This window comes from Scyliorhinus canicula, chromosome 11 (assembly GCF_902713615.1).
Source record: "Scyliorhinus canicula chromosome 11, sScyCan1.1, whole genome shotgun sequence".
Classification (NCBI taxonomy): domain Eukaryota; kingdom Metazoa; phylum Chordata; class Chondrichthyes; order Carcharhiniformes; family Scyliorhinidae; genus Scyliorhinus; species Scyliorhinus canicula.
Window position 1 is genome coordinate 4,884,280 of NC_052156.1, and position 144,179 is coordinate 5,028,458.

At 48.2% G+C, this 144,179-nt stretch overlaps 3 protein-coding genes across 6 annotated transcripts; 1 reads left to right on the plus strand and 2 right to left on the minus strand.

Moving 5' to 3' along the window:
• Nucleotides 1-28,489: 28,489 nt before the first annotated feature.
• LOC119973727 (histone H2A) lies at nucleotides 28,490-29,589 on the plus strand. Its single transcript, XM_038812134.1, has one exon. It carries the CDS (start codon nucleotides 28,582-28,584, stop codon nucleotides 28,960-28,962), a length of 381 nt encoding a protein of 126 aa, XP_038668062.1. The 5' UTR covers nucleotides 28,490-28,581; the 3' UTR covers nucleotides 28,963-29,589.
• A 21,406-nt stretch (nucleotides 29,590-50,995) lies between these two features.
• On the minus strand, nucleotides 50,996-51,795 carry LOC119973728 (histone H1.10). The gene has a single exon (XM_038812135.1). The coding sequence runs from the start codon at nucleotides 51,616-51,618 to the stop codon at nucleotides 51,085-51,087; it is 534 nt and encodes a 177-aa protein (XP_038668063.1). The 5' UTR covers nucleotides 51,619-51,795; the 3' UTR covers nucleotides 50,996-51,084.
• Nucleotides 51,796-74,467: 22,672 nt separating this feature from the next.
• rab7a (RAB7a, member RAS oncogene family) lies at nucleotides 74,468-117,799 on the minus strand. 4 transcript variants are annotated; one of them, XM_038812137.1, is made up of 6 exons: nucleotides 117,683-117,799; nucleotides 92,068-92,129; nucleotides 81,318-81,444; nucleotides 77,779-77,997; nucleotides 77,528-77,656; nucleotides 74,468-75,477 (listed from the first exon to the last, which is right to left on the minus strand). In XM_038812137.1, exons 2-6 carry the CDS (start codon nucleotides 92,118-92,120, stop codon nucleotides 75,382-75,384), a joined length of 624 nt encoding a protein of 207 aa, XP_038668065.1. In that variant the 5' UTR covers nucleotides 92,121-92,129; nucleotides 117,683-117,799; the 3' UTR covers nucleotides 74,468-75,381. The 4 variants fall into 4 exon arrangements, with proteins under 4 accessions (XP_038668065.1, XP_038668064.1, XP_038668066.1 ...); XM_038812136.1 differs by having other exon boundaries at nucleotides 117,632-117,790; XM_038812138.1 differs by having other exon boundaries at nucleotides 117,687-117,755.
• Nucleotides 117,800-144,179: the final 26,380 nt, after the last annotated feature.

Below are 144,179 nucleotides of genomic sequence, written 5' to 3' on the forward strand. Positions count from 1 at the left end.
CCACCTCACTATCAAAAGGGTTCTCTCACAACGAGATTGCTAACTAAACCTTTCTCATCGCACAAAACCCAGTCCAGGATAGCCTGTTCCCTTGTTGATTTCTCAACGTATTGGTCCAGAAAACCATCCCGTGCACACTCCAGAAATTCCTCCTCTATTGTACTGTGACTAATTTGAGTCACCCAATCTATATGCAGATTAAAGTCACCCATAATCACAGGTGTTCCTTTATCACATATATCTCTGATTTCCTGTCTAATTTATTCCCAACATGACCACTGCAGTTTGGTGGTTTGTTTACCACCCCTGCAAATGTTTTTTTGCCCTCTGATGTTTCTTAACTCGACCCATACAGATTCCACATCATCTGTACTAATATCTTTCCTCAATGTTGTATTGTAGAAGTGGTTGATTGATTGATTTATTATCTCATGTACCGAAGTACAGTGAAAAGTATTTTTCTGCGGCCAAGGGAACGTACACAGTACCTACATAGTAAACAAAAAGAATAATCGACAGAGTACATTGACAAATAGTATATCCACGAACAGTGATTGGTTACAGTGCAGAACAAGGGCCAAACAAAGACAATACATGAGCAAGAGCAGCATAGGGCATCGTGAATAGTGTTCTTACAGGGAACAGATCAGTCCGAGGGAGAGTCGTTGAGGAGTTTAGTAGCTGTGGGGAAGAAGCTGTTCCTATGTCTGGATGTGCGAGTCTTTGGACTTCTGTATCTTCTGCCTGATGGAAGGGTCTGGAAGAGAGCAAAGCCTGGGTGTGAGGAGTCTCTGACAATGCTGTCTGCCTTCCTGAGGCAGCGGGAGGTGTATACAGAATCAATGTGAGGGCGGTTAGCTTGTGTGATGCGTTGGGCTGAGTTCACCGCATTCTGCAGTTTCTTGCGATCTTGGACCGAGCAGCTGCCATACCACGCTGTGATGCAGCCGGATAGGATGCTCTCTATGGCACATCTGTAGAAGTTTGTGAAAGTTGATGCAGACATGCCAAATTTCTTTAGCTTCTGTAGGAAGTAGAGACATTGTTGGGCTTTCTTGACTGTTGCATCAACGTGAGTGGACCGGAACAGACTGTTGGTGATGGTGACCCCCAGGAACTTAAAGCTATCGACCATCTCCACTTTGGAGCCATTGATGCAGACGGGAGAGTGTGTCATGCTGCACTTCCTGAAGTCGATGATCAGTTCCTTAGTCTATCCAGCATTTAGAGAGAGGTTGTTTTCGGTAAACCATGCAACCAAGTGATCTATCTCCCTTCTGCAGTCTGATTCATCGTTGTTTGAGATATGACCCACCACAGTCGTAACATCCGCAAACTTATAGATTGAATTGGAGTTGAATCTCACCACACAGCCGTGTGTGTACAGGGAGTACAGTAAATGACTGAGCACACACCCTTGCGGGGCCCCGGTGTTGAGGACGATTGTGGAGGAGGTGCTGTTACCTAGATTTGTTAGAGTTTATTAGGGCAGAGGTATCTGCAATAAATATTATATCATTCACATGTATTCTGATACAATATATATATGTATTCGTAACAGTTCGTAAGGCATCAGGAAACACGGGAATTAGTTAACCGGCTTGACAACATTCCTTATATAGGCCAACTCACACAGATACCCACAAAGGCACACTCGGCAGAATGTTTTCCTTTGGGCCGATGTTCTTGTTGAATGTTGACGATGATGACACGAGCCTGTACAACGCCAAGATAACAGTGCTGCGTGTGCCTCAGACTCAAGGATAATGGATAAGAGGGTCTAGAACAGGGGTGGGCAAACTTTTCCGTGCAAGGGCCACATTCAGAAATTCACAATTTTAAAGGGCCGCATAGTATATTAAGTAAAACAGTTAATATTTTAAATAGCCAAAATAAAAGGTCTTTAAAGAAAAAAAAGCACATTTATTTGAAAAACAAAGTAACTCAGTAAGTAACAGAACAATGTCAATGAGAATGATGCATCTGACTGCAGTCATTTACCAGTTTGTTGAAATCAGGTGTCAAGTTGCTTGTGCTGATCCTTAACACTGACAGAAGCACAGCCTGGCCGAGTCAACGATAAAAACGCGCGTAGTGGGGTGGATGAGTGGGGCTGCCTTATTGGTCGGTTTAGTTGGGTGTGCGACCAATAGGAGTCCAGGTTACAAACAATAATAAGGCTTACTGTTTGTAACCTGGACTCCTATTGGTCGCACACCCAACTAAACCGACCAATGAGACAGCCCCACTCATCCACCCCATTACGCGTGTTTTTATGCGGCCCGCCAATGAGGTGCCCGGAATCATTTTTTTTTTTAATATTTTTTTTATAAATTTAGAATACCCAATTCATTTTTCCAATTAAGGGGCAATTTAGTGCGGCCAATCCACCTACTCTGCACATCTTTGGGTTGTGGGGGCGAAACCCACGCAAACACGGGGAGAATGTGCAAACTCCACACAGACAGTGACCCAGAGCCGGGATTCGAACCTGGGACCTCGGCGCCATGAGGCAACAGGGCTAACCCACTGCGCCACCGTGCTGCCTAGGTGCCCGGAATCATAACCGGAATTTTTGAAAAGCCGCCGGGGAATAGCCGCTGAAGTAAATGCGCTTATAAGTAAAATATTTTAAAACTGTTTATTTACAACAAGGAAAAAGATGAGCATATAATGGTAAGAATGGAACGATGGTCTGCTAATCTACAAATCCCCCAAACCCTGTCCCACCCTTCACCGGGACACACACAAGACAGACACAGGATGGCGGGAGTAGGAAAGATTTGAAAATAACCAGGATTAAGAGGTCTGTGAGATTTGAGGATCTTTGCTGCTGAGGTTGAGGTCTTTGTAGACAGAGATCCCTTCAGAAAGTGAGGTGTTGAACCGTCGGTTGGCTTGGATTTTCAAGCTGGGCCACTCAGGCCGGATTCTCAGGTTGTGACACTTTAGGGACACTCTTCAACTTGTGTTGAGCTGAGCCTTACCCTCGGAAGATGCACTTCAGGGGTCTGCTCAGTTTCTGATATGTGGTCAGCTTCAGCAGACTCGCTAACAGCTTGTCTCAGTTAAACAGAATCTTAGAGCAGCAGTTTTCGCGAGACCCTTGAGTGGTCTGATATCTTTACTGGGAGAGGAATTTGGTAAGTTCCTCTTCCCAGCTCAGGCTTTGACTGCTTACTAACTGCTCTGTTTATCTGACGGGATTCCCAGCTAAGATTTCAAATAGAATTTCACCTCTTCTGGGAGAGAGATTCAGAAGGATTCCGCTCAGCTCTACAGCTCCAAACAAGACCCCGATTTGGAGAAACAGTCTCAGAGAGAATGCTACAGCCCAGCTGAGGAGAAATCAGAGTCTCCCAACTGGGGATTTCCAACGAGATCCACTGCCTTCAGGGAGAGAGAACGTAAAGCCTTCTTCACCTCTGTCCCGAAATGAAACAAGCCAGTCTGCTTGTCTAGACGCTTCTCAAAGGTTCCACCAATCACAATCGACAGTAGAGTTTGACCCAGAATTTCAGATGCACTGATTGGTTGCTTGCCAAGTCCATCAAGATGGCATCACGGGCACCATAGAGCAACAAGGAGTAACCCGGGCCAGTACTTTAAACCAGGGGTGTGTTCAATTTGACCAAATTGACCAAAATCTGCAATTTAAAATGAAAACTGCAATGTTGCTGGGACAGGGATTAAAAAGAGAAACACGCAACAGACAAGTATTTAACAAGCTGCTTACTTCGTGCTCACCAGATTGTGCCCCAGATGCCTGCCCACTAATGTCGCCCACTGATCTGTGCTGGTCGAAGGTGGGAGTGATAGCTCTGATGCCTCAGTGGTGAGGTGTTCGCTTGGGTGGCAGGGGTGGGGATGACTGTCGATGGCCCACCCCCATCAGATGGAGATCCTACAGGAGAATGGACATGTGTTCAGTGGGAAGGAAGGATCATTTTGTCTGACATGAACAACTCACTTGAGACAGGTCATCTGGGAGAAGGGGCAGTGGCTCCCCACCTCTGTGGCACAAGGCAACCTCGGTGTCGATGACTGCTCTCTCCCTGGTCAACCCCACGATTTCCATGGTCCATTCCTCATAGGGGATGAGGATTCTGATCTCAGATACTCTGCCATGTCTTGGCCCTCACACCTATTATAGTCCAACGTATCCTGTGGGGACAAAGATAGGGCCTATGAGCCTCTGCTTACGGATCCATGGGGATCTATAGCAGGTGGCATGTGTGGGCACTGCATCTGAACATGAAGGGTTTGTGCTCATCATCCCCTCATTCACCCAGCAGCTGCCCCAAACACTCAGACTCACATCTAACAATTAGGCCTCACAGACCATCTTCATTTACCTCCCACTGTCTCCACTCCAACTACAGTCATATCACTCAGGCACAGAGCAACACAACCACTGACATTGACTCAAACACAGAGCTACACAATCACTGACATTCGCTCAAACACAGAGCTACACAATCACTGACATTCGCTCAAACACAGAGCTACACAATCACTGACATTCGCTCAAACACAGAGCTACACAATCACTGACATTCGCTCAAACACAGAGCTACACAATCACTGACATTGACTCAAACACAGAGCTACACAATCACTGACATTCGCTCAAACACAGAGCTACACAATCACTGACATTGACTCAAACACAGAGCTACACAATCACTGGCATTGACTCAAACACAGAGCTACACAATCACTGGCATTGACTCAAACACAGAGCTACACAATCACTGACATTGACTCAAACACAGAGCTACACAATCACTGACATTCGCTCAAACACAGAGCTACACAATCACTGGCATTGACTCAAACACAGAGCTACACAATCACTGGCATTGACTCAAACACAGAGCTACACAATCACTGGCGTTCGCTCAAACACAGAGCTACACAATCACTGACATTGACTCAAACACAGAGCTACACAATCACTGACATTCGCTCAAACACAGAGCTACACAATCACTGACATTGACTCAAACACAGAGCGACACAATCACTGACATTGACTCAAACACAGAGCTACACAATCACTGCCACTCGCTCAAACACAGAGCTACACAATCACTGGCACTCGCTCAAACACAGAGCTGCACAATCACGGCCACTCGCTCAAACACAGAGCGACACAATCACTGACATTCACTCAAACACAGAGCTACACAATCACTGCCACTCGCTCAAACACAGAGCTACACAATCACTGCCACTCGCTCAAACACAGAGCTACACAATCACTGGCATTCGCTCAAACACAGAGCTACACAATCACTGCCACTCGCTCAAACACAGAGCTGCACAATCTGATGTGACCATCAATTCACTCGAGACAAGAGTAAAGGCAACTGATCCAATACTGAGAACCTCCTACAGGTTGACTGTAGGGAGGAGCCATGGGCGGAGCCCATACATGCCCCAACATGTTCCCCTATGGATATGGCTCCTGAAGTGCTTTCTGAGTAGGACTGGCCCTGGTATCTTCAGCCAAGACGGAAGCGAGGCCCCTGAGGTGGATCTTTTAGGGAAAACAAATAGGCGGTCATGTGGGTCTCGTTTCTGGCTGTGCAAAGTTGGGACCTAATAGAGTGGAGCGCATTGGGGAGGACCTCCTGCCAGTGGGAAACTGGGAGATTTCTCGACTGCAGGGTCAGTAGGACGGTCTTCCAGACCGTTGCATTCTCCCTTTCCACCTGCCCGTTTCCCCTGGGGTTATAGCTGGTAGTCCTGCTCGAGGTGATGCCCTTACTGAGCAGGTACTGACGCAGTTTGTCGCTCATGAACGATGAGCCCCGGTCACTGTGGACATAATTGGGGAAACCAAACAGGGTGAAGACACATTGTAGGGCTTTAATGACGGTGGATGTGGTCATGTCAGGGCAAGGGATTGCAAAGGGGAAGCGGGGGAACTCATCAATAATATTGAGGAAATATGTATTGCGGTTATTGGAGGGGAGGGGCCCTTTGAAATCGATACTGAGGCGCTCAAAGGGCCGGGATGCCTTTACGAGGTGGGCCTTATCTGGTCGATAGAAGTGCAGTTTACACTCCGCACAGATCTGGCAGACCCTGGTCAGGAGTAGGGCAGGTTTCGGGCCTTGATATAGTGGATAAGCCGGGTGACCTCCGGGTGGCAGAGGTCATCGTGGATAGCCCGTAGTCGGTCATCTTGCACGCTGGCGCATGTGCCGTGGGACAGGGCATCTAGGGGCTCATTGAGCTTTCCAGGACGATATACTATATCGTAATTATAGGTGGAGAGTTCGATCCTCCACCTCAAGATCTTATCGTTCTTGATTTTGCCCCACTGCGTATTGTCGAACATGAAGGCGACCGATCGTTGGTCGGTGACGAGGGTAAACCTCCTACCAGCGAGGTAGTGCCTCCAGTGCCGTACGGCTTCCACGATGGCTTGGGCCTCCTTCTCGACTGAGGAGTGCCGAATTTCGGAGGTGGTGAGGGGGCGCGAACAAAATGCTAGCGGTCTGCCTGCTTGATTGAGGGTAACGGCGAGAGCGACCTCTGATGCGTCGCTCTCCACCTGGAAAGGGACAGACTCGTCCACCGCACACATCGCGGCTTTGGCGATGTCCGCCTTGATGCAGCTGAAGGCCTGGCGGGTCTCAGTTGTCAGTGGGAAGATGGTGGCCTTGATTAGTGGGCGGGCTTTGTCCGCATAGTTGGGGACCCACTGGGCATAATAGGAAAAGAACCCGAGGCACCTCTTCAGGGCCTTGGGGAAGTGGGGAAGGGGGAGTTGCAGGAGGGGGCGCATACGGTCAGGGTTGGGTCCTAGAACCCCGTTTTCCACGACGTAGCCGAGGATGGCTAGTCTGGTTGTGCGGAAAACACATTTCTCCTTGTTATACGTGAGGTTTAGGGTTTGGGCGGTTTGGAGAAATCTGTGGAGGTTGGCATCGTGGTCCTGCTGATCATGGCCGCAGATGGTGACGTTGTCCAAGTACGGAAACGTGGCCCGCAGCCCGTACTGGTCCACCATTCGGTCCATTGCTCGTTGGAACACCGAAACCCCGTTGGTGACGCCAAAGGGGACCCGGAGGAAGTGGAAAAGGCGGCCGTCTGCCTCAAAAGCCGTGTAGTGGCGGTCCTCCAGGCTGATTGGAAGCTGGTGGTATGCAGACTTCAGATCCACTGTGGAGAACATCTGGTAGTGTGCGATCTGGTTTACCATGTCTGCAATCCGGGGAAGGGGGTACGCATCGAGGTGCGTGTACCGGTTTGTGGTTTGGCTGTAATCTACAACCATCCAGTTCTTTTCCCCGGTCTTGACAACCACCACCTGGACTTTCCAGGGGCTATTGCTGGCCTCGATGATTCCCTCCCTCAAGAGTCGCTGGACCTTGGACCTGACAAAGGTCCTGTCCTGTATGCTAGACCGCCTGCTTCTGGTGGCGACTGGTTTGCAGTCAGCGGTGAGGTTTGCGAAGAGTGGGGGAGGGTTGACTTTTAGGGTCACGAGGCTGCATACGGTGAGTGGGGTTAGGCTCCTGAGGTTACATTGGAAATCTAGTCCCAATAGGAGAGGAGCGCAGAGGTCTGGGGGCACATATAATTTTAAATTGGCGTAGTCGGCGCCCTATATTGCTAGGGTTGCGGTAGTGCAGCCTCAGATTTGCACCGAGTGCGACCCAGAGGCGAGGAAGATGGTTTGGTGCGCTGGGAAAATTGTGAGCGAGCAGCGTCTTACCATGTCCGGGTGAATTAAGCTATCTGTGCTCCCGGAGTCGAAAAGGCAAGGCGCTTCGTGCCCGTTTACCCGGACGGTCATCATAGAGCTCCGGAGGTACTTGGGTCGTGACTGGTCCAGGGTGACCACGCTGAGTTACGGGTAGCCGGCGTGGTCGGAGGTGCTGGGGCAGCTCCGTGATGGCTGCCCTTGTTGATCGTACGCGTCGAGCGGCGTAGCAGATGGCAGCCAAGATGGCGGCTCCCGTGAGTCGCACGTGCTGTGAGGGCTGAAAGATAGCTGCCCCCACGGATAGCACGAGGCTGATTACGCGTCTGCAGGGGGCGGAGTCGGCAGACAGGCTGCCACACTGCGGGGTCTGCGGGCCTGTGAGTCTGAGGATCGGGCCTGTGAGTCTGAGGATCGGGCCAGTGAGTCTGAGGATCGGGCCTGTGAGTCTGAGGATTGGGCCTGTGAGTTAGAGTTCTTGGGCCTGGCCAGGCAAACTTTGGCGAAATGTCCTTTTCTCCCGCAGCTGCTGCAGTTCGCATTGTGGGCCGGGCAGTGCTGCCGGGGGTGTTGGGACTGGCCGCAGAAATAGCAGGGTAGCCCCCCATGATGGGTGGGCGGCCGTGCTGCACTGGGGTATCTTTGGTCGGGGGTCCACGAGGGGGTCGCGTGGTCAGCCGGGAACACGTTAAGGCTCTGGAATGCTACTTCCAGAGCGGAGGCTAACTTTACCGTCTGATCCAGGTCCAGGGTCCCCTTTTCGAGCAGGCGCTGTGTCACGTAGTTGGATCGGACTCCCGCCACGCAGACGTCTCAGACGGCGAGTTCCATATGTTGAGTGGCCGTAATGGCCTGGTAGTTGCAGCTGCGTGCGAGGACTTTGAAGTCGTGTAGGTAGCCTTCTAGCGATTCCCGGGGACGCTGGCAGCGAGTGGTGAGGATGTGTCACGCGTAGACCTCGTTCACGGGCCGTACATAGAGGCGTTCGAGCATCGCGAGGGCGTCTGGGTAGGAGGAGGCCTCGTCGAGTTGAACAGAGATTCGATGGCTCACCCGTGCGTGGAGGAGGCTCAGCTTCTGTTCGTCGGTGACGGAAGGCGTGGAGAAGGCTGCGAGATCGGCCTTGAAGCAACGGAGCCAGTGCGAAAAAATTTATTTCGCCTCCGCGGCCTGCGGATCGAGTTCAAGTCGGTCAGGTTTGAGGGCCGATTCCATAGTTGCGTTTCAGTTGATTAAATTGATGCGACCATCAATTCACTCGAGACAAGAGCACTTAGAACAGTGCCTGCCTGCGACTGATCCAATACTGAGAACCGCCTACAGGTTGACTGTTCTTTATACCTCCCTTCAAGGGGAGGAGCCATGGGCAGAGCCCATACATGCCCCAACATGTTCCCCAAGGATAATGCAATACAATGGCCCATAGGAGAAGCCCACAAGGGCAACAGCACAGCACAGATACAAATACAATGGTGGATTATTGGCATAATACACTCACCACACACACAACACACTGACACACACACCCTGGTACAGAAACACTGACACACACACACACACTGACATCCACACACACTGGCAGTCGCTCAAACACAGAGCTACACAATCACTGACATTCACTCAAACACAGAACTACACAATCACTGATATTGACTCAAACACAGAGCTACACGATCACTGGCATGACTCAAACACAGAGCTACACAATCACTGGCATTCGCTCAAACACAGAGCTACACAATCACTGACATTCGCTCAAACACAGAGCTACACAATCACTGACATTCACTCAAACACAGAGCTACACAATCACTGACATTCGCTCAAACACAGAGCTACACAATCACTGACATTCACTCAAACACAGAGCTACACAATCACTGACATTCGCTCAAACACAGAGCGACATAATCACTGACATTCGCTCAAACACAGAGCGACATAATCACTGACATTCGCTCAAACACAGAGCTACACAATCACTGACATTCACTCAAACACAGAGCGACACTATCACTGACATTCGCTCAAAGACAGAGCTACACAATCACTGATATTGACTCAAACACAGAGCTACACAATCACTGACATTCGCTCAAACACAGAGCTACACAATCACTGACATTCGCTCAAACACAGCTACACAATCACTGACATTCGCTCAAACACAGAGCTACACAATCACTGACATTCGTTCAAACACAGAGCTACACAATCACTGGCATTGACTCAAACACAGAGCTACACAATCACTGACATTTGCTCAAACACAGAGCGACATAATCACTGACATTCGCTCAAACACAGAGCGACATAATCACTGACATTCGCTCAAACACAGAGCTACACAATCACTGACATTCACTCAAACACAGAGCGACACTATCACTGACATTCGCTCAAAGACAGAGCTACACAATCACTGATATTGACTCAAACACAGAGCTACACAATCACTGACATTCGCTCAAACACAGAGCTACACAATCACTGACATTCGCTCAAACACAGCTACACAATCACTAACATTCGCTCAAACACAGAGCTACACAATCACTGACATTCGTTCAAACACAGAGCTACACAATCACTGGCATTGACTCAAACACAGAGCTACACAATCACTGACATTCACTCAAACACAGAACTACACAATCACTGACATTCACTCAAACACAGAGCTACACAATCACTGACATTCGCTCAAACACAGAGCTACACAATCACTGATATTGACTCAAACACAGAGCTACACAATCACTGACATTCGCTCAAACACAGAGCTACACAATCACTGATATTGACTCAAACACAGAGCTACACAATCACTGACATTCGCTCAAACACAGAGCTACACAATCACTGACATTCGCTCAAACACAGAGCTACACAATCACTGACATTCGCTCAAACACGGAGCTACACAATCAGTGGCATTCGCTCAAACACAGAGCTACACAATCACTGACATTCACTCAAACACAGAGCTACACAATCACTGACATTCGCTCAAACACAGAGCTACACAATCACTGACATTCGCTCAAACACAGAGCTACACAATCACTGACATTGACTCAAACACAGAGCTACACAGTCACTGACATTCGCTCAAACACAGAGCTACACAATCACTGACATTGACTCAAACACAGAGCTACACAATCACTGACATTCGTTCAAACACAGAGCTACACAATCACTGACATTCGCTCAAACACAGAGCTACACAATCACTGACATTGACTCAAACACAGAGCTACACAATCACTGACATTCGTTCAAACACAGAGCTACACAATCACTGGCATTCGCTCAAACACAGAACTACACAATCACTGACATTCGCTCAAACACAGAGCTACACAATCACTGACATTGACTCAAACACAGAGCTACACAATCACTGGCACTCGCTCAAACACAGAGCTACACAATCACTGACATTGACTCAAACACAGAGCTACACAATCACTGACATTCGCTCAAACACAGAACTACACAATCACTGACATTGACTCAAACACAGAGCTACACAATCACTGACATTCGCTCAAACACAGAACTACACAATCACTGACATTGACTCAAACACAGAGCTACACAATCACTGACATTGACTCAAACACAGAGCTACACAATCACTGGCATTGACTCAAACACAGAGCTACACAATCACTGACATTCGCTCAAACACAGAGCTACACAATCACTGACATTCGCTCAAACACAGAGCTACACAATCACTGACATTCGCTCAAACACAGAGCTACACAATCAGTGGCATTCGCTCAAACACAGAGCTACACAGTCACTGACATTCGCTCAAACACAGAGCTACACAATCACTGACATTCGCTCAAACACAGAGCTACACAATCACTGACATTCACTCAAACACAGAGCTACACAATCACTGACATTCGCTCAAACACAGAGCTACACAATCACTGGCATTGACTGAAACACAGAGCTACACAATCACTGACATTCGCTCAAACACAGAGCGACATAATCACTGACATTCGCTCAAACACAGAGCGACATAATCACTGACATTCGCTCAAACACAGAGCTACACAATCACTGACATTCACTCAAACACAGAGCGACACTATCACTGACATTCGCTCAAAGACAGAGCTACACAATCACTGATATTGACTCAAACACAGAGCTACACAATCACTGACATTCGCTCAAACACAGAGCTACACAATCACTGACATTCGCTCAAACACAGCTACACAATCACTGACATTCGCTCAAACACAGAGCTACACAATCACTGACATTCGTTCAAACACAGAGCTACACAATCACTGGCATTGACTCAAACACAGAGCTACACAATCACTGACATTCACTCAAACACAGAACTACACAATCACTGACATTCACTCAAACACAGAGCTACACAATCACTGACATTCGCTCAAACACAGAGCTACACAATCACTGATATTGACTCAAACACAGAGCTACACAATCACTGACATTCGCTCAAACACAGAGCTACACAATCACTGATATTGACTCAAACACAGAGCTACACAATCACTGACATTCGCTCAAACACAGAGCTACACAATCACTGACATTCGCTCAAACACAGAGCTACACAATCACTGCCACTCGCTCAAACACAGAGCTACACAATCACTGGCATTCGCTCAAACACAGAGCTACACAATCACTGCCACTCGCTCAAACACAGAGCTGCACAATCTGATGTGACCATCAATTCACTCGAGACAAGAGTAAAGGCAACTGATCCAATACTGAGAACCTCCTACAGGTTGACTGTAGGGAGGAGCCATGGGCGGAGCCCATACATGCCCCAACATGTTCCCCTATGGATATGGCTCCTGAAGTGCTTTCTGAGTAGGACTGGCCCTGGTATCTTCAGCCAAGACGGAAGCGAGGCCCCTGAGGTGGATCTTTTAGGGAAAACAAATAGGCGGTCATGTGGGTCTCGTTTCTGGCTGTGCAAAGTTGGGACCTAATAGAGTGGAGCGCATTGGGGAGGACCTCCTGCCAGTGGGAAACTGGGAGATTTCTCGACTGCAGGGTCAGTAGGACGGTCTTCCAGACCGTTGCATTCTCCCTTTCCACCTGCCCGTTTCCCCTGGGGTTATAGCTGGTAGTCCTGCTCGAGGTGATGCCCTTACTGAGCAGGTACTGACGCAGTTTGTCGCTCATGAACGATGAGCCCGGTCACTGTGGACATAATTGGGGAAACCAAACAGGGTGAAGACACATTGTAGGGCTTTAATGACGGTGGATGTGGTCATGTCAGGGCAAGGGATTGCAAAGGGGAAGCGGGGGAACTCATCAATAATATTGAGGAAATATGTATTGCGGTTATTGGAGGGGAGGGGCCCTTTGAAATCGATACTGAGGCGCTCAAAGGGCCGGGATGCCTTTACGAGGTGGGCCTTATCTGGTCGATAGAAGTGCAGTTTACACTCCGCACAGATCTGGCAGACCCTGGTCAGGAGTAGGGCAGGTTTCGGGCCTTGATATAGTGAATAAGCCGGGTGACCTCCGGGTGGCAGAGGTCATCGTGGATAGCCCGTAGTCGGTCATCTTGCACGCTGGCGCATGTGCCGTGGGACAGGGCATCTAGGGGCTCATTGAGCTTTCCAGGACGATATACTATATCGTAATTATAGGTGGAGAGTTCGATCCTCCACCTCAAGATCTTATCGTTCTTGATTTTGCCCCGCTGCGTATTGTCGAACATGAAGGCGACCGATCGTTGGTCGGTGACGAGGGTAAACCTCCTACCAGCGAGGTAGTGCCTCCAGTGCCGTACGGCTTCCACGATGGCTTGGGCCTCCTTCTCGACTGAGGAGTGCCGAATTTCGGAGGTGGTGAGGGGGCGCGAACAAAATGCTAGCGGTCTGCCTGCTTGATTGAGGGTAACGGCGAGAGCGACCTCTGATGCGTCGCTCTCCACCTGGAAAGGGACAGACTCGTCCACCGCACACATCGCGGCTTTGGCGATGTCCGCCTTGATGCAGCTGAAGGCCTGGCGGGTCTCAGTTGTCAGTGGGAAGATGGTGGCCTTGATTAGTGGGCGGGCTTTGTCCGCATAGTTGGGGACCCACTGGGCATAATAGGAAAAGAACCCGAGGCACCTCTTCAGGGCCTTGGGGAAGTGGGGAAGGGGGAGTTGCAGGAGGGGGCGCATACGGTCAGGGTTGGGTCCTAGAACCCCGTTTTCCACGACGTAGCCGAGGATGGCTAGTCTGGTTGTGCGGAAAACACATTTCTCCTTGTTATACGTGAGGTTTAGGGTTTGGGCGGTTTGGAGAAATCTGTGGAGGTTGGCATCGTGGTCCTGCTGATCATGGCCGCAGATGGTGACGTTGTCCAAGTACGGAAACGTGGCCCGCAGCCCGTACTGGTCCACCATTCGGTCCATTGCTCGTTGGAACACCGAAACCCCGTTGGTGACGCCAAAGGGGACCCGGAGGAAGTGGAAAAGGCGGCCGTCTGCCTCAAAAGCCGTGTAGTGGCGGTCCTCCAGGCTGATTGGAAGCTGGTGGTATGCAGACTTCAGATCCACTGTGGAGAACATCTGGTAGTGTGCGATCTGGTTTACCATGTCTGCAATCCGGGGAAGGGGGTACGCATCGAGGTGCGTGTACCGGTTTGTGGTTTGGCTGTAATCTACAACCATCCAGTTCTTTTCCCCGGTCTTGACAACCACCACCTGGACTTTCCAGGGGCTATTGCTGGCCTCGATGATTCCCTCCCTCAAGAGTCGCTGGACCTTGGACCTGACAAAGGTCCTGTCCTGTATGCTAGACCGCCTGCTTCTGGTGGCGACTGGTTTGCAGTCAGCGGTGAGGTTTGCGAAGAGTGGGGGAGGGTTGACTTTTAGGGTCACGAGGCTGCATACGGTGAGTGGGGTTAGGCTCCTGAGGTTACATTGGAAATCTAGTCCCAATAGGAGAGGAGCGCAGAGGTCTGGGGGCACATATAATTTTAAATTGGCGTAGTCGGCGCCCTATATTGCTAGGGTTGCGGTAGTGCAGCCTCAGATTTGCACCGAGTGCGACCCAGAGGCGAGGAAGATGGTTTGGTGCGCTGGGAAAATTGTGAGCGAGCAGCGTCTTACCATGTCCGGGTGAATGAAGCTATCTGTGCTCCCGGAGTCGAAAAGGCAAGGCGCTTCGTGCCCGTTTACCCGGACGGTCATCATAGAGCTCCGGAGGTACTTGGGTCGTGACTGGTCCAGGGTGACCACGCTGAGTTACGGGTAGCCGGCGTGGTCGGAGGTGCTGGGGCGGCTCCGTGATGGCTGCCCTTGTTGATCGTACGCGTCGAGCGGCGTAGCAGATGGCAGCCAAGATGGCGGCTCCCGTGAGTCGCACGTGCTGTGAGGGCTGAAAGATAGCTGCCCCCACGGATAGCACGAGGCTGATTACGCGTCTGCAGGGGGCGGAGTCGGCAGACAGGCTGCCACACTGCGGGGTCTGCGGGCCTGTGAGTCTGAGGATCGGGCCTGTGAGTCTGAGGATCGGGCCAGTGAGTCTGAGGATCGGGCCTGTGAGTCTGAGGATTGGGCCTGTGAGTTAGAGTTCTTGGGCCTGGCCAGGCAAACTTTGGCGAAATGTCCTTTTCTCCCGCAGCTGCTGCAGTTCGCATTGTGGGCCGGGCAGTGCTGCCGGGGGTGTTGGGACTGGCCGCAGAAATAGCAGGGTAGCCCCCCATGATGGGTGGGCGGCCGTGCTGCACTGGGGTATCTTTGGTCGGGGGTCGCGTGGTCAGCCGGGAACACGTTAAGGCTCTGGAATGCTACTTCCAGAGCGGAGGCTAACTTTACCGTCTGATCCAGGTCCAGGGTCCCCTTTTCGAGCAGGCGCTGTGTCACGTAGTTGGATCGGACTCCCGCCACGCAGACGTCTCAGACGGCGAGTTCCATATGTTGAGTGGCCGTAATGGCCTGGTAGTTGCAGCTGCGTGCGAGGACTTTGAAGTCGTGTAGGTAGCCTTCTAGCGATTCCCGGGGACGCTGGCAGCGAGTGGTGAGGATGTGTCACGCGTAGACCTCGTTCACGGGCCGTACATAGAGGCGTTCGAGCATCGCGAGGGCGTCTGGGTAGGAGGAGGCCTCGTCGAGTTGAACAGAGATTCGATGGCTCACCCGTGCGTGGAGGAGGCTCAGCTTCTGTTCGTCGGTGACGGAAGGCGTGGAGAAGGCTGCGAGATCGGCCTTGAAGCAACGGAGCCAGTGCGAAAAAATTTATTTCGCCTCCGCGGCCTGCGGATCGAGTTCAAGTCGGTCAGGTTTGAGGGCCGATTCCATAGTTGCGTTTCAGTTGATTAAATTGATGCGACCATCAATTCACTCGAGACAAGAGCACTTAGAACAGTGCCTGCCTGCGACTGATCCAATACTGAGAACCGCCTACAGGTTGACTGTTCTTTATACCTCCCTTCAAGGGGAGGAGCCATGGGCAGAGCCCATACATGCCCCAACATGTTCCCCAAGGATAATGCAATACAATGGCCCATAGGAGAAGCCCACAAGGGCAACAGCACAGCACAGATACAAATACAATGGTGGATTATTGGCATAATACACTCACCACACACACAACACACTGACACACACACCCTGATACAGAAACACTGACACACACACACACACTGACATCCACACACACTGGCAGTCGCTCAAACACAGAGCTACACAATCACTGACATTCACTCAAACACAGAACTACACAATCACTGATATTGACTCAAACACAGAGCTACACGATCACTGGCATGACTCAAACACAGAGCTACACAATCACTGGCATTCGCTCAAACACAGAGCTACACAATCACTGACATTCGCTCAAACACAGAGCTACACGATCACTGACATTCACTCAAACACAGAGCTACACAATCACTGACATTCGCTCAAACACAGAGCTACACAATCACTGACATTCACTCAAACACAGAGCTACACAATCACTGACATTCGCTCAAACACAGAGCGACATAATCACTGACATTCGCTCAAACACAGAGCGACATAATCACTGACATTCGCTCAAACACAGAGCTACACAATCACTGACATTCACTCAAACACAGAGCGACACTATCACTGACATTCGCTCAAAGACAGAGCTACACAATCACTGATATTGACTCAAACACAGAGCTACACAATCACTGACATTCGCTCAAACACAGAGCTACACAATCACTGACATTCGCTCAAACACAGCTACACAATCACTGACATTCGCTCAAACACAGAGCTACGCAATCACTGACATTTGTTCAAACACAGAGCTACACAATCACTGGCATTGACTCAAACACAGAGCTACACAATCACTGACATTTGCTCAAACACAGAGCGACATAATCACTGACATTCGCTCAAACACAGAGCGACATAATCACTGACATTCGCTCAAACACAGAGCTACACAATCACTGACATTCACTCAAACACAGAGCGACACTATCACTGACATTCGCTCAAAGACAGAGCTACACAATCACTGATATTGACTCAAACACAGAGCTACACAATCACTGACATTCGCTCAAACACAGAGCTACACAATCACTGACATTCGCTCAAACACAGCTACACAATCACTGACATTCGCTCAAACACAGAGCTACACAATCACTGACATTCGTTCAAACACAGAGCTACACAATCACTGGCATTGACTCAAACACAGAGCTACACAATCACTGACATTCACTCAAACACAGAACTACACAATCACTGACATTCACTCAAACACAGAGCTACACAATCACTGACATTCGCTCAAACACAGAGCTACACAATCACTGATATTGACTCAAACACAGAGCTACACAATCACTGACATTCGCTCAAACACAGAGCTACACAATCACTGATATTGACTCAAACACAGAGCTACACAATCACTGACATTCACTCAAACACAGAACTACACAATCACTGATATTGACTCAAACACAGAGCTACACGATCACTGGCATGACTCAAACACAGAGCTACACAATCACTGGCATTCGCTCAAACACAGAGCTACACAATCACTGACATTCACTCAAACACAGAGCTACACGATCACTGACATTCACTCAAACACAGAGCTACACAATCACTGACATTCGCTCAAACACAGAGCTACACAATCACTGACATTCACTCAAACACAGAGCTACACAATCACTGACATTCGCTCAAACACAGAGCGACATAATCACTGACATTCGCTCAAACACAGAGCGACATAATCACTGACATTCGCTCAAACACAGAGCTACACAATCACTGACATTCACTCAAACACAGAGCGACACTATCACTGACATTCGCTCAAAGACAGAGCTACACAATCACTGATATTGACTCAAACACAGAGCTACACAATCACTGACATTCGCTCAAACACAGAGCTACACAATCACTGACATTCGCTCAAACACAGCTACACAATCACTGACATTCGCTCAAACACAGAGCTACGCAATCACTGACATTTGTTCAAACACAGAGCTACACAATCACTGGCATTGACTCAAACACAGAGCTACACAATCACTGACATTTGCTCAAACACAGAGCGACATAATCACTGACATTCGCTCAAACACAGAGCGACATAATCACTGACATTCGCTCAAACACAGAGCTACACAATCACTGACATTCACTCAAACACAGAGCGACACTATCACTGACATTCGCTCAAAGACAGAGCTACACAATCACTGATATTGACTCAAACACAGAGCTACACAATCACTGACATTCGCTCAAACACAGAGCTACACAATCACTGACATTCGCTCAAACACAGCTACACAATCACTGACATTCGCTCAAACACAGAGCTACACAATCACTGACATTCGTTCAAACACAGAGCTACACAATCACTGGCATTGACTCAAACACAGAGCTACACAATCACTGACATTCACTCAAACACAGAACTACACAATCACTGACATTCACTCAAACACAGAGCTACACAATCACTGACATTCGCTCAAACACAGAGCTACACAATCACTGATATTGACTCAAACACAGAGCTACACAATCACTGACATTCGCTCAAACACAGAGCTACACAATCACTGATATTGACTCAAACACAGAGCTACACAATCACTGACATTCGCTCAAACACAGAGCTACACAATCACTGACATTCGCTCAAACACAGAGCTACACAATCACTGACATTCGCTCAAACACGGAGCTACACAATCAGTGGCATTCGCTCAAACACAGAGCTACACAATCACTGACATTGACTCAAACACAGAGCTACACAATCACTGACATTCGCTCAAACACAGAGCTACACAATCACTGACATTCGCTCAAACACAGAGCTACACAATCACTGACATTGACTCAAACACAGAGCTACACAGTCACTGACATTCGCTCAAACACAGAGCTACACAATCACTGACATTGACTCAAACACAGAGCTACACAATCACTGACATTCGTTCAAACACAGAGCTACACAATCACTGACATTCGCTCAAACACAGAGCTACACAATCACTGACATTGACTCAAACACAGAGCTACACAATCACTGACATTCGTTCAAACACAGAGCTACACAATCACTGGCATTCGCTCAAACACAGAACTACACAATCACTGACATTCGCTCAAACACAGAGCTACACAATCACTGACATTGACTCAAACACAGAGCTACACAATCACTGGCACTCGCTCAAACACAGAGCTACACAATCACTGACATTGACTCAAACACAGAGCTACACAATCACTGACATTCGCTCAAACACAGAACTACACAATCACTGACATTGACTCAAACACAGAGCTACACAATCACTGACATTCGCTCAAACACAGAACTACACAATCACTGACATTGACTCAAACACAGAGCTACACAATCACTGGCATTGACTCAAACACAGAGCTACACAATCACTGGCATTGACTCAAACACAGAGCTACACAATCACTGACATTCGCTCAAACACAGAGCTACACAATCACTGACATTCGCTCAAACACAGAGCTACACAATCACTGACATTCACTCAAACACAGAGCTACACAATCAGTGGCATTCGCTCAAACACAGAGCTACACAGTCACTGACATTCGCTCAAACACAGAGCTACACAATCACTGACATTCGCTCAAACACAGAGCTACACAATCACTGACATTCACTCAAACACAGAGCTACACAATCACTGACATTCGCTCAAACACAGAGCTACACAATCACTGGCATTGACTGAAACACAGAGCTACACAATCACTGACATTCGCTCAAACACAGAGCGACATAATCACTGACATTCGCTCAAACACAGAGCGACATAATCACTGACATTCGCTCAAACACAGAGCTACACAATCACTGACATTCACTCAAACACAGAGCGACACTATCACTGACATTCGCTCAAAGACAGAGCTACACAATCACTGATATTGACTCAAACACAGAGCTACACAATCACTGACATTCGCTCAAACACAGAGCTACACAATCACTGACATTCGCTCAAACACAGCTACACAATCACTGACATTCGCTCAAACACAGAGCTACACAATCACTGACATTCGTTCAAACACAGAGCTACACAATCACTGGCATTGACTCAAACACAGAGCTACACAATCACTGACATTCACTCAAACACAGAACTACACAATCACTGACATTCACTCAAACACAGAGCTACACAATCACTGACATTCGCTCAAACACAGAGCTACACAATCACTGATATTGACTCAAACACAGAGCTACACAATCACTGACATTCGCTCAAACACAGAGCTACACAATCACTGATATTGACTCAAACACAGAGCTACACAATCACTGACATTCGCTCAAACACAGAGCTACACAATCACTGACATTCGCTCAAACACAGAGCTACACAATCACTGACATTCGCTCAAACACAGAGCTACACAATCAGTGGCATTCGCTCAAACACAGAGCTACACAATCACTGACATTCACTCAAACACAGAGCTACACAATCACTGACATTCGCTCAAACACAGAGCTACACAATCACTGACATTCGCTCTAACACAGAGCTACACAATCACTGACATTGACTCAAACACAGAGCTACACAGTCACTGACATTCGCTCAAACACAGAGCTACACAATCACTGACATTGACTCAAACACAGAGCTACACAATCACTGACATTCGTTCAAACACAGAGCTACACAATCACTGACATTCGCTCAAACACAGAGCTACACAATCACTGACATTGACTCAAACACAGAGCTACACAATCACTGACATTCGTTCAAACACAGAGCTACACAATCACTGGCATTCGCTCAAACACAGAACTACACAATCACTGACATTCGCTCAAACACAGAGCTACACAATCACTGACATTGACTCAAACACAGAGCTACACAATCACTGGCACTCGCTCAAACACAGAGCTACACAATCACTGACATTGACTCAAACACAGAGCTACACAATCACTGACATTCGCTCAAACACAGAACTACACAATCACTGACATTGACTCAAACACAGAGCTACACAATCACTGACATTCGCTCAAACACAGAACTACACAATCACTGACATTGACTCAAACACAGAGCTACACAATCACTGGCATTGACTCAAACACAGAGCTACACAATCACTGGCATTGACTCAAACACAGAGCTACACAATCACTGACATTCGCTCAAACACAGAGCTACACAATCACTGACATTCGCTCAAACACAGAACTACACAATCACTGACATTGACTCAAACACAGAGCTACACAATCACTGGCATTGACTCAAACACAGAGCTACACAATCACTGGCATTGACTCAAACACAGAGCTACACAATCACTGACATTCGCTCAAACACAGAGCTACACAATCACTGACATTCGCTCAAACACAGAGCTACACAATCACTGACATTCACTCAAACACAGAGCTACACAATCAGTGGCATTCGCTCAAACACAGAGCTACACAGTCACTGACATTCGCTCAAACACAGAGCTACACAATCACTGACATTCGCTCAAACACAGAGCTACACAATCACTGACATTCACTCAAACACAGAGCTACACAATCACTGACATTCGCTCAAACACAGAGCTACACAATCACTGACATTCGCTCAAACACAGAGCTACATAATCACTGACATTCGCTCAAACACAGAGCTACACAATTACTGACATTCGCTCAAACACAGAGCTACACAATTACTGACATTCGCTCAAACACAGAGCTACACAATCACTGGCATTGACTCAAACACAGAGCTACACAATCACTGACATTCGCTCAAACACAGAACTACACAATCACTGACATTCGCTCAAACACAGAGCTACACAATCACTGACATTCGCTCAAACACAGAACTACACAATCACTGACATTGACTCAAACACAGAGCTACACGATCACTGGCATTGACTCAAACACAGAGCTACACAATTACTGACATTCGCTCAAACACAGAGCTACACAATCACTGACATTCGCTCAAACACAGAGCTACACAATCACTGACATTGACTCAAACACAGAGCTACACGGGCGGCACGGTGGCACAGTGGTTAGCATTGCTGCCTACAGCGCTGAGGACCCGGGTTCGAATCCCGGCCCTGGGTCACTGTCCGTGTGGAGTTTGCACATTCTCCCCGTGTCTGCGTGGGTTTCACCCCCATAACCCAAAGATGTGCAGGGTAGGTGGATTGGCCACATTAAATTGCCCCTTAATTGGAAAAAATGAATTGGATATTCTAAATTTAAAAAAAAACACAGAGCTACACAATCACTGACATTCGCTCAAACACAGAGCTACACAATCACTGGCATTGACTCAAACACAGAGCTACACAATCACTGACATTCGCTCAAACACAGAGCTACACAATCACTGACATTCGCTCAAACACAGAGCTACATAATCACTGACATTCGCTCAAACACAGAGCTACACAATCACTGACATTCGCTCAAACACAGAGCTACACAATCACTGACATTCGCTCAAACACAGAGCTACACAATCACTGACATTCGCTCAAACACAGAGCTACACAATCAGTGGCATTCGCTCAAACACAGAGCTACACAATCACTGACATTCACTCAAACACAGAGCTACACAATCACTGACATTCGCTCAAACACAGAGCTACACAATCACTGACATTCGCTCTAACACAGAGCTACACAATCACTGACATTGACTCAAACACAGAGCTACACAGTCACTGACATTCGCTCAAACACAGAGCTACACAATCACTGACATTGACTCAAACACAGAGCTACACAATCACTGACATTCGTTCAAACACAGAGCTACACAATCACTGACATTCGCTCAAACACAGAGCTACACAATCACTGACATTGACTCAAACACAGAGCTACACAATCACTGACATTCGTTCAAACACAGAGCTACACAATCACTGGCATTCGCTCAAACACAGAACTACACAATCACTGACATTCGCTCAAACACAGAGCTACACAATCACTGACATTGACTCAAACACAGAGCTACACAATCACTGGCACTCGCTCAAACACAGAGCTACACAATCACTGACATTGACTCAAACACAGAGCTACACAATCACTGACATTCGCTCAAACACAGAACTACACAATCACTGACATTGACTCAAACACAGAGCTACACAATCACTGACATTCGCTCAAACACAGAACTACACAATCACTGACATTGACTCAAACACAGAGCTACACAATCACTGGCATTGACTCAAACACAGAGCTACACAATCACTGGCATTGACTCAAACACAGAGCTACACAATCACTGACATTCGCTCAAACACAGAGCTACACAATCACTGACATTCGCTCAAACACAGAGCTACACAATCACTGACATTCACTCAAACACAGAGCTACACAATCAGTGGCATTCGCTCAAACACAGAGCTACACAGTCACTGACATTCGCTCAAACACAGAGCTACACAATCACTGACATTCGCTCAAACACAGAGCTACACAATCACTGACATTCACTCAAACACAGAGCTACACAATCACTGACATTCGCTCAAACACAGAGCTACACAATCACTGGCACTCGCTCAAACACAGAGCTACACAATCACTGACATTGACTCAAACACAGAGCTACACAATCACTGACATTCGCTCAAACACAGAACTACACAATCACTGACATTGACTCAAACACAGAGCTACACAATCACTGACATTCGCTCAAACACAGAACTACACAATCACTGACATTGACTCAAACACAGAGCTACACAATCACTGGCATTGACTCAAACACAGAGCTACACAATCACTGGCATTGACTCAAACACAGAGCTACACAATCACTGACATTCGCTCAAACACAGAGCTACACAATCACTGACATTCGCTCAAACACAGAGCTACACAATCACTGACATTCACTCAAACACAGAGCTACACAATCAGTGGCATTCGCTCAAACACAGAGCTACACAGTCACTGACATTCGCTCAAACACAGAGCTACACAATCACTGACATTCGCTCAAACACAGAGCTACACAATCACTGACATTCACTCAAACACAGAGCTACACAATCACTGACATTCGCTCAAACACAGAGCTACACAATCACTGACATTCGCTCAAACACAGAGCTACACAATCACTGACATTCGCTCAAACACAGAGCTACACAATTACTGACATTCGCTCAAACACAGAGCTACACAATTACTGACATTCGCTCAAACACAGAGCTACACAATCACTGGCATTGACTCAAACACAGAGCTACACAATCACTGACATTCGCTCAAACACAGAACTACACAATCACTGACATTCGCTCAAACACAGAGCTACACAATCACTGACATTCGCTCAAACACAGAACTACACAATCACTGACATTGACTCAAACACAGAGCTACACGATCACTGGCATTGACTCAAACACAGAGCTACACAATTACTGACATTCGCTCAAACACAGAGCTACACAATCACTGACATTCGCTCAAACACAGAGCTACACAATCACTGACATTGACTCAAACACAGAGCTACACGGGCGGCACGGTGGCACAGTGGTTAGCATTGCTGCCTACAGCGCTGAGGACCCGGGTTCGAATCCCGGCCCTGGGTCACTGTCCGTGTGGAGTTTGCACATTCTCCCCGTGTCTGCGTGGGTTTCACCCCCATAACCCAAAGATGTGCAGGGTAGGTGGATTGGCCACATTAAATTGCCCCTTAATTGGAAAAAATGAATTGGATATTCTAAATTTAAAAAAAAACACAGAGCTACACAATCACTGACATTCGCTCAAACACAGAGCTACACAATCACTGGCATTGACTCAAACACAGAGCTACACAATCACTGACATTCGCTCAAACACAGAGCTACACAATCACTGACATTCACTCAAACACAGAGCTACACAATCACTGACATTGACTCAAACACAGAACTACACAATCACTGACATTCGCTCAAACACAGAGCGACATAATCACTGACATTCGCTCAAACACAGAGCTACACAATCACTGGCATTGACTCAAACACAGAGCTACACAATCACTGACATTCGCTCAAACACAGAGCTACACAATCACTGACATTCGCTCAAACACAGAGCTACACAATCACTGACATTGACTTAAACACAGAGCTACACAATCACTGACATTCGTTCAAACACAGAGCTACACAATCACTGACATTGACTCAAACACAGAGCTACACGATCACTGGCATTGACTCAAACACAGAGCTACACAATCACGGACATTCGCTCAAACACAGAACTACACAATCACTGACATTCACTCAAACACAGAGCTACACAATCACGGACATTGACTCAAACACAGAGCTACACAATCACTGGCATTGACTGAAAACAGAGCTACACAATCAGGGACATTCGCTCAAACACAGAACTACACAATCTCTGATATTCGCTCAAACACAGAGCTACACAATTACTGACATTCGCTCAAACACAGAGCTACACAATTACTGACATTCGCTCAAACACAGAACTACACAATCACTGACATTCGCTCAAACACTGAACTACACAATCACTGGCATTCGCTCAAACACAGAGCTACACAATCACTGACATTCACTCAAACACAGAGCTACACAATCACTGACATTCGCTCAAACACAGAGCTACACAATCACTGACATTCGTTCAAACACAGAGCTACACAATCACTGACATTCGCTCAAACACAGAGCTACACAATCACTGACATTGACTCAAACACAGAGCTACACAATCACTGGCATTCGCTCAAACACAGAGTGACACAATCAGTGACATTCACTGAGACACAGAGCTACAGGGCAGCACGGTGGTGCAGTGACTAGCACTGCTGCCTCACGGTGTTGAGGTCCCAGGTTCCATCCCAGCTCTGGGTCACTGTCCATGCGGAGTTTGCACATTCTCCCCGTGTTTGCGTGGATTTTGTCCCCACAACCCAAAGATGTGCAGGGTAGGTGGATTGACCACACTAAATTAACCCTTAATTGGAAAAAATGAATTGGGTACTCTAAATTTTTTTTAAAACACAGAGCTATACAATCACTGACATTCACTGAGACACAGAGCTACATACATGCCTCCATCGGCCGCGACATTGAGTATAAAAATTGGCAAGTTATGCTGCAGCTGTATAGAACTTTAGTTCGGCCACACTTGGAGTATAGTGTTCAATTCTGGTGGGCACACTACCAGAAGGGTGTGAAGGTTTTGGAGAGAGTGCAGAGGAGGTTTACCAGGATGGTCCCTGGTATGGAGAGCATTTGTTACGAGGAGAGGTTGGATAAACTCGGTTTGTTCTCACTGGGATGACAGAGGTTGAGGGACGACCAGATAGAAGTGTGCGAGGTTATGAGGGGCATAGACAGAGTGGATAGTCAGAGGCTTTTCCCAGGGTGGAAGAATCAATTACTAGGGGACGTAGATGCAAGGGGCAAGGTTTAGAGGAGATGTGCGAGGGAAGTTTTTTTTACACAGAGGGTAGTGGGTGCCTGCAACCCGCTACCGGAAAAGGTAGTGGAAGCTGGTTCGATAGTGATGTTTAAAGGGCGTCTTTACAAATGCATCAATAGGATGGGAATAGTGGGATGCGGACCAAGAGGGTTTTCGGTTAGGCGGGCAGCATGGTTGGCGCAGGCTTGGAGGGCCAAAGGGCCTGTTCCTGTGCTTTTAATTTTCTTTGTTCTTTTGTTATCAAATACATTTTTTAAAGCAGTGACGTCCTTGGCTCCAGGGAGGCAACACACCAATCTGGATTCACGTCTGCACCACAGCAAAACCTAACTACTCATCTCTCAAATACCCTGGGGCGCGATTCTCCCAAACAGGGAGAAATCGTAAGGCTGGCGTCAAAAACGGGCGGGTTTGACGCCAGCCTCCCCCCCCGACCGGGAACCGATTCTGGTCCCCGGTCGGGGCTAGAATGCCGCGGCCGTGAACTCCGGCATCGCGGGCTTAACGAATTTCGTTAAGCCCGCTTGCCAGAGTTTGTGACGGCTGACGCGTCACATGATGTCAGCCGCGCATGCGCGGATTGGAAGACTCCAACCCGCGCATGCGCGGATGACGTCATCGCGCAATTGCGCGAAACCCGCGCATGCGCGGGCCGGGATGCCCCTCAGCCGCCCCGCGAATTGATACAGCGGGGCGGCGGAAGGACAAAGAGTGCACGGGAATCGGACCCGCTGCCCGCGATCGGTGCCCACCGATCGCGGGCCCATGGCACCCTTGGCACGGCCATGGTACTGCCGTGCCAATCGGTGCCATGGTTGCCAAGATCCGAACTTTACGGCCGTTTTTACGAACGGCCAGACCAGGTGTGTTTGTCGTTCGTAAAAACGGCCGTAAAGGGCTTGGACTTCGGCCCATCGGCCAGCTGAGAATCGCTGCTCGCCGTAAAAAAGCGGCAGCAGCGATTCGTGTCGGGAGTCGGGCGTGGGGGGGGGGGGGAGAATAGCGGGAGGGCGTCAGACTAGCGTGGCCGTAAAAATTTACGACCCCCGCTATTCTCCGCACCGTCGTGAGTGCGGAGAATTGCGCCCAGGGCCTGTCACTATTCGTCCTGCAGTTTACTGTGTCCACCTCTTGCAGAGTACCACTGAACATTGTGCTCTCACTTAATCACTTAATCACACTAAATAAATTGTCAACATTTCAGCTTCCCAGAACAAAAAATATAAAATACTGGGCAACCTCAAGTCTGACAGCATCTGTGGAGAGAGAGAGGAGGGGGAGGGGGGAGGGAGCTACCGTTAGAGTCTGAATGACTCTTTGTCAAAGCTTTTCAGGCTAGGAAAGCAGGACTGTACAAGAGAGGAAAGAGAGGCGGAGTGTGAGAATACAACATGGAGAGCAAGCAGAAGGGAAGAGAGTGTAATGTCTGGGGAGGTGGTCCACAAATACACCATGAACAGATGGTTTGGATGGAATAAGCCCCACCCCGAAACTGCAACCAAAGGACAGCCAGGCTCCCAATCCAATGAGGCGATGGCAAATGCGGCACTATGCAAATGAAGGATCCAAATGACCGCCAATGGGAGAGTGAGCTGGCCTGCACCTGACCAATGGCTGTGGTGCTAGTGGGTTATTAATAGGCGGTGACGTATTAGTGGGCGGGATTAATGCGGCTTCTAGAAGCGAAGCAGCTTGTTTGTTACATTGTAGCAGAAATTGACAGGCGGTTACATTGTGTCACATTGTATCCAGGCGGCTGTGCTATTGTATCTCCGGGAGCAGCGATTGAAGATGTCTGGACGGGGTAAGACCGGCGGCAAAGCCCGGGCTAAGGCCAAGTCCCGCTCTTCCCGGGCCGGTCTGCAGTTCCCCGTCGGCCGCGTCCACCGTTTGCTGCGGAAAGGCAATTACGCCGAGCGAGTGGGAGCCGGGGCACCCGTCTACCTGGCCGCCGTGCTGGAGTACCTGTCCGCCGAGATCCTCGAGCTGGCCGGCAACGCGGCCCGGGACAACAAGAAGACCAGGATCATCCCCCGCCACCTCCAGCTCGCCATCAGAAACGACGAGGAGCTCAACAAGCTGCTGGGAGGAGTGACCATCGCCCAGGGAGGCGTCCTGCCCAATATCCAGGCCGTACTCCTACCCAAGAAAACCCAGACCTCGAAAAAATGAGGATCAAGTTCGCTTTGTGAATGATTTGGAGCAATTTCCCACTTTGATTTAGCCGGGGACGGGGGGGAGGGAGGAGGGGGGCGATATCTGAATGCAGCCAATGGAGCCAGTCTTTGGTGTCCTTTTATTTCATTGTAACATTGATGTAACCGATCAGAGTTTGAAAGATCGATGAAGTGTCCGACTGGGAACCGGAAAATCTCTGCTTTGTGGATTCTGCCCGCCGGATAGACCATCGCGTTTTGTATTCCATTTCTGTTTGTAATTTTCCGGGTCCGCAGGAAATGGTTTCGGGCTCTTATTTAAATTGAATGAGGTTCTGGTGAAATCTTTAATTCACATTCCGAGTTGTAGCTGTGTTTTTGTTTTCAGTGAAGAAATGGAGTGTGTCCCCCCCTGAGACTGAGCTGCCCAGTCCTCACCCCCTCTCCCCTCTCTCTCTCTGTTTCTATTTGGTTTCCGGAGAAGGAAATGACTTTTTGCTGTTGAATGGATTTTTTTTTGTTTTGACCATGGAAATCTTCGCTGTTTAATGTATTTGTAGTTTTAGCACTTTAATCGCTGTTTTGGAACTCTGATTTGTTTTTGGGGGGGGGGGACTGATTGAAATAAAATTATGAAATGCGATGTTCGGATGTATTTCTTTTCCAATGGGAGCGAAGGCGGATTGTTCTGTTAAACCAATGAGTTATGCAGACATTTGCAAATTCCAAAGCCAACCAAGGAGTTGGTAAATTGTAGGAAATGTGAGCCACTTTTTGACCATAATCCCACAGACAATGAGATCGGACGGCAGATGTATTTTCGCCGAGACGCCTGTGGGAGTTCCCATTCCTAAGAGTCTCTGAATCCCTTGTGCTTACCTGAGAAGGTAAATGTTATGGAACCTACCTCGGTACAGCCCCCTTCCCATCCCAGTGCAGCGTTTGATTTGGGATGAGAGTAAGCTTGCTTCTCCAGTTGTACAAATAGTGAGTTCTATTTTTGTTTAAGAGGGGAGTGGACTAAAATGCAGATGTCGCTATATTAGAGGAGGGGAAATAACAAGATATTTTTCCCCTGAAATTGACAGCTCTGCAATGTCAGAAACCTGTAACAGTTTGAAATTGTTCCCTTTTGGGTATATTTTACCTGTTTCAAGTTCTCATTTCAAATGTTTAAATGGTGTAACAATCCCATTTGTAATAAATGCATTTGTCACTCCCTTTGCTTGCCTCAATAGTCCATACCAATGTGTTATGCCCCCCCCCCCCCCCCCCCCCAAGTTGTACAACAGGGAACACTCAATGCTGTGGCAATCCAAAGGATTGGATAAATCCAGCCATGTTGCCTCAGTTCAATTGCTGGGTGGACTGAAAGAACAGAAATACATATTGGGTTAAGAACTACTAGGGAACATTGCACAGTGGAAATGTCACTGGCCTACTTACTGATTGAAGGGCTCTGGGAGTGCCAATTCCATCCCCACCAACTAGTGGAATTTTTTTTAAAAATCAAATAGCTTCCAGTTTTTGAAAATTGATGATCATGGCAACTATCATTTGTTGTAAAAACCCATCTGGTTCACTAATGTCCTTTTTTTTAGGGAAAGAATCTGCCATCCTTTCCCAGTCTGTCCTACACGTGACTCCAGCCCCACAGCAATGTGGTTGACTCAACTGAACTAGCAGAGTAAACCAACTGGTGATTGGGAGTAGAGAATAACACACTCATCCTGTCTGCCTCTCTCTCTTCAAATCAGGGCTTTGCAAAGATTGGGAAATAACTGGGCTGAGATTGAGCCTGAAATAGGAGAGGTGGCGGTGTAGTGGTATTGTCACCAGGCTAGAAATTCAGAGACCCAGGATAATGCTCTGGGAGACCTAGTTCAAATCCCACCAGGTCAGATGGTGAAATTTGAGCTCCATAAAAATCTGAGATTAAAAGTCTAACGATGACTATGAAACTTGTTGATTATTGTAGAAATCCATATGGTTCAGTAACGTCCCTTGGGGAAGGAGTCACTATTACCCTCTGGCCTACATGTGACTCAAGATCCGCAACAATGTGAATGATTTTTTAAAAAGCCCTCTGAAATGGCCCAGTAAGCCCCTCAGTTCCAGGACAATTAGGGATGGGCAATAACTGCCAGCACTGTCATTGACACCCACATCCCAGAATAAAATTCGAAAATATAACCGTTCCTAGCCGGTCAGCTGACTGTCAAAACGATCAATAGGTTTGCTCCTGCCCTAGTCAGTAATAATAATCTTTATTGTCACAAGTAGGCTGACATTAACACTGCAATGAAGTTACTGTGAAAATCCCCTAGATGCCACATTCCGGCACCTGTTCGGGTACACAGAGGGAGAATTCACAATGTCCAAGTCACCCAACAGCGCGTCTTTCGGGACTTGTGGGAGGAAACCGGAGCACCCGGAGGAAACTCGCGCAGACACGGGGAGAACGTGCAGACTCCGCACAGACAGTGACCCAAGCCGGGAATTGGACCTGGGTCCCTGGCACTGTGAAGCCACAGTGGTAACCACTGTGGTATAAGATTGTGAGCTGGTGTAAGGGACTGGCAATGCTAGTGGACTTCATCAGGGGTCACTATTTGACCCACTGTGTTTCTTCCATCGTTATCACCTGACTTGGATGTAAGCGACACAATAGTTGAAAGTCTTGTGAGGAAGGTAGTGACAAGACCCCAAGATTATGTGGACTGGTGGAAATGAGGCAGCTGGAACATAATGCAGAGAGGTGTAAAATGACACATTGAGCAGACATAATGTAAAATAAAGGACGCTGTACTAAAGGGGGTGTGGGGACAGAGGGTCCACGGTGTGTGTGCGCACAAATCATTGAAGGTGACAGGACAGGTTGCAAAAGTGATTAATAAAGCCTGTGGCATCCTGGGCTTTATCAAAAGGGGTACAGAGTACACAATACAAGATGATTATGATCCGTACAAAACACAGGTTCAGCCTCAATGTGGGTATTGTGCCCAATTCTAAATGCCACACCCCAGGAAGGACATGAAGGCATTGGAGCAGAAAACAGTCACAGGAATAGCCCAATTGGTGAAGCTGAGATTGTTCTTTGCAGTGAGAAGAAGCCGACATTAGGTTTGCTCGGGGTATTCAAAATGATGACAGCCTAGAGTATGTCGATACGGAGAAACTGTTCCCTGGGTAGAAGCATTGCGTATTAGCCAGCACAGAGTTACCGCAAGTGAAAAATTAACCAGACAAGGAAAATCTTTTTCACACAGCGAGTGGTTAGGATCTGGAATGTACTGTCTGTGAGTGTGGTGGAGACAGATTCACACAGCGAATGGTTAGGATCTGGAATGTACTGTCTGTGAGTGTGGTGGAGGCAGATTCACACAGCGAGTGGTTAGGATCTGGAATGTACTGTCTGTGAGTGTGGTGGAGACAGATTCTCACAGCGAATGGTTAGGATCTGGAATGTACTGTCTGTGAGTGTGGTGGAGACAGATTCACACAGCGAGTGGTTAGGATCTGGAATGTACTGTCTGTGAGTGTGGTGGAGGCAGATTCACATAGCGAGTGGTTAGGATCTGGAATGTACTGTCCGAGTGTGGTGGAGGCAGATTCACACAGCGAGTGGTTAGGATCTGGAATGTACTGCTGTGAGTGTGGTGGAGGCAGATTCACACAGCGAGCGGTTAGGATCTGGAATGTACTATGTGAGTGTGGTGGAGACAGATTCACACAGCGAGTGGTTAGGATCTGGAATGTTCTGTCTGAGAGTGTGGTGGAGGCAGATTCACACAGCGAGTGGTTAGGATCGGGAACATCCTTCCTGCATCTACCCTGGTCTCTTTTGGGCAGCACGGTAGCATGGTGGTTAGCATAAATGCTTCACAGCTCCAGGGTCCCAGGTTCGGTTCCCGGCTGGGTCACTGTCTGTGTGGAGTCTGCACGTCCTCCCCGTGTGTGCGTGGGTTTCCTCCGGGTGCTCCGGTTTCCTCCTACAGTCCAAAGATGTGCGGGTTAGGTGGATTGGCCATGCTAAATTGCCCGTAATGTCCTAAAAAGTGAGGTTGGGCGTTGGGGGATTACGGGTATAGGGTGGATACGTGGGTTTGAGTAGGGTGATCATTGCTCGGCACAACATCGAGGGCCGAAGGGCCTGTTCTGTGCTGTACTGTTCTATGTTCTATGTCTCACCCTGTTAGAATTTTCTTGGTTTCTATGGGATCCCCCCTCATTCTTCTGAACTCCAGTGATCTAACTCTAACTAACTCAATCTCTCCTCGTATGTCATTCCCACAATCCCAGGAATCAGTCTGGTAAATGTTCCCTGCACTTCCTCTATAGCAAGAACATCTTTCCTCAGAGAAGGAGACCAAAACTGCGCACAAGTGTGGCCTCACCAAGGCCCTGTGTAATTGTAGTAAAATATCCCTATTCCTGTCCTCAAATCCTCTTGCTATGAAGGCCAACATACCATTTGCCTTCTTTAGCGCCTGCTGCACCTACATGCGTACTTTGTGACTGGTGTACAAGGACACCTAAATCTTGTTGCACATTCCCCTCTCTCAATTTATAAGCATTCAGATAATAATCTGCCTTCCCATTTTTGCTACCAAAGTGGATAACCTCACATTTATCCACATTATACTGCATCTGCCATGCATGTGCCCACTCACTCAGCCTGTCCAAATCCCACTGAAGCATCTCTGCATCCTCCTCACAGCTCACCCTCCCACCCAACTTTGTGTCATCTGCAAATTTGGAGATATTACATTTAGTTCCCTCATTATTATACATTGTGAATATCTGGGATTCGGCCCCGATTCCTGCAGTACCCCACTAGTCACTGCTTGTCATTTTGAAAAAGACCCATTCATCCCTATTGTTGGATGTGGTCGAAAGCCATCTGCATGTCCAAATAAACCACATCCACTGGTTCCCCCTCGTTAACCCTACTGGTTACATCTTCACAGAATTTCAGTCGATCCATGCTAACTCAGTCCGATCCTGCCACTGTTTTCCAAGTGCTCAGCTATAAAATCTTTTAAAATGGACTTTTGCATTTTCCCCACTACCAACGTCCGGTTGACTGGTCTATGATTCCCTGTTTTCTCTCTACCTCCCTTTTTAAATAGTTGGGTTACATTAGCCACCCTACCAACCCAAAGATGTGCAGGTTAGGTGGATTGGCTGCGCTAAATTGCCCCTCAATTGGGAAAAAAAACATTGGGTACTCTAAATCAACCATATTGCTCTGGGTCTGGAGCCAAACGTAGGCCAGACCAGGTAAGGACGGCAGATTTCCCTCCCTAAAGGACGTTAGTGACCCAGGTGGGTTTTTATGACAATCGACAATGGTTTCATGGTCATCATTAGACTTTTCATTCCAGATTGTTATTGAATTCAAATTTTACCATGTTCAGTGGCGGGATTTGAACCTGGGTCCCCAGAGCAGTACTCTGGGTCTCTGGATTACTAGTCCAGTGACAATATCACTACACCACTGCCTCCCCCTTAATAATCAAATTGCATCTGTAGTTTTTTCCTGCTTGCGAGTAACTCCGGGGTAGGGGCAAGCGAGGACTGTTGGTCCAGTTCCAGGATCGAGTCCACCTCTCTCTGCCACTCCAGCCTGCCTGTCCTTTCCACATGTGCCTCGTACAAAATTGTTCTCCCTAATGACCACATTAAGGACTTCCCACAGTGTAGAAAGTGAGAAAAGACTCACTTTTATTGAATTTGATATACTCCCCAATAGCGGAGATCAGACCATTGCACAAACCTTTGTCTGCCAGCAGTGCCAGAACCAACCTCCAGGGCGGGTGTAGGGAGGGACCTGACCCAAGGGTCAAATCCACAAAATGTGTAGCATGGTCTGAAATTAAAAATCACCAAATATCCCACCTCCTTTCCCCCAGGAAAGGAGAGACCTCACCATCAAAAACGGTCAATCCGTGAATAAACCTGGTGGACATAGGAAAAAATTAAAATCTTTATCGCCGAATATATAAAAGATTCGCCCCCATCATCTGTTCCATAAAAGCCAACAATGTCTCTGCCATCCCAGAAGGAGCCAGCAATCTGGGCCTGGATCCATCCATTCTCGGTGCAAGAACACAGTTTATGTCCCCCCCCCCCCCCCCCCCCCCGGATTAGTTTTTACAAAAAAATGTAGAGTGCCCAATTCATTTTTTTTCCAATTAAGGAGCAATTTAGCGTGGCCAATCCACCTAGCCTGCACATCTTTGCATTGTGGGGTGAAACCCACGCAAACACGGGGGGAATGTGCAAACTCCACACGGATAGTGACCCAGGACCTAGTGATACCAGGATGTTGCCTGGTATGGAGGGTGCTCGCTATGAAGAAAGGTTGAGTAGATTAGGATTGTTTTCATTGGAAAGACGGAGGTTGAGGGGAGACCTGATTGAGGTCCACAAAATTATGAGAGGTATGGACAGGGTGGATAGCAACAAGCTTTTTCCAAGAGTGGGGGTGTCAATTACAAGGGGTCACGATTTCAAGGTGAGAGGGGGAAAGTTTAAGGGAGATGTGCGTGGAAAGTTTTTTACGCAGAGGGTGATGGGTGCCTGGAATGCTTTGCCAGTGGAGGTGGTAGAGGCGGGTACGATAGCATCATTTAAGATGCATCTGGACAGATGTGTGAACGGGTGGGGAACAGAGAGAAGTAGATCCTTGGAAAATAGGCGACAGGTTTAGATAAAGGATCTGGATCGGCGCAGGCTGGGAGGGCCGAAGGGCCTGTTCCTGTGCTGTAATTTTCTTTGTTCTTTATTCAGAGTCGGGATTGAACCTGGGACCTCGGCGCCGTGAGGCAGCAGTGCTAACCATTGCTCCACCGTGCTGCCCAACCCCCAGATTAGTTGATGAGAGTTCAATTCAGGAATGGAGCCCACAATGTATTGACATAATCCGTAGCATCCCAATTTGGCGCACACAACTCAAAGATGTGCAGCGGAGGTGGATTGGCCACGCTAAATTGCCCCTTAATCGGAATTTTAAAAAAATATATAATAAAAGTTAACCAGGACCACAGGGTACCTGTCTAGGACCCACTAACAATCACACATCCACCATTCGGATCTGACACAGCCGAAAATGGGACCCTTTTATTGATCAAACCTTCCACCCCACAGCCCAACTATCGAAACCCGAGTGAAATACTTTCCACCCACCCTTACGCACCTTGTCTGGTCCCTCACTGCAAATGGGTCTCTGCAGCAACACTCACACTTTTCAGGTGCGCAGATACACTCGAGTTTTTCACTGGGCCAATCAACCCCCTTATGTTCCAGGTGATCAACCAAATTGGGAGCTTCCCACCCCACTGTAACAGGATGGTGAAAATGAAATGAAATGAAAATCGCTTATTGTCACGAGTAGGCTTCAGTGAAGTTACTGTGAAAAGGATGTTGGAGAATAGAATTATAGATGGTTACGCCACATTGAAAAATAATGGGAACGGGACAAGGAATGTTAATAAGGCTTTGTGCCTTAACACGCGGAGCATATTTTAAAGAATAAATTTACTGCTTAACCCCCGGGCAGGGCAGCCTATCTGGGAATGTCGCCTTTTTTCCCTGCCGGATCAAGCTTTCGTTATCTGAGAATCCGAGTGGCCCACGATTGGGCCTTGCTTCAGAATTTAAATTCTGCTGTCTGGTGAATGGGGTCAAGTCAGACTTGCAGAGGTGGGATAATCTCCCTCTGCCCTTGGCGGACACGGTCCCGACTATTCAAATGAAGGTCCTCCCGAGGTTTTATTTCTTTTTCAGTCTCCTCCACTTTTCTCCCTAGATCCTTTTTTGCTGGTTAACGAAGTTAGTCATGAAATGAAATGAAAAATAAAATGATGTGGAGATGCCGGCGTTGGACAGGGGTGAGCACAGTAAGAGGTCTTACAACACCAGGTTAAAGTCCAACAGGTTTGTTTCAAACACGAACTTTCGGAATAAGTTAGTGTCTTCCTTTATTTGGGTCGTCAAGAACCCAAGAATCGGTGGGGTGTTTCTCCAGAGGGATAGACAGGTGCTTTAGCTTTACCCAATGTGTTATTTAATGACTGGGCTGCCAATATTGAGAGGGTGCTGGAGTGGCTCAGTGATTCGAGCTCCATTTGGGGGGAAATGGAGGTGAGTTCTTGTCGGGTCTCTAGTTTGGGTGCTTGGTGACTGCCTCACTTCCTTTCTCACCTGCGAGATTTTCTCTGACTCCGCCATCCACCCTGAGAATCTGGAAGCAGTTCAGGCAGCATTTTTAATTTAGCTCCAGGTCGTTGTCGACCTCGGTCTGTAGCAATCATCTTATTGTGCCGGCGAGCGTGGACCCGACATTTCAGACCTGGGAGGGGAAGGATCTGGAAAGGTTTGGGCCGACTTTGTGGAGGGAAGATTTTCCAGTTTTGAGGAAATATTCCAACTCCCTGCGACCAGTTTGTTCCGATTGTTTGAGATCCGTGAATTTTTACGGGAGGCTATTCCACCCTCATTTCCCTCCAGCATTACCGTCCTCCCTGCTGAAGAGGATTTTACCCTTGGCCAGATCTGGTGGGGAGAGTAGATGTGGAGCTCGAGACCCTGTTGGATGCAGTGGAGGAGAGGCAGGGTAACCAGTTCCCCGGGGTGGGAGGGAGGTTGCCACCCACCATCGTACTCCAGGCCTGGGCACTGGTGTCAGAGCCGTGAGCGCCATGGGCCCCACCGCCAGGACCAACCAGCAGTGCCGTAAAAAGCTGCACAACCTCCTCACGACATTCAGGGTGAGTAATCAGCACGGTGCCCCTGGCACACTCAGGCCACTAGCTGCCCACCCCCTGTGCTGCCCGCGTCCGACTGCCTCACACTGCAGTTTCTGTTCCCCCCAGGAGGAGGCGGCGGATAATCGCCGGGAGAGAGAGCAGACTGGAGGGGGCCCGCTGGACCTGCGGCTCCTCACCCCACGGAGCGACGGGCATTGGACCTTGTCGGTGGGCAGTCGCCAAGGCGGGGATTGGCATCGGAGAACCAAGTGATCTGTTGCTGAGTTCCAGTGCCCCTACGGCATGCGTGGCACCATTGCACCACCCATCACCCCCCCTCCTCGGCACCCACCACCTTCACACCACCCCTCCCCCACTCCAGCACCTACACACACCCCCGAGCACCTCATCAACTCCCCATCGCCTCTCCACCACCCCCACCCCAGCACCTACACACACCCCCGAGCACCCCAGCAACTCCTCATCGCCCCTCCACTACCCCCACCCCAGCACCTGCACACCCCCCCCCCAGCAACTCCCCATCGCCCCTCCACCACCCCCACCCCAGCACCTACACACCCCCCCAGAACCCCATCAACTCCCCATCGCCCCTCCACCACCCCACCCCAGAACCTACACACCCCCGAGCACCCCCTCTACCACCCCCCACCCCAGCACCTACACACACCCCCGAGCACCCCATCAACTCCCCGTCGCCCCTCCACCACCCCCACCCCAGAACCTACATACCCCCCCCCAGCACCCCATCACCTCCCCATCGCCCCTCCACCAACCCCACCCCAGCACCTACACACCCCCCCAGCACCCCATCAACTCCCCATTGCCCCTCAACCACCCCATCCCCAGCACCTACACACCCCCCCAGCACCCCATCAACTCCCCATCGCCCCTCCACCACCCCCACCCCAGAACCTACACCCCCCCCAGCACCCCATCAACTCCCCATCGCCCCTCCACCACCCCCAACCCAGCACCTACACACCCCCCCCCCAGCACCCCATCAACTCCCCATCGCCCCTCCACCACCCCCACCCCAGCACCTACACACCTCCCCAGCACCCTCAACCCTCCAGCATCCCACCACCTCCACACTGCCCGTCCACCATTCCCAGCCGCGATCCAACCATGCATCAAGTCACACAGAATTCGCTGCCTCTATCAGCCCCACCAGAAACAAGAGAGAAACAGAGGGAAACCAGGAAACATAGAACATACAGTGCAGAAGGAGGCCATTCGGCCCATCGACACTGCACCGACAAATGTGACATGGTCACATGGTGCACACCGTTCCGCCACATCGCGTCTGCTCACAATTACCACGAGAGTTCAGGATAACATTTCCGTGCCATGTTCGGGGGGCACCCATAAACACCTCCCCCCCCCCCCCCCCCCAACTCTACAGCAGCCACAGCCTCCTCTCCTCGGAGACTAAACCCTTCTGAACCCATGCAGGAACCAATCACAGATTCTTTATTCCCACATGTCATACCTCCAAAGGAAACTGTCATCAACGTAACTGGATTTATTGACATTTATACAAGTTATTCCTGTTCCTGACTCCCAGTGTAGACCCGACTGGGAGGATGGACCTGACCAGGCCTGACTCGGGCCTGCTTTGGTCTTCCAGCCTGACGAGCCCTAGGTGCTGGATCCCTGTCCCCGAGCTGGGGAGCTGGTATTCCATAATCCCCATTGGGAGATCAGTAATTAGTGTCTCATGATCCTCCTGGGGTTATAATACCGCCCTTAAAAAACGGAAACAAAGAAAATACACAAAAATCCCAGTTCTAAAGGGGAGTTACATATATACCAGTCAGCACAACTGAGTCCCTTATTAATCAAGATGTCCGCTGAATAATCAAGAACACCAGATTTGTGTTTGAGGTGCTGTTACCTACAGGGCTACAGAGCAAGAGCTGGAAGGAGGAATTAGACAGAATAGTTCTTTCTTAGAACGTCAGAACTAGGAGGAGGAGTCGGCAATTCAGCCTCTCAAACCTGCTCCACCATTCAATATGATTATGGCGGATCTCATCCTGGCCTTAACCCCACCGTCCTGCCCATTCTCCATAACCCTTCAACCCATTGCTAATTAAAATCTGTCTAACTCCTCCTTAAATTTACTGACTGTCCCAGCATCCACCGCACTCTGGGGTAGCGAATTCCACTGATTCACGGCCCTTTGGGAGAAGATTTTCCTCATTTCTGTTTTAAATTGGCTACCCCTTATCCCGAGACCATGACCTCTCATTCGAGAATGTCCCACAAGAGGAAGCTCCACGTCTACTTTATATTCTTCTTTTCGCTGTAAATGCCAACATTCCATTTGCTTTCTTTATTACCTGCTGTACCTGCTCGTTTTCTGTGACTCATGCACGAGGACACCCATTTCCCTCTGCATTCGGAGCTCCCCAAAGCCTCTCCCCATTTAGATAATAAGTTGCCTTTCCATTTTTCCCACTTCGTACTTATCCACGTTAAACGCCATCTGCCGCATTTTGGCCCACTCTCCTAACCTACTTATATCCATTTGTAAGATTCTTATTTCCTCATTGTAACTTACTGTTCCACCTATTTTTGTGTTATCTGTGAATTTGGCTATAGAACCTTCTATCCCTGTGTCCAAGTTGTTAATATAAATTGTAGATAGTTGGGGTCCAAGGACCAAACCCTGTGCACCCCACTCGTTCATCGCGCCACCCGGAGAAAGACCCATTTATCAATGACTCTCTATCTTATGTCCGTCAGCCAGTCTTCTATCCAAATTAGTAAATGACCCCTAATTCCATGTGACCTAACTTTGTGTATTAACCTTCTATGTGGCATCTTGTCAAACGCCTTCCAGCATCACAATGACACAGTGGTTAGCACTGCTGCCTCACAATGCTGAGGTCCCAGGTTTGATCCTGGCTCTGGGTCACTGTCTGTGTGGAGTTTGCACATTCTCCCCGTGTCTGCGTGGGTCTCACCCCCACAACCCAAAGATGTGCAGGGTCGGTGGATTGGCCAATTGTCATAAAAATTCATCAGGTTCACTAATGTCTTTCAGGGAAGGAAATCTGCTGTCCTTACCCAGTCTGGCCTACATGTGACTCCAGACCCACAGAGCGTAATGGTTGACTCTTAATTGCCCCCCTCTGAAATTGCCAAGCAAGCCACTCAGTTCAAGGGCAATTAGGGATGGATAACAAATGCTGCCCATACATTTTTTAAAGACAGGCAAGCAGCCTGTCTGATCCGCACCCCAACCACAAATATTCACTCCCTCCATCACTGACGCACAGTGACAGCCGTGTGTACCATCTACAAGATGCACTGCAGGAACTCACCAAGGTTCCTTCGACAGCACCTTCCAAACCCACGACCACTACCACCTTGAAGGATAAGGGCAGCAGATACCTGGGAACCCCACCACCTGGAAGTTCCCCTCCCAGTCACTCACCACCCCGACTGGGAAATATATCGGCCGTTCCTTCACTGTCGCTGGGGCAACAGCCTGGAACTCCCTCCCTAACAGCACAGTGGGTGTACTTACACCACATGGACTGCAGCGGTTCAAGAAGGCAGCTCACCACCACCTTCGCAAAGGCAACTAGAGGTGGATAATAAATGCTGGCCCAGCCAACGACGCACACAACCCATGAATTAATTTTTTAAAAACTCAATGTGTTTGTCACCTCCTGCATTGTATTCTGTAAACTTGACGTCATTCAAAATTCTATTGCCTGTGTCCAAACTCGCAACAAGTGTCATTCCTGTTCACTGACCAAATCTCAGGTAATGTTTCGATTTTATATTCTCAGTGTTATTTTAAAACCCTTCCGTGACCTCACTTCTCCCTATCTCTGTAATATTCTCTGACCCCACGACCCCTGAGATAAGACCGTAAGGCAGAAGTAGGCCATTCAGCCCGTCGGGTCTGCTCCGCCATTCAATGAAATCCCGGCAATCTGAAATGATAATCCTCAACTCCACTTTCCCACCTTATCCTCATTATCCTCGACTCCTTTACTGATTAAAAATCTCTGCACTCCTCAAATTCTGATTTATTCCGTATCCTCCGATTTAAAAAAAAATAAATTTAGAGTACTCAATTCATTTTTTCCAATTAAGGGGCAATTTAGCGTGACCAATCCACCTACCCTGCACATCTTTGGGTTGTGGGGGTGAAACCCACGCAGACACGGGGAGAACGTGCAAACTCCACACGGACAGTGACCCAGAGCCGGGATCGAACCTGGGACCTCGGCGTCACCTTGATCAAGTGAATGGTGACCTCCTCCAATTTCTTCTATGGCTCAGTGTTGTTTATAATGTTCTTGTGAAATACTTTGGGATCTTTCATTCTATTAAAGGCACATGTCAGTTGCTGCTGGTTCTCACATTTGCTGTGTTTATAATTGCAGTTTTATTTTAAAAGAGCGACTCCTGGACAATGCTGGGGCTGAGCCCATTTTAACTGCTGCTGATTGAGGGAACATAAACCCAGGATCCATTTGGTAATGCTGCACTACCTGCGGACCTGCAGCAGATGGCAGAGCTGAGCAGCACTCAGGCCCAATGAGGATTCTCAGATTGTGGAATACCCCCCCTGCCAGTGTCAACAGTGAAGGGAACCAACAGCTTACGTGCAAACGTTAAAACAACTTGTATTTAATTAACACCTTTACACCAATAAAACATACCAAGGAGCGCTAGAAAGTAAAATTTGACACCAAGCCACATACGGTTATAATAGGCCAAATTACCAAAAAGCATCATAAATGCATTTAGATAGCACCTTCATTTCCTCGGGACACTCACTCTTTGCAGACAATGACATACTTTTCATGGTTTGTTATTTACAGCACAGAAGGAGGCCATTCGGCTCATCGTGTCTGCACTGGCTCCCAAAGGAGCAACCCAGCTAGTCCCATTCTCCAGCCCGATCTCCGTAGCCCTCTAAATTAATCACTTTCAAATATATACCCAGCTCCCTTTTGAAACCTCCTATTGGAATCCACCTCCACCACTCCCCCAGGCAGCGCATTCCAAACCCCAACAACTCCCCCAGGCAGCGCATTCCAAACCCCAACAACTCCCCCAGGCAGCACATTCCAAACCCCAACAACTCCCCCAGGCAGCACATTCCAAACCCCAACAACTCTCCCAAGCAGCGCATTCCATCTCTAACAACTCTCCCAAGCAGCGCATTCCAAACCCTAACAACTCTCCCAGGCAGCACATTCCAAACCCCAACAACTCTCCCAGGCAGCGCATTCCAAACCCCAACAACTCCCCCAGGCAGCACATTCCAAACCCCAACAACTCTCCCAGGCAGCGCATTCCATCCCCAACAACTCTCCCAGGCAGCACATTCCAAACCCCAACAACTCTCCCAGACAGCGCATTCCAAACCCCAACAACTCTCCCAGACAGCACATTCCAAACCCCAACAACTCTCCTAGGCAGCACATTCCAAACCCCAACAACTCTCCCAGGCAGCACATTCCAAACCCCAACAACTCTCCCAGGCAGCACATTCTATCCCTAACAACTCTCCCAGGCAGCACATTCCATCCCCAACAACTCTCCCAGGCAGCACATTCCATCCCCAACAACTCTCCCAGGCAGCACATTCCAAACCCCAACAACTCTCCCAGGCAGCGCATTCCATCCCCAACAACTCTCCCAGGCAGCACATTCCAAACCCCAACAACTCTCCCAGACAGCGCATTCCAAACCCCAACAACTCCCAGGCAGCGCATTCCAAACCCCAACAACTCTCCCAGGCAGCACATTCCAAACCCCAACAACTCCCCCAGGCAGCGCATTCCAAACCCCAACAACTCTCCCGGACAGCACATTCCAAACCCCAACAACTCTCCCAGGCAGCGCATTCCATCCCCAACAACTCTCTGAATGAAGAAGTTTCTCCTCATCTCACTCCGAGCTCTCTTGCTGACCATCTGGAAATTGTGACCCCTCCTAGTCACTGACTTACTAGCCAGTGGAAACAGAATATCCTTCTTTACCCTGTCAAAATTGTTCAGAATTGTTAACACCTCAATAAGGTTGCCGCTTAACCTTCTCTGCTCCAAGGAGAACAAGCCCAATTTCTCCAATCTTTCCTTGTATCTAAAATTCCTCATTGCTGGTATCATTCCAGTAAATCTCCTCTGCACTCTCTCCAGGGCTTTAACATCCTTCCTTAAATAAGGTGCCCAGAACGGAACACAATACTCCAAATGTGGTCTGACCAATGATTTGTAGAGGTGCAGAATCGCTTCCTTGCTTTTATACTCTATGCCTCTGTTTATAAACCCCAAGATGCTATCAGCCTTCTTAACAACTGGTTCAACTTGCCTGGCAACCTTCAGAGAATGATGCACTTGAACCCTGAGGTCCCTCCGCTCCTGGATTCCCCTCAAAGCTGTACCGTTGAGCCAATATTATCTCCCCATGTTTCTTCTACCAAAGTGCATTACCTCACATTCCGTTGCGTTGCCATATGTGAATCCCGCCCCCGCCGTCTCCCGAAGTCTCCGGCAGCAGAGATTCGGCGGGGGCGGGAATCGCGCCGCGCCTGTCGGTGGGCCACCCCCGGCGATTCTCCGGCCCGCGATGGGTCGAAGTCCCGGCGCTGTCATGCCGATCCCGCCGGCGGGAATCAAACCACCTCCTTTACCGGTGGGACAAGGCGGCGCGAGCGGGCTCCGGGGTCCTGGGGGGGGCGCGAGGCGATCTGACCCAGGGGGGTGCCCCCACGGTGGCATGGCCCACGATCGGGGCCCACCGCGTTCTTTTCCTTCCGCGTTCGCCATAGCCTTCACGATGGCAGACGCGGAAGTGACCGCCACCCCTGCGTGGGGATGATGTCAGCAGTCACTGACGCTCCGGCGCATGCGCGGACTTCTGCCAGCCGGCGAAGTCCCTTCGGCCTCGGCTGACGTGGCGCCAAAGGCCTTTCACGCCGGCCGGCGGGGCACCAAGCACTCCGGTGCGGGCCTAGCCCCTCAAGGTTAGGGGTTGGCCCCTAAAGGTGCGGAGAAATCTGCACCTTTGGGGCGGCCCGACGCCGGAGTGGTTCACGCCACTCCATCCTGCCGGGACCCCCTGCCTCGCTGGGTAGGGGAGAATCCCGGCCACTCTTCCTGATTTCTAGTGCTATTTGTATTCCGGCATATGCCCTCATTTTTCTTCCCTATTTTCTCCTCAATAACCTTAGTTATCCAGGATACTTTAGTTTAGGATAACCTGTATTTCTCATGGGTACGTACCTAGCTTGCACTCTGTTCATCTCTCCTTTGAAAGGCTCTCATTTTTCATCCACTGTTTTATCCACCAAAACGTGTTTCCAGTCCACCTGCTCCAACTTTTAGGCCCTAAAGTTTGCCCTTTTCCAGTCTGGGATCTTAATCCATGACTGATTTTTATCCTTTTCCAACTTAACCTCAAAGTGTATTATATTGTGATCGCTACTTCCCAACTGCTCCCACTCTGTTCTTCTCCACCGGACCTGCCTCATTTCCTGGGACCAGATCCAGCACTGCTTACTCTCTGGTAGGACTGGAAAATACTCCTGCTCACACTGCAGGAATCTCTCCCCTTCAGTGCCCCACACTGTACTCTTTTCCCAGTCTACCTTAGGGTAATGAAATCCCCAACTATCACAACCCTACTTGCCCTGCAGATTTCCATAATCTGCCGACAAATGCTCTTTTCCACTTCCTCCCCACTATTTGGATGTCTATAATAATTTAAAAAACAAGGTCTCCCCTCCCTTCCTGTTTCTCACTCCAACCATATAGATTCTAATTCAGGAGCTGCATCTCGTTCAAGAGCTCTGACACTATCTTTGACCAAGACTGCTCCACCTTCTCCCTTTTTACCCACCCTGTTTCTAGTAAAAAACCTTCTAACTCGGGATGTTAAGTATCCAGTCTTGTTCTGCCGTGAGCCATATTTCTGTCAATGTGACTATGTCATATGCCCGAGAGCAATTTTTGTTTCCAGTTCCCGAATTCTGGTCACTATACTCCGTGTATTTACATACGTACAATTCAACCCTGCCCTTAGCTCTGTCATGAACTTTGGGAGGTGACTATTTATTTTCCCTGTTCCCCATCTTCTCTCTTTTGCCCTCACTGGCACTTCTATAACTAGGTCCATTAGTCAATCTACCCCCACTACACTATTTACTCTCTCAGCCAGGGGTAGTGTTTGTAGTAAATGCAGAGCACAATCCCAAAAGCAGCAATGAGGTGATAAGTGAGGGCAGCACGGTGGCCTAGTGGTTAGCACAACCGCCTCACGGCGCTGAGGTCCCAGGTTTGATCTGGGTCACTGTCCGTGTGGAGTTTGCACATTCTCCCCGTGTCTGCGTGGGTTTCGCCCCCACAACCCAAAAATGTGCAGAGTAGGTGTATCGGCCACGCTAAATTGCCCCTTAATTGGAAAAAATAATTGGGTAATCTAAATTTATTTAAAAAAGTGATAAGTGGCCAATGTTTTTGTGATGTTGCTGGAAGTATGGGAGAGGTGGTTTTGTTCGAGAAACGTAGAAAATAGGAGCTGGAGGAGGCCTTTCGGCCCTGCGAGCCTACTCCGCCATTCAACATGATCAAGGCTGATCATCCAACTCAGTAACCGATTCCTGCCTTCCTCCCATATCCTTTGATCCCATTATTCCCAAGAGGTCTATCCAACTCCTTCTTGAAAACATACAGGGTGGAATTCTCCTTCCCCGGGATGCCCCGAATGCATTCCCAGGTGGGACGGAGAATCAGGGGTCGGGACAATATCGGGATCTGTTTGTAAACATTGACCACATCAAAGAGATGTCAGTTTCATTAAGTGCATTCCAATCACTCAAGCGTGTGATTTCACTGAACTCACACCTCTTTGACGTAGCCAATGTTTACAAACATCGGGATTTCACCACATAGGCCACTGAAACTGAAGGGATATCATAGAATTTACAATGCAGGAGGCCATTCAGCCCATGGAGTCTGCACCGGCCCTTGAAAAGAGCACCCGACTTAAGCCCACACTCCACCCGATCCCTGTAACCCTACCTAACCTGTGGACACTAAGGGGCAATTTATCACGGCCAATCCACCTAACCTGCACACCGTTGGACTGTGGGAGTAAACGGGAGCACCTGGAGGAACCCACGCAGACACGGGGAGAACGTACAAGCAGTCACCCGAGGCCGTAATTGAACCCGGATCCCTGGAGCCGAGGCTGCAGTGCTAACCACTGTGCCACCGTGCTGCCCCACAAAAGTGGATCAAAGCTTCAGATGGTTTTTACAATCTGTCAATCACAGACCACTACTCGAAAGCTATGAATGGTCTGCAGATAGTGAATCTGTGGGAATCAGACACACAGGCACAACTGATCCTTCGAGGAATGGGCACGGCAAGTATTACAGCTATAATGCTCCTGTCTGAACTGCTCTCTAGCTTCCAGATAACGGGCCATTTTCTGTGGGGGGGGGGTCTGCGTGTGGGTCTCCCTACCGCAGGAGTCTGTAGGGGGTGTGGGGTGGGTCACCTACCCCATACCTGGGGGTGGGTGCACCCAGGCAATCCGGGTCTTGGGGGCTGCCCGTGCAATTTTGGGGGGGGGGGGGGGTCCTTCTCAAGATGGCGGCCCGATATCAGGATTCCCCGAGAATTCCCTCGCATTCCACACCATGCATAATTTTGTATGGCACGGAATACGGGATTGCATCCCGCTTTACGACCACAAGGGGATCGTAGAACTAGTGCAATTAATTCAGCTCCAGCGGGGGAACGTAGTCTCCCAAACGGTGAATACTGGCAAATTCTAATCTCATCACTCTCTGGGTGAAGAAATTTCTCATTTCAGTTCTAAGTGCTCTACCCTGTCAGTCTCCTGTGTCCCCTGGTTTTGGACACCCCACCATCGGGAACACCGTTCCTGCCTGGACCCTATCTAGTCCGGTTATAATTTTATAGGTTTCTATATTATCCCTACCCCTCATTCTTCGGAGCTCCAGCAAATATAATCCCAACCGACTCAGTTTCTCCTCAAATGTCAGTCCCACCATCCCTGGAATCAGTCTGGTAAACCTTCATTGGGCTCCCTCTAGAGCAAGAACATCCTTCCTCAAGATAAGGAGACAACAACTGCACAACATCCAGGTGTGGCCTCACCAAGGCCCTGTATAACTGCAGCAACACATCCCTGCTCCTGTACTTTTCATAGATTTCATAGAATTTACAGTTCAGGAGGCCATTCGGCCCATCGAGTCTGCACCGACTCTTGGAAAGAGTACCCTACCCAAGGTCAACAACTCCACCCTATCCCCATAACCCAGTAACCCCACCCAACACCAAGGGCAATTTTGGACACTAAGGGCAATTTTGGACACTAAGGGCAATTTATCATGGCCAATCCACCTAACCTGCACATCTTTGGACTGTGGGAGGAAACCGACGCACACACAGGGAGGATGTGCAGACTCCGCACAGACAGTGACCCAAGCCGGGAATCGAACATGGGACCCTGTGCTATGAAGGCCAACATACCATTTGCCTTCTTTACCCCTGCTGCACCTGCATGTTTACCTTCAGGCGACTGGTGTACGACACCCAGGTCTCGTTGCACATTCCCCTCTTAATCTATAGCCATAGTGAGTATATAATCACATTTCTATTATTTCTGTTTTGTAGAAGTCATCCAGACTCCAGTGTGGTCTACTTCTGCTATTATGTCAAACTGCATTAACTTTGTGCCTATCTGCATGGTGATACAGTTCAGTGAAGATATGGAATCAGTTGAAGCATTTTAGGGTGGAAGGGATGTCGGTGCAAATGCCGCTGTGCGAGAATCGTGGGTTTGAGCCGGGGGGGGATGGATAGTGTATACAGGAGGTGGAGGGAAGTGGGACTGGTCAAGGTGAGGGATCTGTATTTGGAGGAAGGGTTCGCCAGTCTGGAGGAGCTAAGGGAGAGGGTAGAGCTGCCGAGGGGTAGGGAGTTCAGGTATCTAAAGGTCTGGAGGAGGTTCCCATGGTTGCCGGGATACACCCTGCTGGAGCGACTGCTGCTTCCGGATGTGGAAGGGGAGGGAAGAATTGAGGATATATAGAAGTGGCTGGGGGAGCAGGGAGGGGAGCGGGTGGTGAAGATCAAGGAGAAATGGGAAGCGGAGTTGGGAATGTAGATCAATTGGAGAGCATGGAGTGAGGCACTGCAAAGGATAAACGGGACCTCCTCCTGTGCAAGGATGAGTCTGATACAGTTTAAGGTGGTGCACAGGGTGCATATGACTCGGGCGAGAATGAGTGGGTTCTTTCAGGGGGTAGCAGGTGAGTGTGAGAGATGTGGGCGGGGGCCAGCGAATCATGCGCACATGTTTTGGGGTTGCGAAAAATTGGGACGGTTCACGATTTTAGCCAGGACAGTGGAGGAGGAGGTGGATCCTTTGGTGGCGATATTTGGGGTTTCAGAGAAGCCGGAGCTCATGGAGAGGAGGAAGGTCGATATCGTGGCCTTCGCCTCGATTGCACAGCGGCGAATTTTACTGGAGTGGAGGTCAGCATCGCCACCGGGGGTAGTGGCACGGTTGGGTGACCTTTACGACTTCCTGCGATTAAAGAAGATAAAGTAAGAGTTATGGGGCTCTTGAGAAAAGGTGGGGGATGTTTGAGGTGTTCGTCATGTGGGGGGGGGGGGGAAGAAAAGAGGTGAAATATCTGTCCAGACTGTATACTTGATTGTTGGGAAGTATGTTTCCCGAGGTGTTTATTCACTATAACCTATGTGATGCATGTTTGTAATAAAATATATATTTTTTTAAACTGTCCATCACCAATATAAAAACTACAAAATGTGTTTGAATTTTTGTTTTAAATTGACCCTCTGTTCTCTCAGGGAACTCCAGTTGCCTATTTGTGTGGAACAGTGCTTCCTAACCATAGAGCTGCCCAAATGGCAGAGGGGCAAGAAGCAAACCAGTGATGTAGTATTTTTAAAACATTTATTAAGTTTGCACGTAGACTCCACTGTTGTAGGTTTACAGTTGCAGCATTGAACATCTCCACAGTTCTGACACGTTATACAAACTGCTCAATAAAGAAATTCATTGGGAAACATCAAAACCTGGAAACAAAACGGAAAGTCACCCCCCCCCGCACAGTCCGATTGAAATCGATATGAACCCCACCCCCCCAAAAAAAAAGGCACACGACGATATTCTTGCAACGCACTGGGCTCCACACACCCCACAGAGGCATCTAAAAGAGCTGAGAGAGGGTGGAACGCAGAGAGTGCACATCCTTGCGTTGCTGTAAAGAATGAGAAAGCGACCTGCAAACAAATACTGATGAAATGCCAATTGTCTTTTCGACTTCAGTCAGGGGTTGGGGGAAGCAAACCCATCAACCGTTGGTCCCTTTTGTTTTTTGCATTTCAGGTACAAACTGGTGTCTCCCCACCCCCGGCTGAAATTAGCTTCTCAAGGGAAAAACCGGGGGGGGGGGGGGGGGGGGGGGGGGGGGTTAAAAAAACCCATTAAAATGGGGGGGGGAGGTGCAAGTTGCAGACTGGGACTTCCGTATGTTAGAGGGGGGGGGGGTTCCAACCGCCAATCAGCGCGGAGATCACGCTCCCGCCACCAATGTAACTAATTATTTTGGCTGCAGCCATTGGTCGACACTCCAAATGTGGCAACGTGTTGCCAAGGGAGCGGCCAATCAGCGGTCTCCTCCTCCTCTTTTTAAAAAAGATTTTAAAATTTAAACGACTTGAAACAGCGGCGGGAACAAAAACCAAACTGAAAACATCCAAATTGCAAATCTGGGGGACAAAATGCTTTAATTTCTAATCATACCCTTTTATTTAAAAAAAAAAGTAGGAATGACACAACACGATATCTTTGCGAGAAAACAAACTGCATCGAGAAATCAAACCGTTGCCACCAAATTCGAGACACGAGTTTAATTTTATTCCCCCGGACTGTTGCCAATTTTTATTTTGTTTAAAAGTAACAAACACAAATCTGCAGCGGTTTCCAGGAAATCCATCACCCCGCGATTTCCCACCATGATTCAGATGAATTTAGGCGATTAAAATAAAATGCAAACTTTTTTTTTTACAAAAAGCTACAAGCAAATTTGTTAAATTTGCAAACAAGACAATCTTCCCGCGGTCTCAAATCCAACAGGCGGCACATGATGGGACCACGAACAACCCCCCCCCCAAAAAAAAATAATAAAAAGAACCCCCCCCCCCCCCAAAAAAAAAGTGATACAATGACTGGAAAAAGGGTGATTATCAAAAGTCAGCTGCACTTTTAATTTTTGCAACAACAACAGACAAAAAAGAAAATCACAACCCCCCCTCCCGCAGGGTTTAAGCTTTCTTCGACTTCTTGCTGCCTTTGCTCTTACTCCTGCTCTTGCTGGGGGTCCCCGAGCGGCTCTTGCTCTCCTTCCTCTTCTCTGTGTTTTTGCTGGAAGCGCCTTTCTTGTGGGACCTCTTGGTGGAGCTGCTGGCTGCTGCCGCTGCTTTCTCTTTCTTCTTCTTGGCCGCCTGGCCCGCCTCCCCTTTCTTGGTGATCTTGAAGGAGCCGTTCGCCCCCTTACCCCTCACCTGGTCCAGGGTGCCGTTCAGCACCAGAGCCCGCAGCGCGTAGCGCAGGTAGGTGCGGCCCTGCCGCTCGTTGAACCAGGACACGTTCTTGGCCTCCTTGTAGATGGTGGCCAGAGAGGAGCCATTGCGGGCCCCCAGCCGGCCCACTATCTCCACCAGCAGAGCGCTGTATTTGCCCTGCTGGTTCTTGCCCTTACCCGACTTCTTCTTCTTGGACCCCGCCTTCCGGGCCGGGCTCTTCTCCTCCTCGTCCTCGGCGGGAGCCACGGGCAGGGTTTCCACATCTGCGGACATGGCGGCGGAGACCGAAAAAAGGGCGGAAGCCGAATGCAGATGTGAATTTGCAGAGAGGGCTGCGGAATGCAGAAGGCAGGTTAGGCGGCGGCGGCTCCGGTTGCACGGGGGGGAGGAGGAAGGGGAGGGAGGGGGGGTTTGGTTCGGGCGCAGCGCTTTCCGCTCCCGCCGTCTCTCCGTCTGAAGCTGCGGAATTTCTCTGCGCAGCCGCTTATTTGAGCGCTGGGAGAGAACGTCAATGAAAACATCAACAGCCGGGGCCAGGATCCGCACCAACTTGTGCTTCTTGCACCACCTTCCCGGCGGCTTCCCGGCCGGACGGGGGGCCGGAAAATCCCGGGCGGGGCGCCGGGCTGCAGCCCGGGCTGTTCCCCGCCCGGTGCACGCGGCGGGCGGGTTCCCCGCCGCCCCCAAAGGCCGAATATCCCGCATCTCGCACCGGCTCCCCACCCACATCAGGCACCCAGAGATGGGGGTGGTGACTTCAGGGGGGGATTTGGGGGCCGCCCGGGGGCTGCACCCGGATTAAAGCAGCCCCCCACCCCGGGGGGGAGAGTGCGCCGCCCGGCCCGCTCACATTTACCCCCTTTGGGGGCCGAACACGGCAATAAATTGCCTTTTAATTTGTTGCAACTAACACAATGCGCGCCCCCGCGCGGCCGCGCTCAGAAAGGCGGCTGAGATTTGGGGCCAGTTACAATTTCTCTGAAATCTGCATCCAGTAAAGTGACAAAACTGCTCAATATCATTGGCAACATTCCTGCCCCTCACCACCAGAGAGAATCAGCTTGTAAATAAATCCCCCTCTGCCTCGGGCAAACTGATCTAAAAAGGATTCTGGGTCATTTTAAAATATTTTATTTTAAGCTATGTTCAAATTAACTTCATTCCCGCCAATTTTTTAAATATCGGGTTCCCTGTGAATTCCCAGTGAGTCGACAGTGATGCAAATTGTAAAAGCCCTCAATCTGCAGCATTTTATCTTACAGACACTGTGAGGACACAGTGAAGACAGCGAGGAAATGGTGTGAACGCACTGAGGACAAAGTGGACACAAGTGTGGACGCAGTGAGAACACAGTGAGGACAAATACAGTGCAAACACAGTGAAGATAGATACAGTGTAGACAGGCACAGTGGGGACACAGTGAAGACACAGTGTTGACACACTGTAGCACAGCGAATACACTGCAGACAGTCAAGATTCAGTGAGGACAGTGTAGACACTGAAGACACAGTGGAGATACACAATGTAGACACAGTGAAGACAGACACAGATTAGACAGAATGAAGACACTGTAGACAGTGAAGACACAGTGTATGCCAAACTGTAGCACAGTGAAGACACTGCAGACACAGTGAAGATTCCGTGAGGACACAGTGAAGACAGAGTGTTGACACCGTGAAGACACGGTAAAGACACAATGATAACATCGTGTTGACACAGTGAAAGCAGTGTAGACACAGTGGAGACATAGGATACAGTGGAGGATACAGTGTAGACGCAGTGAGGATACATTGTAGACAAAATGTAGACATAGTGAGGATATCGTGTAGACACAGTGAGGATACAGGGTAGACACAGTGAGGATACAGTGTAGACACAGTGGGGATACAGTGTAGACACAGTGAGGTACAGTGTAGACACAGTGAGGTACAGTGTAGACACAGTGAGGATACAGTGTAGACACAGTGAGGTACAGTGTAGACACAGTGAGGATACAGTGTAGACACAGTGAGGATACAGTGTAGACACAGTGAGGATACAGTGTAGACACAGTGAGGATACAGTGTAGACACAGTGAGGATACAGTGTAGACACAGTGAGGATACAGTGTAGACACAGTGGGGACACAGTGGGGATACAGTGTAGATACAGTGAGGATACAGTGGGGATACAATGTAGACACAGTGAGGTACAGTGTAGACACTGAGGTACAGTGTAGTCACAGTGAGATACAGTGTAGACACAGTGAGGATACAGTGTAGACACAGTGAGGTACAGTGTAGACACAGTGAGGATACAGTGTAGACACAGTGAGGTACCGTGTAGACACAGTGAGGATACAGTGTAAACACAGTGAAGATACAGTGTAGACACAGTGAGGATACAGTGTAAACACAGTGAGGATACAGTGTAGACACAGTGAGGATACAGTGTAGACGCAGTGAGGATACAGTGTAGACACAGTGAAGATACAGTGTAGACACAGTGAGGATACAGTGTAGACACAGTGAGGATACAGTGTAGACACAGTGAAGATACAGTGTAGACACAGTGAGGATACAGTGTAGACACAGTGAGGATCAGTGTAGACACAGTGAGGATACAGTGTAGACACAGTGAGGATCAGTGTAGACACAGTGAGGATACAGTGTAGACACAGTGAGGATACAGTGTAGACACAGTGGGGATACAGTGTAGACACAGTGAAGATACAGTGTGGACACAGTGAGGATACAGTGTGGACACAGTGAGGATACAGTGTAGACACAGTGAGGATACAGTGTAGACACAGTGAGGATACAGTGTAGACACAGTGGGGATACAGTGTAGACACAGTGAGGATCAGTGTAGACACAGTGAGGATACAGTGTAGACACAGTGAGGATCAGTGTAGACACAGTGAGGATACAGTGTAGACACAGTGAGGATACAGTGTAGACACAGTGAGGATCAGTGTAGACACAGTGAGGATACAGTGTAGACACAGTGAGGATACAGTGTAGACACAGTGACGATACAGTGTAGACACAGTGAGGATACAGTGTAGACACAGTGAGGATACAGTGTAGACACAGTGAGGATACAGTGTAGACACAGTGAGGTACAGTGTAGACACAGTGAGGTACAGTGTAGACACAGTGAGGATACAGTGTAGACACAGTGAGGATACAGTGTAGACACAGTGGGGATACAGTGTAGACACAGTGAGGATACAGTGTAGTCACAGTGAGGATACAGTGTAGACACAGTGAGGATACCGTGTAGACACAGTGAGGATACAGTGTAGACACAGTGAGGATACAGTGTAGACACAGTGAGGATACAGTGTAGACACAGTGAAGATACAGTGTAGACACAGTGAGGATACAGTGTAGACACAGTGAGGATACAGTGTAGACACAGTGAGGATACAGTGTAGACACAGTGAGGATACAGTGTAGACACAGTGAAGATACAGTGTAGACACTGAGGATACAGTGTAGACACAGTGAAGATACAGTGTAGACACAGTGAGGATACAGTGTAGACACAGTGAGGATACAGTGTAGACACAGTGGGGATACAGTGTAGACACAGTGAGGATACAGTGTAGACACAGTGAGGATACAGTGTAGACACAGTGAAGATACAGTGTAGACACAGTGAGGGTACAGTGTAGACACAGTGAGGATACAGTGTAGACACAGTGAAGATACAGTGTAGACACTGAGGATACAGTGTAGACACAGTGAGGATACAGTGTAGACAGTGAGGATACAGTGTAGACACAGTGAGGATACAGTGTAGACACTGAAGATACAGTGTAGACAGTGAGGATACAGTGTAGACACAGTGAGGATACAGTGTAGACACAGTGAAGATACAGTGTAGACACAGTGAAGATACAGTGTAGACACAGTGAGGATACAGTGTAGACACAGTGAGGATACAGTGTAGACACAGTGAGGATACAGTGTAGACACAGTGAGGATACAGTGTAGACACAGTGAGGATACAGTGTAGACACAGTGAAGATACAGTGTAGACACAGTGAAGATACAGTGTAGACACAGTGAGGATACAGTGTAGACACAGTGAAGATACAGTGTAGACACAGTGAGGATACAGTGTAGACACAGTGAAGATACAGTGTAGACACAGTGAGGATACAGTGTAGACACAGTGAAGATACAGTGTAGACACAGTGAGGATACAGTGTAGACACAGTGAGGATACAGTGTAGACACAGTGAAGATACAGTGTAGACACAGTGAAGATACAGTGTAGACACAGTGAAGATACAGTGTAGACACAGTGAGGATACAGTGTAGACACAGTGAGGATACAGTGTAGACACAGTGAAGATACAGTGTAGACACAGTGAGGATACAGTGTAGACACAGTGAGGATACAGTGTAGACACAGTGAAGATACAGTGTAGACACTGAGGATACAGTGTAGACACAGTGAAGATACAGTGTAGACACAGTGAAGATACAGTGTAGACACAGTGAGGATACAGTGTAGACACAGTGAAGATACAGTGTAGACACAGTGAAGATACAGTGTAGACACAGTGAGGATACAGTGTAGACACAGTGAAGATACAGTGTAGACACAGTGAGGATACAGTGTAGACACAGTGAGGATACAGTGTAGACACAGTGAGGATACAGTGTAGACACAGTGAAGATACAGTGTAGACACAGTGAAGATACAGTGTAGACACAGTGAAGATACAGTGTAGACACAGTGAGGATACAGTGTAGACACAGTGAGGATACAGTGTAGACACAGTGTAGATACAGTGTAGACACAGTGAAGATACAGTGTAGACACAGTGAGGATACAGTGTAAACACAGTGAGGATACAGTGTAGATACAGTGAGGATACAGTGTAGACACAGTGAGGATACAGTGTAGACACAGTGAGGATACAGTGTAGACACAGTGAGGATACAGTGTAGACACTGAGGATACAGTGTAGACACAGTATAGATACAGAGCAGGATTCTCCGCGCCCCGCCGCCAGCACACGATTCTGTGTGCTGGCCGGAGAATTGGCGCGACATGGTTGGCCCGGCGCGGTCACGGACCGCTCTATGCGCACCCCGCCTCCCCACCGATTCTCCGGCCTGGATGGACCGAGCAGCCGTAAGAAAAGAGCCGAGTCCCGCCGGTGCCATTCTAACCTGCTCTGGGCCGACAGGACCTTGGCGTGTAAGGGTCGAGTGGCGGTCTTTGGGGGTAAGGGGGGTCCGATCCCGGGGGGGGGCCTCCGATGTGGCCTGACACACGATCGGAGCCCACGGATCGGCTGGCCGGCCTCTTGGCTGGGGGGGGCCTCTTTTCCTACATGCGGCTCCTGTGTCATGTTGCGCCGGGGCCGGCACGTTAAAGGAGGCCACTGCACATGCGCGTGTTGGCGCCGGTGCCACTGCGCATGCACGTATCCCACAGCACATGGTTCGTGCTGGGATCTGCAGCTGGAGCGGCGCGAACCACTCCAGCGCCGTGCTGGCCCCCTGTAGGGGCCGGAATTAGTCGTGGGAGAGGCCCGTTCACGCCGTTGTAAAACATGATGGTGTTTACTACAGCAGGGACACTCTGCCATGGGATTGGAGAATCCTGCCCACAGTGTAGACACTAAAGATACAGTGTAGATGCAGTGTAGATACAGGGCGGGATTCTCTTGCATCCGGTGGGGCGGGCCATACCAGTGACGTGAACCACTCCGGCGTCAGGTCGCCCGGAAGGTGCGGAATTCTCCACTCTTCCGGGGGCTAGGCTGGTGCTGGAGTGGTTGGCGCCGAAGGGCCTCCGCCGGCCGATGCGAGTTGGCGCATGCGCAGGAGCGCCAGCATGTCCTGCCGCATGCGCAGCACCGCTGTCGTGATTCCTGCACATGCACAGGGGGTTCCTTCACCGCGCCGGCCATGGTGGGGCCTTACAGCGGCTGCCACAGAGGGAAAGAGTGCCCTCACGGCACAGGGCTGCCCGCAGATTGGTGGGCACCGATTGCGGGCCAGGCCACTATGGGGCCCCCCCCGAGGACCCTGCTAACCGCCCTGCAAGCCAGGTCCCATCGGTATGGACCTTGTCTAATCCACGTCGGCGGAACTGGCCAAAAGCGGGTGGCTGCTCGGCCTATTGGGGCCAGGAGAATCGCCGGGGGGGGCGCTGGCAACTGCCCTCGACCAACACGGTGCGATCCGCGGAGAATTCGGCAGCCGCCGTTGGAGCGGCGGGGCAGGATTCACGCCGTCCCCCATCCCCCCCCCCCCGGCGATTCTCCGACCCCGCAGGGGGTTGGAGAATCCCGCCCACAGTGTAAAGACAGTGTAGACACAGTGGGGATACAGTGTAGACACAGTGAGGATACAGTTTAGACACAGTGAGGATACAGTGTAGACACAGTGAGGATACAGTGTAGACACAGTGAAGATACAGTGTAGACACAGTGGGAATACAGTGTAGACACAGTGAGGGTACAGTTTAGACACAGTGAGGATACAGTGTAGACACAGTGGGGATACAGTGTAGACACAGTGGGGATACAGTGTAGACACAGTGAGGGTACAGTTTAGACACAGTGAGGATACAGTGTAGACACAGTGAGGATACAGTGTAGACAAAGTGAAGAGTTTGTTCTGTTAAATTGACCTTTAAGCTGATCTGAGAGTGTGCTTTCTTTTGAAAAAAGAGTGGGTGGGAAGCAGCTCCTGGGAATTAAACAGATACAGTCTGGAAATGAAATCTATAGAGACTGGGATTGAACTCAATTTCTACCCTCTCCTTTCTGATAAAAGCCTGAGTTTTACATATAAAAAAATTACCCAGATGAAATGAGTGTTATCTCACATTTGGGGTTAAGCAATGCCAGGGGCTCTGTGGACGGGTTGATGTTAATGGGATGATTCGCTCCCTCCCCCACCCCTTTCCCATCACCCCACCCCACCCCCAACCTGGTCACCTCCCGCTGAATGCGGATACTTTTTTACCGGTGAGCCTAACATCATTGGAAAAAAGGTCTGGGAGGGAGAAATGATCTCCACTTGAAATTAAAATCACTTATTGTCACGAGTAGGCTTCAATGAAGATACTGTGAAAAGCCCCTAGTCACCACATTCCGGCACCTGTTTGGGGAGGCTGGTATGGGAATTGAACCGTGCTGCTGGCTTGCCTTGGTCTGCTTTAAAAGCCAGTGATTTAGCCCAGTGTGCTAAACCAGCCCCTTGGAGAGGACTGGATTGATCAAGGATAGTTCAGCATTAGACCATAAGATATAGGAGCAGAATTAGGCCATTTGGCCCATCGAATCTGCTCCACCATTCGATCATAGCTGAAACATTCCTCATCCCCATTCTCCTGCCCACTCCCCATAACCCCTGATCCCCTTATTTAAAAAAAATAAATTTAGAGTACCCAATTCATTTTTTCCAATTATGGGGCAATTTAGCATGGCCAATCCACCTACTCTGCATATCTTTCTGTTGTGGGGGCAAAATCCACGCAAACACGGGGAGAATGTGCAAACTTCACACGGACAGTGACCCAGAGCCGGGATTGAACCTGGGACCTCGGCGCCATGAGGCTGCAGTGCGACCCACTGACCCACCGTGCTATCCCTGTTCCCCTTTTTAATCAAGAACACCAGATTTGTGCTTGAGGTCCTCTGCTTGAGCTGGAAGGTGGAATTAGACAGAATAGTTATTTCTTAGAACATAAGAACTAGGAGCAGGAGTCGGCAATTTAGCCTCTCAATCCTGCTCTACCGATCAATAAAATCATGGCGGATCTCATCCTGGCCTCAATCCCATCATCCTGCCCATTCTCTTTAACCCTTCAACCCATTACTAATTAAAAATCTGTCTAACTATTCCTTAAATTTACTCACTGTCCCAGCATCCACCGCACTCTGGGGTAGCGAATTCCACTGATTCACGGCCATTTGGGACAAGTAGTTTCTCCTCATCTCTGTTTTAGATTTTCTACCTCTTATCCCAAGACTATGACCTTCTCGTTCTCGAATGTCCCACAAGAGGAAGCTTCAGCTCCACGTCTACTTTATCCATACCTTTTATCATCTTGTATACCTCAATTTAATCTCCCCTCATTCTTCTAAACTGGAGAGAGTGTAGGCCTAAACTGTTGAATCTCTCTACATACGACAAAACCCCTAATCTCTGGAATCAACCTAGTGAACCTCCTCTGAACTGCCTCCAATGCCGCTACATCTTACCTCAAATCAGGGGACCAAAACTGTGCCCAATACTCCAGGTGCGGTCTCACCAATGCCTTGTACAGTTCCTTACCTTCATACTCGATTTCTTTAGCTAAAAATGCCAACATTCCATTCGCTGTCTTCATTACCTGCTGTAGCTGCTCGTTTTCTGTGACTCATGCACGAGGACACCCAGATCCCTCTGCAATGGAGCTCCCCGGAGTCTCTCCCCATTTAGATAAATGTTGCCTTTCCATTTTTCCAAAATTACCTCATGCTTATCCACATTAAACTCCATCCTGCCACGGGCAGCACGATGGCGCAGTGGTTAGCACAGCTGCCTCATGGCGCCGAGGTCCCAGGTTCGATCCCGGCTCTGGGTCACTGTCCGTGTGGAGTTTGCACATTCTCTCCGTGTTTGTGTTGGTTTCGCCCCCACAACCCAAAGATGTGCAGGGTAGGTGGATTGGTCACGCTAAATTACCCCTTAATTGGAAAAAATTAATTGGGTACACTAAATTTATTTTTAAAAACTCCATCTGCTACATGTTGATCCACTCTCCCAATCTATCGATATCCATTTGTAAGGTTCTTCTTTCCTCATTACAAATTATTGTCCCATCTATTTGTCATCTGCAAATTTGGTGATACAACCTTCTATCTCTGTATCCAAGTCGTTAATTTGGATTGTAAATAGCTGAGGCCCAAGGACTTCACTGTGTCAACACTGTGTCTATACTGCGGCACCCCACTAGTTACATCTTGTCATCCAGTAAAAGATCCATTTAACCCGACTCTCTGATTCCTGTCCGTCAGCCAGTCTTCTATCCAAGCTGATAAATGATCCCTAACCCCATGTGGTCTAACCTTGCGTATTAACTTTCTGTGCGGCATCTTATCAAATCCGCGGTGGGATTTCAACTGGAGTTTCACTCGGGGTCTCTGGATATGGGCAGACGGTAGCATAGTGGTTAACACTGTGGCTTCACAGCGCCAAGGTCCCAGCTTCAATTCCCCGCTGGGTCACTGTCTGTGCGGAGTCTGCACGTTCTCCCCGTGTCTGCGTGGGTTTCCTCCGGGTGCTCCGGTTTCCTCCCACAGTCCAAAGATGTGCAGGGGTAGGTGGATTGGCCATGATAAATTGCCCTTAGTGTCCAAAAATGGTTAGGAGGGGTTCTGGGGAGAGGGTGGAAGTGTGGGGATAGGTTGGAGGTGTGGCCTTAGGTAGGATGCTCTTTCCCGGGGCCGGTGCAGACTCGATGGGCCGAATGGCCTCCTTCTGCACTGTAAATTCAGTGAATCTGTGATTACTGGTCTAGTGACAATACCGCTCTGCCATCACCTCCCCTGTCAAAGGGGGATCATGGCTAACAAATCTGTTCAAATTTGTCAAGGAGGTGACTCGGTGTGTAGATGAGGGCAATGCAGTTAATGTATCCATAGAATCTCTACAGTGCAGAAGGAGGCCTTTCAGCCCATCGAGTTTGCACCAACCCTCATCCTATCTGTAACCCCACTGCATTGATCATGGCCATTCAACCTAACCTGCACAAGTCTACATGGACTTCAGTAAGGTTTTGACAAGGCCTCACATGGGAGACTGGTCAAGGAGGTAAAAGCCCATGGGATCTGGGCCAATTTGACAAATTAGATCCAAAAGTGGCTCAGTGACAGGAGGCAGAGGGTGATGATGGAAGGTTGTTTTTGTGACTGGAAGCCTGTATCCTGTGGTGTTCCACCAGGATCTGTGCTGCCCCTCTTGCTGTTTGCTGTGTACATTAATGGTCTAGATGTGAATGTGGGGGCTATGATCAGTATGTTCACAGCTGACCCAGAAATTGGTGGTGTGGTAAATAGTGCGGAGGGAAGCCTTAGATTACAGGACGATATAGGTGGGCTTGTTAGATGTGGCAAATGGAATTTTAAAAATATATAATCTTTATTGTCACAAGTAGGCTTACATTAACACTGCAATGAAGTTACTGTGAAAATCCCCTCGTCGCCACATTCCGGCGCCTGTTCGGGTCACAGAGGGAGAATTCAGAATGTCCAATTCACCTAACAGCACCTCTTTTGGGACTTGTGGGAGGAAACCGGAGCGCCCGGAGGAAAGCCACGCAGACACGGGGAGAATGTGCAGACTCTGCACAGACAGTGACCCAAGCGGGAATTGAACCTGGGACCCTGGTGTTGTGAAGCAGCACCAGTGCTAACCACTGTGCTCCCCTAAAAGTGTGAGTTGATGCATTTTGGGAGAACTTGCAAGGCGTGGGAATACGCCATGAATGATAGGATTCTAGGAAGTGCAGAGGACCAGAGGGACCTTGGGGTGCGTACCCATGCACCTTGGGGTGCATATCCATATTACCCCTAAAAAGCAGGACCTCTAGGGTTGTAATCTCAGGATTAATCCCTGTGCCATGTGCCGGTAAGGCTAGAAATAGGAGAATAGTGCAGCTAAACACGTGGCTAAACTGGTGGTGTAGGAGGGAGGGTTTCAGATCTCTGGACCATTGGGAACTCCTCCGGGGCAGGTGGGACCTGTACAAGAAGGACGGGCTGCATCTAAACTGGAGGGACACCAATATCCTGGCTGGGAGGTTTGCTAGAGTCACTCTGGAGGATTTAAACTAGTCTGGCAGGGGGGTGGGAACCAGAATGTGAGCTTTGGAGGTGTCATAACCGAGGGGGAAGAGAACAAAAATAAGAGAACAACATCACCCTCAGGCAGAGCAAAAAAGGTGAAAAGTGTGAAAAGGGAGGTGGTCAATGCAGGACTGAGGGTGTTGTACCTAAATGCGCGCAGTATACGGAACAAGGTCAATGAGCTTGTTACGCATATTGAAATTGGCCGGTACGATGTTGTGGGCATCACAGAGACGTGACTGCAAGGGGATCAGGGCTGGGATCTAAATACACAAGGCTATGTGTCCTATCGAAAGGACAGGCAGATGGGCAAAGGGGGCAGGGTTGCATTGTTAGTAAGGAATGAAGTTAAATCGATAGCAAGAAGCGATATAGGATCAGAAGGCACAGAATCTCTGTGGGTAGAGTTGAGGAATCACAAAGGTAAAAAGACCCTGATGGGAGTTATGTACAGGCCCCCCTAGCAGTAGTCAGGATGTGGGGCAGAAAATAAATCAGGAGATAGAAAAGGAATGTAAAAAATGGCAATATTACAGTAATCATGCTTCGATATGCAGGTGGACTGGGAAAATCAGGATGGTTTTTTTGGAGCAGCTTGTGACAGAGCCGACTAGGAACAGGCAATTCTGGATTTGGTGATGTGTAATGAGGCAGACTTGATTCGGGAACTTAAGGTGGAGGAACCCTTAGGGAGCAGTGACCACAATATGATAGAATTTACCCTGCAGTTTGAGAGGGACAAGCTGGAATCAGATACAGATATATACATAGAAGATAGGAGCAGGAGGAGGCCATTTAGCCCTTCGAGCCTGCTCCGCCATTCATCACGATCATGGCTGATCAACTCAATAGCCTAATCCTGCTTTCTCCTCATAACCTTTGATCCCATTTGTCCCCAAGTGCTATATCCAGCCGCCTCTTGAATATATTCAATGTTTTCGCATCAACTACTTCCTGTGGTAATGAATTCCACAGGCTCACCACTCTTTGTGTGAAGAAATGTCTCATTTCTGTCCGAAATGGTTTACCCTGAATCCTCAGGCTGTGACCCCTGGTTCTGAACATGCCCCACCATTGGGAACATCTTCCCTACATCTACCCTGTCTAGTCCTGTTAGAATTTTATAAGTGTCGGCAGCTCGGTGGCGCAGTGGTTAGCCCTGCTGCCTCACGGCGCTGAGGTCCCAGGTTCAATCCTGGCTCTGGGTCACTGTCCGTGTGGAGTTTGCACATTCTCCCCATGTTTGCGTCGGTTTCGCCCCCACAAGCCAAAGATGTGCAGGGTAGGTGGATTGGCCACGCTAAATTGCCCCTTAATTGGAAAAGATGAATTGGGTACTCTAAATTAAAAAAAAAAGAAAAGAATTTATAGTCTCTATGAGATCTCCCCATATTCTTCTGAACTCCAGCGAGAACAATCCCAACCTAGTCAATCTCTCCTCCTGCCCACAGTCCCGCCATCCCTGGAATCAGTCTGGTAAACCTTCACTGCACTCCCTCGAGAGCAAGAACATCCTTCCTCAGAGAAGGAGACAAAAACTGCCCACAATACTCCAGGTGTGGCCTCACCAAGGCCCTGTATAATTACAGCAACACATCCCTGCTTCTATACTCGAAACCTCTCGCAATGAAGGCCAACATACCATTAGCCTTCTTTACCGCCTGCTGTACCTGCATGCTTACCTTCAGCGAATGGTGCACAAGGACACCCAGGTCCCTCTGCACACTGCCCTCTCCCAATTTACAAACGTTCAGGTAGTAATCTGCCTTCCTGTTTTTGCTTCCAGTGAATAACCTCACACTTATCCAAATTATACTGCATCTGCCATTGGTTTGCCCACTCGCCCAACCTGTCCAGATCATGCTGTAGGATCCCTGCACCCTCGTCACAGTTCACCCTCCCACCCAACTTGGTATCATCTTCAAACTTTGAGATGTTACATTTTGTTCCCTCATCCAAATCATTAATATATATTGTGAATAGCTGGGGTCCCAGCACCGATCCCTGTGGTACCCCACTGGTTACTGCCTGCCAATTTGAAAAGGACCCATTAATCCCTACTCTTTGTTTCCTCTCTGCCAACCAGTTTGAAATGAAATGAAATGAAAATTGCTTATTGTCACGAGTAGGCTTCAATGAAGTTACTGTGAAAAGCCCCTAGTCGCCACATTCCAGCGCCTGTCCGGGGAGGCTGGTACGGGAATTGAACCGTGCTGCTGGCCTGCTTGGTCTGCTTTAAAAGCCAGCGATTTAGCCGAGTGAGCTAAACCAGCCCCTGATTTTCTATCCACTTCAATACATTTCCCCCAATCTCATGCTCTTTAATTTTGCACAATAATCTTTTATTTTGTTTTTTTTTTAAATTTAGAGTACCCAATTATTTTTTCCAATTAAGGGCAATTTAGCGTCTTCAATCCACCTACCCAGCACATCTTTGGGTTGTGGGGGTGAAACCCACGCAGACACGGGGAGAATGTGCAAACTCGACACGGACAGTGATCCAGGATCGGGATTCGAACCCAGGTCCTCAGCACCGTAGGCAGCAATGCTAACCACTGTGCCACCATGCTGCCCTACAATAATCTTTTATGCGGGACTTTGTCAAACGCCTTCTGAAAGTCCAAATATACGACATTTACTGGCTCCCCCTTCTCGACTGTACTGGTTACATCTTCAAAGAATTCCAACAGATGTCAAGTATGATGTCCCCTTCATAAATCCATGCTGACTCTGACTGATCCTGCCACTGCTTTCTAAATGTTCCCCTATAAAGTCCTTGATAATGGATTCAAGCATTTTCCCCACTACCGATGTTAGGCTTACTGGTCTATAATTCCCTGCTTTCTCTCTACCTCCCTTTTTGAATATTGGAGTGACGTGAACTACCCTCCAATCTGCAGGGACAGTTCCAGAGTACAGAATCCCAGAAGGTGACCACCAATGCATCCACTATTTCCAGAGCCACCTGCATAAACACTCTGGGATGCAGATTCTCAGGCCCTGGGGATTTATCCACCTTCAATCCCATCAGTTTTCCCAGCACCATTTCTCTACTAATGTTGATCTCCCTCAGTTCTTCCCTCTCATTAAACCTTTCATTCTCCAACATTTCTGGGATCTGATTTGTGTCCTCATTTGTGAAGACAGAATCAAAGTATGTATTTAATTGCTCAGCCATGTCTTTGTCCCTTATTATGCATTCCCCTGTTTCTGTCTGTAGGGGGCCTACATTTCTCTTTACCAATCTCTTTCTCTTCGCATAGAAACTCTTAGTGTCAGTCTTTATGTTCCCTGCAAGTTCCTTTCGTGCTGTACTTTTCCCTTCTTAATCCCTTTGTCCTTCTTTGCTGAATTCTAAACTGCTCCCAATCCTCAGACCTATTATTTTTCTTGGCCAATCTGTATGCTTCTTCCTTGGATCTGATACTATTTCTAATTTCCTTTGTAAGCCATGGAAAAGCAAAACCCATTTTGCTTTTGTGCCAGACAGGAATGAACAGTTGTTACAGTTCCCCATGCATTCATTGAATGATTGCCATTGCCGATCAATTATCATCCCTTTAAAAAGGACCTGCAAAGATGGAACACACTCCCGCTCTCTCTCTCTCGCGGGGAGAGTCCAGACGATCAAAATGAACGTACTGCCCAGATTCCTCTTCCTGTTTAGATCCATTCCGATCTACATCCCCAAGGCCTTTTTCAAAGCGCTGGACAAACTTATCATGGCGTTCGTATGGGGGGGGGGGGGGTAAAAATGCTAGGATCCCAAAGAAGGTCATACAAAAAACAAAATCCGGGGGGGGGCTAGCCCTCCCGAATCTACAATTCTACCACTGGGCGGCAACAGTCGAGCGAGTAAGGGGATGGATCCAGGAGCCAGAAGCCGAGTGGGTGCGCGCGGAGGAGGCCTCCTGCATGGGGACCTCCCTCTGGGCCCTCGCCACGGCAGCGCTCCCATCCCCACCGAAAAAACACTCCAGCAGCCCAGTGGTGACAGCCACCCTCCAATCCTGGAACCAACTGCGGCAGCAATTTGGCCTGACCAAAATGTCGGACAAGGCTCCCATCTGCAACAACCATAGGTTCACACCAGCACTGACTGACGCCACCTTCAAAAGGTGGAGGCAGGACGGGGGGACACTGACAGTCAGGGACCTATACACGGACGACAGGATTGCAACACTGGACGAACTGACAGAGAACTTTCAACTAGCTGGGGGGAATGAGCTACGGTACCTGCAGCTCAAAAACTTCCTACAAAAGGAGACAAGGACGTACCCACAACCGCCACGACAGACACTACTGGAAGACCTACTGGACGCAAGTATCCTAGAGAAAGGGAACTGTAGCGACATGTATGACAGACTGGTAGAAAGGGACGACACCGTACTGGACGCAACAAGAAGGAAATGGGAGGACGACCTGGGGATGGAGATAGGGTGGGGACTCTGGAGCGAAGCACTGCATAGGGTCAACTCCACCTCCACGTGCGCAAGGCTCAGCCTGACGCAACTAAAAGTGGTACATAGAGCCCACTTAACGAGAAACCGTATGAGTAGGTTCTTCCCGGAGGTGGAGGACAGATGTGAACGGTGCCAAAGAGGCCCGGCCAACCACGCCCACATGTTCTGGTCTTGCCCCAGACTTGTGGAGTACTGGACAGCCTTCTTCGAGGCTATGTCCAAAGTGGTGGGGGTGAGGGTGGAGCCATGCCCGATTGTGGCAGTCTTCGGGGTTTCAGACCAGCCAGATCTATTCCTGGGGAGGAGGGCGGACGCCCTTGCCTTTGCCTCTCTGATCGCTCGCTGTAGAATCCTGTTTGGCTGGCGGTCAGCAGCACCGCCCAGAGCTGCAGACTGGCTGTCCGACCTCTCGGAATCTCTCCAAATGGAGAAAATCAAATTCGCCATCCGAGGGTCGGACGACGGCTTCTACAGAACATGGGAGCCATTCATGCAATTGTTCCAGGACCTGTTTGTGGCCAACGTCCAAGAGGAAGAATAGTCGGGCGGCCAAGAATCAGGGGAAAATGGGTGGGAATCGGGGGAAGGTGGCCGGGGGGGGGAGGGGCTACAGGTTCGTTATGGGGGTTTGATGGCAAGCTAAGGCCCAAAACCAAACTGTAAATAAATGCCAATAAACATGTGCCTCGGCCATCTTGGGGAATGTAAAATATGTATGCCAGCTAAAGGGGGGGAGGCCACAGTTATTATTACGAAGATGCTTACCTGTAAATATATATGTTAATTTTTGCGTGTTTTTCTTTTCTCTCTCTAACAATTTGTAATTTGTTCAATATAAAACATGAAAACTGAATAAAAAACATTTATAAAAAAAAAACTATCATCCCTTTGATGATAATGGTATTACAGTTAAATAAGGGTAACTACAAAGACACGAGGGAGGAACTGGCCAGAGTTGATTGGAAAAGGACCCTAGCAGGGAAAACAGTGGAACAGCAATGGCAGAAGTTTTTGGGGGTTATTCGGAAGGCACAACAGAAATTCATCCCAAGGAGGAGAAAGCATGCAAAAGGGCAGGACAAGGCATCCACGGCTGACGAGGGAAGTCAAGGACAGCATAAAAGCAAAAGAAAAAGTGGTGAAGGTTAGTGGGAAGCCAGAGGATTGGGAAGCCTTTAAAAGCGAGTAGAGGACAACTAAAAAAGCAATATGGAAGGGGGGGGGGGGGGGGGGGGGGGGGGGGAGAGAGAGAGAGAGAGAGAGAGAGAGATGAAATGAGTGCAAGCTAGCTAGTAATATAAGATAGGAAGAGTTTTTAAAAATCTATAAAAGGTGAGAGAGAGGCAAAAATAGACATTGGACCACTGGAAAATGTGGCTGGAGAAGTAATTATAGGAAACAAAGAAATGGCAGAGGAACTGAATAGTTACTTTGCATCAGTCTTCACGGTGGAAGACACCAATGGGATGCCAGAGCTCCAGGAGAACCAGGGGGTAGAGGTGAGTGCAGTGGCCATTACTAAGGAGAAGGTTCTGAGGAAACTGAAAGGTCTGAAGGTGGATGAGTCACCTGGACCGGATGGTCTACACCCCAGGGTTCTAAAAGATAGCCGAGGAGATTGTGGAGCGAGTAGTGATGATCTTTCAGGAATCACTGGAGGCAGAAATGGAAAATGGCTAATGTAACACCGCTGTTTAAGAAGGGAGGGAGGCAGAAGACGGGAAATTATAGGCCGGTTAGCCAGACTTGGGTCATTGGTAAGATTTTAGAGTACGTTATTAAAGATGAGATCACGGAGTACTTGGTGTATGATAAAATAGGACTGAGTCAGCACGGCTTTGTCAAGGGGAGGTCGTGTCTGACAAATCTGTTAGAGTTCTTTGAGGAGGTAACAATGAAGTTAGACAAAGGAGAACCAGTGGACGTGATTTATTACGATTTCCAGAAGGCTTTTGAAAAGGTGCCACATAGGAAACTATTAAATAATTTAAGCCCATGGTGTTAAGGGTAAGATGCTGGCATGGATAGAGGATTGGCTGACTGGCAGAAGGCAGAGAGTGGGTATAAAGGGGTCTTTCATGATGGCAGCCGGTGACTAGTGGTGTGCCTCAGGGGTCTGTGCTGGGACTACAACATTTCACAATATACATTAATGATCTGGAAGAAGGAACTGAAGGCACTGTTGCTAAGTTTGCAGATGATACAAAGATATGTAGAGGGACGGGCAGTATTGACGAACAGGGGGGCTGCAGAAGGACTTGGAGAAGCTAGGAGAGTGGGCAAACAAGTGGCAGATGGAATACAATGTGGAAAAGTGTGAGGCTGTGCACCTGGGAAGGAGGAATGGAGGCACAGACTATTTTCTAAATGGGGAAATGCTTAGGAAATCAGAAGCACAAAGGGACTTGGGAGTCCTTGTTCACGATTCTCTTAAGGTTAATGTGCAGGTTCAGTCGGCAGTTAGGAAGGCAAATGCAATGTTAGCATTCATGTCGAGAGGGCTAGAATACAAGACCAGGGATGTACTTCTGAGGCTGTACAAGGCTCTGGTCAGACCCCATTTGGAGTATTGTGAGCAGTTTTGGGCCCCGTATTTAAGGAAGGATGTACTGGCCTTGGAAAGGGTCCAGAGGAGGTTCACAAGAATGATCCCTGAAATGAAGAGCTTGCCGTATGAGGAATGGTTGAGGACTCTGGGTCTGTACTTGTTGGAGTTTAGAAGGACGAGGCGGGATTTTATTGAAACTTACAGGATGCTGAGAGGCCTGGACAGAGTGGAAGTGGAGAGGATGTTTCCACTTGTAGGAAAACTAGAACCAGAAGGCACAATCTCAGACTAAAGGGACGATCCTTTAAAACAGAGATGGGGAGGAATTTCTTCAGCCAGAGGGTGGTGAATCTGTGGAACACTTTGCCGCAGAAGGCTGTAGAGGCCAAATCACTGAGTGTCTTTAAGAGAGATGGATCGGTTCTTGATTAATAAGGGGATCAGGGGTATGGGGAGAATGCAGGAGAATGGGGATGAGAAATATATCTTCTAACACAATAAGATGGTTTAACGAACAAACCTTGATACTGAGCCACATAATTAGAATAGGGAAGTGCTTGATGGTTGGCACAGACACGGTTGCCCAAAGGGCCTCTTTCTGTGCTGTAAATCTATGACTCTATAGGAAGGAACAGGGGACAATAGCCAGGGGACAGAAATTTAAAGTAAGGGGCAGGCGATTTAGAGGGGATTGGAGGAGAAACATTTTCATCCAGAGGGTAGCTGGGAATTTGAGACTCACTTCCTGAAAGGGTGGTCGAGGTGGGAAGCCTCAACATTTAAGCATTTCGTGAGCACTTGAAACGCCACAACGTACAAGGCTCTGGAGTCAAAACATCACAACATCCAAGGTTATGGACCAAATGCTGGAAAATGGGATTGGAGTAGATAGAATTTACAGTGCAGAAGGAGGCCATTCGGCCCATCGAGTCTGCACCGGCCCTTACAAAGAGCACCCAACTGAAGCCCATGTATCGAACCCATCCCCGTAACCCCCACTTAACGTATTTTGGACACGAAGGGCAATTTAGCATGGCCAATCCACCTAACCTGCACATCTTTGGACTGTGGGAGGAAACCGGAGCACCCGGCAGAAACCCACGCAGACACAGGGAGAACGTGCAGACTCCGCACAGACAGTGACCCAGCCGGGAATCGAACCTGGGACCCTGGAGCTGTGAAGCAACTGTGCTAACCAGTATGCTACCATGCTGCCCAAAGATAAGTGCTTAATGCTTGGCAGACACGATGGGTCGAAGCATGTCTTGTTGTGCAGGCTGTGAACCTCTATGACAGTTGTGTTCCAGACCCACCCGAGTGCCTAGTTGCATCAAATATATAATCATCGGATGGTCATAGCACAGCAGTGTGGGGGGGGGGGGGGGGGGGCATAATCAACAGAGCAAGACCTTTCACTGTAACTTCATTGCAGTGTTAATGTAAGCCTCCTTGTGACAATAATAAAGATTTATTTATTATTTAACCACTTCTACTGCATTAAAAATCATGTGGACATTGCCAATCATCTTAAATCAATATCCTCAGATTCTCGCTGCACCTGCCAATGGCAACAGGGGGAGATGGTGGCGCAGTGGTGATGTCACAACTGGCCAACCCGAGGCCAGGCTAACGCTCTCAGGGGACATGGGGTCAAAACCTACTGTGGCAGCTAGTGAAATTTGAGTTCAATGAATAAATGTGGAATATAAAGCCAGTCTCAGTAATAGTGACCGTGAAACTGTCAATTGTTGTAAAAACCCAAGTGATTCACGGATGTCCTTTAGGGATGGAAATCTGCCATCCTTACCTGGTCTGGCCTAAAGTAAGTAAAGTCTCCACAAGTCCCAGATGACCTTATACTACTTTCCCTTTTGAGAGCCAGCCACACCTTCATGCATGAAAAGAATGTCTCCCTCTTCAGAGAGAACCAGAGCATTTTCTAATCCAATCTTTGTGAAGGTTTTTTGCTCTTTCTTCATTCTGCAGGTTTCCCCATCAAAAGCAATATTTTCAAAGTTAATTGGCGATGAGACACTCATCTTCCAACGCCAAAGGAAGTTACCCAGTTTAGTGTATGTGACAGCTTCAGCAAAGCTATTTAAATAATCTACCCCCCCTCCCCTTTCATCACTCTGCAAAATCCTTCCCTTTCAGTATTTCTCAAAATCCCTTTGTGAAAGTTATTGAATCTGCTTCCATCACCCTTTCAGGCAGCTTCTTCCAGATCACAACTCAGTGTGAATTTGTCATCTTAAATCACTCTTTTCTGCGTATTGACACACCTGCCATTGAAATAAAACCTTTTACTGTACAAAAACTTCAGTTTTGAGCAACTCTATTAAAGCTCCCTTTGAAATTCTCTACTCAAATGTATATTTTTTTTAAAGGGAAAGTCCCCTGATGCTCCACAGGAGCATTATATCAAATTTAACACTGAGCCACACAAGGTGAAATTAGGTCAGATGACATTTTCAGAGGTAGGGTGGGTAGCACAGTGGTTAGCATTATGGCTTCACAGTACCAGGGTCCCAGGTTTGATTCCCAGCTTGGGTCACTGTGCGGAGTCTGCATGTTCTCCCCATGTCTGTGGGTTTTCTCCCACAAGTCCCAAAAGACGTGCTATTATGTAATTTGGACATTGAATTCTCTGTCCGTGTACCCGAACTGGCAGAATGTGGCGACTGGGGGCATGTCACAGTAACTTCATTGCAGTGTTAATGTAAGCACCTGCCTTGTGAAAATAAAGATTATTCTTATTAATGAGGAGAGCGAGTTAGAGGGGGAATTCGGAGCTTGGTACACAGGCAGCTGAAGGCACAACCTCCAATGGGGGAAAAGTGATTAAAATCAGGAATAGTGAAGAGGCCAGAAATCTGAGGATTGTGTGACTGGAGGAGATTAAAGGTAGGGAAAGCCTTGGAGGAATTTGAAAACAAAGACTGTTAGGAATGATTTCGGTTTCTCCAGTCTCACTACAATAGCAAAATTGAATTCAATGGGAATTGGGGAAAGCCCTCTACTGGTTGGAGTCATACCAATCACCCAAAGAAAGATTGTGGTGATTGTAGACCAATCATCTCAGCTCCAAGAGATCACCATAGTTTGTCGTGTCCCAAACCCAATCTTCACCCAACATCAATGATCTTCCTCCATCATTTAAAAATAATTTAGTATCCAATTAAGCATGGCCAATCCACCTACCCTGCACATCTTTGGGTTGTTGGGGAAGAGAGAGGGGGAAAGAAAGAGAAAGAGACCTATGCAGACACGGAGACTGTACAAACTCCACATGGACAGTTGGGGCCAGGATCGAACCCAGCTCCTCAAGTGCTGTGAGGTAACAGTGCTAACCACTGAACCACCATACCTTCCTCTATCATAAAAGCTCAAAATAGGGGATGTTTGCTGATGACTGCACTAATGGTCAGCACCATCTGCAACTCCTCCTCATATGTCCATATGTAGCAAGAAATTACAACATTCAAGCTTGGACTGATGTGCACACCACACAAGCCAGGCAATGCTCTTCTCCAACTAAAGAATCTAGCCATCTCCCATTGCCTCAACCTAGGATTTACTAGTGGCCAGAAACCAAACTAGACCAACAAATTAAATACTGTTAGTAGAAGAGCAGACAGGGAATTCTATGGTGCAACCCATCCTAACTCCAAAGCCAGTTCTCCATCTACAAGGCACAAGTCAGGAGTGTGATGGAATACTCTCCACTTGTCTGGATGAGTGCAGCTCCAACAACACAAGCTCAACACCATCCAGGACAAAAAGGAGCCTGCTTGATTGGCACCATTTCCACAAACATTCAAATCGTCCCAACACTGATGCAGTGGCAGCTGTGTGTACCATCTACAAGCTGCACTGCAGTAACTCAACAAGGCTCCCGACACAGCATTTACACATTTTTCCTTTGGTCGAGGGGAAACTTTTAGGATTAGGGGAGGGGGGAGAAAGAGAGAATAGAGGAGAAAGGAAAGAGAATAGTAGTAGTAAGTACCTTTAGGGTTAATGATTTTCACCTTGCCTGCTGAAAGTGTTTCTTTCAAAATCTTAGAAGAGGCATGGTCAGTGCTGGGTGCAGCTCAGACACATGGCATTAATGAAGAGGCAGTTTGGAGAAAACCATTAAAGAGACAGGGTTTGAGAAAGGCTTTTAAGTCTGATCTGGGCAATTATGAGGCCATAAGGAAAGGGCAGAGGGTTTGGGGGAAGCTTTGAGAGAAAGAGAAACTGAGTTCCATGTGCCCGAGTTCACAATTCTTTTCCAAAAAGGCAGAACAGCTTAGTCTTGAGACACGGGAAAAACAGAAACAAATCATGAAGCAGCCATTTGAAGACCTTCAGAATAGATGAAGGGTTCTCGCTAGAGCCAGAATCTGCTTTGTAATGCATGCACATAGCTGCAGCCAGTCAGTCAATCAGTAATTTCTATTGGAAAACACATCAAGGGACAGGACAATGGCAGTGTTTAGCACTGCTGCCTTAAGGTGCCAAGGACCCAGGTTTGATCCCAGCTCAGGATCACTGGAGTTTTCCTTCATGGCAGGTACATTATTGGTGGTGTCTCGGGTATTTTCTTGAATCACTGGTCCACTTTGAAAAAGGTGTTCCTGGGTGCTGTTCATAACTTCATGGCATTCTAAAACACTTGTTGTGAAGAGCTTTAGCACAAACAATATAAATGGTGTTTCTCTCCAGAGATGCTGCTTGGCAGAGTGTACTTGCTGTTTATTTTCAGAATTTCAAAGCTCAGCCACTTATACAAGTTTCTTTGCCGAGCAGGCGAGTGGGTTTATTATTGCCGAGTGCTCAGCCAGCACACTCCAAGTAAAACAGGTTCTTGGGCCCAACAGGACTCAAAAACAACTGCTTCCTCAGCAAGACACCAGACAGAATCCTTGAACTCAGATGAGCATGGCATCCCTACACTCTTGGAGTAATAGTAGAGCGCATGAGGCAAATGTAACTGCAATGCCCTGCAACTTGTTCAATTCAAGGAGTGCCTCCTGCCGTTTTGAGACACTGGTTGCACCTTCACAAGAAACCTGGTGGCTCAGAATAGGGAAGGCGAATCAACCAGATTTTGGGAGCAGAAGAATTCAAAACTAGGCAACAGGGCAAAGAAAGGAATTCAAGGCTGGAGATAGAACTTGGGTCAGATAGGAGTGTTATTTCTGAGCCAGAATGAACTATCTCAAACACAGGGGGGGGGGGGGGGGGGAATAAATGACAAGAATCAAACACCATACAGCAAAGTCACTCCTGTTCTATTTATTGGCAATATCCTCATGATTACAGAAATTTATCCCACTTACTAGAATGTGAACCTTTTTAGGGAGTACACTGAAGTGTTGTAATTTTAAGCTAAGAAGCAAGACTAGTAACTTTGGCAAGTAGTCACTAGTACAGGACGTGCTACTGGCAAGTCTGTTCAGCAGTAACTTCATGTTACTAATCTTATCAATGGGTAGCTACAGGAAAACCAAGTGGACTTTCTAATTAACTTAATACTGATTTTTGCATACAGTACTTCAAGCAAGTAAATCAATTTAAGAACACTTATAAACTGAAAAACCCAGATGCAAAGATAAAGCAATATAGAATATTGGACCAAAGTTTACTTTTAATTGCCAATAAGTACTGGACTGGTCATGCAATCTCCCAAGAATTGCTGGTGCCCATTTAGCATTTCATCCCCTTGTCCCAAGATTAATCTGCAAATGTGGGCTCTGGGAGGCAATGTGCAACACTAAACAGGGAGCAGAGAAGGAACAGGGTGAACACAGCCCACAGCAAGGTGTGTTTTTCTCATCTCAAAGATCTGGGTTCAAAATGAGCTTCAGAGGATTTGGGGAGAACATTGGCCATTTCCAGTTCTCGCCTTCAGACAGAACAGACTTAAAATGCTCAATTATTCATTTTACAGTACAATTGTAAAACATGGGTCTTCAGACAATAAACTTAGTTCAGTATACATTAGTTTTTCCTTCCAATGTTACTACCAGTTATACAACAGCTCTGCTAATTAGATGCAGCTCTTCCTTGTGCACACAGGCACGATGCAAGATGCATGAAGGAATCTTGGCTTGTGGTCGGAGGAAGGGGAAGGGCAGGATGAGGACTGGTGTCAAAGGCCTGATTTGTAGAAACTACCCCTCCCACACTCAGCAGCTGCAACTCTCCGCTGAAGTCTTCGCCCGGTCATTCTTGTCTAGTTTGATTGGTTCTGGGAATTCGTTGTAGAGTTCCACTTCAGTTTCCTAGGAGACAGATTAAATTATATTTTAACTCCACCTACAAATTTACAGTTATGTACAATAGCTGGTTTGAGCAACACTACTTTTGCTATGAAAGCTTGATTAGGTGTCATTGGTTAACACATGTGCATGAACCCTCAAAACACCACAACTATGATGGGAATAGAGCCAAGTAACTTAAACCAAGGCTCAAGGCAGCTGGCAAATATGGCTGCAGTAGCCATGTGCTTTAAAATCAGACCTGATTAATTGGGAGAGGGGGAAGCACCAATGTAGGGGAACTGCACAAGACACAATGAGCCCATGTTGAGAAGTGGATTTGCAAGTAAATCAGGGGTGACCAATCTATGGGTTGCAACCCCTTCTGGGGTGACAGCACCTCTGGCTGCAATGCAAATTTTCCCCACCAATGGTTCAACGGGACAGCTTTTCACCACCCTCATTGGACTTCATGTCTTCAATGGCCAATTGGAGGCTTTACAGATGCACTGAGGTAAGTAATTTGAACACATGAATGAGGGCATAGAGACTCCATAATATGTTCATGATTCTTAGCTCCAAGGCCCCCCAGAGTTTTCAAAATGGGTGTGGACCCAGTCCTTTCCCCTTCCACCCCACTCCTGTGGAGCAACTCTACCACTCTGGGGTCACACCCAATTTAAGCACTAAAATGGGATCAGTTGGAAAGTACTGGAGTGCAATTAATCACCGACTTCCATAAACCCCAAATTAATGTGTTACCAGTAACACAGAAATGGGCAAATACAGCAAGGAGGTTAATAATGTAGGGAAATTGGAGATGCAGGTTTGTGACAAGGGCCAAATGGAGAAGAATTGGGAGCAGGTATGGATGCAATTGAGCATCTGGCTGGAAGAAACCGCCACAACCAAGATTTTAAAAACCCTGAATATTCTAATAAAGCAAAAGAGGGTGGCAGAGAACAGTCTAAAGGAATATGGCCAACAGCAAAAGGGAAAGTGCAAACAATTTAAATAGCACCAGGAACAATATTGAGAGAATCACTCCACAGGAGCCTGGGATAACACCCTCCTCCCACCCACTAATAGCTTTGAGGATGACAGATTTTGCACGGTTTTGAAATTCTTGGGGCCAGCGTCACTGAATACAGCATCACTGTCCATTCCCAATTTCTCTCAAGGTGCAGTGAATTGTCTTCTTGAACAGTAGGTACACAGTGCTGTTGGGAGCATTCTTGACCCAGGTGAAGAACATGGATACAATTTCAATTCAGGATGGCAAGGGGCTGAGGGAACATGCATGCAAGGGCAGTGCTAAATTGGATCGATTAAGGTAAAGTTTTACCCAATTCATTTTTTCCAATTTTAGGGGCAATTTAAGATGGCCAATCCACCTACCCTGCATATCTTGGGTTGTGGGGGCAACCATGAGGAGAATGTGCAAACTCCACACAGACAGTGACCCAGAGCTGGGATCGAACCTGGGACCTCTTGTGCTGTGAGGCAGCAGGGCTAACCATTGCACCACCATGCTGCCCTTAAAATTCAGTCATTATGCAAACTTCTCACCAGGAAGTACAGGAATGCAATGTTTGATGGTGCAATGTTTGATGGGAGAGCCGAATTGAGAGAAAATATCTGTTGGACTCAAAGTTGAGCCCAAATTCACTTGGGTTGGCTGGTTACCATTTGTAATTTAGCTCCAATTTGTCAAACTTTTCCAATCTGGAAAGGTGTGAAAAAAAAGCCAGAGAATCAGTAGGAAATGTGGGAAAGGAAAGATGACTTGCCTAATCCATCCCTTCAGATAAGATGGCGGAATTTCACAAGACCCATAAATTTGACCAAAGCTGCAGACCATTAAGTATTAAGTTACTCGGCTGCATTTAGGTTTCTGGCTTGGAAGAAAGAACCAAATAAAGCCAATTGCAGGAGTTCTACAGGATAATGCCACATCCTGTTTCCCCAAACTTCAGGCAGAACGCTGTGCTGGTGTAAATATCCCATGACAATGATGCAGCTATTAACTAAAATTATAACTACATGCTAGTTATACTGGTAAAGCAGATTGTACCTGTTTAAGTGCATTCCGTGCAATTGTTTGAAAAGCCTGTTCCACATTTATTGCCTCCTTGGCACTGGTTTCAAAATATGGGATATTATTTTTGCTCTGACACCATGCCTGTGCTCTTTTTGCAGTGACCTGGAAAGAGGAGACATGTAAAATCATTCATAAGGTGGCAGTAACCAGGTTATCATATAGCATGGGGGCCACAGGCAAGGGTGGAAAGGTTAAGCATGTGATTATATTGTAATTATACATACTTGTCTGTTTTCCAAATCGATCTTGTTCCCAAGGACAACAAATGGGAAGTTTTCTGGATCTCGTGGGCTAGCTTGAATAAGAAACTCATCCCTCCAGCTATCTAGTGTTTTGAACGTGTTGGGAGCCGTTACATCAAAGACCAGCACACAGCAGTCAGCTCCTCTGTAGAATGCCACTCCCAACGACTGAAACCGCTCTTGCCCTGCTGTATCCCAAATCTGAAGACAAGAAACAAAGTTGAAAAGCCACAACACACATGGAGAACCTAGCTACACTGCACCTACAATGTGTGATGTACTTATATTTCCAAAACAGAATTAGGTAGGTCTTTGATCTTTAATGCATTTCAGTTGATGAGAATTAAGCTATATTTTAAAATTCAAGGTACCAACATTTGGGTTGAAGTTTGAGCTCAACTATTTCAAAGATTGGATTCATGCAATGTCCAGTAAAACCTCAGGATAAGTTGTCAGTAATAGCTTAAGCTACTAGTCACAAAACCTATCAAGCAGCAGGGGTACCCAAATGGGGCAAGAATGGATATAGAGGCCCTAAAGCCAAATGCCCTTTTAAACAGATGGAGATTTAACTGTAAACCCCATTGCTCAATGCATGCCTGCCAGCTGCTGTGACTCCGAACTGTCTGAAGTTACATAAACCCAGGAGCATTGGAAAACATCCATTTAGCACTATTCTATCAAATTTGTAACCAGTTTAGGTTGCACAATTTCAAAACCCTAGAAAAAGGATTGTGCATATCATAATAGTAGCCCCTCAAGCTTACAACATCATTCAATAGAGATTTTTTATAAATTTAAGTACCCAATTAATTTTTTTCTTCCAATTAAGGGGCAATTTAGCGTGGCCAATCCACCTACCTTGCACACCTTTGGGTTGTGGGGGTGAAACCCACGCAGACGCGAGGAGAATGTGCAAACTCCACATGGACAGTGACCCAGAGCCGGGATCAAACCTGGGACCTCGGCGCCGTGAGGCCGCAGGGCTAACCCACTGTGCTGCCCTGTCATGCAATAGAGTTGATGAGGTCTTCACTTTCCTGTTTGCTCTCAAACTTAAGCCTTTAATATTAAAAAAGTGACCTAGCCTCACCTGCTCAGATGAAAATTCAAATCAACAAAAAAAAATATCCTTCTCACCTGCACCTTTTAAAAAAATCTGTTCACCCTTGTGGTCTAGACTCCTCCCACCACCCCCCTTCTTCTCTTCTCTCTCCCTCCTCCCCTTAAGGGGCAAACATCCTTTCAGTATTCACCCAGTCTGGCTCACACAACAAGATCACTCCATTCTCCTTGATTCTATGTATAGGTCCAAGCCACCCAATCTTGCCTCAAAACCCTTTGTCCAAGCAATCAGTTTAGTGAACCTTCTGAACTGCTACCAATGAAATTGCATCCAAAGACTGTACTAACTCTTGCCTACCTTTTACATTCCACAGGGGAATGGAATAAAGCATTCTCTTCCCATCTGCCCAATGACAACCTGTTCCTACCTACCCACCTTAGCTACCATCACTTAAGTCCTTTCATCCAAGTCCATAGAGATTGTAAATAGTTTGGTCTGCTTTCAAAGCCAGTGATTTAGCCCTGTGCTAAACCAGCCCCCAAGCTTGGGGCAAAGAAAGTAACAAGATTAGTTTGCAAGTATTGAGGAGCGACGCAGTCCACTGGTTAGTTTGCCAACCTGAAAATTACCCACTGATCCTCACTACAAGAAACCCTCTACCCAATGCTATGTTACCCCCATTGAGCTCTTACCTTGAGCAATGAAGCACCTTATCAAATACACATCAGGTTCCCCTTATTCATGGCTTATTACATCCTTGCTGATTTATTTCCCATTCACGCAAACAGAGTCAGCATGGTTCTGATTGCAACATATTCCCATGACAGATATTACACCAATTGGCCTGTAGTTTCTGGCTTAGTCTTCCCTTCTTGAATAGTTACATTTGCAGCTTTCCAATTTGCTGGGATCTTTCCCAAAGGCCAACTTTTTGCAAGATTACAACCAATGTACCCATGATCTCCACAGCTACTTAAGACCTTAGGATACAGGTGCCGTCTAGTGATCTCAGCTGCTCCAAGCCCCCAGCACCTTTTCCCTAGAGATCACATAATTCCAAGCTCATCCTTCCCTTTTCCTTCATTTTCAATGTACGCTTAGGATGCTTTGAAGACTTGTGGGACATTCTGGTTTACAAATACAGCACTGGAACAGGCCCTTTGGCCATCCAAGCCTGTACCAGTCATGATGCCAACTTTCACCAGAACCTTAACACTTCCTTGCACCATGTCTCTCTATACCCATCCTATGTATTTGTCAAGATGCCTTTTGAACGCTGTTATGTATCCACTTCCACAACTTCCCCTCGCAACATATTCCAGGTCCTTGTGCCATGTCCCTCTATACCATCCTATCCACATGTTTGTCAAGATGCCTTTTGAACACCATTATGTATCTGCTTCCACAACCTTTGCAACATGTTCCAGGCACTGTGTATATAAAAAATAAAAAAACCTGCCCCGCACATCTCAACTTTGCCCCACGGACCTTAAACCTATGCCCCCTGGTGACTGACCCCTCCACCCTAGGAAAAGTGCCTACCCATCCATTCTATTCATGCCCCTCAATCTTGCAGACCTCTATCAGGTCACCCCTCAACCTCCATCTTTCTATGAAAACAGTCAAAGTCTATTCAGCCTCTCCACATAGCTAACACCCGCCAGAGGCAACATCCTGATGAATGTCCTCTGCATCCTCTCCAAAGCCTCCATATCCTTCTGGTAGTGTGGTAACCAGAATTGTGCGCAACTATAGTATGACTTTCCAACTTTTATACTAAGTGCCCCGTCCAATAAAGACAAGCATTCCATATGCTTTCTTGACTACTTTGTCCACTTGTGTTGCCACCTTCAAAGATCTGACTTTCTATATTCCCAAGAGTTTTGCCATTTACAGTATATTTCCTCTCTTATGTTAGACCTACCAAAATGCATTACCTTATTTGTCCAGATTAAACTCCATTTGCCATTTCTCTGCCCAAGTCTCCAACCTATGTCCTGCTGTATCTTCTGACAATCCTCACTCTGCCACTCCATCAACTATGGTGTCATCCGTGAACTTACAAATCAGACCGGCTACATTTTCCTCCAAATCTTTTATGTACACCACAAACACCAGAGGCCCACATCCCTGTGGAACACCACTAGTCACAACCTTCCATTCAGAAAAATACCCTTCGCCTTCTGTGACCCCAGTCTCGCCCTCTACAGAACCAACACTTGCTACCTGCAGAAGCAGATTATTTCTAGCTAGTTCACAAATTGCTATTTGGAGAAATTTTGCTGGTTTCTCAAATTTGTCCAATCTTCAGACCAAGAACTGAATTTTGGAGTTCAGGTTTTTCCAATTGGATCCCATTAGCGTTGGCAAATCACTCTAGTGGAAAAATGAGCTCAGCTCCCAAGTCCCAAGAAAATGACCAGACCGTAAAAGAGTAAATTGGATTTAGGATTACCTGCATCGTCACCAATCGATCATCCACCATCACCTCCTTTGTCAGAAAGTCTGCCCCTATTGTTGCCTTGTACTGGTTACTGAACTTTTTGTTTACATACTGGTTCATCAATGAGGTTTTCCCTACCCTAAAAAACAAAGTTTTGCAAATGAGAGCAGTCCAACCTGGAACTTATGGGTATAGATTAAACAGTGCATCAAACTTGAGTAAGAGGGCTCTGGTTCCCAGTTAGCCCAGTGGCATTCAATTTATCAGGCTTCAAGAGACAAGTCAGCACCAGCGTTACCTAGGGTACATCCTTAGATGCTATATGACTGGATGCATTGGAATCAGAACCTTCACTGTTAAGTTTACCTCGCTTTATGTAAAGAAAATTAAAACCAGAGTTGTCAGGCGGAGCCAACTTCACTGACTGGAAGGCCAGAGTTTGAACCTCATGGGAACAGATTCCTAATTTGAAACTAAGTGGGAGAATCTACAGTGGTGCAAAATGAAATGAAAATCACTTAGTGACAAGTAGGTTTCAAATGAAGTTACTGTGAAAAGTCCCTAGTCACCACATTCCAGTCCCTGTTTGGAGAGGCTGGTATGGGAATTGAACCATGCTGCTGGCCTGCCTTGGTCCGCTTTCAAAGCCAGTGATTTAGCCCTGTGCGAAACCAGCCCCCAAGCTTGGGGCTTGCCTCAAAGCTTGGGGCAAAGAAAGTAACAAAGTTAGTTTGCAAGTATTGAAAAGTAATCAGAACAAGCAATTGAGGCACCCAGTCAAGAGACAGCAAATTAAAGTTTCACCTCGGCCAAGGAGAATTCTCCCAAGGACTGTGGAACTTGGGTGGTCCTGACAGAAATTAGAGACTACATGTCTCAAGTTCATAACATGTAGTTTAAAGCTATGGTGTCAAGCTTTGTATATAATATTTCATGTGAAATTTGGTGGCATATCTATTGGTTAAAATAAGGTATTTAGATTTTAAAATGTTTTAACAGTCCAATGATGGTTAACAACTATTCTCCATGGATAGCAAGGTATTAGAAGGTTTTGCACCATAGCTGTGAGCTCCTAGGCTTCAAAATCCAACCTTCACTGTAGTTCAGTTTTTAATATTAGAACCCGGGATTTCAATTTGCATCACCTACAATGCCAATTTTTCGAAGCCTTCCTGTTGTGTTAGGATTTGTATTAAAAACAGGGCTCAGGCAACAGCAATGAGATGTTTTACCACTGCCAGTAGATGGCAGCATGTGGAAGCATGTCACAAACTCTCTACCTCTCTAACTGGAATGGTAATGACTGAGACAATACTGTTTGGTATATCAGAGACCCTCTTGATGGATGTTAGAATGATCCCATAGCATAGCTCAGAAGCAGGCAGTTATCCTGGTACAATAGAAAACGCTGGACAATCTCAGCAGGTCAGACACCATCTGAGACGAGAGGATAGAGCTAATGTTGGGGGGGGGGGGGGGGGGGGGGAGAAAGCTTGGTAGAGAGCCAGGTGATATGTGGAAAAAGGTATTGCGGACAAAAAAGACAGGCAACGTAAATGGTTGTAAAGGATGCTGATAAGAGATGATGTGGATCATTCACCAGAGGAAAGAGCAGTGCTCCGAAAGCTAGTGTTTGAAACAAACATGTTGGACTTTAACCTGGTGTTGGAAGACTTCTTCCTGATAAGAGATCACAATGTGTTAGTGGCAGCAGGTGAGTCAGAGGACAAATTAACAGGGAATAGATGGCAATGGGAGGGGGGAAAGAGGGGAAACAGATTGATGGATGAAAATAAAGTGAGTTAGCACTAGTTGAAGCTGCGGAACTAAAAATAGGAGATGCTGTTCCTCCGGTGTGTTGGCCTCAAAACTGTGTAAGCAACCCTCAGGATTCTTTATTCCTGTTTTTTTGGCTGTTATAATTCCTGCTCCTGGGCTTTGCTGGGGCATGGATGTGCTCTGACATCAGCAGTAATACATCTTGACAGACTTCACTAGCGACCAATCAACTCCATTGCAATCCTGGAGCCAAGTAGATCCTAGATATGTGGATTTGGAATGCCCTGCTGGGTGACTATTTGGTTTGAGTTTGAGTTTAATTTGGAACAGCAGAGCTGAGCAGAATGGAATCTCTCCCAGAAGGGGTGGCATTCTTTCTCAATCTTAGCTGGAGCTCTTCAGGTAAACAGAACAGCTAGTGTACATTCTAGGCTGAAGATGAGCTGGGGAGGGGGAACTGCCCAGATTACTCTTCCATTAACCACTCTCCCATTAACCACTTGAAGGCCTCATGAAAACTGCTGCCCTGATACTGTTTTACTGCGACAAGGTGTTGGAGAGTCAAGCTGACCACATCAGAAACTGAGACAGCTGAAGTACATCTTCCGTGGGCAAGGTTCAGTTTAAATTGGTGTTTTAGAGGGGAAATCATAATCTGAGAATTCAGCCCGAGTGGGGTTTAAAGATCCAAACCAACCAATGGTTTTCAACTCCTCACATTCTGAAGAGATCACCGCTGACATTGAGATTAGAACGAGAGAATGACCGCCATTCACACATTCTAATCTCAATCAACATCCTTCTTAGCCGGAATCACCCCATTTACATTACTTTTGTCCACGACATCTTGTCAATCTCCACCTAGCACTGGCCCCCTACCCAGTCCCCCACAACAGCATAAATCATCAATTCTCTCCTCCAGCCTTGACAAAGTCATCCAGATTTGAAACGTTAGCTCCTTCTCTCCACAGTTGCTGTGATGCAGTGAAAGTGAAACAATTGATGTATTGAGAGATTTGAGTGTGGGGGCTGGAACAAAATGTTCCACATGCCCCATACACTCAAAACTGGGGCCCAAAGTCAAGCCATTGGTTTGGAGGAAGAGAATTGTTCAGTGAAAGGACAGTTCAGCCAGACAGAGGAGTGGCAGTGGATGGGGATGGTTCAGGCCTCTGTTCCAGCAAGTCAGAGCCCTTAGATCATTCTGGTGGGAAATTGAGGTATGGGAATTGGACATCCATGGTGAAAAAGGAGGCAGTTAGGGCCAGGGAACTAGATCCCTCAGTGCAGGAGGCCATTCAGTCCATCAAGTCTACATTGACCCAAATCTTTTTTGTTCAAGGGGCAATTTAACACAGCCAATCCACCCTACCTGCACATAGTGTAACTGTGGGAGGAGTGTAACTGCGGGAGGAGGAAACCGGAACACCCGGAGGAAACCAACATGGGGAGAACATGCAAATGCTACTGAGCCACCCAAGGTCTGAATCAAACCTGGGTTGATGGTGCATGCCAACAATATAGAGTCAAGACAGGGCAGAGTGCAGTTGGGCAGAACAGGCAGTTCTGGTGCACAGAGTTGGCATAGACTGGTTTACCTACACGACTCACTATAAGGAAGCACGACGCTGCTACAAATCTTAACCAATATTAGAGCCAAGGACAATTTCAGAGGCTGGATTTATTTTGGAAAAGGTTTGTTCCCACCAAACTGAAAAACAATCCAACTCATGTTATAGCAACCAATTGGCATTAGAAAGTGATGTCAGCCTCAATCTGAATTTCATCTACAAATTAAAAAAAAACTTTACCATCATGTTGCAACTGAGGTTGCAAGAGATTATGCTGGAATTTAGATCAGAAGGCACTGGGGAAAGGAACAAGCCATCTTGAGCAATGTAATCAGAGATTTAGTTCATTTTATTATGCACCACTTGTTTTGCTGGTATGAAAGCATGATGTCAGATTTGTTTATGTGCAGGCTGCAGCTCCAGTTACAGCCACAAGTGCAGAGTTCACTGTGGCAACAGCCTGTCTTCATAATCTGCAGCTATCTATGTACAACTGATGAAACATCAAGCCTTTGTTCCACTTGGTTTCTCTCAGAAACCCATAATGGGCCTGCAAATGCAGGAACAATTTTTCCAGTCACTTATTCACAGGCACCTTAACTGCAGCAAAACAATGCTCAGTTATTCCAGCAAACTGAATTTTAATGAGGACTGCTACAAAATCAAACAGGGAGTCCTCAATTCAGTGATCATATTGATAACCCTGCTAACCCATCCTCCACCAAATACCCCACATGAGCCAGTGTTCCCTCAACCACTACCAGACGTCACGGGGTGGCAGAGGTTAGCACTGCTGCCTCATGGCACGGAGGACATGGGTTCAATCTCAGCCCTGCCACTGACCGCCTGGAGTTGCAAATTCTTCCTGTGGGTCTCACCCCCAGAACCCAAAAGGTGCAGATTGGCCATGCTAATTTACCCCTTATTGGAAAAGAATTGGTTACTTTAAGTTGTCACATCATGCAACTGGCATTTAACGACACGTCACTGCATTTAAAACAAAATGAACCATATGAACAAAAGTCTAACAATCACCAGGATCCTGCACCCTCAGCAGCAGGGAGTCACTGGATCACAGCTAGTTCACCTTCTCATCCCAGAAGCCACCCAGTGCCAACACTTTGTGGGAGTCAGCCAAACCAGAAAATCGGAGACATTTCTGGTCCCAAAAGTGTGATGTGTAATTTCAGGTAAACTTTTTTTTTTAATCATTCATTTTGTAATCAGATTACCTAACCCCACAATGCTAAGTACTTAGCCCCCTATTATACTCTCCACACACACAAACTGTGGCAAAATTTAACTCAACTCCATCTGCACATTTATAGAAGACATGACCATAGTGGATTGGATTGAGTGAGTACAGGAGGGAGATAGAAAATGTAGTCGCATGGCACAACAATCTCTCCCTCAAATGTCAGCAAAACCAAGGAGCTGGTCATTGACTTCAGGAAGCAAAGTATCATGCACACCCCTGTCCACATCAACAGGGCTGAGGTGGAGATGGTTGACAGCTTCAAATTCCTAAGTATTGTAGCCACCTGGGTTGGCCACTTCCCAACTTTAAAATGGAGATCCGCTAAGAATGCAGGGAGAAATGGCCAAACGCAGGAAAACAAGCAAGGTGCAAAATCTCCTGTATATTAGAACTTGCAGAAACCCAGACAGCACTGAAACTAACAACAATCTACATATTGATGAGCGATCACCGGGAACAATTGGAAACACTTAAGATAATAGAGGCCAAGCCAGACTCCTCGGCGTCAGCGGGAGCCAAGACAAAGGAAGGCCAACGGACATATAGGGACCGCCCAGCGATCAGCCCCAGTATTGGGGAAATCAAATTAATTGATTGGAACATTGTCCAATCAATTGGAACCAGGTACAGGGTCCACCCAAAAAGGCGCAAAACCCCTGGGGACTATAAAAATAGAGTCCCCAAGTTCAGTTCGATCTTCTTGGCACTTGGCACTCAGCGAGGAGAGACCGGCCTAACAGCTTCTTGGCAGCTCTCAAAGAACTCTTGACCGTGACTCTCAACTCGGAGACACTTGCCTAGCAGCTGCATCAACCAAGTGTCCAGTCAACGCATGCTACGAGATAGGCGCTCCTAACCATTAGTCCATACCAGCTGGAAGCCTGCAGACTCTGGATCGAACAAGAGGCCAATTGTTCCCCTGACCTAGTGGGTCCCTTTTCCAAAGCTAAGTATTGGCCTGTTAGTGTTAGATATAGTCTAGCGAGTAGTATTTTATGCACGAGTAGCGATTGACTGTGTTTATAATAAATGTGTTTTGATTTGAACCTTACTAACTGGTGTATGGAGTTATTGATCAGCACTTTAACCTAGTGGTGTCATAAAGATACCTGGCAACTCTAGAGCAAGGTGATTAAACAGAGCAAATTAAGTGTAAAGCACACTTAATAACATTTAGCAACAGTATTCCCAAGTACACAGGACAGCATGGTGGCAGTGGTTAACACTTCTGCCTCATGGGTCAGTGGTCTTGTGGAGTTTGCACACATTCTCCCCATGTTTGCGTAGGTTTTACTTCCATGATCCAAAGATGTGCAGGTAGGTGGATTGGCCACACTAAACTGCCCCTTATTGGAAAAAAATGAATAAGGTACAAGTGCACACATCAATCCATCCTGGTCCACCCTTGTTGACACTACAACCAAGAAAGCACAATACCTATACTTCCTCAGGAAATTCAGCATGTCCACATAAAGCAACCTATCCAGCTGCATCACTGGCCCAATTTTTACAGATGCACCATAGAAAGCATCTTATCTGGGTTCATCACAGCCTGGTCCCAAGACCACAAGAACTAGAGTTGTGAACAAGAGTCGTGAACAGTCCATCTCATGAACCCACCGCCAACCCATCAGTTACCACCTCCCACCACCTTGGGAAAATAGTCAGCATAATCAAACCCATCAGTTAACACCTCCCATCGCCTTGGGAAAATAGCCAGCATAATCAAAAACCCCTCCCAACTGGGTTATTCTCTTCCACATCAGACAGGGGACACAAAGTCTGAGAGCATGCACCAAGATTCAAAAACAGCTTATTCCCCACTGTTACCAGAGTCCTGAATGACCCTATTGTGGACTGAACTGATCTCTCCACACATCTCAAGTAGCACTACACTGTTTCACCCAATGTCTATGTATTAATGTATGTCCTATGTTTTTTATGCATGTGATGATCTGCCTGGACTGCAAGAAGAATACTTTTCATTGTACCTTCATATATGTGACAATAAATCCAAACCAAATCAAAGGTGACAAAGTAATCAGAAACTTTAAAAAATGAAATTCTATCACTACTTGATCACCTTTGCAGGCCTACAGGTACAACAACAACAATCATCACTGATTGTAATGCAAGGAAAACAGTATGGTCCTACAAACAACAATGAGAGAACAGGAGTAGGCCATTGAGCCCTTCGAGCCTGTCCTGTCAGTCAATGAGATCAGGCTGATCTGTGGCCCAACATCACTTCGCTTAACGAAAAAAATCTCCAAATTACTGTTATAGTTTCAGCTGCTGTTTGAGAGAGAATTCAAAACCTCTACCACCCCTTTGAGTGAAGCAGTTCTTCCCAACAGTTTAGACTATTCCCCCTAGTTTTAGATGATGCTGGATGGATAAATATTGGCCACAACTCCTGTTGCTCAAAGAGAAGAATCTTATTCATTTTAGGGGCAAATCAAAAGATGGCAGCTCCAATGTTGCACTCCCCTCACTACTGCTGAAGTATCAGCCTTTCAGTGCTAAAGTGCTATGCACGGTAGCATAGTGGTTAGCATAAATGCTTCACAGCTCCAGGGTCCCAGGTTCGATTCCCGGTTGGGTCACTGTCTGTGCGGAGTCTGCACGTCCTCCCCGTGTGTGCGTGAGTTTCCTCCGGGTGCTCCGGTTTCCTCCCACAGTCCAAAGATGTGCGGGTTAGGTGGATTGGCTATGCTAAATTGCCCGTAGTGTCCTAAAAAAAAAAGTAAGGTTAAGGGGGGGGGTTGTTGGGTTACGGGTATGGGGTGGATACGTGGGTTTGGGTAGGGTGATCATGGCTCGGCACAACATCGAGGGCCGAAGGGCCTGTTCTGTGCTGTACTGTTCTATGTTCTAAAGTCCCGTAGTTGGACTTGAATCCACATTTTTCTGGCTTAAGTGCTATAAACAGAGGCTTTGCAGCACAGTGTAAAGAGAGTGGGCTAAATGGAAGACAATTTTATTTTGAAAGGAAAATTTACAGAAAGCCCCATGTGCACCGAGTGTTCTCCAGCCTAATCTTGCTTTTCAGCTCAATCTGTAGCTCTGTTGGTTACAATACTCACTATAACCTTGGCAGCAGCATCACCTGGGGTGAAAAAATACATAGTGGGACCAAGTATCTGGTACCCACCACTGTCAGTTGACCAGCAATCTCTACAGTACCAGACTACACACTTTGCATGTAACACCAACTTGAAGGATGGCATGTGATGGAGCCGCATAGCCTCCTCCACTGAAAAGGGGAAGAACTAGCCAAGATTCCACAGCTGGAAGGACAAATGCTGACTAATTCTTGCAGCCTGTGAAAGGCAGAGGCTTGTCACAGCGCACACAGCCTGCTTAGCAAGGGAATAACCACATCAAAGATTAAAGTCAGTGAATATTCACAGTTAAAATAAAAACTATACAAATTATATAAAAGGCATTTGTAACCAGGGAAAGGGAGTTCAGTAGTGCCAATTGTGGCAACACAAATTCCAATCAAGGGAAGTCATTCACTCATTTAAATTAGATGGATTAACTCGTTTACACAGGAATATAGTAAAAAAAAACTGACAGCAGGGCAAATAGATTTTGCTTGGGTTAAAATGGTCACTTGATTGGAGTGCATCAAATAGACAATGAAGGGGATGGCAAGACAATCTAATGTGGGAAAATATTCGGTGATTCAGGACAAGGAATGATGAACAGATACAGGGGATGAAATACATTTCACTGACTAGGTAAAGCCTGAAATCCATGTGACCAGAGCAGTTTGGGTTTAACAGAGGTGGCAGAGTAAAATGTGCAGAACCCAGTTAGAGTAATGTTGCTTTTGGTGTCCATTCGTAGAAAGTCATTGATGACTGGATACCACCAAAAATTGAAATCAATAGTTTTAATGAAAATAGTAAAGGTCTATGGCTCTGGAAGAGGTGTTTTCTTGCAACTCTGAAGGGGTTTTATTGCAACTTGCAGTAAAGACTGATGTTAGATAATTAATGAACTAGCATTTACTTTCAACAACTAGATTCAAAGATTAAACACTGGCTGGGATATATGGTGACAGCAGAATAAAGGCTACAGAGCCCATTCCTAGGCTTAACTGCTGGAAAGAACATTTCAGTCTGGCCAAACACTGCACACTGACTGATGCAAAAAGCAAGGTTGTGAAAATGAGAGATTTGAAAGTGGTGGTGGAGATTAATAATACTGATTTTAGTGCAGGGAAACAAAAACAGCAACCTGAACAAGCTAAACTATCACAGAAGACCAGTTGGACAGGAATCAATGAAATCAGTACAATGCCAGAAAGTTTATTCAGATATGCAATGCCAACATTTCGTCAAGTGTTTGAAATGGAAAGCCTACTGGCTTGTGACAGCTCTTTGACCTTACAAGAGCAATCCCATTAATCCTACTCTTCTGCTGTTCACTCAAACCACACAGCAAATTCAGTTCCCCGATTAAACTTGCGTTCAGCAGCACATTCCAGATCATAAATTCCCTTCATGCCAATTACCCCCTTCTGCCACCAGCAGGATCTAAATTTCTCCTCGATTTGTTCCAACTCCACAAAGATACACAATGCCCCATGGTTGTACAACAAGTCAGCAGGTTATATGACAGGAATAATGTGACATCACCTGCCCTATGTGGCTGAGTGTCATTGCTCATGACACCTTGGGATGAAAGGCCTACTGTACAAATTGGACATAGGAATCTTGGTGATGCTGTCCAATTATCCAGCATTTCTTTGCAGGACCATTTCCTTTATAATTGTTCTTTGAATTCAAAGAGGGGAAATTATACTTGTCCTACAAAATACAAGTTCACAGGAAATGTGATTCCACAAATCGTTTTCCAGTCTTTACTGGGAAATGCAGGTGTTTAAAACAGAGCAATTTGATCAGGACTTGGAAGGTTCACATGTTGTATTCTTTACTACTCCTACATTTCCATAAACTGCAGAAACTTTAAAATTATATTTATTTTAAATGCAAGAACCTGCATAAGGCGATTGGGTCTGCTGCATTTTAAGTTTGATCTGAAACTAAGAACATGGTTTCAGATGTACAATAGGCAAGGTTCCTTATGATAGGCAAGGTTCCTTAAAATGACATGGTGCTTGGATCAGGTTCCTGTTCAGAAGTCAGGTTCACTGAGTAGAACTAGCTATGTCACATTGACCAGCAACAATGAATGGTACTTCAAATATGCACAATGATCAAATTTCTTAATCTGGCAGCAACTAAGGATATTAGACAGTAGGATCTGGCTTTAGAATGAGTTTCTAATGGGGCAGTGGTGCTAGCACAGCTACCTACAGCACCAAGGACCCGGGTTTGATCCCAGCCCCAGGACACTGTTGTGGAGTTTGCACATTCACCCTGTATCAGTGGGATCACCTCCCCACAACCCAGATGTGCAGGGTAGGTGGATTGGCCACACTAAATTGTCTTGTAGAGTGCATGAGATTCTGCATCATTCAGTCAGGCCTCCTTCTTTCGCACTCCAAGATCTCTGGAGTATCCAAGACATCTCTTGCAGCAAGTATCCCTGAGAATGCCAATTTATTTAAACATGGATTGGGATCGGAGACGCTTGTGTTTGAATGGAAGTAAAGATAGCAGTTAGGGTTATTGTGTTACTGTATTGGTAGCATTGTAAGCCATTTTCTTGTGATGTCAAGAATATAAATAATAAATAAAAATATATGATATTTTAATACTCTTGTAATAAAGTTGGTTTTAATGTACTAATTTCTATTTGCATGAAATCACTCCTTGAGAAAGGTATCTGCCCCTCTGTTACATAATTTCTTTAAAAAAAAAATTAAATTAGAGTACCCAATTATGTTTTTATACAATTACAGGTCAATTTAGCATGCCCAATCTACCTAACCTGCACATTGGGATTGTGGGGGGGTGAAACCCACGCAGCCATGGGGAAAATGTACAAACTCCATACGGACAGTGACCCAGGGGCAGGATTCGAACCTGGGTCCGCAGCGCCGCAGTCCCAGTGTTATCCACTGCGCCATATGCCGCCCCTAGTCTTACACAATTTCATCATTGGGATCTGGTCCAGGATCACAATTTTCAGCTTCTGCATGGAAATGGACCGAACAAGTAACAGAAATAAACCTTACCCTGAATCTCCCAGGATGATGACTTTCAGCAAAACCTTCTTCCTTGACGTCATCTTCTAAAGCTGGAAAAAATGGCAAATATATTGGTCACAGGGTTGCTGATTGGTTAAGACAGGACATTACTAATGTTCCTTTTCCTATAATGCAATAGTGCTGGCATGAGCCATGTTCTTAAGGAAGGGAGCTTACTACACCTGCCTGGTTAGACTTGCATATGACGCCAGTCACTATGCTACGAGCCCCAAGTAGGAGTTAACTCACTACATTACAAGAATTAAAAACTTATTCTGGGAAATGCACACAATCTGCTTCCAAAACAGATCCATTTGATTGTGCCGCCCCCACAAAGAGCCAATTGGTCATAATAGTAGGGGAGGGGGAAGAGAGAAGGGGGACTAGGTCCAGCTGAAGATTACGATGTTCAAATTCTGATTCACCATTAAACCCATATATTTTACTGTCACGTGAGTGGGTGTTTATAAATGGGAGTGTATACAAGTATCTGTAGTGCATGTATCTTTAAGAAATGGCCGATTATTACTGCAGTGATGTCAGAGTGGGTGGAGCTGGGCTGGGTCAGCTTTTTACTTTTGTTTTAGGCTGTTTGCTGCAGGGTGTGTTTTAAATTTTGTTTTCAGAGCTGAATAGCTGCAGTCACAGCCAGGTGTATTAGAGTCTCCCTCTGTAATCTAATGAATGAGAATCGATCCTTTGGGGATTTAAAACTAATAACTGCTCTTAGTAGTGACTTTAACCTGATGTGCTTCTGCTGAAAAGGTTTGTTTTGGGCAGCACGGTGGCCTAGTGGTTAGCACAACCGCCTCACGGCGCTGAGGTCCCAGGTTCGATCCCGGCTCTGGGTCACTGTCCGTGTGGAGTTTGCACGTTCTCCCCGTGTCTGCGTGGGTTTCGCCCCCACAACCCAAAAATGTGCAGAGTAGGTGGATTGGCCACGCTAAATTGCCCCTTAATTGGAAAAAATAATTGGCTAATCTAAATTTAAAAAAAAAAAGAAAAGGTTTGTTTTAAAGTCTTCTGGATGTTAAAAGGACAGCTCAAGAATTACTTCATGTTGTATTCTTTGGGGGTTGTATTGGAATTAATGGTTGCTATGTTCACTGTATGTTTTAAAAAAGTGAACTTGAGTTCATAGAATAAACATTGTTTTTCTTTAAAAAATACTTTCCATTTCTGCTGTACCACACCTGTAGAGTGGGCCGTGTGCTCCCCATACCACAATCTATTAAAGTTGTGGGTCAGGTTGAACCCTTCCCCTGCCCCCACCAACAGTAACCAACTCTCCAAAATGCAAAATTAACAACCTAACATTTGTAGCACCCATCACTTGTCCTGCCTCCCTTCTTTTGCTCTTTCCCCACACCTTTTAAGCACATTTCAACTTCTCCAGGACCAAGAACTACAGCAGGTTCCCCTGTCATGTCATTGCACAGGGTGGAGATGACCTCCACCCCATTAAGACCTGCCTACAAGCAATCAAGGTGAAGGCAAACACATCTGCCCCTGCAGCAGTCTGTAATGCCAAATAAAAGACCAAAATATATAGGTCACTCAAGACAAAATATATAGGTCACTCAAGACATTTCTCCCTCCCCCCCCCCCCAGCCCATCCTGAACCCATTAAGCCCACCAACGAGTACAAAACATCCACATACAAGGACACCTGATGCTCCACAGCCCACCCTCCCTCCCCCTTCCACAACAGAGCTCCTCAGCACAACAGCAAGGGGTTTATCACCACTGCAAAGAGAAAGGGGGCGTGGGGCACCCCTGCCTTTTTCCCCAGTGCAAAGAAAAATACCCTGAATTTATGCAGCAAGTGCACCTATGTCACAAATTTCCACCACTACCAAATAATTCCACCCAATCAAATTCCTCCACATCCACCACAACCTTCTCCCCTAAAACACCACATTCAGCAGCTGCCTCACATGAGATGGCAACATGTCTGCCCTTAATGAACCCCATCAGATCCTCCCCAATCACCCTTGGAAAGCACCTCTCTTGTGGATTGCATGGTGGTGCAGTGGTTAGCACTGCTGCCTCAGCACCGAGGTCCCAGGTTCAATTCCAGCTCTTCACATTGTGTTTGCATCCGTTTCTCCCCCCCAACCCAAAGATGTGCAGGGTTGGTGGACAGGGCACACTAAATTGCCCCTTATTGGATAAAATGAATTGGGTACTTATTTCTTTTAAAAAGCACCCCCCCCCCCCCCCCCCCCCCCCCAAACCAACCTTACACAGCACCGTTGCAAATATCTTGGCAGCAAGGTAGCAGTGGCTTCAAAGCTCCAGGGTCCCAGGTTAGATCCCAGCTTAGGCCACTGTCTGTGTGGAGTCTGCATGTTTTTGTCTGCGTGGGTTTCCTCCCACAGTCCAAAGATGTGCAGGCTAGGTGGACTGGCCATGCTAAATTGCCCTTGGTGTCCAAAAAGGTTAGATGGGATGACTGGGTTACAGGGATAGGGTGGGTATGTGGGCTTAAGCAGGGTGTGCTTTCCAAAGGGCCAGTGCAGACCCACACTCCACCAGGTCCAAGCAGCAGCAAAATGGAGGTCTGCCCCATCGTTTTCTTAAATATTTCCACCAACAGCTCCAGCTTGTCCCCATCTCTTAATTCAATAATAATCTTTGTCACAAGTAGACTTACATTAACATTGCAATGAAGTTACTGTGAAAATCCTCCAGTTGTCACACTCTGGTGCCTGTTCAGGTACACAATTCAGAATGTCCAAATTACCCAACAGCACATTTTTCAGGACTTGTGGGAGGAAACCCATACCAGGAACAATCCAGCCCCACTACCTGCATTTTCTCCAATTCATGCCTTCCACTTCCTCTATCCCCACCTTCTCCACTTCACCCAACCTTGGGCACTCATGCTCATCCTCCAACTTGAAGTCCCTATAAAACTCAAACACCATCTATTCTGGAGCCACCCACCTCAATCCTATCCTGAGCCATCTTCCTTGCTGCAGCAGCACACTTGCTTTCTCACCATACTAACAGACACTTACTTTAGCGATGGAAAGGGATAGGTATAAACCGCAGGGCAAGAGTCGTATCTGGGGGAAAGGCAATTATGATGCAATGAGGCAAGACTTAGGATACATTGGCTGGAGAGGAGAACTGCAGGGGACGGGCACAATGGAAATGTGGAGCATGTTCAAGGAACAGCTACTGCGTGTCCTTGATAAATATGCACCTGTCAGGCAGGGAGGAAGTGGTCAAGTGAGGGAACCATGGTTTACTAAAGCAGTTGAAACACTTGTCAAGAGGAAGGAGGGGGGTTATGTAATGATGAGACGTGATGGTTCAGTTAGGGCGCTTGAGAGTTACAAGTTAGCTAGGAAGGATCTAAAGAGAGCCAAGAAGAGCCAGGAGAGGACATGAGAAGTCTTTGGCAGGTAGGATCAAGGATAACCCTAAAGCTTTCTATAGATATGTCAGGAATAAAAGAATGACTAGGGTAAGAGTAGGGCCAGTCAAGGACGGTAGTGGGAAGTTGTGCGTGGAGTCCAAGGAGATAGGAGAGGTGCTAAATGAGTATTTTTCGTTAGTATTCACACAGGAAAAAGACAAATGTTGTCGAGGAGAACACTGAGATACAGGCTACTAGACTAGAAGGGCTCGAGGTACATAGGAGGCGGCGATTCTGGAAAGTGTTAAAATAGATAAGTCCCCTGGGCCGGATGGGATTTATCCTAGGATTCTCTGGGAAGCTAGGAAGGAGATTGCAGAGCCTTTGGCTTTGATCTTTAAATCAGCAGAAGGGGGGGGGGGGGGGGGGGATTAGTTCAGCTGTGGGATTAGTTCAGTTTACAGTAGGGGGTTAGAAAAGGTGGAACCTGAGAGAGGATGACTGTTTTTGCACTGTTTATAATTGTATGAACAGTTCACCAGCCAGAGAAGGGCCCCATTTATCCCAACCCTGTGCTTTGTCCGTCAGCCAGCCAATCCTCAATCCAATCTAGTACATGCCCCCAATATCCCTCCTTCTGGAAGTCTAGATAAACCACATCCATAGGTTCCCCATTATTCACCTCGCTGGTTACATCCTAAAGTTGCCAAGCATGACTTAACAGTCATAAAACTATACTGACATGGTGGATTGAGCTTTGTCCTCATTGATTCCAGCAACTTCCCCACCACAGATCAAGCTAACCAGTATAGTTCCCTACTTAAATAGGGCTGTCACATTAGTGTTGCCAATCCACTGGGCCTGTCCAGAATCTAGGGAATTCTGAAATATCATAACCAACGCATCACCATCTCTGCTGCCACCTTCCTTATTACCCGAGGGTCAAGTTACTTTGCATTTAGTTTTTGCAAAATTTTATTCTACTGCAAAGACAGGCAAAATATTGTTTGTGCCTACACCATCTGTGTTCCCCATTTTTACCTCACTAGAATCAGCCTCCAGGGCCAAAACTTAAAGTATATAAAGAGGAAGAGAATAGCTTTAGAAGCTTTTGGTATTAGTGCTTATGTTTCCTTTCATAGTTCATCTTAGAATACAAGATAACTCCCTGAACATTGACCATTGTTCAACTGCCCTACCCTCATTTGGGCCAGCTTTTTCCTCTGGCCTGCATAATTATCTTACCCAACACCAAATCTCAAATATGGCACTATCTTCTCACGGAATTTGAAATTCTAGCATGCTGTGATCACTCCTGCTAGACCATATATGTCAAACTCAAGGCCCGCGGTGGCATTATCTTTGGCCCGCGAGATAATATCTAATTACTTTTTAAAAAAATTTAGATTAGCCAATTATTTTTTCCAATTAAGGGGCAATTTAGCGTGGCCAATCCACCTACTCTGCACATTTTTGGGTTGTGGGGGCGAAACCCACGCAGACACGGGGAGAACGTGCAAACTCCACACGGACAGTGACCCAGAGCCAGGATCGAACCTGGGACCTCAGCGCCGTGAGGCAGTTGTGCTAACCACTAGGTCACCATGCTGCCCCAATAATATCTAATTACTATTAAAGCTGGCCCCAGCAATTGAAGCGCCTATGGCGTATGAAATGGCTGATGCCGAGTTTATTCAGGTATAGTGTGAATCACAAAGTGTTGGCCTGTGGAAAAATGTTTTCATTAGAAATTACTCTGGAAAAGCTCCAGATAAAGCAATGAGAAATAAATGCAACTAATTTATTTATTTAATATTTAATGTTGTTTTTATAGGCAATAACCTAAGCTTTATTAGTTCCAGGTTCAATAAGTTCATTTCAATAAGTTTTGCAAAAATACATTGAACCAGTCCGGCCCTCGACTTGTCCCGATTTTAAAATTTCGTCCCACGGTGTATTTGAGTTTGACACCCCTGTGCTAGACTATCACTTTGTTGTTACATAATATTAAATCTAAAATAGCCTGCTCCCTGGTTTGCTCCAAAATTAAAACATTAGGAGTACCCAATTACTTTTTCCCCCCCAATTAAGACGCAATTAGAGTTGCCAATTCACCAAACCATGCACATGTTTCGGTTGTGGGAGTGAGACCCATGCAGACACAGAATGTGCAAACTCGAGTGACCCAGAGGCAGGATTGAACCCAGGTCCTCAGCACTGAGGCAACCATTGGGACACCACATCATCCCAGCCAATACGATTTCTTAATACAGCCTTGATGCCATCTTTAACAATTAAAAGCAACTCCTCCTCCTGTTCCGTTGGAACAGGAGTACCCTTGGACATTCAACTCCCAGCCTTGGTCCTCCTGTAACCATATTTCACTAATCCCCATTTGCTTCTTTGCACCGTCAGCTCACTGCCCTTACTCCAAATATTGCTTGCATTTAGGTAAATTTTTTGGTACACTGAATACAAAAATTTATTTAATTCACACATTTGTGGGCATTTCTGGCAAGGTCAATGTTTGTTGCTGATCCCCCATTGTCCTTGGTGCTCACAAGGCACTTTCTGCAACTAGAAAGATAGCCTAGGGCAGAAGGAGGCCATTTAGCACAAGAGTCTGCACTGACACCCAACAGCACCCACCCAGGCCCACTCCCCCACCTTAATTAACCTTTGGATACTCAGGGCAATTTAGCGCAGCCAATCCACTTAACCTGCACAGCTTTGGGACTGTGGGAGGAAACCCACAAGACAGGAGAAAGTGCAAACTCCACAAACAGTCACTCAAGGTGGGAATTGGGTCCAGGTCAGTGGCACTGAGGCAGCAGTGCTAACCACTGAGCCACCTCTTCCTTGGGAGGAATTTGTAATTAGAGCAAGTTCCTTCATACACTAGTATGATATGGCAATTGGATTCCAGTCAAGTAGGTGAACACCAGCCCAACCAGATCCAGAATTTCAATCTAATTGTAATCAACATAACCAGAGAACAAAAGGAAACCATAAAGGAAGCAGATTTACTAAATTTCACTATGAAGCTGTATTTGAGTGCCTATTACCCTCCAAACACTGGTTCTTATGGAACAAGTCAACTGGGAGCATTGAGAGAGGCAGCCACTCAGCCCACCAAACTCATTCTTACAGCATTTGATCTCTTATTGCATTATGTCTTTTCTTCTCTTTCTTTCCCCCTTCCCCCCACTACCTTACCAGGAACAAAGAAATATGGATCTAGTGCAGCATGGTGGCACAGTGGTTAGCACTGCTGCCTCGTGGAGCCAAGGACCCGGGTTCAATCCCAGCCCTGGGTCACTGTCCACAAGTTTGCACATGCATGGGTCTCACCCCCACAACCCAAAAAGATGTAGCCATGCCAAATTGCCCCTTTGGGGAAAAAAGAATTGGGTACAAGAAATATGGGTATAAAGAGGGGAGCAAATATTTTATTGGATATTAGAAAGAAACCATGCCTTACTCTTCAAAAATCTCCCAGCCAATCTAACCAGTTGTCGATTCTGCTCCATTCCTCATGTTTATTAGGTAGCAACCCAACTGCTTCCCAACACTTGTGTTGCCCTATTATGCATTTTCTTTTATTCCTTTCCTTCCCATGTACTTATGATCTGCTGAGCTGCTCGCAGAAAAATACTTTTCACTGTACTTCGGTACACATGCCAATACGTGACAATAAACAAATCCAATACCAGTCAATCACATTGCTGTGGGGATCTGAAGCAGATCAAGGATGGCAAATTTTCTTCCTTTAAAAAATAAGTTTTTTTTTTTTAAACGGGCCAATTATCATTTGACTGGAATCCAGCTCTTGCTCTGATTACTAATCTAGTGACAAAACCACTGCTTCCCAGAACACATTAGAAAAGGAAAGGTTCCGAGTCTATTAATATACTGCAGTAAACTCAGATTGGTAACTAGTACAGATGACATGTTTGCTGTTGGCAACGCCTTCCCCAAGCGTAACTTGAATAGCTTTTTGCATTTTAGATTACAAGCCAAATGCTTTTATGAACAAATTAAAATTGGGTAACAGCAGCAAAATCCTAAATGTACTTCATAACCCCTTGGGGCCAGAATCACCATTTGCTCCTGCAAACAGACCCTGCATTCCCAACCTCCTAGCTCTACCTCCATGATCAGCAGTACACTTCTTTCTAGTGTAGTGACATCCTTTAATGTCACAAACACCTAGAGAGCACACTTTGACACAAGTCTCTAGTTCACAAGAAACAATTCCAATCATGCTCAGTCAATGCCCTTCTGGAAATTGATATGGGCCTGCTTCTTAGGGACTAAACCTTCACTGCTGTCTTTTGCAGGTTGTCATAAAGTGAAGATAAGGTTTGACCTCAGCAGCTGCAAGATTGGCAGCTTACAACCTCTAATGGCATTCACCTCCTTCCAGAATTTTAAAAGAGTAAAACTTATGGAGCATGAAGGCTATTTATGAAAGATTGCAATCCTGGTACTTCAGTAAATCACCTCTATATCCTTAAAATATGGTGCCCAGAATTTGAAACACGAGTATCCAACCAGTTATTTATAGCTTCTGATGCAATTTCCTTTGTATTATATGCCTCTATTTACAAATCCCAAAAGGTCCTTTTATATCCACTTTTTCATTAATGCTTCATGTGGACCTGCCCACCGACCTGTGAAGACAAACCGCAGCCCAACAGCACCCCGGAACGCTCAGACCCACCTACTGATGCAGGAACCGCAAGCAAGGCAACAAATCCTCCATCCACACACCAACCAGAGTGAATAACCTCATTGGACACAATTATTCCCTTAACACTGCATACTCTCACCGTCTCCCAGGCTCGAAAAGCAGTCACTCCAGGAAACGTGGGAAACGTGCAGGTGAGAGTGAAACAATGCAGCCCCAAAGCCCCTCTGCCTAGCTTACTCTTAGCTAATGTCCAATCTCTAGAAAACAAGTTAGACAAACTCAAAGCCAGACTCACTTTTCAAAGAGAACGAAGGGACTGCTGTGTGTTCTGCTTCACGGAGACATGGCTCACTCCTGCTTCACCGGACTGTGCCCTATAACCAGAGGGCTTCTCAATCCACTGAATGGACTGTACAGCGGCCTCAGGCAAGACAAGGGGAGGTGGGGTCTGCCTCCTAAATCAACACCTCCTGGTGCCTAGATGTAGCAACTGGAGAGTTTATGCTCCCCAGACCTGGAATGCCTGACGCTAAAATGCTGCCCCTTCTACGGGAGTTCAGCTGTTATCCTGACAGCAGTTTACATCCCACCCCATGTGAATGTGAAAATCTCACTGGACGAAATATTCACCACCACAAATAGACTTGAAAAGAAACATCCAGAGGCCTTGTTCATTGTAGCTGGGGACTTCAATCAGGCCAAGCTCAAGAGTGTACGACCAAGTTACCACCAACATGTCACCTGCTCCACCAGAGGCCCAAACATCCTGGACCACTGCTACACAAATATCAAACATGCCTACCACTCTATTGCCCGCCCACAACTTTGGCAAATCTGACCACAAGGCTGTGCTCCTGCTCCCTGCTTATAAGAAAAAAACTGAAGCGGGATAATCCGTCAAAGAAAGTTGTGCACTGTTGTCTGAAGATTTGGATGATCTCCTATGGGACTGCCTAGAGTCAGTGGACTGGTCAGTATTTAAAAACTCTGCGACCAGCCTGAACGAGTACGCCACTACAGTAACGACTTCATTTGTAAGTGCGTAGAAGACAAGTGTGCCAAAGCAGCAAATCCACGTGTTCCCCGACTGGAAACCCTGGATGAACAGGGATAGCCACTGCTTGCTGAAGTCTAGGTCTGGGGCATTCAAGTCAGGCGGCCCTGACCTCTACAAGAAAGCCAGATATGATCTAAAGAAATCTATCAAAGATGCCAAAAGATATTACCGGACCAAGCTCGAGTCCCAGGCTAGCCACACAGACCCCGCCGTCTATGGCAAGGTCTGCAAGACATAACAGGCTACAAGATGAAGGCATGTAAAATTGTCAGCTTCAATGCACCCCACCCTGATGAGCTCAACACATTCTATGCCCGCTTTCAGCAAGAGGTCAGCGAGAGCACGCCCTCCACCCCAGAAGCCGTGGATGAACTTGTAACAGAGATTACCACAGCAGACTTCAGAGCAGCCTTCTCGAAGGCAGATCAGCTGGCATGGGTATTCAGTCATTTTCAACCTCTGTACAACAATCTTGAGGTCCCTATCTGCTTCAAGACCACAACCATCATCCCTGTACCAAAAAAAGTCAAGCAGCGTGCCTTAGTGACTATCGTCCAGTGGCTCTGACATCCTTCATCATGAAGTGCTTCGAAAGGTTAGTCATGGCACAAATCAACTCCCGCCTCCCAGATTCGTTTACCCACTACAGTTTACCCACTACAGTTTACCCACTACAGTTTACCCACTACAGTTTACCCACTACAGTTTACCCACTACAGTTTACCCACTACAGTTTACCCACTACAGTTTACCCACTACAGTTTACCCACTACAGTTTACCCACTACAGTTTACCCACTACAGTTTACCCACTACAGTAACAGGTCCACAGCAGACACCATCTCCATGGCCCTGCACTCTACCCTGGAACACCTAGATAACAAAGACACCCATGTCAGACTCCTATTTATCGACTACAGCTCAGCCTTCAACACCATCACTCCTACGAAACTCATCTCCAAACTCCGTAGCCTTGGCCCCTCTCTGCGACTGGATCCTGAACTTTCTAACCCACAGGCCACAATCAGATAGGCAACAACACCTCCTCCACAATCATCCTCAACACCGGTGCCCCACAAGGCCGTGTCCTCAGCCCCCTACTATACTCCTTATACACCCATGACTGTGTGGCTAAATTCCCCTCCAACTCGATTTTAAAGTTTGATGACACCACCGTAGTGGGTCGGATTTCAAACAATGATGAGACAGAGTATAGGAATGAAATAGAGAATCTGGTGAACTGGTGCGACGACAATAATCTCTCCCTCAATGTCAACAAAATGAAGGAGATGGTCATCGACTTCATGAAGTGTAGTGGAGAACATGCCCCCGTCTACGTCAATGGGAACGAAGTAGAAAGGGTCGAGAGCTTCAAGTTTTTAGGTGTACAGATCACCAACAGCCTGTCCTGGTCCCCCCATGCCAACACGATAGTTAAGAAAGCCCACCAACGATTCTACTTTCTCAGAAGACTGAGGAAATTTGGCATGTCAGCTACAACCCTCACCAACTTCTACAGATGCATCATAGAAAGCATTCTTTCTGGTTGTATCACAGCTTGGTATGGAGCCTGCTCTACCCAAGACCACAGGAAACTACAAAAGGTCACGAATGTAGCCCAGTCCATCACGCAAACCAGTCTCCCATCCATTGACTATCAAAATTCCCACCTCCTCAGAAAGGCAGCCAGCATAATTAAGGACCCCACACACCGCAGACATACACTCTTCCACCTCCTTCCATCAGGAAAAAGATACAAAAAAAGTGAGGTCACATAACAACCGACTCGAACAGCTTCTTCCCTACTGCCATCAGACTTTTAAATTGATCTTTTCTCTACACCTTGCTATAACTGTAACATTATATTCTGCAATCTCTCCTTCCTTCTGTACAGTATGCATTGTTTGTACAACATGCAAGAAACAATACTTTTCACTGTATACTAATACATGTGACAATAATAAATCAAATCAGAAGCAACTTACAACCTTGGTGTGCAGTGAGACAGTGCCAACATTATACACCAACACCTCCCCTGGCTTGCTCACTACCTGCCAAAAGCCTCTTTCATATCATGTCCCAAATATTCTAGACACGAGGGTTCATGGAGTTTGTTGGCTCCTACATTTCACTCCATAGTAATGGCCAGATCCTGCCTTATTCTAATAAAATCTACCTTCCACAATCCAATTTTGCAGACCACATTTTGCTTTTTCCAAGCACAAAAATGTTCCTCTTTTGTCACTTTGGAAACCTGCCCAGATTTGTTTCCCAGAATTAGAACCAGCAGTACACCTTGTTGGACCATCTACATATTGACATCTGAATACATCAAGAAATCAGCCCCCTCTAAGCCCTGTTGGGAAGTGCAAATCACCATTTTTATAACACCTCAAGTGAATTGTCCACATATCTGCTCCTCTATTGCTTGCTGACTGCTGGGGAAGTACGAGACTTACCCAAACTGACAGCACAGTGTTTAGCACTGCTGCCACATGTCACCAAGGACTAGTTTTATCCTGGCTCCAGGCCACTGTTGCTGTGGAGTCTGCACTCTCTCCTCATCTGCCAGTTTGCCAATGACATCCATATTGAATGACATTATGAATGAGCTGAGATTTGCTTCATCCATGGAGTTTGGATCTTGAAGCAGAATTAAAGCCACCCAAGGTGGTGTCTTTAAATTAGACCCATATTTATGCCATGAACACAAGCTTAAACTAGTGGCTCTTTAGGCTGCAGGCCCCTATATCCTGAATTTTCACCAGATCTCTCCTTTAGGCAAATAGTTCATGACCTACAATGTTTTAGCAAGGAGTTATCCATTTTGACTTTTAGGACCAAGATAAAATATGTAAACAGCCTCTTAAGGAACTATGTTCCTGTAAGCTATGGAGGAAGAACCATACTGGATCTCAACTTTTGTTTTGGTCATACAGTACCTCCAAGGCAATTCTCAGGAATATTATGGAAAACATTTGTGTGATGTTTGTTGGTATCAGTCCCATATACAGAAAACAGACCCCGTCTTCCATGAACACCAGGAGATGCCATGACTATAGACTATCCAAAGTAGAGATGGGCACCTTCCATTGAAACATATCAGCACTTGTTTTGCAGCAGTGTCCAAGGCACCCTTCTCATTCTTGTAAAATAAAAAGGACTGAGGCAACTGCACTGCAGACATGACCCAAAATTAACAGGCAGTTGAATCCCAATTGGCTTGAAGAGGGTATTTTTTGTTGTGCTTTGATGCAAGAAGTTGAAACTACAGAAGCACTATTTATTGTTTATAAATTTGAATACCCAATTATTTTTTCCCCCAATTAAGGGGCAATTTAGCGTGACCAATCCACCTAACATACACATCTTTGGGCTGTGGGGATGAAACCCACACAGACATGGGGAGAATGTGCAAACTCCACACGGACAGTGACCCAGGGTTGGGACTCGAACCCAGGTCCTCAGCGGCAGAGTCCCAGTGCTATCCACTGCACCACGTGCTAAACCACTATTCATAACAAATAAGACTACATGGCCTAGCGAATAGGACCATGGCTGATCTTGGACACATGGCATGATCGTATCAATTCCCCGAGACACAAGCCACTCCTTTTCTGGAGACTCGTTTTAAATTCCCTCAAGCCCATCCAAAAGTTTGTATGTTTCTAGGAGATTGCCTCATTTTTCTAAACTGCAGAGAATACAAGCCCAATTTACTCAGCCTCAATTAATCATAAATGGAAGTGAATTCCAAGTATGGGCGGGGGGGATATACAATTCTGAGGGCCTTTGAAAGCTTCCACGTGCTTCGGATAATCTAAAAGCTAAGGATGCTGAATGGGTCATGTGATTTAAGACTGGTTACCAGCAAAGACCTGAATATTTGTAGTTAAATTAGTTTTTTTTTTTAAAATTTAGATTTACCCAATTATTTTTTCCAATTAAGGGGCATTTTAGCGTGTCCAATCCACCTAGCCTGCACATTTTTGGGTTGTGGGGGCGAAACCCACGCAGACACGGGGAGAATGTGCAAACTCCACACGGACAGTGACCCAGAGCCGGGATCGAACCTGGGACCTCAGCGCCGTGAAGCGGTTGTGCTAACCACTAGGCCACCGTGCTGCCCTGTAGTTAAATTAGTTTGATGTAGTATTTCTAAACAGAATTCCTAGTCATTCTTTCAAAGGCTTCAAATTAATTCTGGAAAAGCAGCAATGCTCTTATGAAAACAAATCTAGACAGCAAAAATCTAACCTCTCTTGTTTATCATTGAATTTAGAAAAAAGTCTAATTGGGACTGCGTTGAGCTGAAAGGTAGCTTGCATCCAACAGACTCACAGGATGAATGAACACTTAGAATTTTGCATGCAATTTCAGCATCATTGATAAACTTTCTACTAAGCATGTTCTATGACAAAGCCTTTGTTCTGGATTAAAGTGTCAGCCGAGCTGAAGCTTGTGCTGTAGCATGCCCCACTGGATTTGATCTTGGGTCTTGCACATTGTTGTATGCACATTGTTGTATGCTAACTCATCCAGATTTCACAAATGCTATCAATAATTATTTTCCCCACAGCTTTTATTTGTCATCATTTCATCCACTCCATCCAGTGTCATTCCATCCTTCCAATAGACTCCACAACCTCTCCAGCTAGGATTTTTAAACTTTACTTAAATATTTGTTTGGGGGATGTGGATGTCACTTGCTCAGCCAGCATTTATTGTCCATTCCCAATTGCCCTTTGCCATGCCATTTCAGAGTCAGCCACCTTGCTGTGGTCTGGAATCACCTGTAGGCCAGACCAGACTTCCTTATCCTTAAACTACAATCGACAAACCAGACATCTAATTCCAGATTATTTGGATTCAAATTTCACCATCTGCTGTGTTGAGATTCAGACCCATATCCCCAGAGCATTTCAGAGTCTCTTGATTACTTGTCCAGTGACATTTGACACCCCGCTCCCCACCAACTATGAGCAACCATCAACCCACCAGATGAGCCCCTTTGAAAAGATTAATTTACAATTGTGACACTTGGAGAAAGTGAACAAATGGAGATGGTCAGAATTGTTGTTAAAATCATAAATCTGTCAGTCAGGAAAATCTGCAAGACTCTTTTTGGGAATTACTCCCTACATTAACTTTTTCTTCGGTCAAAAACTGTTTACATTTCAATCCCGTTGAAGAATGTGCAGGGCTATGGAGGTGGAGAGTGGCATCAGGCAAGTTGCTTCTATGGAGAAGCAGCAGTCAGATGTTAGGTTAAAGGGCTGGCCTCCTGTGTTATAACAATAGTGATTCACAGTTCCTGGTCTGTGTCTAGTTAGTGGAGCCCAGAAGGACTCTTACAACTTCATTCAGGGAGATGTATAATCCAAACTCAGCATCTGCTTTGATTCAAGGTTGCTGAATAGTAAAATTATTGACAAGGACAGTTGGAGCACAGCAGTGTTTACCCGTTGTCAGACAGCATCATGACACTTAGCTCGTTTACAAGTTAGTGAAGATGCTCATAGCACCTTCCATGACTCTAGCTTTGAAATATTTTAGTCACTGTTGAGTGCAGGAAACCACAGCCAAGTTCCCACAAACAGGAATGTGGTCAGTGAAATAAATAGTGACTGGGACAACTCCACCGCCATAGGATTTTTAAAAATCCACTGAGATCCTTTCAGAGCAGATCAGCATTTGGGGAAAAACGTATGCAGCGACTCTTGCCTCTAATTACATCATCTGCATTCCAGTTAGCTTCATGACCTGCTTAGCTAGGACTAAATACAATCTCTAAAAATTGTTGCCATCCTTCAGCTCTGGCTGCAACATTGAACAATAACAAACTTCTATATTCACAATATTTTAACTCAGTAACTTCATTGCAGTGTTACTGTAAGCCTACTTGTGACACTAAGAAAGATTATTATTAAGGACAGGGGAGGAGAGACAAAGTGTGTAGTGGTAATGTCTAAATCTAGGCAGGATTAGTAAATCCAGAGGTCCAGGCACTCGTGACATGGGTTCAAATCCCACGTGACATAGGAGCAGGTGGATTACAAAGTAAATGAATAAATCTGGAAAATAATGGTGACCATGAAATCACTGACATCTGGTTCACTTTATGCCCTTTAGAGAATTGGCCATCCTTAAAATTGGTCGGACCTACATGCAACTCTAGACCCACAGCTCTCAGCAACAAGACTACGAGGCAACAAATACTAATCTTGCCAGCAATACCCACCTAACCACAAAATATTAACACAGGGTGGCCGTTAGAATTGGGACTGCGGCATTGAGGGCCCAGGATAGAATCCCAGCCCGTGTGGAGTTTGCACATTCTCCCCATGTTTGCGTGGGTTTCACCCCCACAACCCAAAGATGTGGTTAGATGAATTCGCCATGCTAAATTGCCCCTTAAATGGAAAAAAATTGGGTACTCAACATTTACTAAAAAAATATTAATACACTTGTGGACCAGGGAACCATGTCAGCTGCCAATAATGTAGAATTACTTTAAATGAAAAGATGAACAATCCAAGGAAGGTTCATCTATGGCAGGAATATGGCAAGGATCAACTAATTAACTAAAGTTGAGAAAGTAACAGAACAATAAAATGCTTGAAACATTTGAGATTTCATCAAGGTTCAGGAGCAGTTGGTGCTGGGTCCATAAGAAAACTGCAATAGGACACGAGCTAATTTAGGGAAAGTAAAATGAAATTGTCATTTCAGAGATTAGTAGGTGACCACAGGATCAGTGCAAGATGGGACTCCAATCCGTATTTATATAGCACTGTTTAACAAACTATTCCTGTGAAACAGATAATTCTGACACCAAGCCACATGATACATTAGGATGGATAGAACATTGATCAAAAAGAGGTAGATTACAGGAGAACGTTTAAGAGTTCCAGAGCTTACGGCCTTTGCAGCTGATGACCCAGCCAATGGAGGAGTGAGGCAGCAATTCGAAGTATGCAGATCTGAGGTGGTGCGGCTGGAGGAGATACAAAGATAATGGGAGGCACAAAGATAATGGGAGGCCATGATAAGTGAAAAACAATGGCATATTGGTAATTTTAATGGAATTCTTGGGAGAGGGGGAAGGGAAGCATGCCTGATGGGGTCCACATGGAAGCATGTGGGATCTGTACAGGCAAGTTGCCTGGGGCCAGGCTCAGGTCACTGGCAGAGCAGCACTTACCACTGCCAGTGCTACCCTTCTGCAGTGCTGGGGAGGCTGCTTGGCACATCAGATCTATATCAACCCTCTGGGGGAATATTACCTGGATAGTTCCCCTGCCCACTGCACCCCTGAACCTGCCCTACATGTCCTTGGACAAGTTTGATGTGGTCAGTCCACCTGGCCTGCGATGGGGGCACAGCACCCAGGGGCCCTACATGGATGTGGGGGGTATGCATGCTCCACATGGGCAGTTGCCCAGGGTTTCAGCATTTTAGTTTCAAAGAGCTGGTCAGTTGTAAATGTCGTCCCCTCCAATGACCCTCCCAGCATGTCAATTTCAAAGATCTTGGAAACAGATCAGGAAGAATTTCTTCTGAGTGTAGTGAGACTGTGGACTTTTATAACAGAGGGGTGTTTGTGGCTCAGATAGACAGACAGTTTTTAAAAATCAATAAGGGAGTCAAGGTTATGGGGGCAAGGTGGAAAGAGAGTTGATTGTGCCAAGGACTCAGATTAGATCCCAGTCCCAGGTCACTGTCAGTGGAGATTGCACGGGTCTCAACCCCTGCAATCCAAAGATGTGCAAGGTAGGTGGATTGGCGATGCTAAATTGCCCTTAATTGGACAAAAGAATGGGGTGCTCATTGTTCATCATTAATATCACAAGTAGGCTTACATTAACACTGCAATGAAGGTACTGAGAAAATCACCTAGTCACCACACTCTGGCACCTGTTCAAGTATACTAAAGGAGAATTCAGAATGTCCAGTTCACCCAACAAGCATGTCTTACAGGACTTTCTGGCAGGAAACCGGAGCATCTGGAGGAAACCTATGCAGACACGGAGAACGTGCAGAGTCTGCACAGACAGAGCCAAGCTGGGATTGAACCTGGGCCCCTGGTGCTGTGAAGCAACAGTGCTAACCACTGTGCCACCCAACATATATCAGATCACTCATGATCCTTTTTTAAAAAAAATTATAGTACCGAATTCAGGGGCAATGATATGACCAATCCACCTACCCTGCACATTGGGTTGTGGGGGTGAGAACCATACAGACGGGGGGGGGGGGGGGGGGGGGGGGGTTTACAACAATCGACAATGGTTTCAGTCATCATTAGACACCACCCGCAAGTTCCACTCTGGATAATGAAAGACTCAGCCAACAGGAATTATCTGTACCCAATTTAGGCTGAACAGTTCACAGGCAACAATTTCATCCAAGTAGTGACCTGTTCAAGACCAAAACCAATTCTACCCATTTCTCATACTGGTCAATATCCTCAAGGCACCTTACAGCTTGGGTCAGATTCAGCAACTCCCCATGCTACTGTAGCCACCTGGGGTGGCCACGTCCAGATTTCAAAATGGACACTCATAAGGAGTGTAGGGAAAATTGGACAACTACAAAGCACACAAGCAGGTGCAAAGTTTCCTGTGTATTAAGATTTGCAGAACCCAGACAAAACCGAAACCAATAGCCATTAACATATTAATGAGCGATCTCCAGGGACAATCAGAAATATTGAAACGATCGGGACCAAGACAGACTCCCCGGCGCCAGTGGGAGCTAGAACAAAGGCAGGCCAGCGAACACATAGGGCCCACCCAACAATCAGGGAACAACTCCGGTATTGGAGAAAATCGATGAGAACGATTGAGACATGGTCCAATTAATTGGGACCAAGTCCGGGGTCCGCCCAAAAGGGCGCGAAACCCCTGGGACCTATAAGATAGCGTCCCCAAGTTCAGTTCGTTCTTCTTGGCCTTGGCTGTCAATGAGGAGAGACCTGCCTAGCAGCTGCATCAACCAAGTGAGTCTCAGATCAATGCACGCTAGGAGATAGACACTCCTAGCTACTATTCCGTACCAGCTCAAAGCCAACAGAATCAGAACCGGACAAAGGCCATTGTTCCTCTGACCTGGTGGACCATTCAAAGCTTTATAGGCTTTTAGTAATAGTTTAGTAAGTAGAGTTTTATGCATGAGTAGTGATTGACTCTGTATAATAAATGTGTATTGATTTCAAACTTACTAACTGGTGTATTGAGTTATTGATCAGTACTTGGCTTTGAACCTCGTGGTGGTATCAGAAAGATACCTGGCGACACTAGAGCAAAGGTTATTAAAACAGAGTAATTAAGGAAAAGCATAACGAGCATACTTGGAATGAGGAATCCTGAACCATACAAGCAGTTTGTGTCCTCCACAAACTGATGTTTATAGGCAGAGATAAGTGTGAAGGTAGAGTCTACAGGTGATGGGAATGATGGGAGTTTCCAGCAATGTTCAGTATATCATTGGCTGCAATAAAAAGTCTTAACAAAGAACAATTTGCAGATATTAAAAATGAGACCATAGGGGCAGCACAGTGGCGCAGCCCCAGGTTCAATCCCGGCTCTGGGTCACTGTCCGTGTGGAGTTTGCACATTCTCCCATTGTGGGTTCCGCCCCCACAACCCAAAGATGTGCAGGATAGGTGGATTGGCCATGCTAAATTGCCCCTTAATTGGACGAAATGAATTGGGTACTCTAAATTTTTTTTATTTTCTTTTAATAGATCATGAGCAAAAATTCCTCATTTGCTCCATGAAGCTTAGCTAGAAGTGTGAGCCTCAAAGCCCAATTTAGCTACATAACCAAGTTCATGCTCACTATACACAAGCTCATGCTCACTATACACAATGAGGGCAGCATCATTTTAACAGTTCAAGGCAACCTGCCTGCAGATTTCAGTATGGCAGGCAACAAGCTGCTACTTGCAATGTCTGGAACAAAACACCAATTTACAATTATCCACAATAGGATGCACTAGTGGGATACTCGCCCCTCGCAAGTTTCCAACTCATTTACATCCATTTCAGATGTGTCAGTAGGTGACTCATCCCAAATAATTTCTTTAAAAGCATGACAATTCAGAACCTCCATTCATGAGGTTTATGGAATCAAGAGGGCACAGTAATTTGGCTCATTGTGCCACTTACCACTGCCCCTCACCCAATAACCCTGCAAATGTCTCATCAAGTATATATCCAATTTGGCTTCCAACATGGAGGCTGTACATTTCAGCTCAAACTCACTTAAATCTCATCCCTCAGGTCATTTTGCCAAATACTAAAATGCGTCTCCTTTGATTACTGTCCTGCAAGTGAAAACAGTAACTTAAACATTTCTTCACCTCCTAAATCTCCCCCTTTGCTCAAATACTACAAACTGTATAATTCTAGTAAGTATACTGCGGACACAGCCTATATCATTCCAGTAAATGTACTGCAGTCACAGCATTGGACATCAAACGGTCTTGCTTTTGTACTAGTCACCAAGTCCCATATTTTTCTTTTTTTTTTAAATGGTTCAGAAATTTGTCCCTCCTATCCATTTCTGTTCCTGCACATTACCCCCACCTCATTCGGCATCTCAAAATCAATCCATGCAGCCCTGCTGTGGCCTCAGCAGCAGCACATTGGAGCTGCATTCATCTAGGCAAGAGAGAGTATTCCATCACACTCCTGACTTTAAATTAGAGTACTCAATTTATTTTTTTCAATTTAATGGGCAATTTAGTGTGACCAATCCACCTATCCTGCACATTTTGGGTTGTGGGGGTGACAAACACGGAGAATGTGCAAACTCCACATGGACAGTGACCCAGAGCTGAGATCGAACCTGGGACCTTGGTGCTGTGAGGCAGCTGTGCTGACCCACTGTGCCACCATGCTGCCCTAACACTCCTGACCTGTAGATAATTGAAAGGCTTTGGGGAGTCAGGAGGCAAGTTATTAAGTCATTGGATTCCTAGCCTTTGACCTGCCCTGGTAACCACAGTATTAATGTTCAAAAATCCAGGTAGTATCATGGTGTTACCACAACAGATAGTAGAATCATGTTACCATGACACACAGTTGTGCTTCAACATAACATAATCCCTACCTCCCTGATTCATGTATAATTCACTGGTCATTATTCAAGTAAAAGCAACACAATGTGGACAACATAAATATCAAAGGGTCTAATTGAATGCAATGCTGTGAAACCTCTTTCCCAACAAGAGGATTTGGGGTTAACCAGAGGCTGCTTATATGCAACAATAATCAGGACAGTTTAGCCTCAGAGTCTGTTAAGGGTGCACATTGTACAGGGCTGTAATAAATGGAAAATGCTGACACACAATGAAGACCTTCAAAACTACCAAGTTAAAGCTGTCTGTGAAATAAATGATATCAAATTGACAGCAGCCAGAGCAGCTGATGGCCTATATAGTTTGGGTTCTGCATCAAATTCAGGGGAGCAGCTGAAACATGTCCTTAAACAAATACTGACCAACTCTCAGCAACACCTGACTGAGAACATGTCTGTACTTGCTACAGGCAATCTCAACATCCTCAATGTAAGATACTCAATCCCATCTAGTTTTATCACTGTACTAGAATGCAGAAGCATCATAATGATGTGAGCACTGCACCACTTCATACTCACTCTTCAATTAATTCCCAGGACACGGAATGGGAGCAAGGATTTTAACCTGGTCAAATTATCGAAAGATTGATACATGTTAGTTTTGATATCTGTGAACATAATAGAAACAGAATCTTTATGGTGCAGAAGGAGTCTGAACCGAAGAAGAAAAAAAAAAAAAGAGTACCCTACTTCAACCTACACTCCAACCCCATAACCCCACCAAAAGGGTACGTCGACCTACGCTCCAACCCCATAACCCCACCTCTCCTTTTGGACACTAAAGGGGCAATTTAGCCCCTATCCACTTAGTCTAAAGATATGCAGGTTGTGGGAGGAAACCACAGCTTCAAATTCCTAAAAATCTCCAAAACTCACTGAAAATCTGTCCTGGTCCACCCACATTGACACTATCACCAAGAAAGCACCTTTACTTACTCAGGAAATTCAGCATGTCCACACCAACTCTTCAGATGCACCATAGAAAGCATCCTATTTGGCTGCATCACAGCCTGGTATGGCAACTGCTCAGCCCAAGACCACAAGAAACTTGAGTCGTGAACACAGCCCAGTCCATCACACAAACCTGCCTCCCATCCATTGACAATCTATACCTTCCGCTGCCTTGGGAGAGTGGGCAGCATAATCAAAGATCCCAGGGATTCTGTTATGTTGAAGCACAACTGTGTGTCATGGTAACATGATTCGACTACCTGTTGTGGTGACACCATGATACTGTACTACCTGGATTTTTGAACATTAATACTGTGGTTACCAGGGCAGGTCAAAGGCTAGGTGTCCAATGACTAATAACTTGCCTCCTGACTCCCCAAAACCTTTCACTTATCTACAGGTCAGGTGTGTTCGGGCAGCATGGTGGCAGTGGGTCAGCACAGCTGCCTCACAGCACCAAGGTCCCAGGTTCGATCTCAGCTCTGGGTCACTGTGCATGTGGAGTTTGCACATTCTCCGTATTTGTGTGGGTTTCACCCCCACAACCCAAAATGTGCAGGATAGGTGGATTGGTCACTCTAAATTGCCCATTAAATTGAAAAAAATGAATTGGGTACTCTAAATTTTAAATTTAAAGTCAGGAGTGTGATGGAACACTCCACTTGCCTGGATGAGTGCAGCTCCAATAACACAAGAAGCTCGACACCATCAAGAACAAAGCAGCCCGCTTGACTCCACAAACATTAGGGCAGCACAGTAGCATAGTGGTTAGCGCAATTGCTTCAGAGCTCCAGGGTCCCAGGTTCGATTCCCGACTGGGTCACTGCAGTCTGGACGTTCTACCCGTGTGTGCGTGGGTTTCCTCCGGGTGCTACGGTTTCCTCCCATAGTCCAAAGATGTGCGGGTTAGGTGGATTGGCTGTGCTAAATTGCCCTCAAGTGTCCAAAAAGGTTAAGTGGGGGTTGCTGGGTTGCAGGGATAGAGTGGGCTTGAGTGGGTTGCTCTTTCTAAGGGCTGGTGCAGACTCAATGGGCCAAATGGCCTCCTTCTGCACTGTAAAATCTACGAATTCTATGATTCAAACCCTCCATACCGACAAACAGGGGCAGCTGTGTGTACCACCTCCAAGATGCACTGCAGTAACTCATCAAGGTTGCTTGGACATCACCTTCCAAACCCACGGCCACTACCATCTAAGAGGACAAGAACAGCAGATACCTGGGAACTTCACTCCCTACCAAGTCACTCACCTGACTATTGCTGTTACTTTGCTGTCACTGGGACAAAATCCTGGAATTCACTCCCTAACAGCACAGTACCTACACCTGAAGGACTGCAGTGGTTCAAGACAACCACCCCCACCTTCACTAGGGATGGGCAATAAATGCTGGCCAAACACCCACAAATAAACTTCAAAACTTGCAGCTAATGGCCAATTACTGACCAAAACACAAGTCAAATAAACGTTGCCACTGGCAAACATTTAAAGACAGACTTCATATTTATACAATGCCTTATGATCGCAGGATATCCCAGGGTGCTTAAAAAAACACCTTGGCATCAACAATATTTAAGACATTAAATTTCTTCTGCTCTTCCCCAAAGTAGTATTAATTATTTGTTCACTCAACAGCAGATAAGGCTGCAGTTTAGCACCACATTGAGAAACAGTTCCTTACTCAAGTACAGCACTGAAGTCAGTCTGGATTATCTAGTCTGTGGAGTGAGACATGAAGCACAAACCTGCAGCAAATCCACTACCAAAACTGGGAGAACTGGAGAGGAAACAGGAGTTATGAGGGAGATTGAACTGCCAGCAGTTTCATAAAAAGGCAAGGCAAGCTACCACCAAGGAGTCAGAATGCCATGTGGCAACATCTATCATTGCACTTCAAAATTGAGCAATGTGCATTATTCACATCAAAAGATGCAGCCATCCCTGAATTGGGTGGCATTACTGCATGCCACTGTCCATCTACAACAGTTTCATATGGGGGGGGGGGGGGGGGAGAAAGAGAAGGCAACTGGTCAGCAGCTAAGTTAACAGCTGGCTTGACACAGAAGGATGTTTCAACCCCCCTCTGCAAAATTGCTGTCCTCGCTCCTGTGAACAGGTAGTGAGCAAGACAAGTACCCAAAGGCAGTATGGTGGCACAGTGGCTTGCACTGGGACTGCAGCACCAAGGACACAGGTTTGAATCCTGGCCTGGGTCACTGTCCATGTGGAGTTTGCACATTCTGTCCCCATGGGTTTCACCCCCACAACCCAATGATGCGCAGGTTAGGTAGATTGGGCCACACCGATAAATTTGCATCCTTGTTACAACACCTCTACAAGGAAATAAAGTCAGGACCTCAGCTTCCATTAATGCTCAGCTGAAATCACACTAGGTACTAAGTGACATGAGTTATTGACAGCAGTACTAAAATACACTACACAGCACTTAATTCTCACCTACAGCTGCTTCCACTCCACAATTCATATTATTGGAATCCCAATGACATAATAAATTGCCAAGTTTCAGCAAGCCACAATCAATACTCCACAGGAGTGCAAAATACTTTACTCCCGAAGTGAGTTGCTATCCAAAACCCCACAAGCCAGAAGTTATTCAGTCTCTTGGCTGACCACCCACAAAATTTACTTCCTGCTTCCCCTCATGCCCAAATGAATATATGAAAAGTTTTTTTTTTATTAAACTCAGCGACTGAGCATCCACTGCTCAGGTAGAAAATTCCAGAAGCATGGTATTCAACAATCAACCACTTCCCAATACAGTTCCCTAGTTCTAGACTCATCCAACCAGGGGGAACCCCTTGCGCTTTTTCATGAATATGGAAAATATAGCACTATTCTACTGCAAGTCTCAAGAGTAGTGCAAACCTCAAGCTGTAACATAAACGTGTACATCTGTACCTTTTATATGGAAGCAGTCCCAATACTATGACATTTTTATGCCAAAAAAATCTAAGCATATTTTGAAAACACTACAAATAAAAACAAGCCATCAGGAATAGAGAAGTCTAACACACCAAACAGCCTCACTGCAGGATAGCTAACAGTAATGTGACTGGGTCATCAGTCTGTGGCATCACCCCATACCCAAAAACAAAAAGTATCCTAACAAGGAAACACCCTTGGTAACGTACGAATCCAGCGTCCAAATCCTGTTACTGTGTAATGATAAGTCATGTGTTTTATCAGCTGCACAGATCACGAGGAGCAGGTCTCAGGCATCCAGTGCCAAGCAGCATCACAATCTTATTTACACAGCAGAACCCCCCCCCCCCCCCCCCCCCCGTCTCTTCCAATTGGACAGAGACTACAACCCGAATCCCATCTAACCACAAAGTAGGCCCCAGTTGGTTCCTTTAGCTGTTCTACTTCCAGCCTGGATACAAAGCCAGTCAACACCCAGTAAACAGGCAATGTACACTCATCACACAAAAGTAAACGACAGTAAATAAAAGCAAAACTGGACTCCCAATAAAAAAGGATCATAAATCCTCCGCCTGGTTGATAGGAAGCGAATTCAAATTTCACTTTCAGTTTTGCACACTTAAAAAAAAAACCTCAACAAGTCTCAAAAAACACTGCACACTAGCCAGATGCGTTATACTTCCGCATAAACAAGGAAATATGTGTTCGCAAATCTTTATAACAGAAAAGGCAAAGTAAATAAATTGAGCTTAGTCACCCTGAAGCCCAGAGAAAGGCTCTGGGGCAGTTTAAAAGTTACCACTGGCTCCACAGATGCACTGATCTGTCAATAACTCAAATCAAAGAGAGATCTCAGAACTACATTAAAAATCCTCAAAGGCAGTGAAGTGGTGAAAATTTGAAGGCTGCGGATTGCAAACGCAGTAAAGATTGGAAAAGAGTTGGCAGCAAACGCAGCGACTGGCAGTCTTTCGGACTTTTTGTTTGGAGCTGAATGACTGTCACGGGGGGAAAGAGATCGGGAGGGCCCCCAGCCCCGGGGGGACGAGAGGGTGGGACCGGGATCCCCACCCCCGGGACGGGAAACTCATCAATACTGGATCCAGCAGCCCAGATGTTGCAGCTCAGGCTGGGCCCGGGGCCGCCAGCGCCTGTCACTCACTCCCGAGCCCCGCGTACGGTTGCCAGGGACCCGGGGACGGTTGCCAGGGCCCCGCGGTGCGCCGCCCGGGGACGGTTGCCAGGGGCCCGGTTGCCCGGCAGCGAAGCGCGAGCGGCAGCCGTTAGGGAGGCGCCGCCTCTCCCAACCGGGCCTCCCGCTGGGCCCGGCGCCCGAAGGGCCGCATCAGCTCCAAGGCAGAGAGCGGGCGGAGCCGCTTCCTCCGCGGCCGGACTGACCTGAAGCGGGCGGGTAGTTGAGGGGGTTTGATATCGCGGCGGCCTCCGCACCTGCCTGTCTCTCTCTCCCGGTTCCTTCCTGTCGCTGGCGAAGCTGCGACTCCCACTCGAGGTTTATCAGCCGGAGGGTGCGTCACTGCGTCTGACGCCACCACGCAGGCCCGCCCCCTTGTCTTCCGGAGTCGGCCGCCGGGTCCTAGCGCCCGCCGAATTCCGAGTCCCTCTTCCGGATTGGGGGAGGGGTCACGGTGAGTCTGGTTGCCAACCCTCCCGGAGTGGCCTGGATTCCCCGGGAGGACCCTGTTCTATGCAATCCGGAGAAAAATCGTCTGGATACGGTACGGTTGGGGGGCACGGTGAATGCAGAGATTTCCCTCTCTAACCCATCCCCATCTTTACCACTCCTCTCCTTGAGTTCCTGACTGGCACAGTGGGATAAACAGCTGGCTTGTAACGCAGAACAAGGCCAGTAGCGCGGGTTCAATTCCCGAACAGGCGCTGGAATGTGGCGACTAGGGGCTTTTCACAGTAACCTTTTTCCTCGGATGGTGATGCTAGCACGAGGGGACATAGCTTTAAATTGAGGGGAGATAGATATAGGACAGATGTCAGAGGTAGGTTCTTTACTCAGAGAGTAGTAAGGGTGTGGAATGCCTGGTCCGACTCAATACTTCTGGGGAGTCCCCATCTAGTAAAGATGCGGTGGGTCAGGATCTTTGCGGTCGTTTTGGCTGTGTTTGTTCAAGATGGGAATGCCTCTACCCATTTCGTGAACGTATCAATGACCACCAGTACGTATTTATAGCCATTCCTGCAAGGGGGCAACGGACCTATGAAGTCGATCTGGAGGTTTGTCCAGGCCATTAACGGGGCGAGTGTGACTGAGCTGTGCCTTCTTCGAATACCTCGCCGGGTTATTCTGAGCACAAATCAAACAATTTTCGATGTAATGCGTTACATCCTCTCTCAAATTGGGCCACCAACAGAGCTGTCTCAGGTGGGCTGTGGTGGGGTCTATCCCTTGATGTCAATGACTGTCATGGAATAAGGCAATCATTTGATTTCTGTCTTTCTCAGGAACCACATACAATTTACCTTTGATAACCTCACCCTCGTGTGTGGTCAGAGCGTGTTTCAACTTGCCGTACGGGGCCAAAAACTTTCCTCTACTAATCTCCCTGAGATTGCTGTCCTGTTTTTGTGCCTGTACTAGGTCCTCAATGTCTGTCTGTGAGACCTGAACTGAACTCACAGGGGCGCTAGCTGGTGCGCTAGCTGGGGGTGTCCAAAAATGTCCGTGCCTGGAACCTGCTTTTGCCAGTGCGTCGGCTTTCACATTTCCAGGGGGGGATGACCGATGATGACTTCTCACTTTAATGATGCCATAAGTCCTATCCTTTGCCTGTTCTAGGATATGGCGGAGCAATGGGGCTGATGGAAGGGGCTTCCCGTCTGCGGAGACAAAACCTCTTGTCTTCCACAGGGGTAGAAAATCTGTTAAACTGTTGCAGGTATATAGACTATCAGAATATATATCTGCTGGGCTGGGGAACGAATCTGGGTGGTCCACTATGTAAGCTATGGCCGCGAGCTCTGCTGCCTGCGCGCCTAAGTGACCGGGTAACTTTAACGATATCTCTTCTAATGCGCGTCCCTGCGCATCCTCTACATAGATGCCGCATCCTGTAATGCGCTCACCATTTAAAACAGTGGATGAACCATCCACATAAATCTTCAAGGGGGCACACGTGTCTGTGTGCTGGGGGCTTTGAGTTGAACTTCCTATCTTCCTGGGGGGCGTCTTTGCAATGAAGGGTCCTGTGTTGTGGAGGGGACTACTATTTCGCAATCATGAAGTTGTCCTGGGTATTGGCGCTTGTCTGCTAAGAAGGTGTGTGTCTTAGTCCGTTTCACTGTGATGCCCCGTCCCTGTAAAAGAAGGGTCCACCTAGCTGCTCTAATCTGGCTAACTGAACCGTCCTTCAGTCGTCCATCCAATAGAAGCTGTGTGGGGGTGTGTTCGGTCAGAATCGTTATGGGGTGTAGTCCGGTAATGTACGAAAAGTACTGCACTGCCCAGAATACCGCGAGCAGGTGCCTTTCGCAGGCTGAAAATCCTTGCTCTACTGGGTCTAACAGTCTGGAGGCATAAGCCACTGGTCGTAGCTGCTCGTGCCGTTCCTGAAGGAGCACGGCTGAGAGGGTCAGATCTGTGCTTGCTACCTCAATTGCATAGGGGGAGAGCGGGTCTGGAACTTGTAGTGCAGGTGCTGCGCTAAGGGCTTTCTTTAAATCTTCCACAGCCTCTGTATGCTGCGGAAGCCATTCCCAAGGGGCTCCTTTCTTAAGGAGGTCTGAAAGTGGGGCTGCCTTTGTCGCAAAACCATCGATATGGTTCCGACAATACCCAACCAGTCCTAAAAATGACCAGAGGGCTGAAACATTTTGGGGAAGGGGCAATTTGACGATCGAGTTAATTCTTTGGAACTCGATCTCGCGTTTGCCATGTGTGATGATTGTACCCAAATTGACTGGGTCGAACGACAGGCTGTGGGCATTCATAAAATCAATGCCCAGTATGTGTTCTGCTGTGTGGGGCAGATTAACTAAAACAACGGGGTGTCGGATATTCCCTAGCTGAATTGGTACAGGGGCTGTAATGGTTCCTTGCTGTGAGTGGCCTGTAAAGCCGCTGAGTGTGATTGTGGCTGTAGTGGGCCACGCGTTTGCCTGTGGTGTAGTGGAGGAATTAATGGTCGTGCGGGACCCTCCTGTGTCCCAGAGTAATTCTATGGGTTTTCCCCAAATTTTCGCTGTGACTACCGGTCGTCCGGATCGGTCCCAGAGGGTGTCACAGACCCAAGTGGGGGAGCCTGAACACCGTCAGTCCGTTCCGTCCACATTGGCCTGTCCTGACTGAGTCCCTATACTGTGGATAGGCTTCGCTTTGTTCCTGTTCAGAGTGCCAGTCTGCTGGCCTCTCTGAGATTTCTGCGGGGCGTTGCATTCCCTAGCAAAATGCCCTAACTGTCCGCAGTTAAAACATTCCTGTGACTTCTGTGGGGGCTGTTCTGTCCCTCATTTACCCATGCGGGGTTTTGGTGCGTTCTTACTGCCTGAATATCTACCTCGGTTTGCGCCTCCTCGGGCTTCTTAAATGCTGTCTTACCATGAATAGATTGCTCCCAAGCGCGGGACAATCTTTTCAGGACCCATTTTTCATTATGGGCCTCTTCTGAGGGGTTGTAATTAAAGCAGGCTTTCTGTCCTGCCTCTGTGGCGTGGGAGATGATAGTGCGGGTCCATTTAACCATGTTATCCTGGGTCAAATGTGCGGCGTCTAATTCACCGAAAACTGCAGTGAAGTGAATCCACAGCCTTCCTGCGAATGCTGTGGGATGCTCGGTCTTTTTCTGCCTACTTGTGTTTAGGCCTTCGACTGAGTCTCCTCTGTTGTACCCGATCGCATCCAAAATAGATGTATGCATTTCTTCGAGGGTGCCTCCTCCAACGTTCTGTGGGTCGGGGAGGGCTGCTACCACCAATGAGTCTAGAGTCTAAACTCAAAACTGTGAGCTTAACCTGCTCTCGCGCATCAAGGCCGTACATGGTCGCCTGCTGTTTAACTCTTGCAAAGAATTGGTGGGGGTCTGAAGCGGGGAGAAACGGGGTGATTTTCTCACACGTGTCCCTTAGTTGAGTCACGGTTAAGGAGGTGGTGTAAGTGATCTCGGGTGCGCCGTCTGCGGTTGCTTTTCGTTGGGTGGTGACTGGGTTCATTGGTGTGGGTGCTATCTGATCTGTGTGTGGTTGGGATGCTTTCCTTTTCTGCTGCGTTTCTAGCGCACATGTTCCCTGAACATATCGCTGTGCTGTCTCGCTTAACTCCTGCCAATCTGGTGCATTCTCTTCCTCTAATTGCGTTCCAAAGGTTTCTTGGTAGCCATTCTGCACAGAAAGTAGAGATTGCAGCTCCGCAATCTGCTTCCTACATTTTGCATGGTCCACTGTGCTTTGCCTTTGCTCAGTGGTGGCAGCATGGAGTGCCCTTAAAGCTGCCTTCAGATCGCTACACTGCTTTTTCAGTGTCTCTACCTGCTTCTCTGATTCTTCTCTTATCAAGACTGCACGCTGCACATCCTGATAGGCTTTTTCGTATTGTACCTGGGAGCTGCTCAGATGGGCTAAACAAGACTGGTGTGCCCTCTTGGCATCATCCACCTCTCTATCCTTATCTGCCAACTTTTTCCTTAATTCTGAATTCTCTCTTTCGATGTCCCTGACATCCACTTTGCTCATTCTATTTCTCTCCTCTAACTCTGCTCGGAGCGTCCTGACGACCTCCTCTGCAGTGGCGTGCAGAGGTCTGGTGATGCCCGGGGCAAATCTTGATTATATGCCCCAAAGACTCAAGTATAAGGCCTAATATACTGAGAAATATTATGAGAAAGGAAAACATTTTGAATATATAAACACAGATGAAACATGAAATAAACGCTTTATTCGATTTTAATATAAATCAATCAAATTTATTAAGTTCTTTTCCCCAAATGATACCTCCTGTCACAAAACACCTGAACTACTTCACTTTTTACATCAGCTGTGAGAAATTCTTTTTCAATGCTTATTAAAGCCAGGTTGGTCAGTCGCTCCTGTGACATAGAAGACCTCAGATATGTTTTTATTAATTTCAGTTTTGAAAATGACCTTTCACAGCTTGCGACTGAAAATGCGATTGTAAGCAGTAATCTGTATGAAACACACAGCTTCAGAAAGACATCCCTCCCATACTGCAGTAAAGACTCCAGAGCATCTTTAGGGTCAGGGGGAACTCTATTCCCTCCAGCTCGAAGGAGCATCACAAAATCAATAATTTTGTCATATAACTGAATTGCAACCACATCATTGTCATTATAATTTGCAAAGTCTGAACATTCCTTTTTTAATTTCTCTCTTTCTTGTTCATCTTCAATCACTCCTGAATTCAAGTTCAGAAGAAAAGAAAATCGCTCACTGAGTCTTTGAAGACGGACACTGCGGTCTTCAATTTCAGTTTTTAATCTGTTCACAATCTCTACCATTACTCTATTCATTTCTTCTTGTGCCGTCAGTCCACTATCTCTTGCTGACTCTCCAGGCATTATTCTTCTTCTCCTTGTTCGTACAATTGGTATTGCCCAATTTTGACAATGTTCATTGGCTAAATCTATTGCATTGTGGATAATTTCGTCATTCTTCAAATTCAAGATATGAATAAGTCCTCTCAGATCACAAGAAGCTTCATGGAACCCCATTTTCGGATCCTGCAAACGTTTTGAGACTTTATCCACTGATAAAACTGAGTACCAAAAATTTAATAAAGCTATAAACGGGAACTGTTGAATAGAGTTCAGTAGCGATCCTGCATCAGATTTAGTTTCCCTTGAAAATTCTCCTTCCAGCAGGTGTTGAAGGCTTGCAATAACGTTGTCACACTCTTCGTGGATTACTTGCACAGCATCATGGCTGGAACTCCATCTTGTGTCACACTGTCTTTTCACAGTCCGAGTGACAAATGATTTTAACACTTCCCAACGAGAAGTAGATGAAGAAAAAAAAGTAGAGTTTTTCTAGAATGCCAAAAAATGTAACAACAACAGGTTGCACCTCACTTGCATGGACACAGGACAAATTGAGGCTGTGGTTCTCGCAGTTCACAAACACAGCTTTTGGGTTAACTTCAAGAATTTTTTGTTGAACACCTCCTCTCACTCCAGCCATAACTGCTGCGTTATCATATGCTTGACCACGACAGTCATTCATGGAAATTTTGTCTTCTTCCAATTTTTCCTGAATTTTATTTACCAGGCTGACTGCATCTTTCTTGTTGACTTGAAAAAATCCCAGAAATGTCTCCTTTATTTCTACTTTTCTGTTTTCATCAATATGAACGTAACGCAGAATTTCAGAAACCTGATCTTCATGGGCAATATCTGGAGTTGAATCCAGCATTATGCTAAAATATTTTGCGTCCTTAATTTTGGAAATTATATTTTTCTTGACAGTTTCACCAAGAAGATTGATTATTTCGTTTTGAATTCTGTTGGACAAGTAGGTGACACTTTTTGGTTTCTCTTTCCCTCTCTGCAAGTGTTTTGCTAAGATGTCATCATATTTGGCCAAAAGTCTGATTGTTGCTAGAACGTTTCCTGTATTTTCACTGACTGTCTCCCCTGGCTCTGATAACCCAGATATTCCTTCTCCTCGATGTCCACGATAGGCCAGATTCTGTTTTGCCAGACAGGATATAACCTCGACAATCCGTTCAGTTATAGCTTTCCATCTTTTCTTTTCAGCAGACATTTGCTGTTGAAGTTCAGCATCTATCGTAGTTGAATGATGGAGTCGAACTACAAGGTTCAGGTATTCCCTCATGTGAGCTCTATGAGAAGGGCTTTTCTCATGGTCAGGTATTGTTGGATTTAATTTTCTCCAAGTGGAGAAACCGTCTTCCTTTCCAAAGTTTGACACAGACAACAAATGCTCCTTTGAAAACAAAAAGCAAACAAAACTAGCATGCTTTCCGATATGGAGAGTATAACAACCATTTTCTCTCCACAATTTCTCCGTTTGTGGAAACTTTATCAAACCACTGTTTGGAAAATGATCTCCCATCCTTCTCAGCAAATGGACCACTTTTATTCTGATATCTTTCAGGGCCATGTTGTAATATTGTCATCTTCAAATGATCTGGAATTGGTTTCTTCAAACAGCCAAAATCGCTTCTTTGCAAAAATATGCAAATATCTTCTTTATTTTCTTCACATGGATCATCATCCTGACAACGAGACTGAGGAGAGAGAGTATTATGTTCTGACCGAGCTGAATCCGTATCAGAAAAATCCTTCTCTGCACCCACATCATCTTTTATTTCTCCAGGTTCTCCTACTTCTTTACTTCTTTTTATCCATGCATCTAATGCCCCTCTTTGATGGGACTCTTCTTCGACTCTGGCCCTCTTTTTTTTCCTGTTCTGTGCTCCACTCGGTTGTACACGAAATACTCGTAACATTTCATTTTCTATCTCAAAAACCGTAAGACGCATGAGAAAATGGGAAGAAAATGGTAAACAATCGGTCAGTTGCAGACGGATAAACCATATTTCATTTCTTTGTTCCTTCGTATCAAATTATTTCACACTGATTCTCCACTGATAATTTTGTGCAATTTATATCATAGACTTGCAAATTAGTGGTATCTGTATTCGAATATTAGCATGTTAAGGAATAAATGTCTCCTATTCCGAGATTAAATGCCATAGCAGTCCTCTGATCATCCAGGCTTCACTCTTACTACATCCCACGTAAATATTTCATTAAATATCGCCAGAAAACCTATAAAAACCGTAGTTGCTCCTGTTCTAGGTAAAAGAACTAATCTAGATGCACAAAAAGCTGAAGAAAAGACGAGTTATGACTCGAGGAAACGCAGGAACGAACAGCCACGTCTGCTTGTTGCTTTTGATGGTTGCACCACGTACATCATGCGCATGCGTGTGGGGGGGATGGGGAGAAGGACCATTTTCTCTAGACAGAAAGGGTACACCATGTTAAAGGAATAGAGGGCTAACAACTGCCTCTGCAGTGTGGTGAGCCTCCAAAAATTGATTTATCACCGCTGAAATTTTAAAATTACTATCTTATTTCCTTCTCTGGGGCAGCACGGTGGCCTAGTGGTTAGCACAACTGCCTCACGGAACTGAGGTCCCAGGTTCGATCCCGGCTCTGGGTCAATGTCCGTGTGGAGTTTGCACATTCTCCCCGTGTCTGCGTTGGTTTCGCCCCCACAACCCAAAAAATGTGCAGAGTAGGTGAATTGGCCATGCTAAATTTCCCCTTAATTGAAAAAAATAATTGGGTAATCTAAATTTAAAAAAAAAAAATTAAAAAAAAAAAAAAAAAATTTTTTTTTTTTTTCCCTTCTCTGATTGGATGCCCCCATCCAATGGATGCCCGGGGCCAATGCACCGTCGGCCCCCCCCCTCTGCACGCCACTGCTCCTCTGTGCCTCGCAATTGTGCCAAGCAGGACACAATTGACATCGGCTTACGTGCTTTACTTAAACTTTTCTTATGAATTTCAGACAGGTTCTCCCACCAGGTATGCCCTATACTCCCGGGACCTGTCTCCTCGTTCAAACAAAACTCATTCCTTTCCCTTTGAGGTACTTCCTGAGTTCCAGCTCCCAAACGGGACACTGACCTACTCTGCTACTGTTGGCCGCTGCGACCACAAACTGCTCTGGGTTCATGAGGCGTTCCATTGCCTGCATGGCCATTTCTTCTATCTTATGCTCTTTTTAAATTTGGAACGAGGGATATTAAGGCGGTGCTATAAAATACGGGTACGGCTTTCGCTATTTTCCGAATTATAAACTCCCGACAGTTTGTCGCAACAAACGTCTCTCGGTTTTACCTTATAACCCTGTTAGTTACGCATGGAAAAACACACTTTCGAATTATGAGGATTGATTTGAACTACTTGAACACTTGTGGTTTTTCCTTTTCCCAATTGGATTTCTGATTCAAATTGCTGGGTTCTCTCGGAGTGGGGGGGGGGGCACTTCTAGTCGCATCCCGGCAGAGTCTGCCACTAAATGTTGCTCGTTCTGGGTGAGTGTGCTTTACACTCAATTTGGCTCTGTTTTGTTCCTTAGCTCTAGAGTCGCCAGGTATCGTTAAGATACCGCCACAAATTTCAAGTTCAAGTTCAGACCAATAACTCAATACACCAGTTAGTAAGTTCAAACAAGACACGTTTATTATAATACAGTTATCTACTACTTATGCATATAAAACTACAAGACTAGGCTAATCCTACCACTAACAGGCCAATACTTATCTGGAATAAGGGAACTGCCGGATCAGGGAACAATGGCCTCTTGCTTTGTCCTGGATCCGCAGGCTTCCAGTCGGTGTGGACTAAAGGGGTCAGGAGTGTCTACTCTCGTAGCGTGCGTTGTATGACACTTACTTGACGGCGGCTGCTCACCAGGCCTCTCCTTCTCAAGGTTCTTCTGCTGCAAAGGTGGTCAAAGAGAGCGCTGGCTAAGAGGAGCTGGTCAAGAGAGCGAATCAGTCCTGGGACCTGACCTTTACAGGTCCCAGGGGCTTCGCATCCTTCTGGGCTGACCCTCTATAAACCTGCAATTGATTGGGTCTCTTCCCAATCGATTGATTTGAATTTCCTCAATAACGGGGCCGTTCCTCGATCACCGGGCGGTTCCTTACACCTTATTGGTGTCCTTTGCCTTAGACTCTACTGGCGCCGGAATGTCTGCCCTTCCATAGAATGTTTAACTATTGTGTCCATTGTGCCTGGGAATCACCGTGAATCGCTTCATTAATATGCGCAGCTTGTTAGTTACAATTCTGTCGGGTTTCTGTGGCAGCTAGAATACAGGGGATTCTGCAGACTGCTGGTTTCTTTGCCAATGCCCATTTTACCCTGTAACCTTTGCGTTCTTCCATTTTGTGTGAGGAAGTGGCCAACCCAGGTGGCTACAGTATCAACAGGCCCTGAAGGTGGTAGTGAGGGGGGAGGTGTTATCATTTCAGGCCAAGGTGGATAAAGATGAGAGGGAGGAGCGTCAAAGGCTGATAGAGAAGATGTTGGAGGTGGACGGGAGGAGGGAGCTACAGGTTAGTTTTTTTTTCAATAATTTTTATTGAAATTTTTACAAAATATAAACAACTCAACTCTATTAACAAAACAACCGCGGTAACACCCCAAGAACAATACCCACCCAACTTCAAAAGCAACTACAGACAAAAGAAAAAAACAAAAGAACACCCAACAACAAAAGGGAAAGAGAGAACACCCGCCACATCCCACAAGCCCATGTACACAGTTCTCCCTCCCCCGATCCAAACCCCCCCACCCCCCACCCACCCCCCCGGGTTGCTGCTGCTGCCGGCCTATTTTCCAACCGTTCCGCCAGGAAGTCCAGGAAAGGCTGCCACCGCCTAAAGAACCCTTGTACTGATCCCCTCAGGGTAAATTTCACCTTCTCCAATTTAATGAACCCCGCCATATCATTGATCCAGGCCTCCACGCTTGTGGTCCTCGCATCCTTCCACTGAAGCAAGATCCTCCGCCGGGCTACTAGGGACGCAAAGGCCAGAACACCGGCCTCTTTTGCCTCCTGCACTCCCGGCTCCACTGCAACCCTAAAAATTGCGAGTCCCCAGCCTGGCTTGACCCTGGATCCCACCACCCTCGACACCGTCCTTGCTATCCCCTTCCAAAACTCCCCCAGCGCTGGGCACGCCCAAAACATATGGGCGTGATTCGCTGGGCTCCCCGAGCACCTAGCACACCTGTCCTCGCCCCCGAAAAACCTACTCATCCTCGTCCCAGTCATGTGGGCCCTATGCAGCACCTTAAACTGTATGAGGCTAAGCCTCGCACAGGAAGAGGAGGAATTCACTCTCTCCAGGGCATCCACCCACGTTCCCTCCTCAATCTCCTCACCCAGCTCCTCTTCCCATTTACCCTTCAGTTCCTCCACCGAGGCCTCGTCTACCTCCTGCATTACCCAGTATATGTCCGAAATCCTCCCTCCTCCAACCCACATCCCCGAGAGCAACCGATCCCGCACCCCTCGCGGGGGCAGCAAGGGGAACCCCTCCACCTGCTGCCTGGCAAACGCCCTCACCTGCATGTACCTAAACATGTTCACCGGGGGGAGCCCAAACTTCCCCTCTAACTCCCCCAAGCTCGCGAACCTCCCCTCCACAAACAGGTCCCTCAACCTCCTAATACCTACCCTGTGCCAGCCCAGAAACCCGCCATTGATGCTCCCTGGAACAAACCGATGGTTCCCCCGTATCGGGGCCTCCATCGAGCCCCCCACTTCTCCCCTATGCCGTCTCCATTGCCCCCAAATTTTGAGGGTAGCCGCCACCACCGGGCTCGTGGTATACCTCGTTGGACGGAGCGGCAACGGCGCCGTTACCAGCGCCTCCAGGCTCGTGCCCACACATGACGCCGCCTCCATCCTCTTACTTGCCCCTTTCTTGTCCATTACCCACTTACACACCATCGCTGCGTTGGCAGCCCAATAGTACCCACAGAGGTTGGGCAACACCAGCCCCCCCTATCCCTGCCTCGTTCCAGGAACACTCTTCTCACCCTCGGAGTCCCATGTGCCCACACAAATCCCGTAATACTCCTGTTGACCCTCCTAAAAAAAGCCTTCGGGATAAGGATGGGGAGGCACTGGAACACAAACAAAAATCTCGGGAGCACCGTCATCTTAACGGACTGCACCCTCCCTGCCAGTGACAGCGGTAACATATCCCACCTCTTAAACTCCTCCTCCATCTGCTCCACCACCTTGTGAGGTTGAGCTTGTGCAGGGCCCCCAGCTCCCCGCCACCTGGACCCCTAGGTACCTGAAGCTCTTCCCTGCCTGCTTCAGTGGGAGCCTACCAATCCCCTCCTCTTGATCCCCCGGATGCACCACAAACAACTCACTCTTGCCCAGGTTCAACTTATACCCCGAGAAACCCCCAAATTCACTAAGAATCCTCATCACCTCTGGCATCCCCCCCACCGGGTCCGCCACATACAGCAACAGGTCGTCCGCATACAGCGACACTCGATGCTCCTCCCCACCCCGCACCAGGCCCCTCCAGTTCCCTGACCGGTACAGTTCCCCATAGAAGTCTCTGAAGACCCCATTAACATCTACCCCCCTCCGTACCACCTTCCCAGCCTTATCCGTCACTCCCCCAATCTCCCTGGCTGCGTCCTGCTTTCGGAGCTGGTGTGCCAGCATCCTGCTCGCCTTCTCCCCATATTCATACACCGCCCCCTGTGCTTTCCTCCACTGAGCTTCCGCCTTTCTGGTAGTCAATAGGTCAAATCTGGCCTGAAGGCTACGCCTCTCCCCCAGCAATCCCTCCTCTGGATCCTCCACATATCTCCTATCCACCCGCACCATCTCCCCTATCAGTCTCTCCCTCTCCCTCTGCTCCCCCCTCTCCCTATGGGTTCGGATGGAGATCAATTCCCCCCTCATCACCGCCTTCAGTGCCTCCCAGACCGTCCCCACTCGGACCTCCCCGTTGTCATTGGCCTCAAGGTACCTCTCGATACACCCCCGAACCCTCTCGGCCACCTCCTCATCTGCCAGCAGCCCCACCTCCAAGCGCCAGAGCGGACGTTGGTCCCTCTGCTCCCCCAGCCCGAGGTCCACCCAGTGCGGGGCATGATCTGAAATGGCAATGGTGGAATATTCCACATCCTCCACCCTCGAAACCAACCCCCTACTCAGGACAAAAAAATCAATCCTCGAGTTGGCCTTGTGTACGTGGGAGAAAAACGAGTATTCCCTGGCCCTTGGCCTCGCAAACCTCCAGGGATCCACCCCCCCCCAATCTGGTCCATAAACCCCCTCAGCACCTTAGCCGCCGCCGGCCTCCTACCCGTCAGGGACTTGGATCGATCCAATGGGGGATCCAGTACCGTGTTGAAGTCCCCCCCCCCCATGATCAGGCCCCCCACCTCCAGGTCCGGAATGCGGCCCAACATACGCCCCATAAACCCCGCATCGTCCCAATTTGGGGCGTAAACATTCACCAACACCACCCGCTCCCCTTGCAGCTTACCACTCACCATCACATACCTCCCGCCACTGTCAGCCACCACATTTAACGCCTCAAACGACACCTTCTTCCCCACCAAGATCGCCACCCCCCGACTCTTCTCATCCAGCCCTGAGTGAAATACTTGGTCCGCCCATCCCTTCCTCAGCCGGACCTGGTCCACCACTCTCAGGTGTGTCTCCTAGTGAGCCTTCAGCCCCTTCAGGTGCGCAAATACCCGGGCCCGTTTGGAGCTACAGGTTAGTTTTGACCGCTTGTCTATGGGGACGGCGGTACGCCAACTGAGGCGGGCGAGGGGAGCAGTTTAAGAATACGGGGAGAAGGTGTATTTTGCCAACTTTGGAGGGAGGCGGCGACAAAGGAGATAGTCCAGGTGGGGGATAGGCCGGGGAAATTGGTGGTGGCTCTGGAGCAGATTAATAAATGTTTGAGGAGTTCTATGAAAAGCTGTATAGGCCAGAGCCACCGGGAGAGGAACAGGGGCGAGGGAGTTCCTGGACAGGTTGGAGAATCGGAGGTGGGAGGAGGAGATAGGGCCAGATTGGAGGGCCAGATTGCTACCAAAGACCTTTGGACAGGCTTCGATCTCCCTCCTGTTAAAGAAAGACAAGGACCCAATGGATTGTCTGTCGTATGGGCCCATATCGTTACTGAATGTAGACACCAAGATACTGGCGAAGGTACTGGCAGCTAGGTTGGAGGGGTGCCCCCCCCAAGGTGATAGAGGAAGACCAGACAGGGTTTGTGAAAGGAAGGCAGCTATTTTCCAATATCAGGAGGTTAGTAAATGTAATGATGACACTGGCCGAGGGAAATGAGGCGGAGGTGGTGGTGGTGCTCGATACAGAAAAGGGTAGAGTGGGGGGATTTGAGATTCAGGATTGAGCTGAGATTTACGGAATGGGTACGGATATTATATAGGGAACCGAAGGAGAGTGTCCACTCAAATAATATGAGCTCGGGGTACTTTGCTCTGCACGGGGGTACCAGGCAGCGGTGTCCTATGTCCCCTCCCCCACCCCCACCCCGCTATTTGCATTGGCGATAGAACCATTGGCCGTCGCTGAGTAGCTCTTTTTTCTCTGGGTCTTTGAGTCTTTAATACTAGAATCAATATTGAGGCAAAGTCATTCTCACCATGTTTGCCATTTCCCCATTTTCCGAGGGGTCTGTTGTGTTATGTAATTTGGAATAACACAAGCTGCCACTTGATGCAGTTTTGAGTAAAAGATGCTCCAGACTTTGAAGTGAGTTCAATGGGCGAAATTCTCCGACCCCCATGACGGGTCGGAGAATAGCGGGAGGGCCTTCCCGACATTTTTCCCGCCCTCCCGCTATTCTCCCCCCCCCCCCCCGCCCAACTCCCGACACGAATCGCTGCCGCCGTTTTTTTACGGCCGGCAGCGATTCACAGCTGTTCGATGGGCCGAAGTCCCAGCCCTTTACGCTGTTTTTACGAACGGCAAACACACCTGGTCTGGCCGTTCGTAAAAACGGCGGGAACAACTCGCTTTTTATAACCATGGCACCGATTGGCACGGCAGTACCACGGCCGTGCCAAGGGTGCCATGGGCCCGCGATCGGTGGGCACCGATCGCGGGCAGCGGGCCCGATGCCCGCGCACTATTTGTCCTTCCGCCGCCCCGCAGTATCCATTCGCGGGGCGGCTGAGGGGCATCCCGGCCCGCGCATGCGCGGGTTTCGCGCAAATACGCGATGACGTCATGCGCGGGTTGGAGTCTTCCAATCCGCGCATGCGCGGCTGACGTCATATGACGCGTCAGCCGGCGCTAACTCCGGCAAGCGTTAAGCCCGTGATGCCGGAGCTTGCGGCGTCGGGCTGCTAGCCCCGACCGGGGACCAGAATCGGTTCCCGGTCGGGAAGGGGCGCGCTGGCGTCAAACCCGCCCGGGTTTGACGCCAGCCTTACGATTTCTCCCGTTTTGGGAGAATCGCGCCCAATGTGTTTTATTGAACTATCAGCACAGTTCTCAATGAGTTTGACTCTCTGCAAATCTAACTGTAGTAACTCAGTCTAACTGAACCAGCCTTTGCTCTAAGCCACGTGCTGGGTGTGATGCTGGGGATAGACCCTGTCTCACTCTGTAGATGTTGGTCTGTGGAAAGAGCCAGGGTGTGAGTGCCTCATCCCTTTGATAGCGAGATACCACCCCTGAGTGTCCTGACTGCTCATTGGTCGTGTCCTATTCTATGTGTTCAGGTTTGCAAATCATGACAGGATCTGAACATAGACAGGAAGAAGCTGTTTCCACTCAGAAAAGACAGAGAATGAGAGAGCACCGATTAAAAGTATTTGATAAAAGAAGTAAAAGTGATATGAAGATAAACACTTTTACTAAGGGAGTGGTTAGTATTTGGAATGTATTGCCTGATAGTGTGGTTGAGGTAGATTCAATTGATGCATTCAAAAGGCAACTTGGCAGGGTTATGGGGAGAAGGCAGGAGAATGGCATTGGGTGACTTGCTCATTCAGGAGCAGGTGCAGACAGGATGGAATAAATGGAAACCAACACTGTTGTAACAATTCTGTGATTCACCTTTCACTGGGTTAGACAATCTGTGTTACGTTTATCCAATGTGGGCGGCACGGTGGCACAGTGGGTTAGGCCTGCAGCCTCACGGCGCTGAGGTCCCAGGTTCGATCCCGGCTCTGGGTCACTGTCCGTGTGGAGTTTGCACATTCTCCCCGTGTCTGCGTGGGTTTCACCCCCACAACCCAAAGATGTGCAGGTTAGGTGGATTGGCCACGCTAAATTGCCCCTTAATTGGAAAACAATTAATTGGGGACTCTAAGTTTATTTTTTTTAAAGTTTATCCAATGTGGGACTTCCGGTGGCGGTGTGTCGCACATTGGGTAGCTGCCTGCTCGAGGGTTGATTTTTTGGAACTCAATGCCCAGTCCATGGGGCAATTTTTAAATGAACAAGAAGACATAAGGAGGGAGGGGGGTGTCTAAAACACAGAAGAAGGCCGGCGGGAAGAAGGGGGACAAGTGAAGGTTCGCCGTCGAGCTGAAGGGTCAGCCCGGCAGCAGAAAAGATGGCGGAGGCTGGGTCACTGGGTGGGAGATGGCAGAGGCTGGGTCGCTGGGTGGGAGATGGCGGAGGCTGGGTCGCTGGGTGGGAGATGGCAGAGGCTGGGTCGCTGGGTGGGAGATGGCGGAGGCTGGGTCGCTGGGTGGGAGATGGCGGAGGCTGGGTCGCTGGGTGGGAGATGGCGGAGGCTGGGTCGCTGGGTGGGAGATGGCGGAGGCTGGGTCGCTGGGTGGGAGATGGCGGAGGCTGGGTCGCTGGGTGGGAGATGGCGGAGGCTGGGTCGCTGGGTGGGAGGTGGCGGAGGCTGGAGAGATGTCGGAGGCTGGGTCGCTGGGTGGGAGATGGCGGAGGCTGGGTCGCTGGGTGGGAGATGGCGGAGGCTGGGTCGCTGGGTGGGAGATGGCGGAGGCTGGGTCGCTGGGTGGGAGATGGCGGAGGCTGGGGAGATGGCGGAGGTTGGGTCGCTGGGTGGGAGATTGCGGAGGCTGGGTCGCTGGGTGGGAGATGGCGGAGGCTGGGTCGCTGGGTGGGAGATGGCAGAGGCTGGGGAGATGGCGGAGGCTGGGGAGATGGCGGAGGCTGGGTCGCTGGGTGGGAGATTGCGGAGGCTGGGTCGCTGGGTGGGAGATGGCGGAGGCTGGGTCGCTGGGTGGGAGATGGCGGAGGCTGGGTCGCTGGGTGGGAGATGGCGGAGGCTGGGTCGCTGGGTGGGAGATGGCGGAGGCTGGGGAGATGGCGGAGGCTGGGTCGCTGGGTGGGAGATTGCGGAGGCTGGGTCGCTGGGTGGGAGATGGCGGAGGCTGGGTTGCTGGGTGGGAGATTGGGGAGGCTGGGTCGCTGGGTGGGAGATGGCGGAGGCTGGGTTGCTGGGTGGGAGATGGCGGAGGCTGGGGAGATGGCGGAGGCTGGGTCGCTGGGTGGGAGATAGCGGAGGCTGGGTCGCTGGGTGGGAGATGGCGGAGGCTGGGTCGCTGGGTGGGAGATGGCGGAGGCTGGGTCGCTGGGTGGGAGATGGCGGAGGCTGGGTCGCTGGGTGGGAGATGGCGGAGGCTGGGTCGCTGGGTGAGAGATGGCGGAGGCTGGGTCGCTGGGTGAGAGATGGCGGAGGCTGGGTCACTGGGTGGGAGATGGCGGAGGCTGGGGAGATGGCAGAGGCTGGGTTCCTGGGTGGGAGATGGCGGAGGCTGGGCCGCTGGGTGGGAGATGGCGGAGGCTGGGTCGCTGGGTGGGAGATGGCGGAGGCTGGGGAGATGGCGGAGGCTGGGTCGCTGGGTGGGAGATGGCGGAGGCTGGGGAGATGGCGGGGGCTGGGTCGCTGGGTTGGAGATGGTGGAGGCTGGGTCGCTGGGTGGGAGATGGCGAAGGCTGGGTCGCTGGGTGGGAGATGTCGGAGGCTGGATCGCTGGGTGGGAGATGGCGGAGGCTGGGTCGCTGGGTGGGAGATGGCGGAGGCTGGGGAGATGGCGGAGGCTGGGTCGCTGGGTGGGAGATGGCGGAGGCTGGGTCGCTGGGTGGGAGATGGCGGAGGCTGGGGAGATGTCGGAGGCTGGGTGCTGGGTGGGAGATGGCGGAGGCTGGGGAGATGGCGGGGGCTGGGTCGCTGGGTGGGAGATGGCGGAGGCTGGGTCGCTGGGTGGGAGATGGCGGAGGCTGGGGAGATGTCGGAGGCTGGGTGCTGGGTGGGAGATGGCGGAGGCTGGGGAGATGTCGGAGGCTGGGTGCTGGGTGGGAGATGGCGGAGGCTGGGGAGATGGCGGAGGCTGGGTTGCTGGGTGAGAGATGGCGGAGGCTGGGGAGATGGCGGAGGCTGGGTCGCTGGGTGGGAGATGTCGGAGGCTGGGTGCTGGGTGGGAGATGGCGGAGGCTGGGGAGATGGCGGGGGCTGGGTCGCTGGGTGGGAGATGGCGGAGGCTGGGGAGATGTCGGAGGCTGGGTTGCTGGGTGGGAGATGGCGGAGGCTGGGTCGCTGGGTGGGAGATGGCGGAGGCTGGGTCGCTGGGTGGGAGATGGCGGAGGCTGCGTCGCTGGGTGGGAGATGGCGGAAGCTGGGTCGCTGGGTAGGAGATGGCGGAGGCTGAGTCGGTGGGTGGGAGATGGCGGAGGCTGGGTCGCTGGGTGGGAGATGGCGGAGGCTGGGTCGCTGGGTGGGAGATGGCGAAGGCTGGGTCGCTGGGTGGGAGATGGCGAAGGCTGGGTCGCTGGGTGGGAGATGTCGGAGGCTGGGTCGCTGGGTGGGAGATGTCGGAGGCTGGGTCGCTGGGTGGGAGATGGCGGAGGCTGGGGAGATGTCGGAGGCTGGGTCGCTGGGTGGGAGATGGCGGAGGCTGGGGAGATGGCGGAGGCTGGGTCACTGGGTGGGAGATGGCGGAGGCTGGGTCGCTGGGTGGGAGATGGCGGAGGCTGGGTCGCTGGGTGGGAGATGGCGGAGGCTGGGTCGCTGGGTGGGAGATGGCGGAGGCTGGGGAGATGGCGGAGGCTGGGTCGCTGGGTGGGAGATGTCGGAGGCTGGGTGACTGGGTGGGAGATGGCGGAGGCTGGGTCGCTGGGTGGGAGATGGCGGAGGCTGGGGAGATGGCGGAGGTTGGGTCGCTGGGTGGGAGATGGCGGAGGCTGGGTCGCTGGGTGGGAGATGGCGGAGGCTGGGTCGCTGGGTGGGAGATGGCGGAGGCTGGGGAGATGGCGGAGGCTGGGTCGCTGGGTGGGAGATGGCGGAGGCTGGGGAGATGTCGGAGGCTGGGTGCTGGGTAGGAGATGGCGGAGGCTGGGTCGCTGGGTGGGAGATGTCGGAGGCTGGGTCGCTGGGTGGGAGATGTCGGAGGCTGGGTCGCTGGGTGGGAGATGGCGGAGGCTGGGTCGCTGGGTGGGAGATGGCGGAGGCTGGGTCGCTGGGTGGGAGATGGCGGAGGCTGGGTCGCTGGGAGGGAGATTGCGGAGGCTGGGTCGCTGGGCGGGAGATGGCAGAGGCTGGGTCGCTGGGTGGGAGATGGCGGAGGCTGGGGAGATGGTGGAGGCTGGGTCGCTGGGTGGGAGATGGCGGAGGCTGGGTCGCTGGGTGGGAGATGTCGGAGGCTGGGTCGCTGGGTGGGAGATGTCGGAGGCTGGGTCGCTGGGTGGGAGATGTCGGAGGCTGGGTCGCTGGGTGGGAGATGTCGGAGGCTGGGTCGCTGGGTGGGAGATGGCGGAGGCTGGGTCGCTGGGTGGGAGATGTCGGAGGCTGGGTCGCTGGGTGGGAGATGTCGGAGGCTGGGTCGCTGGGTGGGAGATGGCGGAGGCTGGGTCGCTGGGTGGGAGATGTCGGAGGCTGGGGAGATGGCGGAGGCTGGGTCGCTGGGTGGGAGATGGCGGAGGCTGGGTCGCTGGGTGGGAGATGGCGAAGGCTGGGTCGCTGGGTGGGAGATGTCGGAGGCTGGGTCGCTGGGTGGGAGATGTCGGAGGCTGGGTCGCTGGGTGGGAGATGGCGGAGGCTGGGTCGCTGGGTGAGAGATGGCGGAGGCTGGGGAGATGGCGGAGGCTGGGTCGCTGGGTGGGAGATGGCGGAGGCTGGGTCGCTGGGTGGGAGATGGCGGAGGCTGGGGAGATGGCGGAGGCTGGGGAGATGGCGGAGGCTGGGTCGCTGGGTGGGAGATGGCGGAGGCTGGGTCGCTGGGTGGGAGATGGCGGAGGCTGGGTCGCTGGGTGGGAGATGACGGAGGCTGGGGAGATGGCGGAGGCTGGGTCGCTGGGTGGGAGACGGCGGAGGCTGGGGAGATGGCGGAGGTTGGGTCGCTGGGTGGGAGATGGCGGAGGCTGGGTCGCTGGGTGGGAGATGGCGGAGGCTGGGGAGATGGCGGAGGCTGGGTCGCTGGGTGGGAGATGGCAGAGGCTGGGTCGCTGGGTGGGAGATGGCGGAGGCTGGGTCGCTGGGTGGGAGATGGCGGAGGCTGGGTCGCTGGGTGGGAGATGGCGGAGGCTGGGGAGATGGCGGAGGCTGGGTCGCTGGGTGGGAGATGGCGGAGGCTGGGGAGGTGGCGGAGGCTGGGTCGCTGGGTGGGAGATGGCGGAGGCTGGGGAGATGTCGGAGGCTGGGTCGCTGGGTGGGAGATGGCAGAGGCTGGGTCGCTGGGTGGGAGATGGCGGAGGCTGGGTCGCTGGGTGGGAGATGGCGGAGGCTGGGTCGCTGGGTGGGAGATGGCGGAGGCTGGGTCGCTGGGTGGGAGATGGCGGAGGCTGGGTCGCTGGGTGGGGCCGCGCCTTCACAGCCGAGAAGATGACCGAGGTGATGGCCAGGGAATTCGAAAAACAGTTTGCTAAACACATGGAAGTGATGAGGAAGGAAATTATGGCGGCAATGAAGGTATTGGTGGGGGATGCGATTGTCCCGATGAAGATGGAGGTGTCGAAGACACCGGCTGTGGTGCGGGAACAGGGTGAGAAGCTGGAGGGGGTGGATGAGGCCTTGTCTCAAACACAGCAACCAGTTCAGTGCGATGGGTGAGGATCTGCAGAGGGTGGTGGAGGCCAACGCAGGTCAGACAGCGAAGGTGGAGGACCTGGAGAATAGGTCTAGGTGGCAGAATTTAAGAATTGTGGCTCTGCCCAAAGGGGTGGAGGGCCCAAGGCCGTCTGGGTACTTTGCCAAGATGTTGGCGGAGTTGCTGGGGGAGGGGGAAGATCATTCCCGGTACAAACTGGATCTGGCTCATCGGTGATTGAGGCCGAACCCAATGACCAATGAGCCGCCAAGGGCGGTAATAATTTGCTTTCACAGGTACCATATGAAGGTCCTGAGTTGGACAAAGCAGAAGCGGGAGGTGCAGTGGGCTGGAGCTGGTATACACATATACCACAACTTAACCTTGGAGCTGCGAGGAGATGAGCAGCCTTCGGCCGAATGAAGGCAGAAGTGTACACCAGTGGTGTGAGGTTTGGCATGGTGTATCCAGCCAAGTTGAAGGTGACCATAACTCAAAGGACTTTTACTTCAAGGTGGTGGAGGCTGCGGAGGCTGAAGAGCTGGGGCACAAATGAGAAAAAGGACCGGGGTCTGGTTTTGGACTGAGGGGAGGGGGATTGGAAGATTTTATATAGTTCTACTTTTTACTTCATGTTATATGTGATTAAAGGGTGTGAAATTGTCTGTTTGGTGGAGTAGGAGTTGTGTTTTGCGGTTTTCTGGGGTTTGTGTGATTGCATTGGGTTTGTTTGAAGGGGCAGTGGAGTGGGGGGGAGAGGATTGGGGGGGGGGGGGGAAGGGCAGGGACCTCCACACTAGCAAGCTTAAATGAACAGGAGTGTGGTAGGGGCTGCAGTCATCGGAGCTGGGGTCAAACAGATTACGATGGGCCTGGGAGGTGTGAAAAGTGGTGGGGGGGGGGATTGATACTGGAAGAGGTGTTTCAAGAGGAAGTGGATGGGGGGGGGGGTGGATTCTGGAAGGTGGGGGACGGGTTTGATGGTAACAATGGGACGGAACGGGCCAAGCCCATTAGGCAGCGTCTGGAATTATGATGATGGCGGTTAGGAGGGGCGGGGCGGGGGGGGGGGGGGGGGGGGGGGGGGTTGTTGACAGACCCCCGGTCAGGATTGTAATGTGGAATATGAGGGGTTTCTGGGGGAGTGGGGGGCCATGTGAGCTTGAAAAAGGTCCCAGCTAACAAATAGCTCAAAAGGAAGTCGTCAAAAATGGTATTGTCCGGATTGGGACATCTCCATCAGACCCGTCACCATCCTCAGCATCAGGTTTCAAGAAAAAAGTTCACAAATGTACCCTTTCCTTTGCACCTGCTGATGAAGTGGCCCATAGATTCTGTAGGCTGTTGTTGAAATGAAATTCACTCTAGTGAATTAATATAAAGATTTAATCAGATTCCGAACCGGTCTTCCAATGTAAACAATGGGCGGGATTCTCCGACCCCCCCCGCCGGGTCGGAGAATCGCCGGGGGTCGGCGTCAATCCCCCCCCCCCGGCGATTCTCCGGCCCGCGATGGGTCGAAGTCCCGCCACTGTCAACCCTCTCCCGCCGGCGTGGATCAAACCACCTACCTTACCGGCAGGAGTAGGTGGCGCGGGCGGGCTCCGAGGTCCTGGGGGGGGGGCGCGGGGCGAGCTGGCCCCGGGGGGTGCCCCCATGGTGGTCTGGCCCACGATTGGGGCCCACCAATCGGCGGGCGGGCCTGTGCCGTGGGGGCACACTTTTCCTTCCGCCTTCGCCATAGTCTTCACCATGACAGAGACGGAAGTGACCCCCTCCTCTGCTCATGCACGGGGATGACGTCAGCAACCGCTGACGCTCCGCCGGCCGGGGAGAATCCCGGCCAATATCTTTTAGGGATTCTTTAGTGCTTCTGTTAATCCTGACATGTTCCATCAGTGTAGACCTAAATTAGAACATAGAACATACAGTGCAGAAGGAGGCCATTCGGCCCATCAAGTCTGCACTGACCCACTTAGGCCTTCACTTCCACTCTATCCCCGTAACCCAATAATCCCTCCTAACCTTTTTGGACACTAAGGGCAATTTATCATGGCCAATCCACCTAACCTGCTGTGGGAGGAAACCGGAGCACCCGGAGGAAACCCATGCAGACACGGGGAGAACGTGCAGACTCCACACAGACAGTGTCCCAGTGGGGAATTGAACCTGGGACCCAGGTGCTGTGAAGCCACTTGTGCTACCGCGCTGCCCCAAAATGCTCGGTGATTTTTTTATGGCTTGCTTGTCTGGTTCAAACACACCTGAATCAGGAATCCATAGCCCTGTACAATGCTTAAACATTCTGAATTCGGGGAGTAGGTCTTTTAAGGTGCATCTTAATCAGGGAATTTTGTGAACATTCTGACAATATTCCTTTACCATTCCTTCTTCTGTTGATCCTGGGAGGAGTGTCGCTATAGCTGCCTCTGCATGTTTTTATGAATCTCCACCCAGGAAAGTGAGTTGTGATGACAGTGTACTGCGGGGCTGCAGTATCTGTGCTTTTTCATTCAACTGATTGTTCATAAACACCCAAAGCCACCAGTTATAATGGCAACCTTCTCTGAGCCGTCTTCTATTTCCCTCTCTCTCGCTCGATATCAATCCGGTTCACACAGCTGCCATTCGCCTTTCCCAACAGAGATAATCTGGTGCTGGTACTCTCGATACGTTGTCCCACTCACAAAACTGACAGGCTACGCCCTGCAGTATCACCAGGAGGGATCTGTTTGCTTACCAGCTCTTTACTTGAGCACCATCTCGGCACTATGGCTTCAAAACATTTCCTCATGGTCACCCCACTGCAGTGTCAATTCTCCACGCTGCACAATCTGAGGCTGATCAATATGTCATTCTTCTACTTAAATGAGCTGCCAGACTGTTCCAGCTCCATGTTGTGTTATTATGATGATATTAAAGTTTGGCTTATTGACACAAGCCAACAATTGTTCAGAAGAGATTTAGTAAACACCTTGTGGGTTCATTTATATATTTGTTTAAATTTAGATTACCCAATTCATTTTTTCCAATTAAGGGGCAATTTAGCATGGCCAATCCACCTACCCTGCACATCTTTGGGTTGTGGGGGTGAAACCCACACAGACACGGGGAGGATGTGCAAACTCCACACGGACAGTGACCCAGAGCCACGATTGAACCTGGGACGTCGGCGCGGTGAGGCAGCAGTGCTAACCACTGTGCCACCGTGCTGCCCTTTGGGTTTATTTATTAAGACGAGGCACATTAGAACAGTTATACAAAGGTGTAGAGGTGTGCGTGTGCTCTGCACAAAGAAAAAGTGAAACTAAGACTGGGTCACATGTCATCTTTCCCTTCCAGTGATGGGAGAGGGTGGTACCCAATTATTTTTTTCCAATTAAGGGGCAATTTAGCGTGTTCAATCCACCTACCCTGCACGTCTTTGGGTTGTGGGGGTGAGACCCACACAGACACGGGGAGAATGTGCAAACTCCACACGGACAGTGACCCGGGACCGGGATCGAACCTGGGACCTCGGCGGGGTGAGGCAGCAGTGCTAACCACTGCGCCACCGTGCTGCCCCAATGGGTTGACTCTTTACTGCCTCCTCAAGGGCAATAAATGGCAGCCCAGCCTGTGAGGCCCATATCCCATCAACAAATTTTAAAAATCCCTGAAAGGTGCATTACAACACAACCTTCCAGAATTGTCCTGGAATTTCCAGGAATGAAGGGAGGGATTCTCTAATCCCGCGGCAGAGCCGTCGCGTTTTATAACGGCGTGAATGGGCCGCTGCCGGGACTAATTCTGGCCCCTACAGGGGGCCAGCACGGCGCTGGAGCGGTTCACGGCGCTCCAGCTGCCCATCCCGGCGCAAACTGCACCACGGGATCCACGCATGCACAGTTGCACCGGCGCCAACGCGCGCATGCACAGTTGCCTCCTTCAACACGCCTGCCCTGACGCAACACGGTGCATAGGGGCCGGTGCGTAGGAAAGGAGGCCCCCAGCCAGAGAGGCCGGCCCGCCGATTGGTGGGCCCTGATCGCGGGCCAGGCCACATTGGAGGCCACCCCCGGGGTCAGACCCCCCCCCCTACCCACCCACAGGCCGCCACCTGATCCTTCCACACCGAGGTTCCGCCGGCTCAGAGCAGGTTAGAACGGCGCAAGCGGGACTCGTTTTTTCTTTTACGGCTGCTTCGCCCATCCGGGCTGGAGAATCGCTGGGGGGGGGGGGGGGGTCGCGTAGAGCGGCTCGCGACTGGCACCGCTCCAACCACGCCGGCCCCAATGGCGCCGATTCTCCGCCCTGCGGAAAATCACGTGCTGGCGTCGGGGCGGTGTGGCCCAGTTGCGGGGATTCCCCTGCCCGGCCCAGGGTTGGGAGAATCCCGCCTGAAGGATTTACTTCCTGGACACGACTTCCAGGAATCCCCAACAAAACATATTGGGACATTAAAATATACTTCAAAAATTTTCTTTGAGTGATTTTTATATATTATTTATTTTAAAACGTTAGAAGTGGAAAGAAGGGTCTGACTGACAGCAGAGAGCCATCCAACTGGGTTAAGGGATTGTTGGCGTTTCTTCGCGAGTGTGAAGGTGGAGTTATTGTGAAGATTGACAGATCTGGAAGCCAATCGGGGAGTTGCAGGTGTTGCGATTGGAGGAGGACGAGCCATGTGATGATGCCTCCAGGAACAGATTCCAATTGGAGTTGTTTTAAAAAAAATAAATTTAGAGTACCCAATTCTTTTTTTTTCTCAATGAAGGGGCGATTTAGCGTGGCCAATCCACCTACCCTTGCACATCTTTGGGTTGTGGGGGTGAGACCCACACAGAGACTGGGAGAATGTGCAAACTCCACACGGACGGTGACCCAGTGCCAGGATCGAACCCGGGTCCTCGGCGCCATAAGGCAGCAGTGCTAACCACTGCGCCAACATGCCACCCCTGAATTGGCGTTGTTAACCCGATGGACTAATGCTCCCAGTAGGTAGAATGTTTTCCCAGTTCCAGGGGGATTTTGCATTTCCCTTTCTTGGGTAATTCACAGTGAACTGCCTTCACTGAGCGGAAAGTGGGTATAGACGAGTTGGTTAGTTTCCATGACAAAGTGACTACACTTCAACGGCTCTAGTGGTGGTGAAAAGCTTGCTGTAAAAATGCAGGTCTTCCTTTGCTCCAGAGTGGACCTGATGGCTATTATCACGCTGTAAACTCCGAGATGGTTCCACCATGGCAACTATAAGTAACCAACTGTAGATAATCAGGTGTAACCAATCAGGAACAAACAGCTAATTGAAAGAGAGAGAAGTGCACGGAGGAACTCTGTTGAAATCTGCATGACTATTGATGAAGGGAGCAAGAGAGTCATGTGTGTGCAATCTATGAGTCATTCAGCCTTGGGGATACCAGTCACTGATTAATATCATAGGTCTTGTGATGAGGGTTTGTGCTGCATGAGGTGAAATAGTTTCCTCAATTCATCTGGAGACAGTTGATTGGCTAATATTACTGATATTCCATTGCCAGGCTGGAATGACCCTGTGAGGTTGAGGTCAAGGGCATTCCTGCCCTGACAGTGCAGTGTCCAGGTGGAGAAGGGCTATCATTGATTTCTGACACACGCTGGAACTTAGTGATTATGTTTTTTGAAAGCTGAAGACTGCTTCCAGGTCGCCTCCAACAGCTGACATTTGTATATCTTTGCTGATATGTTCTGAGGCAGGTGCCATGTGCCGAGCATGACACTTCCCCAACCTGCCATGTGCAGGAGACAAAAACCCAAAGCTGGATGCTAAATCAATGCAGAGGGAGTGTTACTCTGTATCTAACCCTGTGCTGTACCTGTCCTGGGAGTGTTTGATGGGGACAGTGTAGAGGGAGCTTTACTCTGTATCTAACCCCGTGCTGTACCTGTCCTGGGAGTGTTTGATGGGGACAGTAGAGGGAGCTTTACTCTGTATCTAACCCCGTGCTGTCCCTGTCCTGGGAGTGTTTGATGGGGACAGTGCAGAGGGAGCTTTACTCTGTTTCTAACACCGTGCTGTACCTGTCCTGGGAGTGTTTGATGGGGACAGTGTAGAGGGAGCTTTACTCTGTATCTAACCCCATGCTGTACCTGTCCTGGGAGTGTTTGATGGGGACAGTGTAGAGGGAGCTTTACTCTGTATCTAACCCCGTGCTGTACCTGTCCTGGGAGTGTTTATGAATGAAATAGTGCCTCTGGTCTTGAAGAGTGATAGATTTCTCAGAATAATTTAATTGCTTTCTTATTTTGTTACAATGACTGTTTGAAAAGTCAGTGAGGTGGTGTCTGTGCAGCCGTGGTCAGTGAGATACTCAGACTGCGTTGGGACTGCGTTGGGACTCTTACACGGATGTTCCAAGTTCAATCCTGGTTTC

Coding starts and splice junctions, on each gene's coding strand:
- LOC119973727 (XM_038812134.1), top strand. CDS start 28,582: ATGTCTGGACGGGGTAAGACCGGCGGCAAAGCCCGGGCTAAGGCCAAG.
- LOC119973728 (XM_038812135.1), bottom strand. CDS start 51,618: ATGTCCGCAGATGTGGAAACCCTGCCCGTGGCTCCCGCCGAGGACGAG.
- rab7a (XM_038812137.1), bottom strand. CDS start 92,120: ATGACGTCAAGGAAGAAGGTTTTGCTGAAAGTCATCATCCTGGGAGAT. Junction 77,998..81,317: donor ATCGATTGGTGACGATGCAG/GTAATCCTAAAT, acceptor TCTTGTCTTCAG/ATTTGGGATACAGCAGGGCA. Junction 77,657..77,778: donor TCGATTTGGAAAACAGACAA/GTATGTATAATT, acceptor TCCTCTTTCCAG/GTCACTGCAAAAAGAGCACA.